Source organism: Bombina bombina, chromosome 2 (assembly GCF_027579735.1).
Source record: "Bombina bombina isolate aBomBom1 chromosome 2, aBomBom1.pri, whole genome shotgun sequence".
NCBI lineage: Eukaryota > Metazoa > Chordata > Amphibia > Anura > Bombinatoridae > Bombina > Bombina bombina.
In genome coordinates, this window is record NC_069500.1 from 507,098,397 (window position 1) to 507,242,575 (window position 144,179).

The 144,179-nt window shown below is 37.6% G+C and overlaps 1 protein-coding gene across 1 annotated transcript; it reads right to left on the minus strand.

Annotated features, from left to right (window-relative positions):
• Positions 1-42,051: 42,051 nt before the first annotated feature.
• On the minus strand, positions 42,052-106,413 carry PNP (purine nucleoside phosphorylase). The gene is made up of 6 exons (XM_053702254.1): positions 106,251-106,413; positions 83,047-83,216; positions 68,483-68,586; positions 59,931-60,106; positions 48,586-48,776; positions 42,052-43,017 (listed from the first exon to the last, which is right to left on the minus strand). The coding sequence occupies exons 1-6, from the start codon at positions 106,304-106,306 to the stop codon at positions 42,821-42,823; spliced, it is 894 nt and encodes a 297-aa protein (XP_053558229.1). The 5' UTR covers positions 106,307-106,413; the 3' UTR covers positions 42,052-42,820.
• Positions 106,414-144,179: the final 37,766 nt, after the last annotated feature.

The following is a 144,179-nucleotide window of genomic DNA, read 5'->3' on the forward strand; positions in this document are numbered from 1 at the left end:
GAAAGAGAACATGGCAGACTTCACAACACTATCTGTTCCTAATATTCAGTTTGTTTTTTTATTTATTTCTGCTGACAGTGGTGAGCCCTGTCTTCTCCAGGCTTAAGTCCAGAAAGTCTCCTCCAAATAAGGAAAGTGGTAAGTGGAGTTTAAACACTAAAAAATAATTGCAGCAAACAAGGTGTTAATTTGTTCTAATAACATTCAGATACTGCTGATATGTTAATCTATTGGAAAACTGCAGAAATAGTAGTTGTTACAAGGTGTTTAATGCCCCATTAAAGTATAAATCCAGTAGGCCTCTTATTTATCGAGGAGGGCATTACAGTTTCCACCTCTGTAAAATAAAACCTAACCTAAGTTACACTAACACCTAACACTACAATATAATTAAATAAATTAACTAAATTAAATACAATTAAATACATTAAATTAAATTAGCTAAAGTACTAAAAAACCCCACTAAATTACAGAAAATAATAAACAAATTACAGAAATTTAAACTAATTACACCTAATCTAATAGCCCTATTAAACTAAAAAAGCCCCCCAAAATAAAAAAAAACCCTAGCCTAAACTAAACTACCAATAGCCCTTAAAAGAGCCTTTTGCGGGGCATTGCCCCAAAGTAATCAGCTCTTTTACCTGTAAAAAAAAATACAAACAACCCCCCCAACTGTAAAACCCACTACACATACAACCAAACCCACAAATAAAATACTAGCTAAAAAAACCTAAGCTCCCCATTGCCCTGAAAAGGGCATTTGGATGGGCATTGCCCTTAAAAGGGCAGTTAGCTCTTTTGCTGCCCAAACCCTAATCTAAAAGATAAAACCCACCCAATACACCCTTAAAAAAGTATAACACTAACCTCCTGAAGATCGACTTACCGGGAGACGTCTTCATCCAAGCCGGGCGAAGTGGTCCTCCAGACAGGCAGAAGTCTTCATCCAGACGGTATCTTCTATCTTCATCCATCCGGCGCGGAGCGGGTCCATCTTCAAGACATCCGACACGGAGCATCCTCTTCTGGCGATGACTAAAACAGAATGAAGGTACTTTTAAGTGACATTATCCAAGATGGCGTCCCTTAGATTCTGATTGGCTTATAGAATTCTATCAGCCAATCGGAATTAAGGTAGAAAAAATCCTATTGGCTGATGCAATCAGCCAATAGGATTGAAGTTCAATCCTATTGGCTGATCCAATCAGCCAATAGGATTGAGCTTGCATTCTATTGGCTATTCCAATCAGCCAAAAGAATGCGAGCTCAATCCTATTGGCTGATTGGCCATCTTGGATGACGTTACTTAAAGGTACCTTCATTCTGTTTTAGTCTTCGGATGAAGAGGATGCTCTGCGTCGGATGTATTGAAGATGGACCCGCTCCGCGCCGGATGGATGAAGATAGAAGATGCCGTCTGGATGAAGACTTCTGCCCGGCTTGGATGAAGACTTCTGCACTCTGGAGGACCACTTCGCCCGGCTTTGATGAAGACTTTTGCCCATCTGGAGGACCACTTCACCCGGCTTGGATGAAGACGTTTCCCGGTAAGTCGATCTTCAGGGGGTTAGTGTTAGGTTTTTTTTAAGGGTGTATTGGGTGGGTTTTATCTTTTAGATTAGGGTTTGGGCGGCAAAAGAGCTAACTGCACTTTTAAGGGCAATGCCCATCCAAATGCCCTTTTCAGGGCAATGGGGAGCTTAGGTTTTTTTAGATAGTATTTTATTTGGGGGGTTGGTTGTGTGGGTGGTGGGTTTTACTGTTGGGGGGGTTGTTTGTATATTTTTTACAGGTAAAAGAGCTGATTACTTTGGGGCAATGCCCTGCAAAATACCCTTTTAAGGGCTATTGGTAGTTTAGTTTCGACTAGGGTTTTTTTGGGGGGGGGGCTTTTTTATTTTAATAGGGTTATTAGATTAGGTGTAATTAGTTTAAATTTCTGTAATTTGTTTATTATTTTCTGTAATTTAGTGTTTTGTTTGTTTTTTTAGCTAATTTAGCTAATTTAATTTAGGTAATTGTATTTAATTTAGTTAATTTATTATATAGTGTAGTGTTAGGTGTTAGTGTAACTTAGTGTAACGTAGGTTAGGTTTTATTTTACAGGTAAATTTGTCTTTATTTTAGCTAGGTAGTTGTTAAATAGTTAATAACTATTTAATAACTATTCTACCTAGTTAAAATAAATACAAACTTGCCTGTAAAATAAAAATAAATCCTAAACTGGCTACAATGTAACTATTAGTTATATTGTAGCTATCTTAGGCCTAGATTTAGAGTTTTGCGGCCAAAGGGGTGCGTTAGCTACGCATGCTTTTTTTCCCCCGCACCTTTTAAATACCGCTGGTATTTAGAGTTCACAGAATGGCTTGGTTTTCAGTGCGTTAGGCTCCAAAAAGGGAGCGTAGAGCATAATTTAACGCCACTGAAACTCTCGATACCAGCGGTGCTTACGGACGCGGCCAGCCTCAAAAACGTGCTCGTGCACGATTCCCCCATAGGAAACAATGTGGCTGTTTGAGCTGAAAAAAAAACCTAACACCTGCAAAAAAGCTGCGTTCAGCTCCTAACGCAGCCCCATTGTTTCCTATGGGGAAACACTTCCTACGTCTGCACCTAACACTCTAACATGTACCCCGAGTCTAAACACCCCTAACCTTACACTTATTAACCCCTAATCTGCCAACCCCGCTATCGCTGACCCCTGCATATTATTTTTAACCCCTAATCTGCCGCTCCGTACACCCCCGCCACCTACATTATCCCTATGTACCCCTAATCTGCTGCCCCTAACATCGCCGACCCCTATATTATATTTATTAACCCCTAATCTGCCGCCCCCAACGTCGCCTCCACCTAGCTACACTTATTAACCCCTAATCTGCCGACCAGACCACGCCGCTATTATAATAAAGTTATTAACCCCTAATCCTCCTCACTCCCGCCTCAATAACCCTATAAGAAATAGTATTAACCCCTAATCTGCCCTCCCTAACATCGCCGACACCTAACTTCAAGTATTAACCCCTAATCTGCCGATCGGAGCTCACCGCTACTCTAATAAATTTTTTAACCCCTAAAGCTAATTCTAACCCTAACCCTAACACCCCCCTAAATTAAATATAATTTTATTCTAACAAAATAAATTAACTCTTATTAAATAACTTATTCCTATTTAAAGCTAAATACTTACCTGTAAAATAAACCCTAATATAGCTACAATATAATGAATAATTACATTGTAGCTATTTTAGGATTAATATTTATTTTACAGGCAACTTTGTATTTATTTTAACCAGGTACAATAGCTATTAAATAGTTAATAACTATTTAATAGTTACCTAGTTAAAATAATTACAAAATTACCTGTAAAATAAATCCTAACCTAAGTTACAATTAAACCTAACACTACACTATCAATAAATTAATTAAATAAAATACCTACAATTATCTACAATTAAGCCTAACACTACCTATCAATAAATAAATTAAATACAATTCCTACAAATAAATACAATTAAATAAACTAACTAAAGTACAAAAAATAAAAAAGAACTAAGTTACAAAAAATAAAAAAATATTTACAAACATTAGAAAAATATTGCAACAATTTTAAACTAATTACACCTACTCTAAGCCCCCTAATAAAATAACAAAGACCCCCAAAATAAAAAAATGCCCTACCCTATTCTAAATTACAAAAGTTCAAAGCTCTTTTACCTTACCAGCCCTTAAAAGGGCCCTTTGCGGGGCATGCCCCAAAGAATTCAGCTCTTTTGCCTGTAAAAAAAAAAGATACAATACCCCCCCCCAACATTACAACCCACCACCCACATACCCCTAATCTAACCCAAACCCCCCTTAAATAAACCTAACACTAAGCCCCTGAAGATCTTCCTACCTTGTGTTCACCTCGCCGGGTTCACCAATCGGTCCAGAAGAGGGTCCGAAGTCTTGATCCAAGCCCAAGCGGGGGGCTGAAGAGTGACGTCCATCCTCGGGCTGAAGTCTGGATCCAAGCGGCGGCTGAAGAAATCCATCATCGGGATGAAGTCGGAAGTCCATCATCGGGATGAAGTCTTCTATCAAGCCGCATCTTCAATCTTCTTTCTTCCGGAGCGGAGCCATCTTCTTCCCAGCGGACGTGGATCCAACCTCTTCAAGCGACGCCTACTAGCCGAATGAATCAAAGATGGCGTCCCTCGAATTCCGATTGGCTGATAGGATTCTATCAGCCAATCGGAATTAAGGTAGGAACATTCTGATTGGCTGATGGAATCAGCCAATCAGATTCAAGTTCAATCCGATTGGCTGATCCAATCAGCCAATCAGATTGAGCTCGCATTCTATTGGCTGATTATTTTTTGTAACTTAGTTCTTTTTTATTTTTTGTACTTTAGTTAGTTTATTTAATTGTATTTATTTGTAGGAATTGTATTTAATTTATTTATTGATAGTGTAGTGTTAGGCTTAATTGTAGATAATTGTAGGTATTTTATTTAATTAATTTATTGATAGTGTAGTGTTAAGTTTAATTGTAACTTAGGTTAGGATTTATTTTACAGGTAATTTTGTAATTATTTTAACTAGGTAACTATTAAATAGTTATTAACTATTTAATAGCTATTGTACCTGGTTAAAATAATTACAAAGTTGCCTGTAAAATAAATATTAATCCTAAAATAGCTACAATATAATTATAATTTATATTGTAGCTATATTAGGGTTTATTTTACAGGTAAGTATTTAGCTTTAAATAGGAATAAGTTATTTAATAAGAGTTAATTTATTTCGTTAGAATAAAATTATATTTAACTTAGGGGGGTGTTAGGGTTAGGGTTAGAATTAGCTTTAGGGGTTAAAAAATTTATTAGAGTAGCGGTGAGCTCCGATCGGCAGATTAGGGGTTAATACTTGAAGTTAGGTGTCGGCGATGTTAGGGAGGGCAGATTAGGGGTTAATACTATTTATTATAGGGTTATTGAGGCGGGAGTGAGGCGGATTAGGGGTTAATAACTTTATTATAGTAGCGGTGCGGTCCGCTCGGCAGATTAGGGGTTAATAAGTGTAGGTAGCTGGCGGCGACGTTGAGGGGGGCAGATTAGGGGTTAATAAATATAATATAGGGGTCGGCGGTGTTAGGGGCAGCAGATTATGGGTACATAAGGATAACGTAGGTGGCGGCGCTTTGCGGTCGGCAGATTAGGGGTTAATTATTGTAGGTAGCTGGTGGCGACGTTGTGGGGGGCAGGTTAGGGGTTAATAAATATAATATAGGGGTCGGCGGTGTTAGGGGCAGCAGATTAGGGGTACATAAGTATAATGTAGCTTGCGGCGGCGTGCGGACGGCAGATTAGGGGTTAAAAAAAATTAATAGAGTGGCGGCGATGTGGGGGGACCTCGGTTTAGGGGTACATAGGTAGTTTATGGGTGTTAGTGTACTTTAGAGCTTTATAAACCGGCGTTAGCCCAGAAAGCTCTTAACTACTGACTTTTTTCTGCGGCTGGAGTTTGGTCGTTAGATTTCTAACGCTCACTTCAGCCACAACTCTAAATACCGACGTTAGAAAGATCCCATTGAAAAGATAGGATACGCAATTGACGTAAGGGGATCTGCGGTATGGAAAAGTCGCGGCTGGAAAGTGAGTGTTAGACCCTTAAATGACTGACTCCAAATACCGGCGGTAGCCCAAAACCAGCGTTAGGAGCCTCTAACGCTGGTTTTGACGGCTACCGCCCAACTCTAAATCTAGGCGATAGGGTTTATTTTATAGTTAAGAATTTAGTTTTAAATAGGAATAATTTATTTAATGATAGGAAGATTTATTTAGATTTATTTAAATTATATTTAAGTTAGGGGGTGTTAGGTTTAGGGTAAGACTTAGGTTTAGGGATTAATAACTTTAATATAGTGGCGGCGACGTTGGGGGCGGCAGATTAGAGGTTAATAAGTGTAGGTAGGTGGCGGTGACATTGGGGGCGGCAGATTAGGAGTTAATAAATATAATGTAGGTGTCGGCGATGTTGGGGTCAGCAGATTAGGGGTTCATACATATAATGTAGGTGGCGGCTGTGTCTGGAGCGGCAGATTAGGGGTTACATTTTTTATTTTAGTATTTGCGATGTGGGAGGGCCTCGGTTTAGGGGTTAATAGGTAGTTTATGGGAGCTAGTGTACTTTTTAGCACTTTAGTTATAAGTTTTATGTTACAGCGTTGTACCATAAAACTCATAGCTACGGACTTCTAAATGCGTTAGGACTCTTGACAGGGTAGGGTGCACCGCTCACTTTTTGGCCTCCCAGGACAGACTCGTAATATCAGCGCTATGGAAGTCCCATAGAAAAAGACTTTACGAAGTTTACGTAAGTCGTTTTGCGGTAAGGCCAAAAAAGTGTGCGGTGCCCCTAAACCTGCAAAACTCGTAATAGCAGCGGGCGTAAAAAAATCAGGGTTAGGACTTCTTAACGCTGCTTTTTTACCCTAACACACAACTCGTAATCAAGCCATTGGTATACTGCATTTGCAATATTAGAAATATACCAAAGTAAGATCACACTGTACTGAATGTGTTTAGTTCTAATATCATGGTCTCATGTGTATCAAACATTTTATTAAAATATAACACATTTAGTACAGTACAATCGTAATATTAGAGTGTGGCCTTGTAGCAGCTAAATAAATACGTTTAAAAAAAAGCTTTCTTTTACAAGATATGACGAGTCCACGGATTTCATCCTTACTTATGGAATTACGCCTCCTGGTCAGCAGGAGGAGGCAAAGAGCACCACAGCAGAGCTGTATATATAGCTCCTCCCTTCCCTCCCACCCCAGTCATTCTCTTTGCCTGTGTTAGTGATAGGAAGAGGTAAATTGAGGTGTTAGTTTAGATACTTCAATTAAGAGTTAATTATTTTCAAATGGTGCCAGTGAGTACTATTTTTCTCAGGGTTAGGCAGTGATTATTGGGCATCTTGTTGGTGTGAGGTAGGCGCCACAGTGGAGCTGTGGTTCGGTGCAGGGGTTAATTTTAGTCAGAAGGTCTTTAATTGTTAACAATGTAAATATACCTGGCTATAGCAACTGCATATTATTTATTGTTATCATTTGCAGTAGAAAACTTATATCGTAGAAAGTTTATATCGTTTTCACATTTGCAAAGAAAAATTCATGTCTTTTTAAAATTTAAAGGCACACAGTACCTTTTTTGTTATTTCATATATCTGACACGACCAATATTGTCCTTGTTTTTCTGTTTAACATGGCTGACCTACTGGAACAGACTTGTTCTATGTGCTTAGCTGCCAATGTGGATCCCCCTCTTACATGTTGTCCCTCCTGTACTGAGAGGGCTCTACAGTTTAAAGAAAAAATTTTCTTTAATGGAAATAATTCTAAGGATGCTTCTCAGCTTGATGAGACTCAGGGTATGCCGTTACTTTCTCCCCAAGCGTCACAGCCTTTAACACCTGTTCAGGCGCCATCAACTGCATCCACCTCATTTACTCTGCAGGATATGGCGGCAGTTATGTCATCTACTCTTACAGAAGTTTTGTCTAAGTTGCCAGTGTTGCAAGGCAAACGTAGTAGAAAAGCGGACCAGGTGGTCCAGGCGACTTCTGACTCTTTGATGGCGATCTCCGATGTACACTCCCAGGGCTCTGAAGTGGGAGTTAGGGAGACTCTATCTGAAGGGGAATTGTCAGATTCAGGAAGTGCATTACCCCAGACAGATTCGGACGTGATGTCCTTCAGATTTAAGATTGAACACCTCCGTCTGTTGTTGCGTGAGGTCTTGCTGACTCTGGATGATTGTGACTCTATTGTGGTACCACCAGAGAAATTGTGTAAGATGGACAAATATTTAGAGGTCCCTTCTTACTTTGATGTTTTTCCGGTTCCTAAGAGAATTTCGGATATTATTACACGGGAATGGGAAAGACCGGGTATTCCGTTTTCACCTTCCCCTACCTTTAAGAAAATGTACCCTATAGCTGACACCGTTCGGGATTCTTGGCAAACGGTCCCCAAGGTGGAGGGAGCTATATCTACCCTGGCTAAGCGTACAACTATCCCTATTGAGGACAGTTGTGCTTTCAAAGACCCTATGGACAAAAAGTTGGAGGGTCTTCTGAAAAAGCTGTTTATTTATCAAGGGTTTCTATTACAACCGACTGCCTGCATTGTACCTGTTACAGCTGCGGCCGCTTTTTGGTTTGATGCCTTAGAAGAGTCTCTTAAGACTGAGACTTCTTTAGAGGAAATAATGGATAGAATTAAGGCCGTTAAGCTGGCGAATTCTTTTGTTACGGATGCCGCTTTCCAAATTGCAAAATTGGCGGCTAAGAATGCAGGTTTTTCCATTTTAGCATGCAGAGCCTTATGGTTAAAATCTTGGTCTGCGGATGTGTCCTCTAAATCCAAACTTTTGGCTATTCCTTTCAAAGGTAAGACCCTTTTCGGGCCTGACTTGAAAGAGATCATTTCTGACATTACGGGAGGTAAGGGTCATCTCCTACCTCAGGATAAGACTTCTAAGCAAAGGGGTAGACAGAGTAATTTTTGTTCCTTTTGAAACTTCAAAGGAGTCCCCTTTTCCTCTTCCATTAAACAGGATGGGAACTTTGCACAAGCCAAGTCCGTCTGGAGACCCAACCAGGCTTGCAACAAGGGTAAACAACCCAAGAAGCCCGCTGCTGCTCCCAAGACAGCATGAAGGGGTGGCCCCCGATCCGGGACCGGATCTAGTAGGGGGCAGACTTTCTCTCTTTGTCCAGGCTTGGATAAGAGATGTTCAGGATCCCTGGACACTAGAAATCGTGTCTCAGGGGTATCTACTAGAGTTCAAAAATCCCCTCCCAAGGGGAATGTTTCTCCTTTCACGATTGTCTGTAGACCAGATAAAAAGAGAGGCGTTCTTACGTTGTGTAAAAGACCTTTCCACTATGGGAGTAATTTGTCCGTTCCAATAGAGGAACAGGGGCAGGGGTTTTACTCAAATCTTTTTGTGGTTCCCAAAAAAGAGGGAACGTTCAGACCCATTTTAGATCTCAAGAGTCTAAACAAGTTCCTCAGAGTTCCATCATTCAAGATGGAGACTATTCGGACAATTCTTCCATTGATCCAGGAGGGTCAATATATGACTACCGTGGATTTAAAGGATGCATACCTTCACATTCCTATCCACAAAGATCATCACCAGTTCCTAAGATTTGCCTTTCTGGACAAACATTTTCAGTTTGTGGCTCTGCCCTTCAGGTTGGCCACGGCACCCAGGATCTTCACAAAGGTTTAGGGTCTCTGCTGGCAGTTCTCAGACCACTGGGCATTGCAGTAGCACCTTATCTGGACGATATTCTAATCCAGGCGTCGTCTTATCATCTAACAAAGTCTCATACCGACATGGTTCTGTCCTTTCTAAGGACTCACGGTGGAAAGTGAATCTAGAAAAGAGTTTACTGATTCAACAGACAAGGGTTCCTTTCCTAGGAACTCTAATAGATTCAGTATCCATGAAAATCTTCTTGATGGAGCTTAGGAAGTTAAAGATTCTGAATACATGTTGAGCCCTTCAGTCCAATTCTCGACCTTCAGTGGCTCAGTGCATGGAGGTAATTGGATTGATGGTGGCGGCAATGGACATCATTCCGTTTGCTCGTTTTTATCTCAGACCTCTACAGCTGAGCATGCTCAGGCAGTGGAATGGAGATTATGCAAATGTGTCTCCTCAGATAGAGCTGGATCAGGAGACAAGAGACTCTCTTCTTTAGTGGTTGTCGCAGGATCATCTGTCCCAAGGGACGTGCTTCCGCAGACCCTCATGGGTGATAGTGACAACGGATGCCAGTCTACTAGGTTGGGGTGCAGTCTGGAATTCGCTGAAGGCTCAGGGTGTGTGGACTCAGTCGGAGTCATTACTTCCAATCAATATTCTGGAGTTAAGAGCAATATTCAATGCGCTTCAGGCTTGGCCTCAGTTGGCCTCGGTCAAATTCATCCAGTTTCAGTCGGACAACATCACGACTGTGGCTTACATCAATCATCAGGGAGGAACAAAGAGTTCCTTAGCGATGACAGAAGTATTCAAGATAATTCAGTGGGCGGAGGCTCACTCTTGTTATCTGTCAGCAATATACATCCCAGGAGTGGACAACTGGGAAGCAGACTTTCTGAGCAGACAGACGTTTCATCCGGGGGAATGGGAACCCCATCCGGAGGTCTTTGCCACTCTGATTCTCAGGTGGGGCAGACCGGAATTGGATCTGATGGCGTCTCGTCAGAATGCCAAGCTCCCAAGATACAGATCCAGGTCAAGGGATCCTCAGGCCGAACTGATAGACGCCTTGGCAGTGCCTTGGTCTTTCAACCTAGCTTATGTGTTTCCACCGTTTGCTTTCCTTCCCCAGGTGATTGCTCGGATCAAACTGGAGAGGGCTTCGGTAATTCTTATCGCTCCTGCGTGGCCGCGCAGGACTTGGTATGCGAATCTGGTGGACATGTCCTCTCTGCCACCGTGGAAGCTTCCATTGAGGCAGGACCTTCTCATTCAGGGACCCTTCCATCACCCGAATCTAGTTTCTCTGCAGCTAACTGCTTGGAGATTGAACGCTTGATTTTATATAAGCGAGGGTTTTCCTTTTCTGATGCAGACATTGATACCTTAATTCAGGCACGTAAGCCTGTTACTAGAAAGATTTACCATAAGATATGGCATAAATATCTTTATTGGTGCGAATCCAAGGGCTACTCATGGAGTAGGGTTAAGATTCCCAGGATTTTATCTTTTCTCCAAGAAGGTTTGGAGAAAGGGTTGTCAGCAAGTTCCTTAAAGGGACAGATCTCTGCTTTGTCTATTCTGTTACACAAACGTCTGTCAGATGTTCCAGACGTTCAATCTTTTTGTCAGTCTCTAACTAGAATCAGGCCTGTGTTTAGACCAATTGCTCCTCCTTGGAGTTTGAATTTAGTTCTTAATGTTCTTCAAGGGGTTCCGTTTGAACCTATGCATTCCATAGATATTAAGTTGTTATCTTGGAAAGTTTTATTTTTGGTTGCTATTTCTTCTACTCGCAGAGTTTCTGAGCTTTCAGCTTTACAATGTGATTCTCCTTATCTTATTTTCCATTCTGGAAGGTGGTCTTACGTACCAAACCTGGTTCCCTTCCTATGGTTGTTTCTGATAAGAATATTAATCAGGAAATTGTTGTTCCTTCCTTGTGCCCTAATCCTTCTTCTAAGAAGGAGCGTCTGTTACATAATTTAGACGTGGTTCGTGCTCTGAAGTTTTACTTGCAGGCGACTAAGGATTTTCGTCAATCATCTTCATTATTCGTTTTTTTTTCTGGAAAATGCAGGGGCCAGAAAGCTACGGCTACCTCTCTTTCTTTTTGGCTGAAGAGTATCATCCATCTTGCTTATGAGACTGCTGGACAGCAGCCTCCTGAGAGAATTACGGCTCATTACACTAGGGCTGTTGCTTCCTCATGGGCATTTAACAATGATGCCTCTGTTGAACAGATTTGCAAGGCCGCAACTTGGTCGTCTCTTCACACTTTTTCCAAATTTTCCAAATTTGATACTTTTGCCTCGTACGAGGCTGTTTTTGGGAGAAAGGAGTGGTGCCTTCCATTTAGGTTCCTGTCTTGTCCCTCCCTTTCATCCGTGTCCTATAGCTTTGGTATTGTATCCCATAAGTAAGGATGAAATGCGTGGACTCGTCATATCTTGTAAAAGAAAAGGAAATTTATGCTTACCTGATAAATGTATTTCTTTTACGATATGACGAGTCCACGGCCCGCCCTGTCGACTTTCAGACAGGTTTTTATATTGTTAAACTTCAGTTGAATGACTGGAGTGGGAGGGAAGGGAGGAGCTATATATACAGCTCTGCTGTGGTGCTCTTTGCCTCCTCCTGCTGACCAGGAGGCGTAATCCCATAAGTAAGGATGAAATCCGTGGACTCGTCATATCGTAAAAGAAATAAATTTATCAGGTAAGCATAAATTTCCTTTTTCAAAAAACATTTTACATAGGCAGTGTTTAAAAATGCACTATTGTAAAATAAAGTTGAGGCTACTGTCTTCATTTTACAATATTTTGTTCCTAAAAACAACACACCAAAAGTTAAAAACACATTTATTGAAATAACAAACTATTATTATTTCAGTTACTTGTAGGTCACCAACAGATTCTGCAGCTCAGTAAATATGGGTCTAATATGCAAGGTAATGATTATGGGAGACAAAGGTATAGAGGGCCCTGCTAAGAGTTGCACTGTTGTAAATCAGCTTTCATTCCAGTGATCTACAAAGGGAGGAACACTAACTCTGCTGGTCCGGAGGTGTTTGTTGCACTTCTTTTAAAACCTGACATTCATATGATTTTCTATCCCACACCACTACCCTACCTCCCTTATCTAAGAAATCTTCTAGCTCATGGCTGGAAGAAAAAGATTTGCATTGTTGCGAAAATACTACTTGTAAACCCTGTAGTTTTATAAATAAGGGGGATACATTTGAGTCCAACATAACTGGTCAACAATATCAAGTACAATCATGTGTGAACTGCAGACCTAAGAATGGGATTTATTTAATATGGTGGTACATATTTTGATAAACAATATGTAGGAAGCACTTCTCGCTTTCAGATATTAGAAGATCTGATGGATGTTTAGAATTGGCTAAATATTTTATTGTGGAACATCAAAATGAAACCTCCACATTAAAGTGGATGCAGGGCCGGATTGGCTGTGGATGATGGTAATTGGAAAAGTGAGATCACCTAGGCGAGAGGCCAATGTAGAGAAAATATACAAAAGAGAAACTTTTTGGATTTTCACCTTTTCTTCTCGAGTTCCTAAGGGCTTTAATTCAGCTTATGATGTCAAAAATGTTTGGGAATAAAATGTATTTATTTATCCATTTATCTATTTAGAAACATAGAAGTTAAGTACGTAGGGTGTTTACTCCCTACTAAGTAGTAAAAATGAATATGTGTGTGTTTTTGTTGTTCAGCTATAATAAATAATGTTAGTGATTTATATAATTTCAATGCAGTGAAGGAATAATGATATAATCTACCTTAAGATTTGAAGTAATCAGTGTCACATGACTTGTGAGTAATCAATAGCATAACAACTTGTCTTTTAAAATGTGTTTGTTTTAATTGTGGATACATCTATGATTAAGGCACCATGCCAAAACGTAAAATGTATCCAGTTTCGTATATGCTTTTAACACTGTGACCAATAAACTTTGTGGTTTTATCTACATCTTTGGAGAAGTGCCAGCATGTTTTCTTATTTGAATGCCTAGTTATATGCCCGATACAAAATGTTTGATGCTTGTAGAGCAATCATGCCCATTCAAATGACCAATAATATCTGACATGTAATTCCATTTATTCAGCTACACAGGAAGCACCACACCTGCTAAGACCTCAATAGGAGCTCAGAAGTGGGGCTCTTTTTGCCAAGGCTGGTATATTGATTTCTATTTCATTTATTCAAATGATTTATAGTAACCAGTCCAGGTGGGGTTTTTTTGGCAGAAAAATGAAAACAAAAATATGTTTGTTGTTTGGCTGAAGGCAAATGGGCCCCCTGTTCTGCGGGCCCTAGTAAAACAGCATCTGTACCTGTAGGGCTACCTCTGACTGATCTAAGATAATCAATGAGAATATAAAACAGCATATACTTAGTATATTCAGCTGCTAATAAAAAAAATACTAAAAAGAACTAGAATACATTAACAACATTGTCATATATATGATATGGAGATAACATTTAAAAAAAGACAAACTATATATCTTATCAGACTAAAATGTTATCAGAGAGGATTTTTCTAAAATTAATTGTCTTTAATTGAATATTTATTTTAGAGTGATAATAAACTAACTACCCTGGTATTACACAATATAGCCTCACTTTATTGTATATAAGAATTAATTGTTCCTTATCTTTCAATGTATGTTCTTATTAATATGCCCCATTTGCTGATGAGTGTATTTTGTTAATAAAGTAATTTTATTTTTAGGAACACACAATTATGTTACATATTATAAAATGAATTATCTTCCATGGATGTGTTTGAGCAGTCTATATCTATAGACATAAAGAAAACGATAGACAGACAGATAGATAGATAGATAATTAGATGATAAATAGATATTTTAACTTTTCTTAAAAATATTATTTTTGATGTATATTTTATGTTTATTAAGTAATTATTACCATTTATAGTATAGTTATACAAGCTATTAATCACTTGATCATGATGATATGTTTGTTAAGTCATTATTTGCAATGAGCGTTTGGGAAATCTTGTATATTTTTCTCTTGCTTTTCCTTTCACTAAAACAATGTACGTAAAAGCATAAGGAACTTGCTTCTGTAATAAATAGCTCTATGACTAATCTCTGTTGAGTGCTTTTCCTGGAAAAAATAACAGGCCTTATCTCTAATTTTATTATAGCACAATAAAAACTAATTATCCAAGATCAATTTCTTGTTTTCTTGCTAAATAAATTACGTCACTTACCACGGAACCACGTTGGAAATACTATATTTTTTTTAACAATTTCTAGATATTTTGACACTCAAACTATTGCACCATAGTGCTTTATATAGCCTCTGCCTTAACCTATAGTTCAAATAGATTGACATAAAATCTATATTTATTCCCACTTCTTATTGTAGCCTCTCCAAGTGTGATCCAAGAGACATCAAATTAACCCCCAAATCCTGCCTGCGCCACCCCAGATTACCTATGCTGCTATATTGGTGTCTTTGGGAACCCCAATTACACTCTGGTAATACTCAGAAAAAACAATTGCTAAACATGTACCAGTAACCCACACAAGTAACGGTTTGATAACGTGAATACATTCTTGTTGCTAAGGGTTTGTGAATTCAGATATTAGAGCTCAAAGACAGAATTAGATTATTAATATTTTAATGACAAAATACAGATAAATGTTACACAGTGCCACATTGCATAAAATAAAATGACATAAAAAAGCAGAATAGATGCGAAATACAAATCTTGAAAATAAAATTGGACTTTAAAACAAAAAAAACACAGACCTAAACACATATCCAGTAGGTCTGTGAGAACTTTTGTACAGATGTTGCTCCCATAAAATCCAAGTGAAGTTCTGATATATTCCAGGCTGCATTCAACTATAACCCATGAACCTTTCCTTTGTGTAGCAAAACCAGCCCCCTTTGGTCACACAGCTATTTTTTAACTCATTTTACTCATTAGTGTATCATGTCAGAAGACATCTCTCATTTCTTTGGGACGTCCAGGTTCAGCCCTTTTTCTTAGAAAATTCAGTGAGTTCAGCCCCTCTGAAGTCTGCAGGATAATTTCTCTCCAAATAAGAGAGAATTAAGTTTCTAATTCAACCCTATTTTATTTTTTCTTTGTTCTCTTACTATGTTTATTTGAAAAGCAGGAATGTAAAGACACATTTTTGGTTCAGAACCTGGGTAACATTTGCTGATTGGTGGCTAAATGTAGCCACCATTCAGCAAGCGCTACCCAGGTACTGAACCAAAATAGGCAGGCTCCTAAACTTAAATTTCTGCTTTTTCAAATAAAGATAGCAAGAGAACAAAGAAAATTTGAAAGTTGCTTAAAATTGCATGCTCTATCTGAACAATGATAGAAAAAAAATGTGCGTTTTGTGTCCCTTTAATGCTTTATATGAATCCATTCATTTTGGCAGTTTATAACATTCTACATAGCATAGTCTTCTATTTCAGTTCATGTCTCCGTATAACTTCCCTCTTCCTCCTATGCTTCATGTGACTTCTCTGTATGAGCCATGGCGGTTGTATGCAGAGTTGGGGCAGTTCCTGGTTTTACTTTGGAAGTTGGGATATTTGGAGGAAAGGAAAAGCTATGAAAGGGACAGTTGAACACAGTTCTAGACAATGATAATCTTACAATATGAATAAGACAGTAGAGCACAGTTCTAGACCACAAAAAGAAAGGAACAGTGCAGCACAGTTCTAGCTCATGATAATCTCACAATATGAAGGAGACAGTGGAGCACAGTTCTAGCTCATGATAATCTCACAATATGAAGGGGACAGTGGAGCACAGTTCTAGATCATGATAATCCCACAATGTGAAAGGGACACTGGAGTGCAGTTCTAGCTCATGATAATCTTACAATATGAAGGGGACAGTGGAGCACAGTTCTAGCTCATGATAATCTCACAATATGAAAGGGACAGTGGAGTGCAGTTCTAGCTCATAATAATCTCACAATATGAAGGGGACAGTGCAGCTCAGTTCTAGATCATGATAATCCCACAATATGAAGGAGACAGTGGAGCACAGTTCTAGACCATGATAATCCCACAATATAAAAGAGACAGTGGAGCACAGTTCTAGACCATGATAATTCCACAATGTAAAGGGAGCAGTGGAGCACAGTTCTAGACCATGATAATCCCACAATATGAAAGAGACAGTGGAGCACAGTTCTAGACCAAGATAATCTCACAATATAATGAGACAGTGGAGCACTGTTCTAGACCATGATAATCTCACAATATGAATGAGACAGTGGAGCACAGGTTTAGCTCATGACAATCTCACAATATGAAGGGGACAGTGGACCACAGTTCTAGATCATGATAATCCCACATTATGAAAGGGACAGTGGAGCACAGTTCTAGACCATGATAATCCCACAATATGAAAGAGACAGTGGAGCACAGTTCTAGACTATGACAATCTCACAATATGAATGAGACAGTGGAGCGCAGTTCTAGACCATGATAATCTCACAATATAAATGAGACAGTGGAGCACAGTTCTAGCTCATGATAATCTCACAATATGAAGGGGACAGTGGAGCACAGTTCTAGACCATGATAATCCCTCAATATGAATGAGACAGTGGAGCACAGTTCTAGACCAAGCTAATCTCACAATATGAATGAGACAGTTGGGCACAGTTCTAGACCATGATAATCCCACAATATGAAGGGGACAGTGGAGCACAGTTCTAGACCATGATAATCCCTCAATATTAATGAGACAGTGGAGCACAGTTTTAGACCAAGTTAATCTCACAATGTTATAACAACAAAATAGAGGGGGCGCTAAAGGTGCAGGGGTAACTCAGTGCAAAAAATGAATCACTATGCGTAGATAATACAGAACAATTCAAATATCACAAGGACCAAACAAAATAAAAATAAAAATGAAAAATATATATATGAAATAAAAAACCTTTGAATCCTTGAATAAAGGATAATACAGAGATCAAAGTCTTTCTTTGAAATGTATGACCGGATGACCGGAGAAAATGGGATATAGAATGTTCATATGTGGGCTGCCTCCTCCTCACCGACTGGTCCGGGTATAGCTGAAAAAGTACAAGAAGACAGAGGGGCGCCTCATGTGTGGTATAATCAGATGGTATGATACAGAACAAACAGAATGGAGCCAAATGAGTACTCACATACTATTGAAGCACACCTGTGTGCTGGTAGAGACAAGCTGCAATTTCAGATAGGTGTGACAGCTCACCCTCCAGGCAAAACTGTGTAGCTGGTGAGAGATTAAAAAACGCCTGCATATGCCTGATGAAACGGTTCTAACCGAGAAATGCGTTGCATTTGAGGGGTGCCACTGTATACCCTTTTATCCACTCATCATAAACAACTGCTCTGTTGTTTTTTATCTTTGTTTTTAATAAATAGCTACATTTTATTTTAAATGTACTCTGAGTGGAGTTCTTTTCCTACCTTCTGCCTTTGCTGATTGCTCACTGGGACCTACACCCCTGCTCAACCAAGAATCTACATCTAGGGTGAGCTGCTACACCTGTCATAAAGTTACAGCCTGCCTCTACCAGCACATAAGTGTGCTACAGGAGTATGTGAGTACCCATCTGTATCATCTAAGAGATATTGCCGGTTATACCTTTAATGGTCTGCACATGTAGTGCTTTCTTTGTTTGTTTTTTAATCTCTCACCAGCTACACAGTTTTGCCTGGAGGGTGAGCTGTCACACCTATCTGAAATTGCAGCTTGTCTCTACCAGCACATAGGTGTGCTTCAATAGTATGTGAGTACTCATTTGGCTCCATTCTGTTTGTTCTGTATCATACCATCTGATTATACCACACATGAGGCGCCCCTCTGTAATCTCACAATGTGAATGAGACAGTTGAGCACAGTTCTAGACCATGATAATCTCACAATATGAAGGGGACATTGGAGCGCAGCTCTAAATCATGATAATCACACAATATGAAGTGGATAGTGGAGCACAGTTCTAGACCATGATAATCCGTTAATATGAATGAGACAGTGGAGCACAGTTCTAGACCAAGCTAATCTCACAATATGAATGAGACAGTTGAGCACAGTTCTAGACCATGATAATCCCACAATATGAATGAGACAGTGGAGCGCAGTTCTAGACCATGATAATCTCACAATATAAATGAGACAGTGGAGCACAGTTCTAGCTCATGATAATCTCACAATATGAAGGGGACCGTGGAGCACAGTTCTAGACCATGATAATCCCTCAATATGAATGAGACAGTGGAGCACAGTTCTAGACCAAGCTAATCTCACAATATGAATGAGACAGTTGGGCACAGTTCTAGACCATGATAATCCCACAATATGAAGGGGACAGTGGAGCACAGTTCTAGACCATGATAATCCCTCAATATTAATGAGACAGTGGAGCACAGTTTTAGACCAAGTTAATCTCACAATGTTATAACAACAAAATAGAGGGGGCGCTAAAGGTGCAGGGGTAACTCAGTGCAAAAAATGAATCACTATGCGTAGATAATACAGAACAATTCAAATATCACAAGGACCAAACAAAATAAAAATAAAAATGAAAAATATATATATGAAATAAAAAAACTTTGAATCCTTGAATAAAGGATAATACAGAGATCAAAGTCTTTCTTTGAAATGTATGACCGGATGACCGGAGAAAATGGGATATAGAATGTTCATATGTGGGCTGCCTCCTCCTCACCGACTGGTCCGGGTATAGCTGAAAAAGTACAAGAAGACAAAGGGGCGCCTCATGTGTGGTATAATCAGATGGTATGATACAGAACAAACAGAATGGAGCCAAATGAGTACTCACATACTATTGAAGCACACCTATGTGCTGGTAGAGACAAGCTGCAATTTCAGATAGGTGTGACAGCTCACCCTCCAGGCAAAACTGTGTAGCTGGTGAGAGATTAAAAAACGCCTGCATATGCCTGATGAAACGGTTCTAACCGAGAAACGCGTTGCATTTGAGGGGTGCCACTGTATACCCTTTTATCCACTCATCATAAACAACTGCTCTGTTGTTTTTTTATCTTTGTTTTTAATAAATAGCTACATTTTATTTTAAATGTACTCTGAGTGGAGTTCTTTTCCTACCTTCTGCCTTTGCTGATTGCTCACTGGGACCTACACCCCTGCACAACCAAGAATCTACATCTAGGGTGAGCTGCTACACCTGTCATAAAGTTACACATAAGTGTGCTACAGGAGTATGTGAGTACCCATCTGTATCATCTAAGAGATATTGCCGGTTATACCTTTAATGGTCTGCACATGTAGTGCTTTCTTTGTTTGTTTTTTAATCTCTCACCAGCTACACAGTTTTGCCTGGAGGGTGAGCTGTCACACCTATCTGAAATTGCAGCTTGTCTCTACCAGCACATAGGTGTGCTTCAATAGTATGTGAGTACTCATTTGGCTCCATTCTGTTTGTTCTGTATCATACCATCTGATTATACCACACATGAGGCGCCCCTCTGTAATCTCACAATGTGAATGAGACAGTTGAGCACAGTTCTAGACCATGATAATCTCACAATATGAAGGGGACATTGGAGCGCAGCTCTAAATCATGATAATCACACAATATGAAGTGGATAGTGGAGCACAGTTCTAGACCATGATAATCCGTTAATATGAATGAGACAGTGGAGCACAGTTCTAGACCAAGCTAATCTCACAATATGAATGAGACAGTTGAGCACAGTTCTAGACCATGATAATCCCACAATATGAATGAGACAGTGGAGCGCAGTTCTAGACCATGATAATCTCACAATATAAATGAGACAGTGGAGCACAGTTCAAGACCATGATAATCTCACAATATGAAGGGGACAGTGGAGCACAGTTCAAGACCATGATAATCTCACAATATGAAGGGGAGAGTGGAGCACAGTTCTAGAAAATAATAATCACACAATATGCAGGAGAGTTGGGAGCTTTGCACTGGATCTTATTATATTGCAGATAGCTAATTATACTTGCACAGAGATACTGTCTACAAAAAAACTAATATGAAATTACACTGCATTAAATAAAACATAAAACTCAGCACATATGTTTGTTTGAACTTGCTTTAAACTGTTCAGTTATACAGACTTTATTTTATTACAGATGTACTGAGATGTAAGTTCAACACTAAATACAAACATGTTATTATTTAGTCAGTGCTTGAATCCACAAAGCATTAGTGACAAAGCCTACCTGAGGATGACTGTAACTGGAGCTGAAGCTGCAAATATGTTTTAAAAGAATTTGTAATAAAGGACATTTTAATCTACCTGCTGGTTTCCGGATCACTCCTTCAAATCGTCTATTTCATACTTGAATCCACAAAGCCCACTAAAAGATGTCCAAAGGCTAATTATCAGTTTGTCAGCCATAACATTCAGGAATAGGCTCATTTCCCAGACATCTTAATGAGCAATTATAGAACAGCCAACAGAATGAGAGCTCAAATCCTATTGGCTTATTTGAACAGCCAATAAGATTTTAGCAGCTCTAATTCCTATTGGCTGATTGAAATCTTTTAGCCAATAGGAATGGAAGGGACGCCTTCTTTGATGGCGTCACTTGCATTGAAGTTCCAGTGTACGGCGGCGACCGTATGAAGAGGATGCTCCGCGCCGGATGTCTTCAGGATGGATCCGCTCCACTCCGGATGGATGAAGATAGAAGATGCCGTCTGGATGAACACTTCTTGCCATCTGAATGAGTACTTCGCTGTCTGGATGAAGATCGAAGAGGCCGCCTGGATGAAGACTTCTTGCCGCATGGATGATGACTTCGCTGGCTGGATGGATCCTTCAAGTGGTACTTCAAGAACTGTAAGTGCGTCGTAGGTGGTTAGTGTTAGATTTTTATAAGGTTTTTTTGGGTGGGTTTTATTTTTAGATTAGGGTCTGGGCAATGTAAAGAGCTAAATGCCCTTTTAAGGGCAATGCCCATGCAAATGCCCTTTTCAGGGCAATGGGTAGCTTAGGGTTTTTTTAGAGTTAGGGTTTTTATTTGGGGGGTTGGTTGGGTGGTGGGTGATTGTATTTTTTGTACAGGTAAAAGAGCTGATATCTTTGGGGCAATGCCCCACAAAAGGCCCTTTTAAGGGCCATTGGTAGTTTATTGTAGGCTAGGGTTTTTTTTATTTTGTTTTTTTTTTTATTTTGATAGGGCTATTAGATTAGGTGTAAAAATAATATTTTTTATAATTTGGTTTGTTATTTTTAGTAATTTAGTGTTTGTTTTTTTGTAACTTAGTTGGGGGGGTTGTACTTTCAGACTTTGTAATCATTTTTAATTGTAGATTTAAATAATTTTAGTAGGGTTAGGTTTTTTACCATGTAATTTATTTAATTTAATTGGTAGTTTAATGTAATTTTAGTATAATTGTTAGGGTAGGTCAATTAATAGTTTTAAATTAGTTTATTTTAATTCTACAGGTAAGTTTTCATTTATATTAAGATAGGGATCTTGTAATTTTAATTTAAAGTTAAGGGATTGTTAGGTTTAGGGGTTAATAGCTTTTTTGGCGATGTGGGGGGCTGACGGTTTAGGGGTTAATAGGTTTAGTTAGTTGTGGTGATGTGGGAGGCCAGAGTTTTAGGGGTTAATAAGTTTATTTAGGTTGCGGCAGGGTCGGGGAGTGGCAGAATAAGGGTTAATAACAGAGTTTTAGGGGTTAATAAGTTTATGTAGGTGGCGGCGATGTCGGGGGCGGCAGATTAGGGGTGTTTAGACTCGGGGTTTGTGTTGGGGTTAGGTGTAAACATAACTTTCTTTCTACCATAGAAATCAGTGGGGTATGCTTCATTCTCTTGCAGCATCAAACATAAGCTTTCAGTGCTTTCATACTCCTATTGATTTCTATGGCATCCACTGCCTCAAGGGTGGCGGATGGAAAACCAGGTACGATGCGTCTGAATAGCGTTAAGTTTGATAAATGGAAAAAAGTGTTAAATAGAGCCGAAGGTGTATTCAGAACATCTGTAATGACGTAAGCATCGATGTGCATCGGATTGAGACCGATGGATCGTATTTTACATCACAAATTTCAACATTTGCCAGTCTTGAGGCTTTGATAACTAGGTCGGATCAATCTCACAACAATTACGACGCTGAATTCCGGCATATTTGCGGTTGACACTTTGATAGATAGGCCCCATGGTCTTATATCGCACTGTATGCTCAAAGACTAATATTTAGAGGGAACAATGAAAAATTAACATTTTAGTACCTCTCTATTCAAACCCAACTGGGAGCATGATTTCTTTTTAACTTTCTTGTTTATATAGCTTTTTTATAATCAGTTCAAAATTTTCATTATGGGAAGGGATAAACAGGCAGAAACAGGTATTTGAAATGACAAAATAAAGATAAAGGCGCTTTGTGTAAACAATTTAATACTGCAGAGGGTAAAATAGAACACATTAAAGGGGAGGGAATCACACTACACTGTCCTTTTAAGGTTGTGTCTAGGGGCACAATATAACATTCAGAGAATGTGACAAAAGAGAATGGGTTTACAAGTAATGTATTATTTTTTTTTCACTTGCACCAAACATCTAGAAGTAATCTTTTAATGCCGGTGGGTTAGTTTGCATATTACAAGTTGAATGGATTGTGCTGTTAAAAAAACAAAAAACGTATTGCTCGTGCACTAACCTGACCGCAATAGACCAACTTCTCTAAAGCCAAAGGTAGATAGGAATATTTAACATTCCAATGTTCTTCACATAGAAGAAAATGTTCATTTTTTTTAAATAGTTATATTAAAAACACAATAAAACACATTACAATATTAAAAAAATGAATAAAATAATGTTTCATGTTTAAAAGTATTAAATGTGTATATATATATATATATATATATATATATATATATATATATATATATATATATATATATATATAAAATAGGTATTATCCGAACCTCTCAAAAATAAAAGAAATCCCAAAATAAAAAAAAAAATTATATTTATTTTAAACAGTAAAAATTAGAAAATACATAAAATCGTTAGAAAATTCTGTGGTGGTCTGGTGGAAAAGAGTGGCAAACATGTTTCGAGCCTACCCCTAGCCCTTGTTCACTGGCAGACATTATAGCCCTTTCCAATCAAATACCTTGTCACATAGCATATGCCTTTTAGCCCTCATAAAAAAAAGTTATTACTATTTATATAAAATATTTTTATCAGAAAGTATATATATGAGTGTAATTGCAACTTTTTTTTAACCCTTACTCTTTACTCTCAGTCTTCAGAAGGGCTAATCTGTTGAGCGCAAATTTTGTTCTTTACTTTTAACTTGAAATATGTGTGCTAGTGAACACAGTCGCGATATTGCTTATGACGTCCCACGCTAACAATAGCACACCACTTGTAATATAAGTAAGTACAATGACATTAAGATTTTTATATATCCCTAAGAAATGAATCACTGCATTTCAAAATATCTGCATACAAACATAAATATTTTTAAAAATATTTTAAAACTGTTCTTTTGTTAGCAAAATGTGCATTGTTCTGCAGTCATTGATTCTTGAGTGTTGTTTCCTTTGTTGCAGCAGGTAAAAATCAGCTCCACTCCAGCCTGTCTGGCAGATGGCAAAACTATTTTTTTCAATTTATGTTATACAAAAAAGCAGGCAAAAAAATAATAAATTAAATAAATAAATAACAAAATGTGTGTTCCCTTTAAATAATTAAAGATGTGAATTACATTTGTAGCTTACTATTCCTTTAATGTCTTATGTAGCATTCTAACGAAATCTGCATATTGTCAGATATGGTTTAGTAGCAGAAATCTTTTGTGTATATGTTAAGAGCTTTAAATAGGGTGTTTTATTTCAGTTTGTTTGTTTAATTAAGGGTTTGAATGCATCTTTGTTCACTGTTTCCTTGTTAGCGAGAAGCTTACAGTTCCAAGGCAGATAAATGTATCTCCATTGATTACAAAGGAGCTGATTTCTCAATTTGCAGCTGCTACAGGATGCGGTTACAAATCTTATTCTGCAATATGTTGTGATGTTTAGACATTTTATTCAGCACAGTTTTACAAACAAGTGATTCATACTGTCAAACATTAGTTTTGTCTCATCCTTCCTCTGATTATGTTGGTTACCTAAAAGATCCCACCTTAGATGTGTCCTACAACAATGTGCGTGTCATTTCTATCTAAAACATTGTGATAAGCACCACGGAATCATGTTTATACCCTTGTCAGAACATGCACCCTATAAGACCCCATAGAGTCTCATAACTCCATATGACTTCTTCCATCAATTTATTTGCCCCTAGAGGTCTCTTTATAGTCCCTGGCCACATCCCTTCTTTTAATTGCTGCGCTCTATGCTATTTGCTTTTATATAGCTCATCATCCTTTTCTGTAAAAACCCATATCCAATATTTACTCACAGTAACTGCTATTTCACCTGCTAAACGGTTCCTTATATTTCCTCCATATAAATCCTCCATAATGTTTCATATTATTCCATTTAACACATACCTATAAGTCCTCCTTAACGCCTTATGTTGCTCTAAACCAGTGATTTTCAACCTTTTTTTTGCTGTGGCACACTTTTTTACATTAAAAAATCCTGCGGCACACCACCATCCCAAAATTTTACAAATCACACATTGTAGCCTAATACAGGATATATACACCCATACATACACACACTGTACTGTGCTGTCATGCCTCCTACAAACTATACATGACATATTGACATTCATTCACTGCTCTAAACACATCATTCCTTTTCATGTGACTCCAGTGTCACTTGTTTACTGTTCCTCTGAACACATATGTGGTCATAATGTACTGCTTGTGTAATGATTTTAGTTTCTCTCATATGTTATACTTTGAAAAGCACATTAAAGGTCTCTATAACAAGCTGAAAGGGACATTCCCGTCAAAATTTAGATGCACACAGATGAATTACATCTTTAAATAGAAACATATTTGCAATATACATGTATTGGCAAAAATGCTTCTAGTAAAAGTTATCAATGCTTTAATTGTAACATTTTTCTTTGCAAGTGCATGTGAAGCATAGCTGAATATTCTCAGTGCACCAGCATTTTAAATACTGTAGCTACCTACAACATATAGCTACTTTTATTTCACTCCTTTTTCTCCATATAACATTTTCCTATAATGCAATGTATTACTTGTGTGTTCTATTATGAGAGGCGCTAGACCGAGGGATAAATTAAGTTTTCAGATCCCCTTCTGATGCTATCCAATCCCACTCCAGGGGGTCCATGTCTCTCGAGGCACTAAAGGAAATTCACAATAGTGTTGTAGGTCAGAGAAAGGATAGCCCGCAAAGAACAATACTCACAAGTTATGCAGTTCAGTTTGTTACAGATTGAAATAAACAGTTCTTCAAGGTATAATCTGCATTTATTTGCTCAACGCATTTCAACAGTTTTTCACCGCCTTTCTCAAGTTTGCAGAAAAGAGCAATGTATTATTTGAACTGAGATAGTAATGAAAAAAATAAAAAAATAAAAAAAAGAATTTCATAAATCCCAGACAATATTAAATGGGAATACTTTGTTTTTAAACGTAGCACGCAGATAGTGAGCCAAAATTGTTTAACCCCTTAATGACCACAGCAATTTTCCATTTTCTGTCCGTTTGGGACCAAGGCTATTTTTACATTTTTGCGGTGTTTGTGTTTAGCTGTAATTTTCCTCTTACTCATTTACTGTACCCACACATATTATATACCGTTTTTCTCGCCATTAAATGGACTTTCAAAATCTACAATTATTTTCATCATATCTTATAATTTGCTATAAAAAAAATACAAAATATGATGAAAAAAAACAAAAAAACCCACTTTTTCTAACTTTGACCCCCAAAATCTGTTACACATCTACAACCACCAAAAAACACCCATGCTAAATAGTTTCTAAATTTTGTCCTGAGTTTAGAAATACCAAATGTTTACATGTTATGTACTTTTTTTGCAAGTTATAGGGCAATAAATACAAGTAGCACTTTGCCATTTCCAAACCACTTTTTTTCAAAATTAGCGCTAGTTACATTGGGACACTAATATCTTTCAGGAATCTCTGAATATCCATTGACATGTATATTTTTTTTTTAGAAGACATCCCAAAGTATTGATCTAGGCCCATTTTGGTATATTTCATGCCACCATTTCACCGCCAAATGCGATCAAATAAAAAAAAATGTTCACTTTTTCACAAATTTTTTCACAAACTTTAGGTTTCTCACTGAAATTATTTACAAACAACTCATGAAATTATGGCATAAATGGTTGTAAATGCTTCTCTGGGATCCCCTTTGTTCATAAATAGCAGACATATATGGCTTTGGCTTTGCTTTTTGGTAATTAGAAGGCTGCTAAATGCCACTGCGCACCACACGTGTATTATGCCCAGCAGTGAATGGGTTAATTAGGGAGCATGTAGGGAGCTTCTATGGTTAATTTTAGCTCTAGTGTAGTGTTGTAGACAACCCCAAGTATTGATCTAGGCCCATTTTGGTATATTTCATGCCACCATTTCACCGCCAAAAGCAATCAAATAAAAAAAAATTGTTCACTTTTTCAAACTTTAGGTTTCTCACTAAAATTATTTACAAACAGCTTGTGCAATTATGGCACAAATGGTTGTAAATGCTTCTCTGGGATCCCCTTTGTTCAGAAATAGCAGACATATATGGCTTTGGCGTTGCTTTTTGGTAATTAGAAGGCCGCTAAATGCTGCTGTGCATCACATGTGTATTATGGCCAGCAGTGAAGGGGTTAATTAGGTAGTTTGTAGGGAGCTTGCAGGGTTAATTTTAGCTTTAGTGTAGAGATCAGACTGCCACCTGACACATCCCACCCCCTGATCCCTCCCAAACAGCTCTCTTCCCTCCCCCGCCCCACAATTGTCCCCGCCATCTTAAGTACTGGCAGAAAGTCTGCCAGTACTAAAATAAAAGGTATTTAAAAAAAAAAATTTTTTTTTTACATATGCTGCTATGTAGGATCCCCCTTAGCCCCCAACCTCCCTGATCCCCCCAAAATAGCTCCCTAACCCTCCCCCTCTGCCTTATTGGGGGCCATCTTGGGTACTGGCAGCTGTCTGCCAGTACCCAGTTTGCAAATAAAAATGTTTTTTTATTATTTTTTTTTATTTGTTTCTGTAGTGTAGCTTCCCCCCCCACAGTCCAATATCCCCCCAGCCAAACCGATCACCAAATAAAATAAAATCCCCCCCTTAATCCCCACTTCTAGGTAAAAATGTTCTGTAGCGTAGTGGTTCCCACCCGCTCCCTCCCCGTGCACGCGCCCGCCCGGCCTCCCCGTGCACGCGCGCGGATGGCTAAAAATGGTTATTGCAGGATGCCTCGATATCGAGGCATCACTGCAATAACCGGAAAGCAGCTGGAAGCGAGCAGGATCGCTTCCAGCTGCTTTCCACACCGAGGACGTGCAGGGTACGTCCTCAGGCGTTAACTGCCTTTTTTTTGAGGACGTACCCTGCACGTCCTCGGTCGTTAAGGGGTTAATTTGTAGAGTTAACTTATTTTTTATTTGATTTTTTCTACAAATTAGTGTTTAAAAGGCACCGTGTTGTCTCCCATGTTTGGCACTAGTCCCCTCCCTGCATAATGGTGGAGAGGTGGCACTTTCTCTCCTCCCAGGTTTTAAAACTGAGCCATACGTGGGGTCCCTAACCTCTAGCACGGCTGGCAAGCTCCCTTTCCCTTGTTTAGAACCTTCTATACCCAGTAGTCAAACTGTAAGGGAGTCGCCACATGACATAATCCTGATGATAAAGAAAGGGAGGGGAGTTGGGCTTGTCATACCTCTAAGATTCACTATGGTAACACCCTCATACTGTGCCCCGTGTTGTATTTTAACGTCCAAGGGTCCCTGTGTATGTGGCCACTTCAGTCATCATGGTGGTAGAGCCTAGGAGATGGATCAAAGTGGCTTTAATTCCAATTACAACGCTCCTAGCCAAATAGACCCCCACTCCCCCTTAGCCGCCATAGAGGGATGGGTATGGGGGGCTGCTCATTTCATGTTCCTAGACTATGTTTGCCTAACCATTTCTTTCTTTCTATTTGTTACTATTACGTTTATCCTTAGGGATGTTTATGCTGAGCTCAGCATGGTTTTTGTTAAAGGGACAGTATACACTCATTTTCATATAACTGTATGTAATAGACACTACTATAAAGAATAATATGCACAGGTACTGATATAAAAATCCAGTATAAAACCGTTTAAAAACTTACTTAGAAGCTGTCACTTTGGCTCTGTTGAAAAGGTAGCTGGAAAGCCCACTGCAAGTGGTAAATAAGACACTCCCCCCCTCCCCCTTCTTTTGCATATGAAAAGACCCTTTACACAAACAGGAGCAAGCTGGAGTAGGTAGTCGAGCGTATTCACATAAAACTTTGGGGCTTGGTTAGGAGTCTGAAAATCAGAGCAATGTTATTTAAAAATAAGCAAAACTATACATTAATGAAAAAAAAAACTTTATGGGCTATATAAATAGATTATCTACAAAACATTTATGCAAAGAAAAAATGAGTGTATAATGTCCCTTTAAGTATCTAGCCTGCTACCAGGATATTCTTATGATAAAGCAGGGACTCCATCCTCTTTCTCAGGCTGGTGAGGTCTGCTGGTGTCTGGTTAGAATTTGTCTGTTATGTTTATGTGATCTGTCCTCAATATCTGTATTGTGTGATGCATTAATGCTTTTGTGTCTCTGCCTTCAGCAACAGATGTTCCTCCACTCTGGGGGGCCCCCGAACTATGCAATCCTTGACATGTGGAAACCTTGTGGCTTGGCTTCCCGACTCTATCCCACCCGGCCGATTCGTGAGTACAACTCCCTGGCACATATTGATGATACGCCCTCCCCATACTACACTTTTCCCTATACCTATATTTTATCTTACTGATCCGCCTGCTCCACAAACCGCCCCTTAGAATAGCAAGGCTAGGTGGAACATTCCATACTTTCATTAGATGATGGCACAGCGTTATAATGTAGTATCCTGGAATGTTGGGGGTATCACCTTTCCAGCTAAAAGAAGCAAAATACTCCACTACCTCAACTCAATTCATGCAGACATTGCACTGTTGCAGGAGACTCATTTGACACAGGAAGAGCACGACAAGCTGAGGGTTAGATGGGTAGGCCAAGTTATAAATACGCCAATGACAGGCAGAAAGAAGGGGGTGGCGATCCTGGTCAGGAAAGGGTTACCAATAGCGTTTACAGACACACATATAGATGTGCAGGGAAGGTATATCATCACTAACTTACATATATCTTCCAAAACCTATATACATTGTAGTGTCTATGGGCCGAACAACCTCTCTCCCCACTTCTGGTCCCAGATACAATCACTCCTAACTAAACGTAATAGCTCTCAAATCCTCATGGGAGGGGACTTTAACATGGCCCAACTATCCCCACTTGATAGATTTTAAATCCCTCACACTCCTCCAACATAAAACCGGGCTCTCAGAGACAGAAAAATGAATCCAAAATTACTTTAAGACTTAAAGGGACAGTTTACTCAAAAATTTTCTCCCCTTTAATTTGTTCCCAATGATCCACTTTACCTGCTGGAGTGTATTAAATTGTTTACAAGTAGCTCCTTTACCCTTATATTGGCATTTGAAAATGTTAATTTAGCATGCGGTATCCCCACCTATTCTGAAAGTTTGTGGCCGCGCGTACCAGCTATAGATAAGATTTGTAAACACAGCCAGCAGAAGAAATTACACTTCCAGTGTGATAAAGCAGAGATAAGGTAATAAAATGTTGATTTTCCATTGTTCTCTCAAAGTATTGGTGATTGTTTTAAGGACAGATATAAGATAAAGAAGCAGGTATAAGTACACAAAGTGATACAGTAATGAGATCTGATTATACCTACAAGCTCAACCTATTTTATTAGGCTGTGGCTTCAAAACACAAAATCAGAGCTTTAATATACAGAAATAAACCTTAAAAAGCTAATTTTCATACATTTTTTACTCTGCAGTTGGTAAGAAAAGCAACTGTAAACACATTAAGGGAAAAACTATTTTACAGTATACTGTCCCTTTAAGGAGGGTTTGGGATTGGTCGATTTATGGAGATTGCGTAATCCGGAGGTTAGAGACTACACCTGTATGTCTAAATCACACCACACACTGTCCAGGATTGACTATTTCCTCACGTCTCCTGGCCTCACCCCCATTATAACCTCAACTAGAATACAACCCATCACCATATCAGATCATGCCCCTATCACATTGGTGCTAGATTTTACCCCCTCTGAAAACCTACACAAAACATGGAGGTTTCCTTCCCATCTTTACAACAATGTAGATTTCCGCCAAAACTTACTCTCATACTGGATAGACTACAACGCAGATAATGCCCAACACCACGACAACCCAGATCTCTTTTGGCACGCCTCAAAGGCTGTGCTAAGGGGGAGAATTACAGCATACACTTCACACCATAAGAAACAGGCTAAGAGGCTCACTGATCAAATGCTAAGAAATCTCACAGATGCATATAATACATATCTGCAACATCCGACCAACCAATCGAGGCAACACTATTACAACTTAAAGCAAGAGAGAGACACCCATATCCAAATGGTGGATAATATACACACACTACATAGGCAGGGGAGATTCTACAGGTACGGAAATAAGGCGGGGAAAATAATGGCAAACATGGTCAAAGTGGTCACCCCTAGATCTAACATTCCAGCAATCATCACAGATAAGGGTCTTTGCAGTGACACCCCTACGATAATGAAAGAGTTTGTGTCATACTACACTAAATTATACACTAAGCAGGATATATCAGAACATAATAAGCAATCATTCTGGCGCAATGTCACTATTCCCACCATGACACAGGAACAATTGGCTACACTTAATGCCCCTATCCAAACACAAGAAATCGTGAATACCATACGAAGCATCAAACTAGGGAAAGCGGCGGGACCCGATAGTGCCCACTTTGGCAAGGCTTTTTTCTGATTATTTAGCAGGGAAGTCTGTACCAGGCTCTAGATTTACCGATGCTAACATATGCGTCATTCCCAAACCGGATAGGGATTCGACTCTGCCGTCCTCTTATAGGCCGATTTCTTTATTAAATGGGGACTATAAGTTGATGACCAAAATTCTCGCAAATCGGCTGGCAGAAGTTCTGCCACTGCTGGTCCACCCAGACCAGACTGGTTTTGTCAGGCACCGATCTTCAGTTATCAATTTACGCAAAGCACTGGCAGTCATTGCACACTACCATCAAGCCCGAAATAACCGGACAGACGCCCCACTGCATGATGCCTGTTTCCTCTCTGTCGACGCCGAGAAGGCGTTCGATAGGGTGGAGTGGGATCATCTATGCACTATTCTTATAAACTTTGGTATCACAGGCCACTTCTTGGACGCTATACATAGACTATATGATTCGCCCTCGGCATCCATCATTATTAATGGTGGTCTTTCCCCCTCCTTTAGGCTAGAAAGGGGCACAAGGCAAGGTTGCCCACTGTCCCCACTCCTATTCGACCTTGCCATTGAGCCACTGGCATGCTATATCCGGCAACATTGCGCTGGCCTTAGACTCCACGCACAGTGTTTACCTATCTCACTTTTCGCTGATGACCTCTTGCTATATATTAGTAACCCTGATCTTAATGTTCCTCAAATACTGGAGATAATGACAGAATTTGGTACCTTTACTGGATACAAAATAAATGAGGACAAATCTGAGGTCACTTGGCTTCAAAACCAGGGAGGCACCTCCCTACAGAACACGAGTCTTAAAGTCACAGATGGGTCCTTTAAGTACCTCGGGATTCACTTACATGTGGACCCCACACGGATTTACCACCTTAATATCCCAAAAGTCATACTCAGTTCACAGGACACCATCCGGGGTTGGAGGGGTCTTCCCCTCTCCCTTCATGGTAGAATCCATCTATTGAAAATGGTAATACTACCGAAAATCTTGTACCCCATGCAAATGCTTCCTCTTCTGCTCCACAACAAGGACATACAGATTATCTCTTCTACTTTTGCCTCCTTTGTGTGGAACCAAAAAAAGCACAGGATCAACACAACCAGACTATCTTTGCCACTGGAGGTGGGGGACTTCGGTTCCTGAACATACAGTGGTACAATTGGGCAACGTTAACTAAGCTAGTTCTTGGATGGTTGGCCGGATCTGAATACTTTAGCCACGCTGTGGAAGCGGACTGTGCATCACCGCTGAACTTAGCCTATCTCCCACATTCTACCTTGCCTGCCTTGCCCCATCACATCTCTCAGAACATACTGTTTAGAGACCCGTTGAGGGCATGGCACAAGCTATGTCGATTCTGGAATAGTGATCATAAAGTGACCAAATACCTGCGCATACAGGGAAACCCTAGGTTCATACCTGGCTTCCCCACTAGGGCCTTTCAGAGATGGAAGGCCTCTGGCCTGACCTCTATTGCGCATTTCATTAATCCTAGCACGCTTCAGGTTCTCCCCTTCCAGGAGCTAAGCGAAACCTTTGCTATCCCTGCTGATACCATGTTCACATATTTTCAGTGTAGGCACTTTGTCAGGGCTCTCATCTCAGATAATCAGCTTCCGAAAGTAAGTTCTAGCGTGGATAGACTAGTCCGCATGACGAAACAGGGATCATACTCCATAACCCGCATATACAACAAAATCACAAGTCACTTAGAACAGTCTGTCCTCCAAACAATACACAACAAATGGCAGGGGACAAGAGACATACAGATTACGGCACAAGAGATCGAAGATAGCTTTCAGAGAGTAACGGCAGCTACCCTTTCAGCTTATTCAAGAGAGGCACACACTAAACTAATACATCAGGCATATATCCTCCCTAAACTAAGACTCAGGTGGGTCCCTCAGGCAGTATACAAGTGTAACAAGTGCTCCCTTGCATCACCTGATCTCATACACTTGATATGGGACTGCCCCAAACTAAAAAGACTGTGGGGCAAAATTAGGTTTTGGCTCCAGAGGGTACTCCAGCAAGAGATAGCTTTAACTCCCTCCATCATTATTTTTCTGACTGATCTGGGGATTACACCTCAACATCAGAAATTTCTGGACTCTGTGATTCTGCTCTCTAGGAGACTAATCATGCAGTATTGGGTAAAGGATAAGGCCCCGCCCTTCAAGAAACTGTTGGGGGCGATACGCACTCAGGCCTTGTTGGAGCAGGCAGACGTACAGGGAGATCTTGATAAAAGAATAAAATCTTACATTCACAAATGGGAACCATATTTATTGTACATCTCTCCACAAGTAAGACATAGGATACTTTATCCCTTTCGCAATTCAACGTTTATCTTGGAGGAAAATTTGAGAGGGAAATGGTGTCTCTCCCTGTCACTACCCCCCCACCCCTCCCCTCTACCAACCTGACCACACACGCCTAGTTCCATAGTAGACCATATCTCCCTTTGATAAAGGTGCCGGGGAGCTCTGCCCCCCCCTAAACCCTATCCCTATCCCTATCCCCCCCTGGAGTGGAGGGATCCGATTCAATTTGATTTGATAGGATTGTTTAGGCCATACACTTACTGTTTTATGGTTTGTATTAGTTATTTGATGTTTTATAAACAAAATGGAAAAGAACCAGATTAACATCTCAGTGTGGAGATATCCTACTTGGGGAAGGCTCTCTCCCTCAGATTGTGGGGGAGGAGGGTTGTCGAATTCCCTTTCTGTATCTTACAAATGTAAATTCTGATGCATTACATACTGTGATTTCCATATTGTGATGAATCTGGATTATAAATAAAGTTTAAAAAAAAAAAAAAGGCACCGTGTTTACATGAGAAATTCTACTTCCTGTAGCAGCTATAGGATATGAACAGTTATGACATGAAGAAAGCCTTTACAGTGTAGCATAATTTATGGCTCTACATTGGCCCCTATTTAACAAAGATCTGTCGAACCTGATCCGACAGTGCGGATCAGGTCTGACAGACTTCGCTGTATGTGGATAGCAATACGCTCTCCGTATTTAGCATGCACCAGCAGATCTTGTAAACTGCTGGTGCAACGCCGCCCCCTGAAGATTCACGGCCAATCGACCGCTAGCAGGGGGTGTCAATCAACCCGATCGTACTCGATCGGGTTGAATTGCGGCGATGTCTGCCCGCCTCCTTAGAACAGGCTGACAGGTTATGGAGCAGCGGTGTTTAGACTGCTGCTTCATAACAGTGTTTCTGGCGAGTCTGCAGGCTTGCCAGAAACACGGGCCCTCAAGCTCCATCCGGAGCTTGATAAATGGGCCCCATAGTATTAAAGGGACTGTAAAATCAAAATTAAACTGTCATGATTCAGATAGAACATGCAATTTTAAACAACCTTCCAATTTACTTCTATTACTAATTTTGCTTAGTTCTGTTAATATCCTTTGCTATAGAGTAATTTTAGGTAAGATTGGGAGTGTGCACATGTCTATAGCCATCTGGCAACAGTGTTTGCAGCAATGTTTATAATTATGTTATACATCATTGCCATAGAGTATCTGTACCATTCTATCGCCTAGATTACGAGTCTTGCGTTAGCCTTAAAAAGCAGCGTTGAGGGGTCCCAACGCTGCTTTTTAACGCCCGCTGGTATTACGAGTCTGGCAGGTACAGGTGTACCGCTCACTTTTGTTCCGCGATTTTAGCATAGCGCAAATCCCCTTACGTCAATTGCGTATCCTATCTTTTCTATGGGATCTTCCTAACACCGGTATTACGATCGCTTGAAAAAGTGAGCGGTACACCTCTACCTCCAAGACTCCTACTGCATTTTAAAGTCAGTAGTTAAGAGTTTTATGGGCTAACACCGTAACATAAAACTCTTAACGAAAATTCTATAAAGTACAATAACACCGATAAACTACCTATTAACCCCTAAACCGAGCCCCCCCCCCATATCGTAGGCTGACCATATTGCCGCTTTAAAAAGGGACACATGAAAAATACATATGTCAGGGCTGTTTTCAGGGCTGTTTAAAGAAATGGTTTTGTATAAGAACCCTCACATATGTATTTTTCATATGTGTTCCTTCTTAAAGCGGCAATATGGTCAGCCTACCATATCGCAAACACTATATTAAAAATGTTTAACCCCTAATCTGCTGACCGGACATCACCGCCACTTTAATAAACATATTAACCCCTAAACCGCCGCACTCCTGCCTCCCAAACACTAGTTAAATTTTATTAACTCCTAATCTTCCTTCCCTAACATCGCCGACACCTACCTACATTTATTAACCCCTAATCTGCCGCCCCCAACGTCGCCGACACTATACTAAATGTATTAACCCCTAAACATAAGTCTAACCCTAACTCCCCCTAATTTAAATTTAATTTAAATAAAACAAAATACATTTACTAGTATTAAATAAATTATTTCTATTTAAAACTAAATACCTATAAAATTAACCATAAGATAGCTACAATATAACTAATAATTACATTGTAGCCATCTTAGGGTTTATTTTTATTTTACAGGCAACTTTGTATTTATTTTAACTAGGTACAATAGTTATTAAATAGTCATTAACTATTTAATAGCTACCTAGTTAAAATAAAGACAAATTTACCTGTAAAATAAACCCTAACCTAAGTTACAATTACACCTAACACTACTCTATAATTAAATTAATTACCTAAACTAACTACAATTAATTACAATTAAATTAAATAAACTAAATTGTGAAAAAAAAACACTAAATTACAGAAATTAAAGAAAGATGGCGTCCCTTGAATTCCTATTGGCTGATAGAATCCTATCAGCCAATCGGAAATAAGGTAGGAAAAATCCTATTGGCTGATGCAATCAGCCAATAGGATTGACCTCGCATTCTATTGGCTGTTCCAATCAGCCAATAGAATGCAAGCTGAATTCTATTGGCTGATTTTCCTACATTAATTCCGATTGGCTGATAGGATTCTATCAGCCAATCAGAATTCAAGGGATGCCATCTTGGAAACTTCATTCAGTCGTCGGCCAAGAAGAAGAGGATGCTCTCCCTAAAAGTATAGTGTTGGCGTTGTGTTAAGTTATATTATACTTAACTTAGGGCAATGCCCTACAAAAGGCCCTTTTAAGGGCTATTGGTAGTTTATTCTAGATTAGGTTTTTTTTATTTTGGGGTTTTGTATTTTTTTCGTTTTGGGGTGCGTTTTATTTTTAGATTAGGGCTTGGGCACATCATAAAAGAGCTGAATGCCCTTTTAAGTTCAGGAAAACAAGCTAAATGCCCTTTTAAGGGCAATGTCCATACAAATGCCCTTTTAAGGGCAATGTGTAGATTAGGTTTTACTTTATTTTTATTTTGTGGGTTTGGGGGGTGGGGTGTTTGTTTTGTTTTGTAGCAAAATAGCTGTTAACTTTAGGGCAATTCTCTACAAAAGGCCCTTCTAAGGGCCCTTGGTAGTTTATTCTAGATTATGCTTTTTTATTTTGGGGTGGTTTTATTTTTAAGGGTATTAGAATAGGAATATTTTTTATTGTTTTAGATAATTTCGTTTGTTATTTTTTGTAATGGTAGGTTTTTTTTTATTTTTTGTCATTTTAGTGTTTTTTAATTTTTGTAATGGTAGGTTTTTTATTTTTTGTAATGGTAGGTTTTAGTGTAAGGCAGCTTAGGTTTTATTTCACAGGTAAGTTTGTATTTATTTTAACTAGGTAGTTAGTGAATAGTTAATAACTATTTACTAACTAGTCTACCTAGTTAAAATAAATACAAACTTACCTTTGAAATAAAAATAAAACCTAAGCTAGCTACAATATAACTATTAGTTATATTGTAGCTAGCTTAGGTTTTATTTCACAGGTAAGTTTGTATTTAGTTTTAAATAGGTATTATTTATTTATTAATTGTAATTTTAATTTTGCTCTATTTTAATTATGTTAAAGTTAGGGGGTGTTAGGGTTAGGTTTACTGTTAGGTTTAGGGTTAGGTTTAGGGGTTAATATTAGTTTAATTTAGGTTGTTGCAATGTGGGGGGCTGGCTGTTTAGGGGTTAATAGGTTTATTTAGTAGTAGTGATGTGGGAGGCCAGAGGTTTAGGGGTTAATAACTTTATTTAGTGGTGGCGATGTCGGGAAGCGGCGAAATAGGGGTTGATAGATTTATTATAGTGTGGGCGATGCTGGGGTGCAGGGGAATAAGGGTTAATAACTTTAGTATAGTAGTGGCAATATTGGGAGCAGCAGATTAGGGGTTAATAGCTTTATTTAGGTGGCAGCGATATCGGGAGCGGCAGATTAGGGGATAATAACATGATGTAGGTGTCGGCGATGTCGGGGGCAGCAGATTAGGGGTGTTTAGACTCAGGGTTTATGTTAGGGTGTTAGTTTCAAAAGTTATTTTTATTTTCCCCATAGACATTAATGGGGCTGCGTTACGGAGCATTTCTTTCCGCAATCGCAGGTGTGAGGCTTTTTTCTAACACGCTTTCCCCATTGATGTCTATGGGGAAAGCGTGCGCGAGCACGTCATAACATCGCTTGGATTGTGTGCGGTATGGAGCGCAACGCAACCATATCGCACGCACAAGCCAGCTCCATTTGTTAATTTCCCTAAAGCGCGCATAACTCATAATCTAGGTGTTATATATCTAATCTTTGGATTTGTACCATATAAACCACAGCTTGAAGCACCAGCTCTAATCTTTTTTGAATATTAATTTAGCAATCCACACAAAATAAAAGTTTCCAGAGAACGTGTGTTTTGTTTTATTTTTTAAACATGTAATGCTCACATCAAAACAGCAGAGCAGTGTTTGTCTTCCAGGGATGAGATGAATAATTATGGGCAGAATAATAATATAGGGAAAGTGTTAAATCTGGATCTCATGTAAATAGCTAATACAACTGGGGCCAAACATGACAGGAGGACATATGGCTTGCAAAGAGGTATTTTTGGCGAGTTGAACATTCTTTCAATATTTTGACATTTAAATCAGTGTTTTCCCCCTACATTATTACTATTAGGTACCACTGAGTATTATGTATGGTGGTGGGGTTGGGAGGGTTGCAAAAAATGTATCTTGCCCCAGGGGTTTATATTTCACACTGTTCAAGCTGACATTCTTAAAGGGACATTAAACGCTAAATAAATGCTAGATAGAAAGATGCAGTCAAAGAAAAGATTAGTCTGAGAATAACATGTAGATATATCTTTTAAGGTTTCATTAGTTGTTTAATTATTGACAAAACAATGGGAATTGCCATGTTGTAACTTAGGTTACTTTCTCTGCTGTGGCCAATTAGGAGCAGTTATAAATAGGTCACTAGAGTGTGCAGCCAATGGCTATGTGGAATATAACATTGTTCTGCACTTCAATTTCTAACGGCAACTGAAAAACTGACAATTTCAGAATGGAATTACAGGAAAAGTAGACAAAATAAATAATGAAAGTGTATTGCAGTATATATATATACTGTATATATATATATATATATATATGTATATGTGGTTTATCATTTTATATTATAATCTTAAAGTGTTTAATGTCCCTTTAATGCAAAGTCTATTAAATTGTTACAGAGATATCATTATTGGTGTAATATGACAAAAATGGTCCAAATCAAAAAATGTTTACGACTGCAGCAGTAGACATTGGCCTCTAAACAATCTTCATAAAAGAAATCTCAATAATTGTAGCACCTTCAAAAGCACAAGATGTCAATTAAAGAAATTCCCATTGGGAGTTAAAAAAAAATCAAATGCAATTTTGCACATTTGCCCAATATAAGTATAGTGCAAGTTTTCTTTTAAACAGCTACACAAATTCCCAAACAGTGTGCCAGAGTACAGTAGGATTATTGACAATATATGTTAACAAAAAGGCTCCATAGTAGATTAAAGGGACAACCAGAGAAACAGATAAGTAACAGTCACATAAAATACAGATCTGGGCATGTGTATTTCTAGTAACAATTTACAGATCTACATATAAATGTATATTGTATAAGATTACCTGAGTCTAATCACAGGAATTTAAAGAGACAGTGTTTATTTAATCTAAAAAATGGGAAAATTGAGTGTCTATGTTAGTGTTTATGATAACTCATATTCCTGATCTGCATACAACAATGTTTTTTAATCCCTCTTGCAGAGGCTTGTTACTCTCCTCCAGTAAAGTACAGACAGAGTTGTCCTACTCCTTATCAGCAACTACGGGTTAGTAGGAAATACAAAACCAATAATGTAGTATCAGTTCCAATCTAAACATCTATTACTTGACATGTTAGCAGACAAAAATGTGTAAATGCTGTTCTGTCATTTACATGTACAATTTCCCTTCAATATCTCTGCTGTCTCATTCTCTTACAATCCCCCATTTCAATCCATCAGAATTCATGCATGAAAACATAGATGGCAACTCGGGGGAGGGGCTCCTTCTATTTCTAAGCTATTTCATTCAACAGAAGAGGGAATGAACAGCTCGATTTAGTAAACAATATATAAGGAAAATCTCATTGCACAAAAAAAGAAAAGATTAAAAAGAAGAAACGGTATCACAGACTTTTTAAGGGGGGGTTTCAAAGACCTTCAGCAAAACAAAAAATATGCACCCATGGAAAAAACTGAATCATGACAGCTAATTACTTCTGATATCAATCAATGTACAATCAAAAAAATCAATGGTACATGATTAAGAGCCATATTGGCTTGAAACGTTGTATGTTTGGACCCAGGATAAGACAATAAAGGTCTTTTAACTAAGATGGTGGCTGGAGTTTTTTGAAGTTTGTGATTATCAATCAATGTACAACATGTAACAATTTCATATAATTGTATGGCTAAATGTAGCCACCAATCAGCAAGCACTACCCCAGGGTGCTGAATAAAAAAATGGTCTGGCTCCTAAGCTTTTATTCTGTGTTTTATTTTAAATAAACATACCAAGAAAACGGAGAAAATTTGATTATAGGAGTAAATTAGAAAGCTTAAAATTGCATGCTCTTTCTGAATCATGAAATATTTGGGTTTCATATCCCTGTAACATTTTTTTTCAGATGGCTCAACACAATTATAAATGATCATATTTAATTTGACTAAAAACTTACCAGTTTAAAGTGTAATATGATCAACATTTTTAACTATTTATTAAACCATATGCAACAACTTTTACATGATAAACAATATATTATAATGAAAGCCAAAAGTTGAATTAGAAATGTCGACAAATCCTGTGACAAGCAGTGAAAATGTTTTCTGATGAATTGAAACAGGACTCTTGAAATGTTAGCATTTCACAAATTCATTTATTTCAAAATGTAAAACCTATGTGAAAAGACATGCAAGACATTTAAAGGGACATGAAACCCAAATATTTTCTTTCATGATTTAGGTAGAACATACAATTTTAAAAAAACTTTTCAGTTTACTTCTATTATCAAATTTGCTTCATTCCCATAGTATCATTTGTTGAATGAGCAGCAATGCACTACTGGTTTCTAGCCAATGACAATCGCTATATATATGCAGCCATATAACTAGCTTCTTTACTACTCCTGAGCTTACCTAGATACACCTTTCAGCATTAATAATACATAAATAATAGAAGTAAATTAGAAAGTTGTTTAAAATTCTATGCTATGTCTAAATCATGAATGTCTAATTATGACTTTACTGTCCCTTTAACATGGGGATTTTGATGGATTGTAAATGGAGGCTATTTTGACTCAAACTGTTTCCCTCTGTATCATGTGTGAAGTTCACATGCATTTCAATACAAGCATTATTTAGTAATAAAATTAATTTCAGGCCAGTTATGGTAATATGGCTAAAAAACACATGGGGGCCGATTAACTAATGTGCGGACGGACATCACCCGCTGTTGTGTATCATGTCCGCCGCACATCAATAAATGCCAACAGCATACGCTGTCAGTATTTATCATTGCACAATCATTTCTAGTGAAATGCTTGTGCAATGCCGCCCCCTGCACATTCGCGTCCTATCGGCCGCTAGCAGGGTGTGTCAATCAACCCAATCGTATCCGATCGGGCGGATTGCTGTCCGCTACCTCAGAAGTGGCAGATGATTTAAGGAGCCATGGTCTTACAACCGCTGCTTCTTAACTTCCGCTTCAGGCGGACCTGAAGTGGAGTTGGTCGGAAGCAGCATCCGCTGCTTCATAAATCGACCCCATTGAATTAAATAAAATTTAAAAAAAGCTGAACGTAAATATCTAAACAACAACCTCACTGAATATTGCTGTGTTCATATACGTGTTGAAATAAATAGTATGGCCTCTAGTTATATAGGTCTGGCAGACCTGATCTGACAGTGCGGATCAGGTCAGCCAGACCTCGCTGAATACGGCGAGTAATACGCTCGCCATATTCAGCATTGCACCAGCAGCTCACAAGAGCTGCTGGTGCAACGCCGCCCCCTGCAGACTCTCGGCCAATAGGCCGCCAGCAGGGCAGTGTCAATCAACCTGATCGTACTAGATCGGGTTGTATTGTGGCGATGTCTGTCCGCCTGCTCAGAGCAGACGGACAGGTTATGGAGCAGCGGTCTTTGTGACCGCTGCTTCATAACTGCTGTTTCTGGCGAGTCTGCAGACTCGCCAGAAACACGGGGCATCAAGCTCCATACGGAGCTTGATAGATAGGCCCCTATTTATTTATATCTCAAGTAAACACAATGTACAACATTACAGTTTATGCTCAATGTTTATTAAAAGAACCAAACAACATAAAAACCGTAAAACCGTTTTGTTCCATCTTTGTTTTTAAAATATTCTAATAGAAGATATTTGAATAATAAAGTAACAAAATTAAAAAGGGTAATATTCCTTTCCACAGAAGTCCTAGTCACAACACATCTTCTTATGACCTAAAATAAAATGTGACATTGATAAAAAATATTTTTAAAAAAATATTAATGACCGTTAAAGCTTAGGTAATAACAAAAGATTGAAGATGCGTTGGTTGGAGTCTCTGGCCTACATCCATATAGAATGGAAAATACATTCCTCTAGGAAACAGATATTTTATTCTATGGGGCTGCAAAGTGAATAATCACTACACATTTGAAAGAAAAGGCTCTAGGAAATAATATAGTGGGTTGTGAGGTTTGCATTGCTGGTCTTCTCCATGCTTAGTGAATTTTGGGGAAAGTGTTTACAAAGATTGTCTTGCACAAAGTTTAAGGGAGGTAGAGATAAAGCAAAAATAACTGTTGTTTTATAGATTATTCCTGATTTTATTGTGGAATGTTATGTACGTGCTTCATGACTAGCCATTGGGTTTGCTGACAGACATGAGGGCTTTGTGTTTTACTGGTACCATAGTAAAAATAAAGCAGGGTTCCTTTTGGTTTAATAGATTTTTGAACTGCACAGAATAGCTTGTGTGAAGGCACAATAGATCTTTCTATTCATCTTAATGGTCCCAATGAACACAAAGCATCTTATTGTTCGTCTACATGCGCTTGAGCAGCGTGGATACTAGCTTCTCCATAATTTTGGCACTTTGCTTTCCAGCTTGGAGCACCTCTTCATGATTTGCAGTTTGGTTACTTTCATAATCCATCACAGCCTTGTTAGTTATAAGTGACAATCCAAGTACACGTAAGCCACAGTGTCTGGCCACGAGCACCTCATGCACTGTGCTCATCCCTAGAGAGATAGAGAAACACAAATGGTATCCATAAAATGCAGGAATGAGTTTGTATGTACACAGATAAATAAGTGTGTTGGATATGTTTAAGAATTAAATTGTGACCTAAAGATAAAAGAACTAACAACTGAAATTAAGTTAAACTTTCTGTAATTTCCATATCTTGTTTCTTTTCCCTATTTAGCACTAACCATAGGAGATCTTTTATGAAGAGGCTGGGCAGAAAAGCCACAGCTTGTGTTGGGTTAAAGACTCCTCCTCCCCGGCCTCTGACCATTTTACTTAACAATAGCACAGGGAAGGAAGCTTGCTTACTACTTCATAGGGACATTCATCAAGGTATGGAAATCATATTAAATATATATAGTGAGGGAAAAAATTATTTGATCCCCTGCTGATTTTGTACGTTTGCCCACTGACAAACAAAATGATCAATCTATAATTTTAATGGTAGGATTATTTGAACAGTGAGAGACAGAATAACAATAAAAAATCCAGAAAACCTCATTTCAAAGAAGTTATAAATTAATTTGCATTTTAATGAGTGAAATAAGTATTTGACCCCTTTGCAAAAAATTACTTAGTACTTGGTGGCAAAACCCTTGTTGGCAATCACAGAGGTCAGACGTTTCTTGTAGTTGGCCACCAGGTTTGCACACATCTTAGGAGGGATTTCTTCCCACTCTTTGCAGATCCTCTCCAAATCATTAAGGTTTCGAGGCTGTCATTTGGCAACTTGAACCTTCAGCTCCCTCCACAGATTTTGTATGGGATTAAGGTCTGGAGACTGGCTAGCCCACTCCAGGACCTTAATGTACTTCTTCTTGAGCCACTCCTTTGTTGCCTTGGCCGTGTGTTTTGGGTCATTGTCATGCTGTAATACCCATCCATGACCCATTTTCAATGCTCTGGCTGAGGGAAGGAGGTTCTCACCCAAGATTTGACGGTAAATGGCCCCGTTCATTGTCCCTTTGATGCAGTGAAGTTGTCCTGTTTGACGGTAAGGATGACCACAACACTTTTACCCAGTTCTCCCCTCAATCATTCCGATGTTTATTGGCAAACTTCAGATGGGCCTGTACATGTGCTTTCTTAAGCAGGGGGACCTTGGCAGGCGCTGCAGAATTTCAGTCCTTCATGGCGTAGTGTATTACCAATTGTTTTCTTGGTGACTATGGTCCTAGTTGGCTTGAGATCATTGACAAGATCCTCCCGTGTAGTTCTGGACTGATTCCTCACCATTCTCATGATCATTGAAACTTCACAAGGTGAGATCTTGCATGGAGCCCCAGACCGAGGGAGATTGACAGTTATTTTGTGTTTCTTCCATTTGCGAATAATCACACCAACTGTTGTCGCATTCTCACCAAGCTGCTTTGCGATGGTCTTGTAGCCCATTCCAGCCTTGTGTATGTCTACAATCTTGTCCCTGACATCCTTGGACAGCTCTTTGGTCTTGGCCATGGTGGAGAGTTTGGAATCTGATTGATTGATTGCTGTGCACAGGTGTCTTTTAACAAACAAAAGATTGTTCCAGCCACCAGCAATTTTAAAAGACCTTTATCTTCTCATATTTTGGGTCTAAGCAAAAATACAACGTTTCAGGCCTGCTATAGGCCCTTAGTCATGTATGACTAAGGGCCTGGGCCTATAGCAGGCCTGAAACGTTGTATTTTTGCTTAGACCCAAAATATGAGAAAATAAAGGTCTTTTAAAATTGCTGGTGGCTGGAACAATCTTTTGTTTGTTTGGAGTACCTCCAGGACAAGGCAGATCCTGGGTTCCGTGCCCCACAAGCCACATTGAGGTGCTGTCTTCTAAACTACTTTTTGAGGATCACAGGTGTCTTTTATACAGGTAACAAACTGAGATTAGGAGCACTCCCCTTTAAGAGAGTACTCCTAATCTCAGCTCGTTACCTGTATAAAATACACCTGGGAGCCAGAAATCTTGCTGATCAATAGGGGATCAAATACTTATTTCACTCATTAAAATGCAAATCAATTTTTAACTTTTTAGAAATGCATTTTTCTGGATATTTTTGTTGTTATTCTGGCTCTCACTGTTCAAATAAACCTACCATTAAAATTATAGACTGATCATTTCTTTGTCAGTGGACAAACGTACAAAATCAACAGGGGATCAAATAATTTTTTCCCTCACTGTGTATATATATATATATATATATATATATATTTTACTTCTTGTGATCCTGCTGACCACTACTACCTGTAATCTTGCTGACCACTACTGTCTCTGTCTCTGATCCTGCTGGCCACTACACCATGTGATCCTGCTGACCACTAATGTCTGTGATCCTGCTGACCACTACTATCTGTGATCCTACTGACCATCACTCTCTGTGATCCTGTTGACCACTACTGTTTCTGTCTCTGATCCTGCTGGCCGCTACTCCATGTGATCCCACTGACCACTACTGTCTGTGATCCTGCTGACCACTAATGTCTGTAATCCCGCTGACCACTACTGTCTGTGACCCTGCTGACCACCACTACTGTCTGTGATCCTGCTGACCACCACTAGTGTCTATGATCCCGCTGACCACTACTGTCTGCGATCCCACTGACCACTACTGTCTGTGATCCTGCTGACCACTACTGTCTGTGATCCCTCTTACAACTACTGTCTGCAATCCTGCTGACCACTACTGCCTGTAATCTTGCTGACCACTACTGTCTATGATCCTGCTGACCACTACTGTCTCTGTCTCTGATCCTGCTGGCCGCTATTCCACATGATCCCACTGACCACTAATGTCTGTGATCCTGCTGACCACTACTATCTGTGATCCTGCTGACCACTACTGTCTCTGTCTCTGATCCTGCTGGCCGCTACTCCATGTGATCCAGCTGACCACTACTGTTTCTGATCCTGCTGACTACTACTGTCTCTGTTTCTGATCCTGCTGGCCGCTACTCCATGTGATCCAGATGACCACTACTGTCTGTGATCTTGCTGACCATTACTGTCTGTAATCCTGCTGACCACTAATGTCTGTGATCCTGCTGACCACTACTATCTGTGATCCTACTGACCATCACTCTCTGTGATCCTGCTAACCACTACTGTTTCTGTCTCTGATCCTGCTGACCGCTACTCCATGTGATCCCGCTGACCACTACTGTCTGTGATCCTGCTGACCACTAATGTCTGTAATCCCGCTGACCACTACTGTCTGTGACCCTGCTGACCACCACTACTGTCTGTGATCCTGCTAACCACCACTAGTGTCTATGATCCTGCTGACCGCTACTGTCTGCAATCCCACTGACCACTACTGTCTGTGATCCTGCTGACCACTACTGTCTGTGATCCCTCTTACAACTACTGTCTGCAATCCTGCTGACCACTACTGCCTGTAATCTTGCTGACCACTACTGTCTATGATCCTGCTGACCACTACTGTCTCTGTCTCTGATCCTGCTGGCCGCTATTCCATATGATCCCACTGACCACTAATGTCTGTAATCCTGCTGAGCACTACTATCTGTGATCCTACTGACCACCACTGTCTGTGATCCTGCTGACCGCTACTGTCTCTGATCCTGCTAGCCGCTACTCCATGTGATCCAGCTGACCACTACTGTCTGTGATCCTGCTGACCCCTACTGTCTCTGTTTCTGATCCTGCTGGCCGCTACTCCATGTGATCCAGCTGACCACTACTGTCTGTGATCCTGCTGACCATTACTGTCTGTAATCCCGCTGACCACTACTGTCTGTGACCCTGCTGACCACCACTACTGTCTGTGATCCTGATGACCACCACTACTGTCTGTGATCCTGATGACCACCACTAGTGTCTATGATCCTGCTGATCACTACTGTCTGCAATCCCACTGACCACTACTGTCTGTGATCCTGCTGACCACTACTGTCTGTGATCCTTCTTACAACTACTGTCTGCGATCCTGCTGACCGCTACTGTCTGTGATCCTTATGACCACTAGGATCTATGATCCCACTGACCACTACTGTCTGTGATCCTGCTGACCACTACTGTCTGTGATCCTGCTGACTGCTACTGTCTCTGTCTCTGATCCTGCTGGTCGCTACTCCATGTGATCCCACTGACCACTACTGTCTGTGATCTTGCTGACCACTACTGTCTGTGATCCCGCTGACCACTATTGTCTATGATCCTGCTGACCACCACTACTGTCTGTGATCCTGCAGACCACCACTAGTGTCTATGATCCCACTGACCACTACTGTCTGTGATCCCGCTGACCACTACTGTTTGTGATCCCTCTTACCACTACTGTCTGTGATCCCTCTTACCACTAATGTCTGTGATCCTTCTGACTGCTAGTGTCTATGATCTTGCTGACCACTACTGTCTGTGATCCTGCTGACCACTACTGTCTGCAATTCTGCTGACCTCTAGTCTGTGATCCTGATGACCACTACTGTCTGTGATCCCACTGACCACTAATGTCTGTGATCCTGCTGACCACTACTGTCTGTGATCCTGCTGACCACTACTGTCTGTGATCCTGCTGACCACTAGCCTGTGATCCTGCTGGACATTACTGTCTGCGATCCAGCTGACCACTACTGTCTGTGATACTGCTAACCACTACTGTCTGTGATCCCACTGACCACTACTGTCTGTGATCCTTCTGACTGCTAGTTTCTATGATCCTACTTACTACTACTGTCCGCAATCCTGCTGACCATCACTACTATCTGTGATCCTCCCGACCACTACTGTCTGTGATCCTGCTGACCACTATTGTCTGTGATCCTGCTGACCATTACTGTCTGTGATTCTGCTGACCACTACTATACCCAAATAATTATGTTTCTAGTACTGTAGAATAGTGTGATACTTTACAAACAAAACAAAAAAAAATATGATAATCGTTGGTCTTGAACAAAATACTTATTTTAAAAGCAGAAACAATTACAAAATAAAATAACCTTAGTGGTTATAGAAGTAGCTATAGCAAATAAAACATGAATAATCACATATAAACAAGTCAGCATAAAAGATCCAGCACTTTCATTGAAGAGCATGTTTATTGGTGAGTACTATTTTAATGAACCAAAATGTAGTTATAACTTATGAAGTAGAATAGTTAAAGTGAATGTCAATTTTGATGCTAAAGTGCCCGGTTTTTAAAAATTTGATTAGAAACAGGTGCACTTTAATTCATCAAAATTTACATTTCACTCCTGTTGTGAAAAAAAACTTACCTTTTCATCTTGACAGCAGCTCCAGCTTCCTCCACCCGTCACAAAGCCTCTTCCTGGGTCTAAAATGAGGAATCCGACTTCCTCCAATCACAGCGTTGAATCAGACACTGAATTCCCCCGGGGGAAGCCGTGATTTGAGGATGACCTATCCATCATTTCTGACGTCAGAAATGGCTTGCAACGACCGAAGGAAGCTGGAGCTGCTGTCAAGATTTTTTCACAGCAGGAGTGAAATGTAAATTTTGATGAATTAAAGTGCCCCTGTTTTTATTCAAATTTTTAAAAAACAGGCACGTTAGCATCAAAATTGACATTCACTTTAAATGACTATGGATATCTTGCTCTTACCCACAGAATCTGCACCAAGATTTCTAAGGAATCGACATTCAGCAATGGTCTCAAAGTTGGGTCCTCCCAAGCCACAGTAAACACCTTTTTGCATCTTTTTGGATAATCCCAGCTCATTGCCAATATCCAGAACAAGCTCCCTCAACTGCTTGTCGTAGGCATCAGACATGGCGGGAAACCGGGGGCCAAATCTTTGAGAGAGAAGGAAAGATGTAATTAAAGTGATAGATACATATACCCAGTAAAAATGTATGCTTTAGTAATATATTTTATTATATACAGTTGGCCCTCGGTTTACGATGGTTCAATTTGCGCCGTTTCAGAATAACGCCCTTTTTTTTACTATTGAAAAGCATTGACTGCTATTAAAAGCATTAGCACATGCATACATTAAAATAGCCAGTAGGTGGAGCTGTCCGCTTGTATTGCAGCAAACACATGCAAAGAAAAGCAAGCAAGACATGATCAATGGATCAGCTTTCAAAGGAACAAGATCTAGAAGCCACTTCCCTTAGCTGCAGACTCAATGCAGAGAACTGTTTGCAGAAAAAGGCAAGTAAAAAATGATTTTCTACATTAAACTTAGATTGATGATGATACATTCTGTTGTGTGGTTTTGTTTTTGTTCATTAAACTTAGATTGATGATGATACAGTCTGTGTTTGTGTGATAATTTCATTAGGTGCGGTTTAGCAAATGTTTTTGTTCATTAAACTTAGTTTGATGATGATACAATCTACAGTATATTATTTGGTTTATAATGCTGTTTACCATTTAAAGTCTTCATTTCAAAGCTTTAAAAATAATGTATTAGGTGTTACTTATGAAAATTTTGAGAGGGGCCTGGAACCTAACTCCCTCACTTCCCATTGACTTACATTATAAACTGGGTTTCAATTTACAACGGTTTCAATTTACAACCATTCCTTCTGGAACCTAACTCCGGCATAAACTGAGGGCTACCTGTATTTAATTTTTGTATACTTCTTCTGCTAAACAGTAGTTAGATATGGGTGACACATTTGTCTCTAAAACAACTTCTAGCTCACTACTACATTGCCTTTGGCATGCCCTCACTGCTACATCTTTCTACCTTGGGTATGTGTAAGAATATATAACCAATCTGCCTCCATTTTGTCTCTATTCCTCCATATTGGATCTAATCAGCTATTCTGAACTAATACTGACCTTTTGTTATGCTATGAAACTAAGGCCCATATTTATCAAGCTCCGTACGGAGCTTGAAGGGCCGTGTTTCTGGCGAGTCTTCAGACTCGCCAGAAAAACAAGTTATGAAGCAGCGGTCTGAGCAGGCGGACAGGAATCGCCGGAAATCAACCCGATCGAGTACGATTGGGTTGATTGACACCTCCCTGCTGGCGGCCCATTGGCCGCGAGTCAGCAGGGGGAGGCGTTGCACCAGCAGCTCTTGTGAGCTGCTGGTGCAAAGTTAAATGCGGAGAGCGTATTGCTCTCCGCATTTAGTGAGGTCTTGCGGACCTGATCCGCACTGTCTGATCAGGTCCGCAAGACCTTTGATAAATAGGGGCCAATGTCTCCTGATGTATGCTGTTACAGAAAAACATCTTTTTCTGTTGTCTACGCTAAGCACCTGCTAGCATAAACATGGTCTCACCACATACTGCCTTATCTTTGTACTAAGGTCGTAGCGTCACAGTTTCTAACTCTTCACATAAACAATCTTATGTCTGAAGCATTGTATCTTCCTACCGTGGGTAAACCTTCACTGCCGCATCTTCCTACGTTGCATATGGTTTCACTGCCACATCTTTATACCTTGGGTATGCATTCACTGGCACATCTGTATACCTTGGGTATGTTTTTGCTGCCACATTTTCTGCCTTGCCTTATCCTCTTTGGATATACCACTAACTGCCACATCTTTATACCTTGGGTATGTTTTCACTGCCACATCTTTTTGCCTTGGGTAAGTCCTCTCTACTACATATTTCTAGCTTGTGTATGCCCACACTGCCACATCTTCCTACCTTGATAATGCCCTCCCTACCATATCTTTCACACCATATGTTTACAGTTTTAACTATGAGGTTCCATTGGTCTTATTATGGCACTTTTTTAATAATCTATGATTTACGTGAAGTAAAATCATTCAACTAAATGTCAGTGAGATCTAGAATGTCTGCTGCAAAACATCACCAATTAAAATAGTGAATGGGGTTAAGTTTAGGGATACGTTTGAGATTAGGGAGTTATTGTGGCAGGTTTAAAAAATCTGCAACTAGAGCAGACTCTTGTGTTAATCCTTTGTTTGCCAGAAAGGGCTGACATAGGGAAAACTACACTCAGCTATAGCTCTACTCTAATCCTAAATCAAGTCTAACACTATCAATACAACAATCACAGGAACCCCTGCCAGAGAACTAAGGCTGTAAAAATAGCTACAAAACTTGCAGAATAAGCTGTCACTACTTTTTGCATAAAATAGCTTTTTCTCCAAGTGAAAAAACATCAATAGATAAAACACACACATCTGATGGATTTCAGCTACTATCTATAATCATATGCTTTAACATCATCTTTTTAAATAGCCTAACAAACAAGCTGATTGGTTGAAAACAAATCTACATTGCTTAGCCCTTGATGTCACATAATAGACTCCAAATACTATACTGCTGCTACATATAAAAAAATTAGTGTAACAAGCAATACTGTGCCAACAGACATGATAGATTTTCATTGTATTGTAATATATTAATTATATTGCTTATATATATTAATATAATACAGCAAGCCTATAGAAAAAAACATATCCCAAACTTATTAACTTAAAATAAACAAACTTGAAATTAAATGTAACATGAACTGCAGAAAATAAAAAAATAAATCAATCATATTAAAGAATAATTATATTATATGAGTTTGCAGCCAAATATAAAAAAAAAATCCTGACTGCCACATCTAAACATCCCTTTAATTGTCAGCCATGAGGAAAAGTACTCTTAGTCATTAACAGATTACAGGAAACTATCACTAAGATGACAAGTTTTGTGCTATACCGGGGGCGTAAATTACGCAAAAAAATGAGTGGTATCGCACTTTCCATAGCGCTGCCATTACAAGTTACTGAAAAACCTTCTCTTGTTGTGCGGCATGGTGCGTTAAGCTCAATACCGCACAAAAGCCAAGGGCTGACTTTACGTGCTCGCGCACGCTTTCCCCCATAGACATCAATTGGGAGAAAGTGTCAGAAAAAAACTAACACCTGCGATCGCGGAATGGAGATCAGAAACCCCATTGATGGAGAAAATAAAGTTATGTTAAAACCTAACACCCTAACATAAAAACTCTAGTCTAAATGCAGCTAATCTGCCGCCCCCTGACATCTCCGACACTAATTAAAGTTATTAACCCCTAATCTGCCGGCCCCAACATCGCCGACACTAAATAAACATATTAACCCCTAAACTGTCACCCCGGATATTGACGACACTAAACTCATTAACCCCTAAACCGCTGGCCCCCATATCGCAACTAATAAGCTAAACCTATTAACCCCTAAACCGTCGGCCCTCCACATCACTACTATGAAAATAAATGTATTAACCCCTAAACCACCGGCCCCCCACATCGCAACTACTAACCTAAAACTATTAACCCCTAAACCTAAACCCCCCTAACTTTAAATTAAAATTACAATATAACTATCTTAAAATAAATAAAAACTTAAAAATAATAAACAAGATTAAACAAAAAATTACCTAACATAAATATTTTAATAAAATAAAAGAAACTACAATTGAAAAAAACCTAAACTTACAAGATTAAAAAAAACTAACACCACGAAAAAATAAACAAAAATCTAGCATTATGCAGTAAAAGAGCTGATTGAAAAAGAGCTGAATGCCCTTTTAAGGGAAATGCCCATACAAATGCCCTTTTAGTGGCCATGGTTAGCTTACGTTTTTTTTAGACTTAGGTTTTTTTATTTTGAGAGGTTGGTTGGGTGGGGGGGTTTACTGTTTACTGTGTAATTTTAAGGCAAAAGAGCTGTTAAAAAAGTCCCTTTTAAGGGCTACTGGTAGTTTATTGTTGGGTTTGGTGGTGTTTTTATTTTGAGGGGTCTTTTTTGTTTTTATAGGGCTATTAGATTAGGTGTAATTTTTCTTATTTTGGATAATTTAGTTTATTATTTTTGAATCTTAGTGGTTTTTTATTTTTCGTAATTTTAGCGTTTTTTTTTTTTTTTGGTGATGTTAGATTTTTTTTTATTTTTTCATAGTGTTAGTTTTTTTTTAATCTTGTAAGTTTAGTTTTTTTAATTGTAGTTTATTTTATTTTATTAAAATATTTATGTTAGGTTAATTTTTAGTTTAATCTTAGTTTTTTTTTTATTTACAGGTACGTTTTTATTTATTTTAAGATAGTTATACTGTAATTTTAATTTAAAGTTAGGGGGTTTTAGGTTTAGGGGTTAATAGTTAATAGTTTAATTAAGTGTTTTACGATGTGGGGGGCTGGCAGTTTAGGGGTTAATACATTTATTTTTGCAAAATCCATAACTACTGGTCTCAGATCGCGGAATGGATCAGGGCGGTATAGACCATAACGCAAGCATTTTAGCAGGACCGCACAACCTGTAATACACTGGTATGGAAATCCCGCAATCAAAAGTAATTTTTTGAGTGCGGAATGGAGAGTTGTTTTACAGGCTAAAACGCTTGCGGCATAGCTATACCGCAGCAACTTGTAATACGGGAGACCTGCAATTCCACGCGCAATGGCCAATTTTTCAGCGGTATAGCTGTACTGCACCATACTGCAAAATGTTGCCCTATATTAGCTATGGTCATATTTAAGGGTATTACAACTTTTAATTTCCCATCCTCTGTTAATGTGGGTGTTTTGCAAATTGAATAATACTGATCACTGTATTGACTAACAAACAGGACCGTCTTTAACACAGGGCAAAAGGGGCAGCTGCCCTGGGCCCAGTCTCTGTTGAGGGGCCCAAGAGTCTAAAAAAAAATTTTTTTTTTTTTTTTTTTTTAATGGTTCATACCAGACTGCTGATGTGACATGGGGAACATACACATTCAGTCCTAATACTGTCACAGTCAAAAGTACTCTGCTTATATTTTTTTTAAAAACTGTGCCAGACCGTGCCGGTGTCATGTGACATGCCAAGCTAGTGCCATGTGCTGTTTTAGATGTGCACTGTGCAGCACTGAATGCAAAGCCCTAACTCGGCATCCAGCCATTTCCCACTGCATCAGAAAAGGTCTTACTGGGGTTACCACTGTTACCAGGTAACTGCTCTGGTGGTGGGGATTGTTTCTCGGTAGGGCTGACTGTAGGCGCATGCAGCAGAAAGCTGGAGCGGCAGGCACATGAGGATTTGAGCATCTGTGCAGCTGCATACACTGCTCTCTTCAGTCTTGAGGCTGTGTGACTCATCTCACACTGTATCCATGCAGCCTTGGACAGACAGCATCATGTCTACTGGTCCCCTTAGCCCTGCTCTTTCTGCTGTGGCCCTAAGATCAACTAACTGAAGTTTCTTAGGGGAATAGTGCTTTGTAGAAAGGTGTCAGTGGGAAGAATAAGTGAGTGCACAAACGCCCCTCCCCATGCAGCATTGTCTAGTTCAGGGTGAGAGGGAACTTGTTCCTAGCAAAGAAGCTACATGTGCTGGTGTGGCTGATGTATAGCGTCATGCTGATACTTCACACATTAATGTAAGGTTTATTTTTATAGTTTTTATTTTCTCTCTGTCTCAGATTTTACAGCTTCCCATAGTAGTTCTGCTGTTCCAGTCAGTAAACTTATATTTGTCTGCACCTCAATGCTTCCTCCTTTACCTTGCTTTGCTCCTGTTGGCTGCCCTAAATCTCTTTAACAAGCTAACCTCACACCAGAATCACATTCAAAAGAATATTAAATGAATCCACAGTGGAGGAATTTATATATTTATTTACTTATTAGTTCTGCTTAGGTCCAGTTTGACATATTGCAATTTTTTTAATTTTTTTTTTTTTTTGAATGATTAGCCCAGAAGTGGATGATCCACCGCTGGGCTAATAATAAAAAAAAATGGATTTAGTTGTTTTTTGGGATGTTGGGGTGGAGAGCGAAATTGCATGGGGTGGGGGAGCCCAAGAAAATTTTTGCCCAGGGTCCAATCAATATTAAAGACGGCCCTGCTAACAAAGGTATACCTGCAAAATTCCTTATTATTTTTCTTGATATCCTTTAGGTCAGGAGATCTACGTCATATCTGGCACATTTTATAAGCTATTTGGAGTAGTTAAACCTCTATCCTTAAGTATTTTAACCAAATTTTTTGCCTGTCTCTACTTTTAATGCAGATGATTCTGCTATTGTGTATGGAATATGTTTAAGATGGCAACTAGCTCCAAGTATTGGTTTACAGCATAAACTTGCAGTAACCCTGTGAGTGACAGAATTTCCAGTGATCTATAGTGATCTATAGGATTACATATAAAGATAAATTCTTATTAATAAATGTTATAAATTCCATTATAAGATGCTTCTCATCTGTTCATATGAAAAAATAATCATCTATAAAATGTCTCTACAGGTTTATAAGATATTTGAAAGTGGCCAAAAGTATTAAACTTCAAAGAGGATCCATATGGAAAGAAAACGAAGCCAGTATCTTGGCACAAAATTACTTTAAAGTGACAGTTTAGTGGCAAAAAATAAACCCTTACTTGAGAGCCACAAGCACTGCAGGTCCCCAGATGAACACAAGTGGAGATTTGTGGGGTTGTGCAACTGCTGCTGCCAACTTGCTCACCAATTGATTCCAGCAGTTTTATATGACTCGTGAGTGGGAGTTTATCCATGTGTTTAACCCCTTTTTGGGAGATAAAAATAGAGGTTCACTGCAAGCAGTGCAAAAATTACATGACCTAAAAAAAATAGAGCAAGTACTTTTCCACTACAATGTCACTTAAAATGTAATACAAACTGGTATGTTCCAAACAACAATTGGATACTTTTAACAAAGAACAATATGAACAGTTTTTTCACAGTGCTCCAATTCAGCAGGTCACTAGTAAATTACTTGAAATCCCAGACTAGCTTTTAAGTGAGTTAAATTTGGCATGTCCCCATGTTATTTATTTTTAAATAACATATTTAGATTACAAGTTGAGTGCAAAATATCACTTATGTGAAAGCGATATTTGCACTCAACTAAGAAATACCAACAGACGCTAATATGCATTGGTATTACAAGTGAGCCGCAATGTGAACACAACCTCGTGTTCGCATTGCACGGAAGCATTGAGCTCACAAGCTTGAGAACTAGAGCAGCGAAGGGGGTAAGTCGCGCAGTGATAGCTAGCAATTTTAAATATACAGTATATGTATATGAATATATACACATATTAACACATAAATGTATATGTATATAAGCAAATACATATATATTTACAGGGAACACAGAGTTCCCATAGACCACAATGTAAAGGCGCTTTTCAATTACTTCATATTTATACCCCTGTGAAACAGGGAGTCATGGTTGAACTATATTTTTCTCATATAAATTCATAGGCGTGCTAATAATTGTGCCACACATATATTTAACAAAGTTTTTTTTTTTTCTTTAATGAACCTGTTTTTTGTTTGCAAATGTTTGATATCCATGAGAGTATTTTTTTAACAAAAGATAAGAAGGTTAAACAATAAAGACAATTTTTCACAGCCTTCTTTGCTCATATTTACCAAGAGTGTCAGTATTAGTGGAGGACACTGTGTGTGTGTGTGTGTGTGTGTGTGTGTGTGTGTGTGTGTATATATATACAGGGAGTGCAGAATTATTAGTCAAGTTGTATTTTTGAGGATTAATTTTATTATTGAACAACAACCATGTTCTCAATGAACCCAAAAAACTCATTAATATCAAAGCTGAATAGTTTTGGAAGTAGTTTTTAGTTTGTTTTTTAGTTATAGCTATTTTAGGGGGATATCTGTGTGTGCAGGTGACTATTACTGTGCATAATTATTAGGCAACTTAACAAAAAACAAATATATACCCATTTCAATTATTTATTTTTACCAGTGAAACCAATATAACATCTCAACATTCACAAATATACATTTCTGACATTCAAAAACAAAACAAAAACAAATCAGTGACCAATATAGCCACCTTTCTTTGCAAGGACACTCAAAAGCCTGCCATCCATGGATTCTGTCAGTGTTTTGATCTGTTCACCATCAACATTGCGTGCAGCAGCAACCACAGACTCCCAGACACTGTTCAGAGAGGTGTACTGTTTTCCCTCCTTGTAAATCTCACATTTGATGATGGACTACAGGTTCTCAATGGGGTTCAGATCAGGTGAACAAGGAGGCCATGTCATTAGATTTTCTTCTTTTATACCCTTTCTTGCCAGCCATGCTGTGGAGTACTTGGACGCGTGTGATGGAGCATTGTCCTGCATGAAAATCATGTTTTTCTTGAAGATTGCAGACTTCTTCCTGTACCACTGCTTGAAGAAGGTGTCTTCCAGAAACTGGCAGTAGGACTGGGAGTTGAGCTTGACTCCATCCTCAACCCGAAAAGGCCCCACAAGCTCATCTTTGATGATACCAGCCCAAACCAGTACTCCACCTCCACCTTGCTGGCGTCTGAGTCGGACTGGAGCTCTCTGCCCTTTACCAATCCAGCCACGGGCCCATCCATCTGGCCCATCAAGACTCACTCTCATTTCATCAGTCCATAAAACCTTAGAAAAATCAGTCTTGAGATATTTCTTGGCCCAGTCTTGACGTTTCAGCTTGTGTGTCTTGTTCAGTGGTGGTCGTCTTTCAGCCTTTCTTACCTTGGCCATGTCTCTGAGTATTGCACACCTTGTGCTTTTGGGCACTCCAGTGATGTTGCAGCTCTGAAATATGGCCAAACTGGTGGCAAGTGGCATCTTGGCAGTTGCACGCTTGACTTTTCTCAGTTCATGGGCAGTTATTTTGCCCCTTGGTTTTTCCACACGCTTCTTGCGACCCTGTTGACTATTTTGAATGAAACGCTTGATTATTCGATGATCACGCTTCAGAAGCTTTGCAATTTTAAGAATGCTGCATCCCTCTGCAAGATATCTCACTATTTTTGACTTTTCTGAGCCTGTCAAGTCCTTCTTTTGACCCATTTTGCCAAAGGAAAGGAAGTTGCCTAATAATTATGCACACCTGATATAGGGTGTTGATGTCATTAGACCACACCCCTTCTCATTACAGAGATGCACATCACCTAATATGCTTAATTTGTAGTAGGCTTTCGAGCCTATACAGCTTGGAGTAAGACAACATGCATAAAGAGGATGATGTGGTCAAAATACTAATTTGCCTAATAATTCTGCACTCCCTGTACAGTGGGGCAAAAAAGTATTTAGTCAGCCACCAATTGTGCAAGTTCTCCCACTTAAGAAGATGAGAGAGGCCTGTAATTTTCATCATAGGTATACCTCAACTATGAGAGACAAACTGTGGAAACAAATCCAGACAATCACATTGTCTGATTTGGAAAGAATTTATTTGCATATTATGGTGGGAAATAAGTATTTGGTCACCTACAAACAAGCAAGATTTCTGCCTCTCACAGACCTGTATCTTCTTCTTTAAGAGGCTCCTCTGTCCTCCACTCATTACCTGTATTAATGGCACCTGTTTGAACTTGTTATTAGTATAAAAGACACCTGTCCACAACCTCAAACAGTCACACTCCAAACTCCACTATGGTGAAGACCAAAGAGCTGTCGAAGGACACCAGAAACAAAATTGTAGACCTGCACCAGGCTGGGAAGACTGAATCTGCATTAGGCAAGCAGCTTGGTGTGAAGAAATCAACTGTGGGAGCAAGAACGGTGAGCAAACATCCCAGAACCACACGGGGGGACCTAGTGAATGACCTGCAGAGAGTTGGGACCAACGTAACAAAGGCTACCATCAGTAACACACTACGCCGCCAGTACATGTCCGGGCCCATCTGAAGTATGCTAGAGAGCATTTGGATGATCCAGAAGTGGATTGGGAGAATGTCATATGGTCAGATGAAATCAAAGTAGAACTGTTTGGTAGAAACACAACTCGTCGTGTTTGGAGGAGAGAGAATGCTGAGTTGCAACCAAAGAACACCATACCTACTGTGAAGCATGGGGGTGGCAACATCATGCTTTGGGGCTGTTTCTCTGCAAAGGGAACAGGACGACTGATCCGTGTACATGAAAGAATGAATGGGGCCATGTATCGTGAGATTTTGAGTGCAAACCTCCTTCCATCGGCAAGGGCATTGAAGATGAAACGTGGCTGGGTCTTTCAGCATGACAATGATCCCAAACACACCGCCCAGGCAACAAAGGAGTGGCTTCGTAAAAAGCATTTCAAGGTCCTGGAGTGGCCTAGCCATTATCCAGATCTCAACCCCATAGAAAACCTTTGGAGGGAGTTGAAAGTCTGTGTTGCCCAGCGACAGCCCTAAAACATCACTGCTCTAGAGGAGATCTGCATGCAGGAATGGGCCAACATACCAGCAACAGTGTGTGACAACCTTGTGAAGACTTACAGAAAAGGTTTGACCTCTGTCATTGCCAACAAAGGATATATAACAAAGTATTGAGATGAACTTTTGATATTGACCAAATACTTATTTTCCACCATAATTTGCAAATAAATTCTTTCCAAATCAGACAATGTGATTGTCTGGATTTGTTTGCACATTTTGTCTCTCATATTTGAGGTATACCTATGATGAAAATTACAGGCCTCTCTCATCTTCTTAAGTGGGAGAACTGGTTGCTGACTAAATACTTTTTTGCCCCACTGTATCTTCCCAAACCCTTTAATTCTGCCACAAAACCTGTTTTTTCATTAATAAACTTTTGTTTTCTGTGTTAAATCTAAATATAACTTAAATCCTTTATTTCCATATATTTGTCATGTGCTTTGTTATACAAGCAAGGAAGTGATAATCATTTACCCAAAAAGCAATATTGACTGCTCTACCCTTGCCATCTAGAGCTAAATGTGTGTGTTAGTATGAATCAAACTTCCTTCAATGAGCCTCTTGTTAGTATAAAATGTAGCAAAACATCAATGCACCTCTTCATGCAAACAGCATTAATCACTATAAATGTAATATATGCAATGTAATTCCTAGTTGAAATGCTCCAGTCTACACCATATTTTGTGGTAAAAGAAATGTAAATGTTTTGATTCGTTAAGTGAGCACAGGCAAATATACTATGTTCATTTATTCAAAATACGCAGAGTTATTAACTATAGAAAAATAGAAAAACATAGACAAACGTTGTAAATATATAAACAGAACTGTAATATATTACCTGTCCTCATTGTGACCAAAAAGTGGACTCTGCCCTGCAAATCCTAAAAGGTTTATATGATCTATTATGACCATGATGTCTCCAACTTCAAATTTCTGATTCAGTCCTCCTGCAGCATTGGTGACAATGACTGTGTCTACCCCGATCAGACGGAAAACACGGATTGGAAAGGTCACCTGATAAAGGAGAGAAGTGCTGTGAAGCTAACTTTATGTTTACCATCATGTTGAAAACATTTATATGAAAATGTAACAAAACTGTATGTTGTATTGGGGCTTCTTGAAGTCATTGCCTATAAAATGAACTGAATTATAAAAACGAATGTTGACTTTACCAATTCAGCTTTGCAATAGTTCTATTTCATGAACATAAATTAATTTTAAATGTTGATAGACATTAATTATTATGTCATTCACAATGTGATGTTATTAGTGATGTCATAGAGATTGCATGATACGGTGTATGATGTAATTAACTAAGCTTTGGTGAGCGGAACTGTAGGTTATGATTTTTTTTCTTTTCTTTTACCATAAACCAGTGTATTTCTGTACAATGTATTTGGTTTGAGCAATAGCTTTTGCTATTAAAAGGATACTAAACCCACATTTTTTTCTTTAATGAATCAGATAAAGCATGCGATTTTAAGCAACTTTCTAATTTACTCCTACTATAAAAATTTTCTTCGTTCTCTTGCAATCATTATTTTAAAAGCAGGAATTTAAAGCTTAGGAGACAGCCTATTTTAGGTTCAGCACCCTAGATAGCGCTTGCTTATTGGTGGCAATATTTAGCAAACCAATAAGCAAGCATAACCCAGGTTCTCAACCAAAAATGGGCTGGTTTTTAAGCTTTACATTCCTGCTTTTTAAATAAAGATAGCAAGAGAATGAATAAAAATTGATAATAGGAGTAAATTAGAAAGTTGCTTAAAATTGCATGCTCTATCCGAATCATTAAAGAAAAAAATTGGGTTTAGTGTCCCTTTAAAAAATATGTATAGGGCGGAGCTAAGCCAGCCATGATGGTAGACGCATGAAGGAAGAGCTCCTTGTGTAGATGAAGCAAGATATGAGTGTAAGCTACATATAGAATACAGACAACGGCACTAAAAGCAATTTAAGTTAGCCCTTAGTGGTTGCCTAATATTATTTGAACACATCACCCACGCTTATAAGCAGAAAAGGTGCGGCACAATGGCGCTGTGAGAGAGGGGCCAGCAATCGGATAAGTTACCGGACAGGAGGGGAGCCACTCAGTAAGCAAAATAGAGACCTCTGAGAAGGGAGACTTCAGCTACAAGCTCCGGTAAGATAAATAGCATCTGCACAGACGACACACTTTAACACAGAGGGCGCCAGGAATAGCAACGCAGTTGGAAGCCATAAGTGTTTGGGAGCCACGTGGGTAGCGAAGTTAACAGTTGGGGCCACTTAAGCAACAAGGATACAACTATATTGGTGCAGAAATATCTGTAAGATATGAACACAGAAGTTATAGCCAAGATGGGGAAATACTTCTAGGAATATGTGCGCAGCACATGGCGAACAGACAGGTGGAAAAGAGCACTACATACATAATGGTTTCAATTTTCCTCACAGACCACAGGTTTATGTCAGTATGAAAGAAGCGGACTCCTCATAAACAGCAAAAATAATAAAAGCTACTATATGATGCTAAAGAACTTTGCATGTTATTAAAGAGAGAAAAGGAATATACATATTAAAGAATATTACTTGCATCACTTTCTCCATTACATATCACGTTATAGGGCTACAGATTCTGGCTGCTGAGGTGAAAGAGAAAAGGCAGAATTAAAAAGTGTGTGTTTTTGTTTTTACACGAAAACTTTGCAAATCTCGGCATGGCAGCTAGGAGACACAATCAAATGGCAACACCAAGTAAGCTGGGGGCTGACCCTGATTTCTTTAAACCAACCAAAGGAGATAAAACAAAAGAAAAGGGAGAGGTAGTGCTAGAGGAGGAAATGGAATCTGATGGGGAATCAATTAAAAATGATGGATCTGATACTCCAGTCACTAAGGCTGATATTAAACACCTAGTCTCTAAACAGGACATTACTTCAATTTTTGATAAAATGTGGGAGAAAATGGACGCACTTCAAAACACAGTAACGAACAGCTTATCTGAGATTAAGCAAGATATCTCTGAATTAGGCACTAGGGTTGAAACCTTAGAGAAGAAAGAAGAGTCCATGGAGGAAGATATAACAACAGTTAGGCAACAACTCTCTGATCAGCAGCAGGAACTAGCGGAAGTAAATGATAAATTGGAAGACCTAGAGAATAGGAGCAGGAGATGTAATATTCGCCTGAAAGGTATTCCTGAGTCCATAGCAACACCAGACCTGACCGCTTATTTACTACAATTGTTTCAAACAATCACAGGATCCTCAGAAGAGGGGAAATACCAAATGGAGAGAGCTCATAGAGCTCTGAGAGCAAAGCCCAAAGATACAGACCCTCCAAGGGATGTGATCACTAAACTACTACGATTTCCTGAAAAAGAGGAGATCATGATGGCGGCAAGGAAGAACCCAACTTTCAAATTTAAAGGATCTGTTATACAGTTATATCAGGACTTATGTGTAAAAACACTACAAAAAAGATTTGCCCTACGCCCTCTGACTCAGCTGCTACGGAAGAACCAGATCATATATAGATGGGGATTCCCCTTTGCTCTCCACATACACCACGAAGGGAAAACCATTACGCTCAGGGAAGCACAAGATGTTCCTGGAGTGTGCCAGATACTCAAATTGGAATGCCCAGATGTTCCAGATAACCAACAAGATAACAATAAAAGGCCTTTTCAACCGCAAAGAGGAGTCCAGCAAACGGAGAGATGGACAAAAGTGTCCAAAAGAAAACAAAAGACCTGATGGACTAATTAGAGACAAGGACTTGATATGTTATTTATGCGGACTTCTGTCTCTTTGCCTTCTCCTATGGTGGAGATAAGGAAATATGGCTTGGAGGCTCATTGTTTCCACTTTAATGTGAGTAAGCGACGGAGGACGGTGGGATTAGCAGCCACTTCTCTGTCAAGATAACAAGTTTAGAATTACTAATTACGAAATGCTTAATAAATGTCGACTGACCTAATTGAAACACCTCATAGATAGTTAGGAGTGTAATCCTGTTTTAAAAATTTTTTTTTGAGACTAACCTGTTTACGCTATGAGCAAGATGAACCAGGTCGTTCAGAAGTTAAAACACTCAAGTCCCATTCTATAATGGGAAAATGCTAGAATATACTTATTATAACTACATGTTTAACCAGAGTAAGATGTTTTTATGGGAGTTACAAAACCAACACATTGTTCATGATGCATAAAATTGTTTAACCATAGTTAAAATTTGGTTGTTTATTTTTATTTTAAGTACCGTCGAGCAGTATTGTGTCAAAATTTTCCTTCAGAGAGTTGAAAATCAGAGAATGGAAAACAGGTGTGGAAGCGTGATGGAAGTGCTAAGCAGGTACAGAGGGGAGAGGAGGGGGGAAACTACAAATGGTAGCTAAATTACAGATAGTATCTCACAATGTAAGAGGTCTAAATACAGATATAAAGAGAAAGACAGCACTTGCACAATACCACAATCTAGGGGCCAAAATCATATTTCTACAGGAGACACACTTCGTACATCAACAAATACCCAAGTACTGGTCTAAACATTTTCAGCAACATTTTCATGCCACAACTGACAGCAAAAAGAGGGGGGTTTCTATCCTCATACATAACTTACTCCAATTTTCCAAGGAAGAGGTAATAAAAGACAGGGGAGGCAGGTACCTAATAGTTAGGGGTATTATACAGGGAATGCAGGTTACACTCTGTAACATATATGCTCCAAATGAGCAGCAACACACCTTTTTTAAAAATCTTTCACATATGTTAACTCAATGGTCGCAAACAAGAATAATCCTGGCGGGAGACTTTAATATCAACTTAAACACATATAAAACAGATGCTTCGCCCAAAGTTACAAGCAAACAACTCAGACTCCAATCTATCTCTAAATCTGTTAGGGAAACTCTGGAGAGTCATAACATTTTAGATACATGGACAGAGCTATATGGCCAGACAGTAGACCACACCTACTATTCACCTGCACATAGAAAATACACCAAGATCGATTATATATATATTAGTCAGACACTGCTCCCTAGTTTAGTATCATCGAGTATCCATGCCTCGGTGTGGTCGGACCATTCTATAATTCAAATACAAATGGAAGGGATAATAAACATAAACAGACAGAGAGCCTGGACCTATGATCCAGTATTATTAAACACTCCAGCATTCTTGAAAATCTTAATGAATACTGGAGAACCAATTCAAATCCTCTAAGTGGCCCGACAATTACATGGGCAGCTCACAAACCTCATATGAGAGGGATGTTGATAAAAGAAAAAACAAAATATACAAAAAAATTAGAGCAGCAGTTGACTCACTGCAACAAGAAATAGAAGATCTAGAAAGAGTACATAGATCCACAATGTCGCAGGCAATCACTTAATAAAATCCTTAATAAAAACTCCCTTAGATCAATGCACAAATTAAAAACATTTTATTTTTTATACGCAAATAAACCGGACAGATATCTTGCTTACAAGTTGAGGGAAAGAACGAAAGACATGACAATTAGGCAAATCCAAAAGCCAGATGGGAATGTAACCTCACACCCACAAGAAATTGCAGATTGTTTTGCTCATTATTATGAGACCCTTTATAATGGGCACACAGCCCAACACACCACACAAACAGAGGTTCTTAAGTCCCAATTATTAGAGAGGGCGGATATACCCAAATTAGACAAAGAAGGAGTAGAAGCAATTGATGCAGAGATTACTAGGGAGGAAATCAAATTTAGCGATACGAGACCTTAAAAATGGTAAAGCTCCGGGACCAGATGGTTTTTCGGGGGAGTACTACAAATTGTTTAAAACAAATTTGATTTCTCACTTGCACAAATTTTGTAATGATATTATGCAGGGTGCTCAGATCCCCCCAGACTTACTCCGAGCGAAGATAGTGGTAATTCCAAAACCAGGAAAAAATCCTAAACTACCTCAAAATTACAGACCAATTTCGTTAATTAATCAAGATGTAAAAATCTTTACGAAAATATTAGCAAATAGGCTTAAAGTGAATGTAAACTCATCCTTTGTTCTAAACACCTGTGTAACATATGTCAATAAAAAACTAGAGTTTCATTCATGATATTTTACCTTTTTCAATCGTTAGCTTTATTTTCCGATTTTTAGCCTTGTTTGCGATGAATTCAACCTCCTCCCTGCATTAGCGTTCCGCTCCTCAATTTTTTGATTGACGTCTTGATACCCAATAACGTCTCTAACCACAGGGGGACCCACCCCATTGTAATGACGTAATACGTCTTCATTGCGCATGCGTTCGTTTGCGGTGTAGAGCTAATGTAATCTAAGCTCGTGCACATTTCACGCATGCGCATTATACCGAAACACGGCATCGCAATACAATGTTATACGGAGTCCTTTTATTTCCGTTCTAATGTGAAGATTGGATTAGTGGATCTGAAAGGGCTCCGTATATCGGTACTATGTTACTATATGTTACGGTAATACTATGTTGATGAAAACAGGAAACAGGAGTAACGCATGCGCAATTGAAAGAATACACGGGAGCGCGCAGTGCCGATATGTAAACAGCGGGTGGGGCCGCTGTTTACGTTAGATGGGGGAGAATAAGCAAACTGAGAGTGGGAGGAGCGGGTAAGTGAATGAGCGATGATTGTAAGCTGAAATAACATCGCAATAATACATTTTATTAAAAAAGGATTGTGGCGGTATGCTTTAGCGTATGATTCTCTACAACTATATATAATACAATATTTGAAAATTTACATTCACTTTAAACTACATTTACCCTCTATGATCCACCCCGACCAGTAGGTTTCATAAAAGATAGGGAGGCCCCAGATAATGTACGCCGCACAATAGCCATGGTAGAGTATCTGGGGGGAACAGAAACGCCTTCTCTGCTTCTATCGCTGGATGCAGAGAAGGCGTTTGATAGGGTGGATTGGTCATATATGTTGAATGTCCTAAAACATGTGGGAATTTTGGAGAAATTCATCAAGGCTATAGGGAATCTTTACTCGGCCCCATCGGCCATAGTAAGAGCAGCAGGATACCAATCAAGGCCCATTAACATATTAAATTGTACCCGCCAAGGATGTCCGCTATCACCACTCTTATTGGCCCTATGTGTGGAACCACTGGTGGCCTGTATACGGAACACAAAGGATATTAAGGGTATACAATTAATTAAGGGAGAACATAAATTAACACTATTTGCGGACAATATTTTATTAACGCTCACCCAACCTATGGTGTCCCTTCCCAATCTCTATAAATTATTAGACGAATTCTCTAGTATATCGGGATTTAAAATTAACTTGGACAAATGTGAGGCTCTCCCAATATCACTCCCAACCCACACACAAAAATTAATAGAAGCCAACTTTGATTTCAAATGGGCTAGACATTCTATCAAATATTTAGGGATATATATTACTACCACTTTGGAAACCTTATTCCAGGCAAACTATTCCCCACTTTTTAAAATTATTAGGAAGGACATAATGAAATGGAAGAAGGGAAGCTTTTCGTGGTACGGGAGACTTTCAGCAGTAAAAATGATTGTCCTACCAAGATTATTGTACCTATTCAGGGCCCTCCCTATTAAAGTTCCACAAAAGGAGTTAGAAGATCTCCAATCAGACATAATTAGATTCATAAGAGGTAACAAAATGGCTAGAATAGCCGCACATACCCTTAAACAACATAAAAATATGGGGGGCATGGGAGTACCCAACCTGGTGGACTACTATAAGGCAGCTAGGCTAGCACAGGCTACATTGCTAGCTAAAGACTGTAGAGATCTCACTTGGCCCTCCATTGAAGCAGATATAGGGGGAATAAACAATGCAACCAATATTATATGGAATCCCACTGCCATAACACACAGGCCACTAAGAAAGTTAAGGGTTACGGAAGACACTAAACAGATCTGGCACACTCTCACAAAGGCGCTGAAGTTAATCCCAGCGCAATCTCTGACAACTCCAATAAGAACACTATTACACACTGATTTCCAGAGACAGATAACGAAATGGGAGAATAAGGGATTGTACAGGGTGGCGGATTTTTTGGACAAGGGGAAAATTATGACATACACACAGCTAAGGGAAAAAATACACCCAATTGATCTTCAATGGGTTTTTTTATATCTACAAGTATCTAGTGCTATCAATAAATTCAGACAAGGCAATGCATCCACCACATACACCACTTTGGAACAGCTCATAATGTCACCTAATAGGAAAAATAAAATGATCTCACAGATTTATTTAGCAATACAGGAAGCTAAGAATCAAACAAAGCTAAAGCTACATGAAAGATGGTAACAAGACCTAGGGGAAATACACGAAAAGGAAGAATGGCAAAATATTTTTTCCAAGATTAGTAGAGGATTGGTAGGAGCGGTCCTTATAGAAAACGCACTTAAGACTTCATATAGATGGTACCTCACACCATTAAAGTCGTCACATTATACTCCCCAGAGAAACAGGCTATGTTACAGAGGCTGTACAGAGATCAGATCTTATATTCACATGTGGTGGGAGTGCCCAAAAATAAAACCTACATGGGATAACCTTGCAAAACTACTGGAGACAATACTGGGGGACACATGTAGGCTGACAGCATCTCAAGCTCTACTACACATTCCACAGGAATCTTTCAACACATCCACTAACACATTTATCAACATTCTCTGCACTGCTACAAGAACATGTATAGCTAGGTACTGGAAAGTGGGGGCTCCAAGGTGGTCTGAAGTAATAGACAAAATAGAGGATATTTATACGATGTCCGTATCCGCAGCGTGGATGCAGGGCACCTCAGGCCACTTTCAAAACCGATGGATACATTGGATAATGAATAAACATAAAATAGATAGACTTAATAACTTGGATATCACTGAAACAGAGCCTGCTGAAAGGGATTCCAGTATATGATTACAAAGTCTCTCACACGTAGGAACAACGACTAGAGAAAAGAAATAAATGATTAAGGTAAAATGCCAAGAAAGGGAAATAAAAGATATAAACTAAGGTAGTATAAAGATAACTCTACTGCTCGACAGGAACAGTTCATGTTTTAATTTTGTTAATAATTGGTTTAAATTTCTTTTTTTTTAAAATATTGTTTTTTTTCTTTATGGGAGGGGGGAGGGAAAGAAAAAGGGGATAAAACAAAGTACAAGATAAAGAAAGGAATAGTACTGTTATTACGTCTAATGTTAATGTCCTGTATGATCTGATATGATTTGTACCAATAAAAATTATTTCAACTAAAAAATATGTATAATGGAGACACACAGTCTAGGTTATGTAATAGTCACAGTTTACACATTGTTGCAAAAATCTATAAACTGAGGTTATAGTTTGTATTTGCTACTTGGATGCACTTGATAAGAGTACACTCACCTTCCACAGTGGATAACCTTCATAAAAGTGAAAGCGGCCCTGCATACAGACACATGACTTCCCATTTAGATTTCCAAATATGAGACGTCCGGCATGACCAGGAACTGGGGACAAGATTAAAAGTGAATTACAGCCAAGACATCTGCCTGAGCTCTTCAGTGAGCTTTTCAGTTCTTCTTAGAAATGGAAGTGCAGAACACTGTTATATAACATGCAGCCATTGGCTACACACTCTAGTGACCTATTTATAACTGTCCTTAATTGGCCACAGCAGAGAAGGTAACCTAATTTACAACATGGCAGCTCTATAGACACTAAAACATTACACTTATTTTGTTAATATTTAAACAGCTAATTAAACTTTAAAAAATACATCTACATGTCATATTCTCAGACTAATCTTTTCTTTGAATGCATCATTCTATCTAGCATTTATTTAGTATTTAAAGTGATGGTAAACTCACTATAATGACAATGTTATTTCCTAAAGCTTTTATTACACATATACCTTGTATGCTCTTATTTCTTTACTAATCAATGTTTAAGACAGAGTAAATTACTTTTTTTATTTGCAGGATTGCCTGTCCCTGGCCGCCTCCGTGTAAAAAATACTGATTGTGAAATTTGATTGACATATGGCGCATCCAATAGCAGATGCACCATACGCCCTATGTATTTGATCTTCAGCACGCTCCCGTGCCGCTGCTTTGAGGGCTCTGAATTAGCGATGCACACTGCGCAAGTGCAGTTATCAGATGAGCCGACAGCGGCCTCATGTAAACAGACTGTTTACATGAGGCTGCTGTCGGCTCATCTGATAACTGCACTTGCGCAGTGTGCATCGCTAATTCAGAGCCCTCAAAGCAGCGGCACGGGAGCGTGCTGAAGATCAAATACATAGGGCGTATGGTGCATCTGCTATTGGATGCGCCATATGTCAATCAAATTTCACAATCAGTATTTTTTCACGGAGGCGGCCAGGGACAGGCAATCCTGCAAATAAAAAAAGTAATTTACTCTGTCTTAAGCATTGATTAGTAAAGAAATAAGAGTATACAAGGTATATGTGTAATAAAAGCTTTAGGAAATAACATTGTCATTATAGTGAGTTTACCATCACTTTAATGTCTCTTTAAATGAGATAAAAGTTTTGCTTAATGATTTAGATATAGCATATACTATTTTAAACAACTCCAATTTGCTTCTATTAACAGATTTGCTTCATTTTTTTTTGGTATCCTTCATTGAAAAAGCAGTAATGCACTACCGGGAGCTAGTTGTACAAATCATATCAGCCAATACGTAGGGTTGCCAGGTGTCCGTTATTAGACCGGACTGTCCGGTATTTCAGGCTACTGCCCGGTAATTTTATTTTAAAAAAAACGGACATAGCCTTTGCAGTGTTCTTTACATTTTTTTATGCCTGGCTGCTAGCTGCTTTACCGGCCGTAACCCAACACAACAAGTCCAGCCCCTGTTTAGCAATAGCTAATAGCCCGTGTGTCTCTCAACTCAGGCTCTGCTGAGCTGATCGGATCATCATCTTTCTGACCCTGACAGCAGTGTGCGGAGCCAGAGTTGAGTCGGGGCCTCTCTCTGCGCTGCCTGCCGTAACCCCCGTAACTTATTACCGCACTTGCTGCAGAGTCTTCTGCCTGTGGGCCGGACCAACTCGTCACGTGATCACGCGGGTCACGTGAGCGTGACGTCATCACGCCAGAGAAGACCCGCTCTCAGCTCAGTACTGGTCATCATTGCCTGCAGGCGCCGCAGAGGCAGAGAGAGAGTTTGAGTGACTGAGTACAGACAGAGCCAGCCCAGCAATAACAAGTTAGTGCGTGCTGCCCTGCTAGTCTGCTTCCCTCCCTTGGGAAAAATTGTGAATTTGAATTTGGAAATAATAATGTCTGAGTGATAATAATAACTCTGCTGTTAGGGAGGGACTGAGAGAACTCAGACAGTGAGACAGACTGACTTAGCTGTCACATTATTCAGTATTAATAAAACAATGAGGTATGTGATAATGTGAATGTGACTGTCTTTTTTTAATAATTGTTATATCACCACCACCATCCAGACCAGACCATCACCCAGACATATATATATATATATATATATATATATATATATATATATATATATATATATGTGTGTGTGTGTGTGTTATGTGTGTGTATATATGTATGTATATATATATATATATATATGTGTATATGTATATATATATATATGTATATATATAATATATATATTTATATATATATATATATATATACATATACAATTTATATAAGTATATTTAATTGTATATGTATAATATATATTGGGTACATATTGCTGAGTATTTGCACATTCATAATAAAGGAATCACCTTCTGAGAGTAAATATACACTTTTAATGAACATAATACACTGCATAACGTTGACAAGTTTTCATATACTGAAACACTGTTTAAAGGGACACTAAAGTTAAATATTTGAATACACTGCATGATAATATTATAATATATATATATATATATATTTATTTATATACCCACCTGTGTGGGTGTGTGTGTATGTATATATATATATATATATATATATATATATACTGTATATATACACACGCACGCGCGCACACACATTTATTTGTTGGGTGTCCAGTATTTTTGTGGAGGACACCTGGCAACCCTAGCCAATAGTAGCCAACAGCTTTCAGTATTGCATTGCTCTTCCTGACCCTACCTAGGTATGCTTTTCAACAAAGTATACCAAGAGAACAAAGCAAATTATATAAGTACATTATTGTTTCAAATTAAAAGCTCTATTTGAATCACAAAAGTTTAATTTTGACTTTACAGTACATTTATGATCTGGGTAAGTTTGTAAGCATTTTATTACTAGGAATTAAAATGCATGCATGGATATTTGTTAGGCTAACAAGGGCTGAGTTCACCGATCTTCTCTAGCTGATTGCCAATCAGCATTATTTCTATTATCATATACAGTTGTGTTTACCAGGAAAGAGAAATAAAATGTCCCCAACAAAGGGCCTTAGCTAAATATCTGTAAATAGACAACACAGACAACTGCCGAAGGACACATTTCTGTTAATAGAGAACTATAGAATAGGATTGCGGTCAAGTAAGGCAAGTGTGTGTGATTCTTTATCATTGCACATAAATTGTAGCAAATGAATACAAATCTAAATTTACAAATACATTTTTTTTTTTTATATTTTTGGAAATAAATGTTTTCTTTTTTTTGGAAATACAAATTTCTCTTTTGAAATATTTTTTTTTCTCGAATTCCGCTAACAGCACGTGTCAAAACACTCTCAAATATAAATGCTAGTTCCCATTTTGCTAAAGGAGTCTATTTTGCTTTCAATTAAGAGTGGAGAAATGGCTAATAAAAACAATATTCCTTAGTACATTATTGTAAATAAACAAGGCAGAGTAAACACTATAGGCATGTAAAGCATATTGTATGGTAAATGAGAACATAAAAAAGTAGACCACATGCTACAGATAGCCTTCCTGCTATCATGAAAACTGTAATTAAAACATCAAAATCAATATTCCTCTGTATATGTATAGTGTTTTATGATGCAAATGAGAATAATCACTATTGACATGTTAAGCCATGTTGTATGTTACATGATACATGTTAAAAGTTAATCTGAGCCATAGTTGCCAACATTTCAAAAAAATTCCAGGGACACTTTGCAGCAGAGCAAGCAAGCGGGTTACTGGAGTATTGACGACCTACTGTTCAACTGCTCCGCCCACTCAGTTCTGCAATCAAAACACACCCATTTGAAAGTTATAGTATAATTTAGACTTAGCCATAGTTTATTATACAGATTACAGCACCAAGCTCTTACACCTACCCAGTCTCTGGAACACATTCTGGGCATATGGTTATTTTTACAACACGGCATCAAAATTAGAAAGACAAATAATATGTGAACCCATTCAATAATAATAACAATATTCCATTAGGAATGAATTATATTTAAATAATACACTATATTTATCATCTATCGATCTATCTGTATGTATGTGTGTGTGTGTGTGTGTATATATATATATAAATAAACTTCTCAAAAGAAGAGGCACTCACAGGTCTTAATAAGCATAAAGATTTTATTAGTTCATAGGTTCAGTCAACGTTTCGGTCCTCGCAGGGACCTTTGTCAAGACTGTTCTCAGTAATCCTCTGTTTCAAGCGGTCAGCGGTGACCTGTGAGTGCCTCTTCTTTTGAGAAGTTTCTACCTACCTACCATAGAGTGCACCCAGGCAATACCACTAACAGTGAGTGCTTGGATCCCACAACTAGTGTATATATATATATATACAAACAACAAATGTTGTGCAAAAGAGATTTTCAGGGACATTTCCAGGGACAAAAAAAATCCAGGGACATACAACAAAATCCAGGGACTGTCCCTGGAAATCAGGGACTGTTGGCAACTATGTCTGAGCTGATGCTGATATACTAAGGCAAAGCAGTAGCTAGTTTCCAGGCAAACTGCTGAACTTACTTGCTGTGACATCACATGTCCTCTAGCAAAATGGGAACTAGCCTTTATTTTTTTTACAGTGTTTTGGTGTAAATCCCCCAAAAAAAAAAGAAATTATTTTTCCAAAACAAAAAAATTTATTGTACTAAAAGAAGATTGTACTTCCAAAAACAAAACAAAATTGTACTTAAAAAAAAAAAAGAATTGTATTTGTAAATAAAGATTTGTATTGTAAAAAAAATATTACTGGTATTCATAGTATCTTTTCCTACTAGATAGACATTTTTATTTAATCAGATGAAATTACTGACATGAAATAATGACCTAAATTCAACAAGAATTAAAAAACTTCAATTAAATACACATTTGCAGTTCCCATATTATGCTGTGGAACATATACATAAATAAATATATTATATTAATTTTATAGGAGAGTTCTCTAAGTCCTGTGGAATGCTGTCCATTGACACAATGATCTAGGTAATATGACACCCTACAAAGGGTGAATTCTCTTCTCAGAGATAATGACTGGAACTAATTTATGACCACTGTGAACAGAAACAGAAATTCTTCAGAAGTGTTAGAAGTTTGGTTCTCAGGAAATGGTGACTTGTTGTATACGTGTTAACGCTCGAATGCATCTCCCTGAACACTAAAGTAAATTAGGTGAAAAGGCAACTGCAGTTACATGGGAAAAGACTAAGCCCTTTATGCATTTTTCAGCGTGGTCTACTTGTTGAATAGAGGACTATGGAATAGAGGGCTCTTTGACAGTAGTTAAGAAGCCATCCTTGTGTAATGCTAATCATGCAGGGTAAAAAATAATTTTCAATTAAGGAAGTGGCCTCTTTAGTCTGAAATGTAAATGTAAAATATAAATAAATTAAAAAAAAAAAACTTATTGTGTAAAAAGATGACATGTAGAATCCTGAATCCTTTAGGGAAAATTATTGGTTGCAAAAAAATATTTTATTGATTCCTGAAAGACTATAGTACTGCATATGAAGCTTGTCCATAATTTATGCATCAGAACTAAAAAAGGCTACTTATAGGGTTGTCACCTCATGAGATTGCTGCTCTTTCATTTTTTTTTTTTCTTTTTGCATATGGTTCAATGTTACCCTCCACTGTCAGATAGCTATAGGTAGCCCATAATCTATACCAGTGTTTCTCACTTCCTGAGACCTGACCTGATTTCAACCAAGGTACTCTGAAAATCTAGTTTGTTAGCATTCCATGAGAACTGGAATTGAAAAACAAATGTTGGCCTTCATAACTGAGCTTTTTGCTGTACAATATTGAGTCACAGTAGCAAAGCAATCAGAAACTTAAAGGGACAGTCTACACCTTGGTCATCTTAAAGTCTTACCTTAGATTAAGCTGCAAATAGCCTCCTGCACCTTTTCTATATAATGTAATAGGAATGGTAGAAAAGTTTTTTTTAAATGAATATTGTTTCTGGCCACTTTGAAATAGCTGCCAAGCTCAGCCCACTAATGACATCATGATCTGGGCTGCATATGGCATCCAATCACAAAAGGCTCACTAGTTGGATTCAACAGATTGTCACTGCTATTCAGCAGAGTGACTAGATGCAGCCCAGATCATGATGTCATCAGTGGGCTGAGCTTGGCAGATATTTCAAAGAGGCCAGAAACAATATTAATTTTAGAATAACATTTTTACTGATCCTACTGCATGATATAGAAAAGGTGCAGGAGGCTATTGCAGCTTAATCTAAGGTAAAACTTTAAGATGACCAAGGTGTAGACTGACTCTTTAATAGCAGTAATAGTCTAGTGATGTCCTGGTCTCAGTATTGTTGCCAGATTCCAGAGAAAGACACGAGAAGCATTATGATTTGGAAGAGAGTATAAAATGTAAAGTGAAATTACAGCTAGATTCTAAAACACAGGCCACTGTATTGAACCTGTATTATACAACAATATGGTACTTACAGGTCCAGCCATATGCATATGTGGGTTGCTATACAAAGAGAAATGCAACCAAAATAGGGATCTGTATAGATATGTACTGTTTTACTGTATACTGGAGGTATAAGGTAGTAGCAGTGAAGGGCTCCCAGCACCTAATGGGGATATCCTGGTCCTTCACAGCATCTGAACAGTGAGAGGGCCCAGCGAGGTCCTTTCTTCATCCAGAGGATGCTTCCTAGGGTTCCATACCCTTCAGTGCCACTTCTGCTATGCCAAAACCTCTTCCTGCTGCCTACAGTAGAGTTTTGGCATAGATTTATGAGGAAAGAACATTTACAAGATTAATTTAGAAAAAATTACCCTGCTGAAAATGTTGTTGTTTCAGGATTCATCATAATTTTATCTGACATCATTTCTATTGTGTTATTTACAAATGGAAAGCTCAGCTGCATGAAGCTAATTAGTGAAAATGGTTCTTTCAAATTATATACAGTATATTTGTATGTAACGTTGTGTCCCCATTACAGGTTACACGTTTTAAAATGTTTCTCAAAAATAAAATGATTAGGAATTAAAATCAAGATTCTATATGTAAACAAAAGTGTAAGATGATGCAACTTTAGAATGTACATTCACATATGAGCTGTCTGCATGCTAAGAATAGCCAGAAAATGGGAAGAATAGGAAAATATCACAACCATTGAAGTACAAAAACTGATTCATAAAAATACAGGAAGGAAATATAATTCAAAGAAAATGACTGATGTTAGAGGGTGCGGAAATAGGTTTTACTGAAATTCAGATTCTTTTGTTTTGTTATTTTAAATGATCTCCAAGAAGTTCCAGACTAATATAGGGGCTGGTGGAGCTGTACCTCCAGGCCAATGACTCTAAATAGGCCCATGGAATATGTGATTGTGAGGGAGCACACAACTTGATATTTACTCACACAGCTTGTTTCCTGGGTAAAAATCTGATGGGTGCACTCTTTCAGCTAGTTGACTAGACCAGCTTTTCAGGTAGACAAAATATGCAGGTGCTCCCCTTCATTGTATAGTGTCAGAGGAGTTGCACAGGAGGTGGCAATATTAAAAAAAATCTCTATCATAACAAACTACAAAAATCTGTCTCTGTATTGTAACTTCTTATTGTGTATTTACATAAATTTGCCTTTTATAGCAAAGAAATGAATGCAACACAGGAGCGGAACTGCCTTTGGTGCAGTCGGTGCAGTAGCACCGGAGGGGGCCTGCAGTAGCCAGTCTATACATAGGCTTGTGCAGTACTAATGCAGGTGAGCCTTTTAATAGTTCAGGTTGCAAGTCTATCTATCTATCTATCTATCTATCTATCTATCTATCCTCAAAATCATTATATAGAGCAGCATGTGTATTATTACTATTGTTTACTACTAAGCTAACTTTGAGGGGGGGGGGGGGCAAAACAGAATTCTGCACCAGGGCCATTTGTTGAGTAGGTACAATACTGAGCAACATTCCTGGTGTGGAGATACATTGTGATTGAGTAGATTGATGCTGGTGAGATCTGTATTATTATTTTTATTATTATTATTATTATTATACTTTATTTATAAAGCGCCAACATATTCCACAGCGCTGTCCATGGATATAATCTGTACATAAGAACTATTCTGATGGCAGATGCAAGAATTTGGGATTTTAGTTTAATCTTAGAATATTATGATAGTACTGGGTCTATCACATTTATTATTGGATTTAATGTACGTATGTTACATCTGTACCACTATTTTGGAGAGATATACTTGAAAACTATCCCGCATTCATGTTCCTAAACTGTCCTATGTCCTCTTGTACTGATATACTTTATTTTTCTTTAAAAAAAAAACAAAAAAAAAACTAACATGGTTTAACCCCTTAATGATCACAGCACTTTTCCATTTTCTGTCCGTTTGGGACCAAGGCTATTTTTAAATTTTTGCGGTGTTTGCGTTTAGCTGAAATTTTCCTCTTATTCATTTACTGTACCCACACATATTATATACCGTTTTTCTCGCCATTAAATGGACTTTCTAAAGATACCATTATTTTCATCATATCTTATAATTTACTATAAATAAATTATAAAATATGAGGAAAAAATGGAAAAAAACACACTTTTTCTAACTTTGACCCCCAAAATCTGTTACACATCTACAACCACCAAAAAACACCCATGCTAAATAGGTTCTAAATTTTGTCCTGAGTGTAGAAATACCCAATGTTTACATGTTCTTTGCTTTTTTTTGCAAGTTATAGGGCCATAAATACAAATAGCACTTTGCTATTTCCAAACCACTTTTTTTTTTAAATTAGCGCTAGTTACATTGGAGCACTGATATCTGTCAGGAATCCCTGAATATCCCATGACATGTATATATTTTTTTAGAAGACATCCCAAAGTATTGATCTAGGCCAATTTTAGTATATTTCATGCCACCATTTCACCGCCAAATGCGATCAAATAAAAAAAAAAAAGTTCACTTTTTCACATTTTTTTTTTTACAAACTTTAGGTTTCTCACTGAAATTATTTACAAACAGCTTGTGCAATTATGGCATAATTGGTTGTAATTTTTTCTCTGGGATCCCCTTTGTTCAGAAATAGCAGACATATATGGCATTGGAGTTGCTTTTTAGTAATTAGAAGGCCGCAAAATGCCATTGCGCACCACACGTGTATTATGCCCAGCAGTGAAGGGGTTAATTAGGGAGCATGTAGGGAGCTTTTTGGGGTAATTTTAGCTTTAGTGTAATGTAGTAGACAACCCAAAGTATTGATCTAGGCCCATTTTGGTATATTTCATACCACCATTTCACCGCCAAATGCGATAAAATTAAAAAAAACGTTAAATTTTTCCAAATTTTAGGTTTCTCACTGAAATAATTTACAAACAGCTTGTGTAATTATGGCACAAATGGTTGTAAATGCTTCTCTGGGATCCCCTTTGTTCAGAAATAGCAGACATATATGGCTTTGGCGTTGCTTTTTGGTATTTAGACGGCCGCTAAATGCCGTTGCACATCACACGTGTATTATGGCTAGCAGTGAATGGGGTTAATTAGGTAGCTTGTAGGGTTAATTTTAGCTTTAGTGTAGAGATCAGCCTCCCACCTGACACATCACCCCCCCCTGATCCCTCCCAAACAGCTCTCTTACCTCCCCCACCCCACAATTGTCCCCACCATCTTAAGTACTGGCAGAAAGTCTGCCAGTACTAAAATAAAAGGCATCCTTTTTTTTTTTCCTTTGCATATTTACATATGCTGCTGTGTAGGATTCCCCTTTAGCCCCCAACCTCCCTGCCTCTTCCCCCCAAACAGCTCTCTAACCTCCCCCTCTACCTTCTTGGCAGCCATCTTGGGTACTGGCAGCTGTCTGCCAGTACCCAGTTTACAATATATAGGGGCCTATTTATCAAGTTCCGTATGGAGCTTGATGGCCATACAAGTTATGGAGCAGCGGACACAAAGACCGCTGCTCCATAACCCTGTCCGCCTGCTCTGAGCAGGCGGACAGGAATCCCCGGAAAAAGTGTGTTTGTGTATGTATCTATGTCTGCCTGTGTTTTGTTTGTGAGTTAGTATGCATCTGTGAGTGTTTCTGTGTATACAGAATGGAGTTCCAAAAAACATCATGATTAAGGGATTTTTCCAAAAATTGCATTTTTTTTCCTATCTCCTTTCTGTGCTAATCATTTATTTTTTATTTTTTTATGAAGTGTGGCTATCTCTTTGCTATACATTTATTTTGACTTGGCAGTGGTCCTCAATAGCCTGCACTTTACTCAGTGTGTTGAACTGATATACATTGTTAGTGTTTCTGTGTGTGTGTTTTTCTGTTTCTGTGTCTGTGTGAGTGAGTATATGTTAGCAAATGTTTCTGTGTGTGTCTCTGAGTGTTTCTATGTGTTTGAGTGGTCTGTGTGTATGTTTGTGGGTATGTGCATCTCTTTGTGTAAGTGGTTGTGACTTTGTTTCTGTGAGTGTGTGTCTGTGTGTGAGTGAGTGATTTGTGTATTTAAGTGAGTTTCTGTGATTTTTGTGTACCTGTATTTTAGTGTTTCTGGGTGTAAGTGTGTCTCTGTTTCTGTGTGTGCATCTGTGTGAGTGTGTGTGTCTGTGTGTGTTTCTATGTCTGTGTGTTTTAGTGTGTGTATATGAGAGTGCATGTGTAAAAATGTTTGTGTCTGCATATGATGTTGTGTATCTCTGTGTGTGTTTGTCTGTGAGTGTGTGTCTGTGAGTTACTGTTTCTTCATGTGTGTTTATATGTGTATGTGTGAGTGTGTGAGTATATCTGTGTGTGAGAAAGAGTTTATGCAAGTGTGTTTTTGTGTTTTGTGTGTATTTGTATGTGTGTTGTTTCATTCAAATCTGAAAATATGCGCGCCAAAATGTTTTGCTCCAGGCCTGTAAAATAAGGTTTAAAAACAGCAAACATAAAGCATGGCTGAGTAAAATGCAGCATAACCAATATGTATGTTTATATACTCTCTGGGGATCATCCTTTTATTTTAAAGCTGGAAACAGGGTTGGTTCAAAACAACTTGCATGTGAATACAAATCAGGGCCTTGCACACCCTCTGTGCTGAAAGGCCATCTGTGCTGAAATGCTAAATGCTTGTAAGGGTGGTAAAATTTCGTAGTGAAACCTGTGGTATCCTTTTGATCTATTGTTTACATACAGTGGTCGATCAGATTTCCAACTGGTTTTCACCAAACTTTGTCTTGTCACCTCTGAATTGGAAAAGCTGGTAACTGTAGGCCAGTCTGCATTTCACCCTTTGTATCCTTGATGTTGTAGACAAATGTCCCTTAGCATTTCAATATCTAATAATGTCCATGGAAATAAGAGTCTGATATTAAAGTTAGGTGTGTTCATAAAATACAACACATGATAGCAGAAGTGATCCCAGCTTTAGAGTTGCTAAAATTCCACAAATACCTTATTGCAGTACTTTGTGTTCCAGTGCTATAACCTAGATTTTATCTCTGTTCCTAGCACCAATGGCCTATGGAAGTGACGTTCTACCCCCATTTGATCTAATGATGTCATCTTATCTCTGACTGAAGAATTTACAGCTGAGTGTGGTCTGGGCTGTGTGAGAGAATGAATGACTATATAAGTTAGTTGCCATTGTATGTAGGCTAGGCTCTCTCCTCACTCACAATCTCCCCCTTCCATCCTATCTCTCTCTTTCTCCCTCTCTTCCCCCTTTCCTTCCCATACATTAGTCAGCAACTTGTTTCTATGTAAATATTTATTTTCTGTCTAATAAAATAAATAATTTTATCAAGCAGCATCCTGATTTTTTAAGATAAAGGTAATATTAGTGAGGAAACAGTAACTAGTAAAAGTTAGCAGATTCTACATTATGTTAGGGTCCCTGCCACTCTTATTATGGGGTCCCTGTCACATTCTAAATCTGGGTTCCCTGGCATTCTCAACCAGGTTTCATGGACCTTTTGAACCTGAGGACTTCTGTTCTCTCAACTAGCTCTGTTTACATGTAATGTATCCATCCACCTCAATTATGTACAATAAAAAGAAGAATCTTATTTCCAAGCTGAGAACTGTCATTCTCAGATGGGGTCTTAAACAGGACAAACCCTTCTAAACCCTCTCTGCCACCTCAGAAGTGTCAGATTAAAGTCCTGATCTTGTGCAATTGGTTGTGGGAGAGTAGGGGGAGATTTTGCACAAGCATTTGCTTGTGTGCAATGATAAATACGGAGAGCAAACACTAACTGCAAGTTGCAATCCCTGGCAGACAGGCTCACTACCTGTGAACCTTGTCTGTCTGGACAATGATAAATCTGCCTCTTAGTATTATGTGACACAGTGCTGTGTTACCTCTTAATATTGTGATTACACCTCTAAACTAAAAAAGAGATAACAAATTAAAGGGACAGTAAACATCTTAAGATTGTAATTTAGAATGTAAATATGTAGCAAAATAAATTTGCAACATAATTTAATTATTTATTTTGCCCCTTTTTATGTTTAGCCTAAAAATGCTACATATGTGTCCCTAACTGGCTTCTGCATAGGTCATTAGATAACAAAGTGCAAAACAATACAGTTTTTTCTAACATAACAAGTGTGTCGAGTTTTGTCTAATCCAGTAACACGTCCGGATTGGCTCCTCCAAATAAGGCAAGTGGTGCTTTGGCTACTGAAAGACAATTGCAGCAAACAAGGTATTAATTTATATTGGCTGCTATGTTATTCTATAGCCAGACAACATAAAAGGTGTTCAGTTTCCTCTTGTAACCTCTGAATAGTGCACATCACAAGAGAAATGTACTGTTCTATGGTAACGGACTTGAACAATTACAGTTCTTTATCTTATTTCCTCACACTTGGCCTCAAGTCAAGGATAACAAGGGCTAGAAAAACCAAGGGCAGATAGTTCAGTTTAGAACTTGATCAAAACAAACAGACAATGCATTTTCTACCTTAACTTATTGCACGTCACTAACTACTAGAAAAGTGGAAATTCTGATAAAAACACATTGCAAGGCTGAGAAGCTGAATATATATGCAGTGTGTATTTATACAGTGATTACAGTCACAAATATGCTAAAGTTGCCGTCACTCTCAAACTAGGCTCTTTGTTTAAGTCTCTGCACTCTCAAACAGGAATGTGTCACCTTTAAAGACCTATCACCCTACCCAAAAGTCTATTATGCATTTAAAACAGCACGTTAAACAACATTTTGGCATCAAAGGGTTAGATTAAAACAAGCAGGCTAGGATTAAGGCAGACGCCGAAACCGGTCAGCCTTTTTGTTTTCTGTTTTTCAATGGTTATCTATCACTCTTACCCTGGGGGTTAATGAACCCTTTTTTGTTTATCAATAAAGTTTGCTTTTTAACTCGCTTTTTGGTGCTCCTGACAACTTTTTTCATTAGATTAAAACTGTTTATTATGATTTATTTATTTTTGAAAATTATTTTTTTATTGAGGCAAAAGGAAAAAGTAACATATAATAGTCCATCTGCACAGGTTAAGTACATAATACAATGTCGCAATAAAACATACATAAGTAGATATATATGTATATATACATATAGATATAGATTGCCCTATTCATAAGCTAATGTTCACTAGTAATAGATAAACAACTACAACAATAGAAAAACAACCTGTGCAAAAGTGTAAAAGACCTCTTTTTCTATAAAACATACACTACAGAGTATAGTAAGTTATATTATGAAATATGTATAAAGGTATAGGTGTACTTATATGCCAGAATGGGTAGTGGTATAGGTTAAGGGGGGATGGGAAAATCAGTGGACCAGAGCCACCCTTGATTTGGGGGGAGGGGGGCGGGTTAGCACAGTAGGGAATGACTTATGGTAAAGAGCTACGAACTGTAAGGCTCAATATGTAAGGCTGCTTATCATGATTTTAAAACTAACAGGAAGAACATGTCTGTGTACAACTGAGCCTTAAAGGGACAGTATACACCAATTTTCATATAACTGCATGTAATAGACGCTACTATAAAGAATAATATGCACAGATACTGATCTAAAAATCCAGTATAAAACTGTTTAAAAACTAACTTAGAAGCTTCCAGTTTAGATCTGTTTAAAAGGTTACTGGAACAACCACTGCAAGTGGGAAATAGCAGACCCCCCCTTCCTTGGCATAGAAATAGACCCTTTACACAAACAGAAGCAAGCTGGAGTAGGTATATGTCGGTATTCTCCTAAAACTTTGGGGCTTGGTTCGGAGTCTGAAAATCAGAACCATGTTATTTAAAAATAAGCAAAACTATACATTTAAAAAAAAAAAGAAAAAAAAAAGCTGTATAGGCTATATAAATGGATCATCTACAAAACATTTATGCAAAGAAAAATCTAGTGTATAATGTCCCTTTAAAGTCTCATTGCTCACTGGCTGGTAAACACGGTAATACTTTTTCAAATTCTATGTTAGATAACAAATAGGAAGTGCCTTTTGTGTCCCTTTAAGCTGGGTTATCAGACAGACTAAGGCTGAGGTCCCTGCTATTGTCACCATTCTAAGGATGTAGTCTTTGTTACTGTTAGACTGAGGTCTCTGGGACTCATCATCCCTGGTGTCATTACCTGTGCTCTTTGGGAAGTTTGGGATGTCGCCATAGTTAAAAGCTTCTTGATCCTCCAGGAGATCTCCCAGGGCACCCAGACCAGAGCCACAAACAATTGCAACTGTGGGGCGTTGTTTTGTGTTGGCCAACAGCCAGTCTGCCGTCTGTTTGTAATCTTCATATGCACAGCTGCAAAAACAGAGCGAACAGAGCGTCAAGTAGATAGTGTGACACAGTATTTGGAGTCCCTTCTCCTGCATACACAATAGAAAACCACTCTTACATTGTGAGAGGGACAGCAAAGATGAATACCTACAAATTATTATTATTATTATTATTATCATTTATTTATATAGCACTACAAAACTTCCTAGCGCTGGACATATCTCCTCTTGCATCATTACCCAGAGACAAATAATAAATTCACATTTAATCAATATTTTGACTGATAGCATTGCTGTCTTCACTTTATAACTATTATATTGTTTATGTTATACATATTTAGTATTTGTTGTTATATAGTATTATTTATATTATAAAACATTATATGTTGATGTATAGGCACCCTAAAATATTGTTTATGTCAAGCAAAATAAATAAATAAAATACCTCAAACATAATAATATCAGTGGAAAGAATCAAGTAAAGTAAATATTTATAGTTTTAGCAGCCATCCCAGTATGGAAAATTTTCATTTTCATAATGATCACACGATCACCACAGAGTAAAGCAAGTTACCCTCAATTAAAAGAGCAGATTCACGTCTTTCCATTGATTGTTCAAATCCCCCTCTAATTTGCACATTTGGATAAGTTATGGTTTCTTTTATGGCATATCCCTGGGATAAGACTCTATGGGCTGCATTTAGCATCCACGGGCATACAGAGGCGTACATATTCACCCCTGTCCACTCAACTTCTCCTCTAGGGGCAGTAATTTGCTGCCCGCATATAACACTGCACACGAGCACTCCTTTGCGCTTGCGTGCAACCCCTGCCCGTACACAGCCAATCAGGTGCGGGCAGGAGTGAGTCGGACGAGACCCGTTAGATTGAAATTCTACACCTAAGTAATGGAAAACCTGGTAGGGAAGCAGTGGTCTGATGACCGCTGATTGATAAATCCTGACTGCAGGTTCGCTTGTGGGCCCATGGACATTTTATTTGTCCCCTGTTATTATCTGTGGATCCCAATGAGTTAAAATTGTTAAAAGGGAAAACCCTTTTAACAATTTTAACTCATTGGGATCCACAGAAATATCATTAAAATTAAATATCTGCATGGAAAAATATTTATTCCATTAAAATATAGGATTTTTAAATACAGTAGAATTGGATAATCAACAAGTGCATTATAAAAACACAATACAATTACACTTACTAAAATTTCCTTTAACCCTTTAAGGACACAGCTTTCAGTTTGCTCAATTGTTTTATGACGGAACAAAACCGCCATATGTCCTTAAGAGGTTAATTTGCCGCCCCACTGTATCATTTGACAGCCATCAGCCAATCACATATTATTCATATATGTATACACTGTGAACTCTTGCATATGCTCAGTAGGAGCTGTGCCTCATAAAGTGTGCATATTAAAATACTGTGCGCAGTTTGATAATGGAAGTAATTTGGAAAGTCTCTTATAACTGCGTGTTCTATCAGAATCTTGCAAGTTTAATTTTGATTTTAGTTTCCCTTTTATTTATTTTTATTTTGGTTACAAAATATAGCAGATTTATACATAACAATTAAAATCTGTTATAATGTAAGATAATTATTTCCAATAACTCTGGTGGAACAGATTTGTATATTGTAAATCTCCTTTCAGTGACTTCAACAGATACGCAAATGACTGTGCTCTAGGAAATGTTTTACAAAGCTGGCAGTCCTGCAGCATGTGGTACACGCTCAGATTATAAAAGATTATAGAAAGCAACACATAGCATCTTATTTCAGTTATAACAAATATCATGGGTTTGTTAGCCTGATATTTGAGCATACCTAGAAACTATGACACTGTATAAAAAATAAATTAAAAAAAAAGCTGATATATATATATATATATATATATATATATATATATATATATTATATATATATATATATATATATATATATATATATATATATATATATATATATATATATATATATATGTATATATATATGTGTGTGTGTGTGTGTGTGTGAAAATAAAATTTTCAAGGATTTTGGTACATAGGGTTGCCAGATGTCCAGTATTCATCTGGACAGTTTTGTTTTTTTAGCAGGCTGCCCAGTAAAAGTTGTACACAAATACTGGACACTTAAATGTTCATTGTTTTTAAAGTTCCCTAAGTATCAGCTAAATGCCTCTATGTCTCCTATGATTCTATGTATTACAAATATGGCCCAAAAAGAAGTAACTGTGCATTTTCTATTATATGTGTTATAGGCAGCTGTGGGGTTGTTCAATCATTGGTGTGTGTTTGAATGTGTGTGCTCCTGGCAGTCAGAGCAGTCAAATCATGTTTCTTACTGTCAACCAAGGGGATAAAATGACTGTTCAGTTGTGAAAAATATACATGCTGGTATCTAGGGTGGGACTATTGGAGGGATAGTGTGTGACCCCACCTACCACCAGTGCCCAGTCATCTAGCAGGATTTTTATGGAGTACAGCTTTTTAAAGTTCCCTGAGTGGCAGCTGAATTTTAAAGGCCTTCTATGGCTTTTATGGATAACAAAAGAAGTGACACAGCACATTCTTGCTTACTGGCAATTATAGAGGGTGTCACACCCCTCAGTCTCTTACATAGAGCCAATGGGTAAAATCTGTGCTCTGTGTTTATTTTTACTGTTAAATAAGAGATATAAAAACATTGATGTGTGTGTGCTACTGGCAGTCAGGGAAGAGATCAAATCACTGCTGTCTATGTATTACTGGCAGCCAAAGAAGTACAATCATTTATTTGTATGCACCGGCATCCAAATAGATAAATCACTGCTCAGTTTGTGAAAAATATATAATGCAGGGTCAAGGGCGAGGCCTAAGGTACTGCTTTGTAGAGGAGCCATTATGAAACCCATGTCCAGTCACCTTCATATCGTACAGTATTTTTGGGAAGGACACCTAGAACCCTAGCCGGCAGTATAATAAAGCATAGTTATATTTAGAACAGAAAAAAAATCAGTCAATCTACTGTCTGGTTACACATCACAATAACATGAAACAAATACTTAAAGGGACAGTATACACTCATTTTCATATAACTGCATGCAATAGACACTACTATAAAGAATAATATGCACAGATACTGATATAAAAATCCAGTATAAAACTGTTTAAAAACTTACTTAGAAGCTGTCAGTTTGGCTCTGTTGAAAAGGTAGCTGGAAAGCCCACTGCAAGTGGCAAACAAGACACTCCCCCCCTCCCCCTTCTTTTGCATATGAAAAGACCCTTTACACAAACAGGAGCAAGCTGGAGTAGGTAGTCGAGCGTATTCACATAAAACTTTGGGGCTTGGTTAGGAGTCTGAAAATCAGAGCAATGTTATTTAAAAATAAGCAAAACTATACATTAATTAAAAAAAAAAAAAAACTTTATGGGCTATATAAATAGATCATCTACAAAACATTTATGCAAAGAAAAAATGAGTGTATAATGTCCCTTTAACACTGTAAATCTTTTTTAAAGAAAAATGATTTAAAATATTATAGGATAAGCCAGCTGGAAGCTCAACATATAATGCAAGTATCTGCAAAGTTTTAACATCACATACAAGGTCATTGGCACATTTATATGAGATTATTTGTATTCTTAAAGGGACAGTAAAGTAAAAAAACTCAACTTTCCAAAATTCCAATTTACTTCAATTATGAATTTTGCTTTGTTCCTTTTGTATCCTTTGTTAAAGAGTGATGCTACGTGAGCTCGGGAGTGTGCATGTGTCTTTATCCACCTGGCAGCAGAGTTTGCAACATTGTTTATAGCAATGTTAAACATTGTTTCAAACACTGCTGCCATAGACTGATATAGACGTGTGTACACTCCTAAGCTATCAGTCTACTTAAGTCTACTTTAAAGGGATAGTGAAGTCCAAATTAAACTTTCATGATTCAGATAGGGCATGTCATTTTAAACAACTTTCTAATTTACTTTTATCATCAAATTTGCTTTGTTCTCCTGTTATTCTTAGTTGAAAGCTAAATGTCGGTAGGCTCCTATGCTAATTTCTAAGCACTTGAAGGTCGCCCCCGCATTTGACAGCTTTTCACAGCTAGAGGGCGTTAGTTCATGTGTTTCATACAAATAACATTGTGCTCATACACGTGAAGTTATTTAAGAGTCAACACTAATTGCCTGAAATGCAAGTCTGTCAAAAGATCTGAGATAACGAGGCAGTCAGCAGAGCTTAGATACAAGGTAATTACAGAGGTTAAAAATGTTATTTCTATAACAGTATTGGTTATGTAAAGCTGGGAAATGGTAGATAAAGGTATTATCTATCTTTTTAAACAATAACATTTTTGGTGTTTACTATGCCTTTAAACAAAGGATATCAAGTGAACAAAGACATTTGATAATAGAAGTAACATGGAAAGTTGTTCAAAACTGCATGCTCTATCTGACTCATTCAAATTTAAATTTGACTTTACTGTCACTTTAAGCATTCCACTTTCAGTCTACAGTTTATTAATCTGATTTGTTAAATGTCACAGTGAAAATAGTTCACAGCATAAAGTCAAAAACATGTTACAGGTGACAAAATAGTTTTGATTTTACATGCTTAAATTTATGCTAAAGTAGCAAAATTGGAGCTATGAGATGTTAATGTTGGGTTAATCTAATGCCCAATCTTACTCTCACCCTGACCTCTGACATTAGCCTTAAGCATGCACCATTTAGAGTTCACTGAACAGATGAAAATTCTATATCTCCCTTTAAATGTGTTTTTTATAGATGTATTTTAACACCCAGATGTTATCAAGATACTAATTTATCAGATACTGTCAGTAATTTTGTGAAAAATTATGCACAATTTGGTCACCAGCACTAATAGCAGTTTCTACATGTACTGTTAGTAATCTGATATGAGAACTGTGTCAGTGAAAGAATGCAGAAGACCATAATAGGCTAAAGCAAAGAATTAATGGAATGGTATGCCTGAGGCTTTTTTTTTTATAGGATAAAGCTGTGACCAGGGTTCTTCTTACAGCACAGCATTATCTGGATTTTTTTTTCAGTTGAAAAACTAAAGACAAGGATTACAAATAAGAATGCTATAGAATAAAGTATATGTATATTAGAACAAATAAGATATGTAGTGCAATGTATAGTTGGTTAATTTGTAGAGCTTTACAAAATTTTCATTATGAATATTCAAGGAAATTAGTTTTTTCCTGAATATTCCTTCCATGCACTATTTTGTTTTTTGTTTCTTTTAAAACAAAACAAAAATTGGATTTTCATTAAATATTTACATTAATTTTCGTTAAAACTAAGGCAAATGTCTTGAAGCTTAGCAGCTCGTCTCCCAAGACCTGAACTAAAGTTAGCTCAGGTTCTGGGTGCCGAGCACACTAAGGGATCGATTTATCAAAGCCCTACGGCTGCAAGTTCTCGCATGAACCTGCTCGCCATATTTAACAAGCAGCGGTCACTAGGCCGCTGCTTTCCTAACCTCTTCGCCACCTCTAAGGTGGCGAAATTTAATCTCTGCGGTCTAGTCCGACCAAGGAGATTGACAGCTCCTGCCCGCACATGATTGGCTGTGCGCAGGCAGGGGGCGGGATTGCACGTGAGCGCAAAATTGCACTCATGTGCAATGGTGACTACCTGCAGGTAAATTCTCCCCACCACAGGCGAGCTGAGGCATACAGGGGCGTGTATATGCGTCCCTGTCTTCCTCAGCTTTGATAAATCGAGCCCATAGCCTCCTGTTAGCGCGGCCAAGGACCTGGCCAAAATAGAACCGGATTAATATGCTCTCCAGAGCGCATTGAGGACGGTAAGTATAAAGCCGTAAAAATTAATTTAAAGGAAACAAATAAATACTGACAGATTTCATTAGTATTTTTTTTGTTTTCTTTCAATTTTGTTGGTGCATTCATTTGGATATTCATTTTCGTAAATGAAAACAAATATCAGATTTTCAGTACGAATGTACGATTCGTCCAAAAACAAATGCACATCCCTTAAGGGTATTTCCACATTTAGTTGAAGATACAAAAAGATTTTTTTTTTTTAAAAAACAGCTCTGATTAATGAGGTCAAGCAAGTGAAACGTAAATAATACAGAGCACATTCACCGGCATGTAGTATGCATTCTTTCCCACAAAAGGACAACCATAGCACAGGTGCAGTTCAATATTTAGAGCCAAAATTGGGAATGACTTTTTGCCATAAATACATGTTTTCTTGGTGCTTTATGAACTAATCTGTATTATTTTAAAGGGGATACAGGATTAGCAAACTAAAGAGGATCGTGCAGGAGGAAGAACACAGTTTTTCTTGACCTATGATGTGGCTCTTATTCAACTGGATATGTTGTATTTTAAGGGACATTAAAGTCATGTATAAATGTATGCATTAGAAATTATTCAGTACATAGCAAACAATCTAAACACAAAATAAACTTTTTAAAGCGTTTAAAACTGTCCTTTTGTTAGAAACTATATAAATATATAAATTGTTTTGCATGTCTGGGACACACCCCTTGAAAAGCCTCTGGAATGTTCTTTATGCTACTTCCTTTGCTGTGGCCAATTAGGGACAGATACGAACAGGCAAATTTGCCCCTGTAAGGGCCCACATTAAAATAGCGCTCCACTTGTAATCTAGTCCTATGTGTTTGGGGTGCCAGGGAAAACTAGAAGCTGGCATCTTGCCTTGATATATTTATTTAATTTAGTAGGAGTCTCACCTATACAGTGTATAGAATTTGGGTGAAGCACTTTGCACATGTGCAATATACTTTGGCAATATAGTCTCTACTCTAATTGGCTTTGCCCTACTGTCTTCTTTCAAAAGAAAAAAAAAATAGTGCCAACAGGGAGGCAGACAGCGGGCACAGCTCCCGAAACCATTGATGATTACACAATATCCCAGATGTTTGTGACCTCTGGGCCCAGTTGCATTTCCACAAAATAAACAACTTTAATTTAATCCTATTTAACTGATGCTTGTGACTGACAAAATTCAATTAGAATGTTCTGCTGTAGGTCACATGCTCCATCATGCGACATAAGCTTGCATGAGCCTGACATCGCACACGTCACATGACCATCAGGAGAGGTAACAATAAGGAGCTTGTGCCTATGTTTCTGATAATTCAAACATATGTTAACCCTTATTCAATTATAAAAAAGCAAGCGAGTCATTTTGGAGTATCATGTGCATTTCTATAAAGTTGAAGTTGCATTATTGAAAAAAAAAAAGTTGTATTTCTCAATTTGCAACATAAAATTCAATTTTGATAAGAAATGTTTTTACTTATTTATTTATATAAATAAGTGCAGCTGATGATAGTGTAAATGGCTCTCTATAGTAACCGGTTAATGTAAATGAAGATATCAAAGTGAAACCACAAGGAAACTGCCTAGATACAGAGGAAGTGACAAATAGAATAATCATTCTTGTTTGTGCCAGGAATAGTTACGGCAGTGTTGTTATCTTTAAACGCTATTTGTCACACAATTACATAAATAACATGTTTTGCTTGTAGGAGGCAAATGCCCTCAATATTATAAACACCAATGCGGCTAAGAGTATCATTTTGTAGTTCTATTTTAGGTAATTAATACTGGGGGACACTTTTTTTTTTAATTGTATTTATTTTTTTGTCTCTTGTTCTATGGTGCTGCTAAAGAAGTGAAGCCCAAATTGAAAGAAAAAAAAGTGCCCTAAGGTATGGGCTTAGCATGAATGTCTGTTTAAACCAGACATGATGTGTTTGTTGGTCTTGTGCACAAAACAATATTCACTGCCATCTGTGAATCTCATGCAGTTTACAACTTAGATAAAATATAATTTAATATATTTTGTGCACATTGTGTGTATTTAACACTTATGGCCAGATTACGAGATTTGCGTTAGAAGCTATGCGGTGCTAACAAGCAGTTTTTTCTCACTGCTTACTTACCTGCAGCGCTGGTATTACGGGTTTTTACAAACCCGGTGTTAAAAGGCAAGAAGTGAGCGTAGATCAAAATTGTGCTCCTTACCGCACTCCAATACCAGCGGTGCTTAAGTCAGCGGTGAGCTGGTTGTAAGTGCTCGTGCACGATTTCCCCATAGACATCAATGGGGAGAGCCGGCTGAGAAAAAGTCTGACACCTGCCAAAAATCAGCATAAAACTCAGTAACGCAGCCCCATTGATTCCTATGGGGAAATAAAATTTATGTTTACACCTAACACCCTAACATGAACCCCGAGTCTAAACACCCCTAATCTTACACTTATTAACCCCTAATCTGCCACCCCGACACCGTCGCCACCTACATTATATTTTTTTAAACCCTAATCTACCGCTCCAGACATCGTCGCCACTATAATGAACATATTAACCCCTAAACTGGCGCACTCCTGCCTCGCAAACATTAGTTAAATATTATTAACCCCTAATCTGCCGTCCCTAACATCGCCGCCACCTACCTACTTTTATTGACCCCTAATCTGCCGCTCCCAACGTCGCCACCACTATATTAAATGTATTAACCCATAAATCTAAGTCTAACCCTAACATCCCCTAACTTAAATATAATTTAAATAAATCTAAAGAAAATTACTATAATTAACTAAATTATTCCTATTTAAAACTAAATACTTACCTATAAAATAAACCCTAAGTTAGCTACAATATAACTAATAGTTACATTGTAGCTAGCTTAGGGTTTATTTTTATTTTACAGGCAAGTTTGTATTTATTTTAACTAGTTACAATAATTATTAAATAGCTATTAACTATTTAATAACTACCTAGCTAAAATAAATACAAATTGACCTGTAAAATAAAACCTAACCTAAGTTACACTAACACCTAACACTACACTACAATTAAATAAATTAACTAAATTAAAAACAATTTAATAAATTAAATTAGCTAAATCACAATAAAAAAACACTAAATTACAGAAAATAAAAAACAAATTACAGATCTTTAAACTAATTACACCTAATCTAATAGCCTTATCAAAATAAAAAAGCCCCCCCAAAATAAAAAAAAACCCTAGCCTAAACTAAACTATCAATAGTCCTTAAAAGGGCCTTTTGCGGGGCATTGCCCCAAAGTAATCAGCTCTTTTACCTGTAAATAAAAAAATACAAACAACCCCTCCAACAGTAAAGCCCACCACCCACACAACCAACCCCCCAAATAAAATACTAACTAAAAAAACCTAAGCTCCCCATTGCCCTGAAAAGGGCATTTGGATGGGCATTGCCCTTAAAAGGGCAGTTAGCTCTATTACAGGCCCAAACCCTAACCTAAAAATAAAACCCACCCAATACACCCTTAAAAAAACCTAACACTAACCCCCTGAAGGTCGACTTACTGTTCTGAAGACCGGACATCCATCCTCAAGGAAGCGGCAAAACTCAGAAGTCTTCATCCAACCAGGCCAAAGTCCTCAACGAAGCCGGGAAAAGTCTTCATCCAAGCCGGGCGAAGTGGTCCTCCAGACGGGCAGAAGTCTTCATCCAGACGGAATCTTCTATCTTCATCCATCCGAATTCTATATCAGCCAATCGGAATTAAGGTAGAAAAAATCCTATTGGCTGATCCAATAGGATTTTTTCTACCTTATTTCCGATTGGCTGATAGAATTCGTCTGGATGAAGACTTCTGCCCGTCTGGAGGACCACTTCGCCCGGCTTGAATGAAGACTTCTCCCGGCTTCGTTGAGGACTTCGGCCTGGTTGGATGAAGACTTCTGCCGCTTCCTTGAGGATGGATGTCCGGTCTTCAGAACAGTAAGTCGATCTTCAGGGGGTTAGTGTTAGGTTTTTTTAAGGGTGTATTGGGTGGGTTTTATTTTTAGGTTAGGGTTTGGGCCTGCAATAGAGCTAACTGCCCATTTAAGGGCAATGCCCATCCAAATGCCCTTTTCAGGGCAATGGGGAGCTTAGGTTTTTTTAGTTAGTATTTTATTTGGGGGGTTTTTTTTACAGGTAAAAGAGCTGATTACTTTGGGGCAATGCCTTTTAAGGGCTATTGATAGTTTAGTTTAGGCTAGGGTTTTTTTTATTTTGGGGGGCTTTTTTTTATTTTGATAGGACTATTAGATTAGGTGTAATTAGTTTAAAGATCTGTAATTTAGTGGGGGGTTTTTGTGATTTAGCTGATTTAATTTAATTTATTTAATTGTTTTTAATTTAGTTAATTTATTTAATTGTAGTGTAGTGTTAAGTGTTAGTGTAACTTAGGTTAGGTTTTATTTTACAGGTCAATTTATATTTATTTTAGCTAGGTAGTTATTAAATAGTTAATAACTATTTAATAACTATTGTACCTAGTTAAAATAAATACAAACTTGCCTGTAAAGTAAAAATAAACCCTAAGATATTATATATATATAATATATATATTAGTTATATTGTAGCTAGCTTAGGGTTTATTTTATAGGTAAGTATTTAGTTTTAAATAGGAATAATTAAATTATAGTCATTTTCTTTAGATTTATTTAAATTATATTTAAGTTAGGGGGTGCTAGGGTTAGACTTAGGTTTAGGGGTTAATACATTTAATATAGTGGTGGCGACGTTGGGGACGGCAGATTAGGGGTTAATAAATGTAGGTAGGTGGCGGCAATGTTAGGGATAGCAGATTAGGGGTTAATAATATTTAACTAGTGTTTGCGAGGCGTAAATTGGCGGTTTAGGGGTTAATATGTTTATTATAGTGGCGGCGATGTCCGGAGCGGCAGATTAGAGGTTAAAATTTAAATTTTAGTATTTGCGATGCGGGAGGGCCTCGGTTTAGGGGTTAATAGGTAGTTTATGGGTGTTAGTGTAATTTTTAGCACTTTAGTTATGAGTTTTATGCTACGGCCTTGTACCATAAAACTCTTAATACTGACTTTAGAATGCGTTAGGGATCTTGGAGGTAGAGGGTGTACCGCTCACTGTTTGGCCTCCCAGGACAGACTCGTAATACCGACGCTATGGAAGTTCCATAAAAAAAGACTTTACAAAGTTTACGTAAGTCGTTTTGCGGTAAGGCCAAAAAAGTGTGCGGTGCCCCTAAACCTGCAAGACTCGTAATAGCAGCGGGCGTAAAAAAAGCAGCGTTAGGACCTGTTAACGCTGCTTTTTTACCTTAACGCACAACTCGTAATCTAGCCGTTAGTGTTTTGGAGCATAAAATGTTCATGATCAGTAATGTATACTGTACTTGCATGCTGTGCTGCAAAGTGTCCATGGAAATATGTGCAAATAAGTGTTGCCAACTATGAAACTGTATCAACCCCCATAAATTAGCAAAATATCAAGAACTGCAAGAACGCGCTTTATATTATGAAAAAGTAGCAATTTATTTTATTATTTCTGAGTACATGAAAACCCTCAGGGCTGCTGTGTTTTTTTTCCTTTTGCTGTAACTGAGGTTTACACTCCTTGTGACATACACACGTATAAATAAAAATGAGAATTATTATAAATATGATTAACTATAGCGTAACCTGTTTCAAAAAGAAGCAAAGATAAAAAAAAAAGTGAGAGGTAGCCCACCAGTGTTCTGTGAGGAGTCGCAATAGGGGGTCTAGGACATGTGTCATGGGCTCAGTTAGGCAGAGTCAGGTGTACCAAGAATGGATACAGTGCAGTCCCTGAAAACTGGTACATTTGCTCTAATATGCCTTCATACTTTATTTTTCTTTGTGTTTGCTGTAAAAATATCTTTCTTTTGCTGAAAAATGGGCTCCCTAGAGAGTCTGAAAGCCAAATGATGTAACCTATGCATTTGCAAAATGCTGTAAATTGCCTGAACTAGCTACATCTTGCATATTAATTGCTAAGAGCAGTGTACACACTCATGTGTAGCTATCTTCCCTCTCTTTTACATTTATGTTTGACCCTTAGAGGCCTATTTATCAAGCCGTCAACCGCAAATACGCTATAATTCCACAGCGTAATTGTGGCGAGCCTGATTTGCCCTATTTATCAAAGCCTATAGACCGGCAAAAGTTGAAATTTGTGACGTAACATACGATCCGCCGGTCTCAGTCCGACACAGATCGATGCTTACATCATTACAGATGTTCCGAATACAAATTCGGCACTATCTGACAACTTTTGCAAGTTATCAAACTTCTAACAGGTACGCTCACCACTATTCCGGCCCATCGTACCTGGTTTTCAATCCGCCACCCTGGAGGCTGCAGATGCCACAGGAATCAATGGGAGTCTGAAAGCAGCGAAAGCTTATGTTCGCTGCTGCCCGATATCCCATTGATTTCTATGCTAGAATAACAGTTACGTTTACACCTAACACCCTAACACAAGCCCTGAGTCTAAACACCCCTAATCTGCCGCCCGACATCGCCGCAACCAAAATAAAAGTATTAACCCCTATCCCGCTGCTCCCCGACATCGCTGCAACTAAATAGAGTTATTAACCCCACCCTATCCCGCTGCTCCCGGAGCCCACCACAACTCTAATAAAGTTATTAACCCCTATCCCACTGCTCCCGGAGCCCTCCACAACTAAATAAATGTATTAACCCCTAAACCTCTGGATCAGCCAATAGGATGAAAGCTCCATTCTATTGGCTGATTGCAACAGCCAATAGGATTTTTTCCACCTTAATTTCTATTGGCTAATAGAATTCTATCAGCCAATCGGAATGTAAGGGACGCCATCTTGGATGACGTAATTTGAAGGGAAACTTCATTGTTCAGAAGACATTGGAAGAAGAGGATGCTCTGCGCCGGAAGTCTTGAAGATGGAGCCGCGCCGGATGGATGAAGATAGAAGATGCCGTCTGGATGAAGACTTCTGCAGGCTTGGATAAAGACTTCAGCCCACTTGGATGAAGACTTCTGCCGCTTCGTTGAAGATGGATGTCGGGTCTTCAAAAACAGTAAGTGGATCTTCGGGGGTTAGTGTTAGGTTTTTATAAGGGTTTATTGAGTGGGTTTTGAATTTTAAATTAGGGGTTTGGGCTGAAAAAGAGCTAAATGCCCTTTTAAGGGCAATGCCCATACAAATGCCCTTTTCAGGGTAATGGGGAGCTTAGGTTTTTTAGATAGGTTTTTATTTGGGGTTTTTGGTTGTGTGGGTGGTAGGTTTTACTGTTGGGGGGGTATTTGTATTTTGTTTTACAGGTAAAAGCTGATTTCTTTGGGGCAATGCCCAGCAAAAGGCCCTTTTAAGGGCCATTGGTAGTTTATTGTAGGCTAGGGTTTTTTTTATTTTGGGGGGCTTTTTTATTTTCATAGGGCTATTAGATTAGGTGTAATTAGTTTAAATATTTGATAATTTATTTTTTATTTTGTGTAATTTAGTGGGGGGTTTTGTAACATTGTGTTTTTTATTTTGTGTAACTTAGTGTTTTTATTTTTTGTAACTTAGTTGTTATTTCTTTGTAACTTAGAAATTTTTAATAGTAGATTTAAATAATTTCAGTAGGGTTAGGTTTTTAAATATATATTATAGTTAATTTAATTTCTAGTTGAATGTAATTTTAGTATAATAGTTAGGGTAGGTTAATAAATAGTTTAATATAGTTTAATGTAATTTTAGTATAATAGGGTAGGTTAATTAGTAGTTTAATATAGTTTAATTTAATTCTAAAGGTAAGTTTAAATTTATTATAAGATAGGGATGAGGTAATTATAATGTAAAGTTAGCGGGTTGTTAGGTTTAAGGGTTAATAGCTTAATTTAGTTTATGGCGATGTGGGGGGCTGGTGGTTTAGGGGTTAATAGGTTTGTTAAGTGGTAGTGATGTGGGAGGCCAGGGGTTTAGTGGTTAATACATTTATTTAGTTGCGGAGGGCTCCGGGAGCAGCGGTGTGGGGTTAATAACTTTATTTAATTGCGGTGGGCACCGGGAGCGGCAGGATGGCGGTTAATAATTTTATTTAGTTGTGGCGGTGTCTGGGAGCGGCGGAATAGAGGTTAATAACTTTATTTAGTTGCAGCGGGCTCTGGGAGCAGTGGGATGGGGGTTAATAACTTTATTTAGTTGCTGTGGGCTCCGGGAGCGGCGGAATAGAGGTTAATAACTTTATTTAGTTGTGGCGATGTCTGGGAGCGGCGGAATAGAGGTTAATAACTTTATTTAGTTGCAGCGGGGTCTGGGAGCAGTGGGATGGGGGTTAATAACTTTATTTAGTTGCGGTGGGCTCTGGGAGCGGCGGGATAGGGGTTAAACATTTTAGTATAGTGGTGGTGTTTAGTGACAGGGTATAAATAATGTTGGGGAAAAGCCGAATAGCAGCGAGATCGATGACTGTTAGTCAACAACAGTCCGCTGCTCATCGCCCCGTACTTGGTGCGTGGCTTTTTGACAGCTTTTTTGATAAATAAGGAGAGCGTATTCAGGTCCGCAGCCACGATGTTAGGTGATGTTAGGCGAGCGTATTGGTGCCGGCTAATGCCGCACAATTAACGGCTTGATAAATAGGCCTCTTAGTCTCCTCTGGCCATTTCTTTATCTCACTATGTTATTTTGCTTTTTAGTCCAGTTACCTCTGATGTGTGAGTTTCTATTCTCATGTCTGTATGGCTCAATTCTTTTGCATTTTTCTTTACTTATCATCATTCCTTTTATCCCATTTCTTACACCCTGTCTCATTCTTAGAATAGCTCCAGTTAACTCTGATGTATGGGTCTCTATTCGGATATCTATATGGCCCAATTCTTCTTTATTTTTCATTGAAGGGACAGTCAACACCAGAATTTTTGTTGTTTAAAAAGATAGATAATCCCTTTATTACCCATTCCCCAGTTTTGCATAACCAACACAATTATATAAATATACTTTTTACCTCTGTGATTACCTTATATCTATGCCTCTGCAGACTGCCCCTTTTTTCAGAACTTTTGACAGACTTGCATTTTAGCCAATCAGTGCTGACTCCTAGGTAACTCCACGTGCGTGAGCACAATGTTATCTATATTACACACATGAACTAACGCCCCCCTAGTGGTGAAAAACTGTAAAAATGCATTCATATAAGAAACAGCCTTCAAGGTCTAAGAAATTAGCATATAAGCCTACCTAGGTTTAGATTTCAACTAAGAATACCAAGAGAACAAAGCAAAATTGGTGATAAAAGTAAATTGGAAACATGATTAAAAACACATGCCCTATCTGAATCATGAAAGTTTATTTTGGACTTGAATTACTATTGTGTTGGCTATGTCTTCCAACTAAGAAAACCCAAGCTTACAGATGTTGCCTGCACTTACAAAGGCTGGAAATTCTGATAGATAGATAGATAGATAGATAGAAAAACATGTTTTACTAAGTCTTTGATGTGCTGTATTGTATTACAGTAAACGGCTCATAATGAGGCAGGGAGCCTATACACTCCCTGTACTTACACTAGAACACAAGCTTTATGTTACATACAAACAATGGCAAATGCATTTCTAGAAAAACTATGCACTGAAAATACACTGGGAAACTAGTTATGTGTGTTATATCCTCACCATGTGAGTTACAGTGACTGATCCCTTCATTAATTATGATCCCATAATCAAACAGTATAGTTTAAACCTGCATGATGTTTCTTGTTACATGACTCACACAGCTTTAGGAAGTGATATTCAGTTTAACACATTACAATCCTTTTTTTAACCCATTGACTTCTTCCCTATCTCCCCGTATATTACTTTTATACAGTGGTAAAATGTCCCAGGCCATCTCTACTGAAACCTTTATATTCAGTTATCCATTAGATTTCTTCAGTACTGTAATATTCCCATTTTAAAAGGATGTATAAATATATTTGACATAGTTACACTCAAGCAATAGTGTCCCTTTAAGACACTGTAAATTGGCAATGCCCTCCCAAGTTGATTTTATTTTATTTATGTATTAAATGTTTTCTATCAACTAAATCAATTTTACAATATCTTTGGTGAAAAGGGCAATAGGGGCATCAGAAAACTAAGCAGCCAAACATACTCTTATTCTCTGACAAGGTTAGAAGCAATGTAAGCACACTTTCAGTTCTGCCTGTGTACTCACTGTACTAACATATAGCTGTATATGCCAATAAAGGGAACACTTCATCTCTTTCCCTGTATTGTCATATTGATACTACACCTTCACATATAAATACAAGGGGGTATACTGTATACTATTCAAAAGCTTTACCAAATAATTTATCTAAAAAATCCCTTTAGGTTTTAAACAGTGACTTTTGCCAGACAAATACTTATATACGGTAAATAGTAATATATAAATATATATATATATATATACACACATACACACACACACATTTAAATAAATTAAAAGGGTCACAAATAAAATGTAATAATAGGTTAGAGAAAGTACTTATAAGCCATGATCTTTAGTAAGATGTCCCTATCAGCCAATCACCATTAGTAGGAAGTACATAAGTTATACTGCATTATTGTTTTGAACTTAAATTTAAACATTTTTACTTTCCTTTTTGATTACAGAAAAGAAAATCAACCTGTAAAAATGATACCTTTTCATATGATTTTTTTTAGTGCAATGTAACTTTAAGCAACATTTTGGGCAAAATGAATCATGATTGCAGGCAGACGGTTTCGCAAGTAGAGAACCTGTCTGCCAGCAATAATTACTGATTACATTGTGTAGTAAAATTTAGCGTTGCACTCGAGCTTTCTTGTGCAATGCCACACCCTGCTCTTCCACAACAACAAATTAAATGAGCAAGGGTCAGAGTGACTGATCTTGTCACTTTTGTGGTGGCTGTAGACTCACTCTGCTATGTCTCAAAAGCTGTGAATACATTTTAGTACATTTATCCTTTTAAAGGGACATTAAACACTTTGAAATTGTAATATAAAATGATACATCATATATATATATATATATATATATATATATATATATATATATATATATATATATATATATATATATATATATATATATATTTATAAAAATGTAATTATTTATTTTGCCACCTTTACTGCAATTCCATTCTGAAAATAAGAGCTTTTAAGTTCCTGTTAGAAAGGGAAATGCATAACACTGTTGTATTCCACACAGCCATTGTCTATACACTCTAGTAACCTATTTAAAAATGTCTCTAATTTGCCACAGCAGTGAAGGTAACCCAATTTACAACATTTGTTTTATAGTGAGCTGGAAGAATAGTGACAATTCTGCAATAAAATAACAAAATGTTGAAAGTGCCAATTGCCACAAAAGTAGTAAAAAAAAATACACAGTATTCAAGTTACAATCGCTACTCTTTTACTTTCATTTAAAGGGACATTAAACACAAATTATAAACTACATAATTATGAACCTTCATATATAAAAATAATTTTGCAATACAAACTGCAGTTTTATTTTGTCAAATAAGTAAATGTATTATTTTCACAGATTTCCCTGTCCCCCAGAACAAAAGAACCTCTGCTAACCAATCACAAACTAATATTGAGATATAACACATATGCTGTTTGCACATGTGCAGACTGAGGTTGTCTGTCCTCTTGTATTCCTTTAAAGTGGTTTAGCACTGATTTAACTTAGTTACTACTGCAAAGAATGTTTTCCTATCGTGATTGTTGATGCAAATCTAATAATCCCTTAAACCTTAAAAGCATGTGACACCATAGAATCTTAGGGAGGGAAAAGTAAACAAACACTCACATAAATTGCCTAAAATTATTAACCCAATCCTCCCTGGGAGAAAGTAAAACAAACACAGTTTTTAGATGTATTTTACCGCAAAATAAATAATGAATGTATATTGCAGTAATCTTTCACTTGCAATAATGAAACATTTTATGTGTACTGTTGAAATGTCAAGTTCAATGGTCCTTTAAAAAGTGAAAGAAAACTAAACAACTAAGCAGCATAATAAATGCTGAGTTCACACATTGCTTTCCACTATAATCTTTTGGAATTTTACCATGACCTTGTCTGATTTCATAGTAAAACTTCAGTGAACTGAGGAGAATAGAAAAGTGTGCCTACACTTACCGACACGCTCTCTCTTGCTAGTCCTGAGCCAAGTAACTAAATTGGATAAAGCCCCTTACAATGCTGCTACTGAGGAACTTTTGAGCTAAAATATCTAACTTTTTCCTGATAGAGCCATTCATGTGATATTTTCTAGTGAGCTTTTTTACAAATATGCTGTATCATTTTCAAGTAAATTAACTTATGGAATAACATATCCCTTTAAGCACTGAGACTTTTCACAACTATCTTCGAACACATAAAAAAGTTCAGCATCTAAACATCTGTTTATAAGGTTTTTAAAGGGACAGTAAAGACCATAATTTTTTGTTGTTTAAAAATGTAAATAATCCCTTTATTACCAATTCCTCTACCTCTATGATTACCTTGTATCTAAACTGCCCATTATTTCAGTTCTTTTGACAGACTTGCATTTTTAGCCAATCAGTGCTGTCTCCTAGGAGCGTCACGTGCCTGAGCTCAATGTTATCTATGTGAAACACGTGAACTAACGCCCTCTAGTCAAAGTGCTTTCAGATTAGAGGTGGCCTTCAAGGTCTAAGAAATAAGCATATGAGCTTCCTAGGTTTAGCTTTCAACTAAGAATAGCAAGAGAACAAAGCAAAATTGGTAATACAAGTAAATTGGAAAGTTTTTTTAAAATTGCATGCCCTATTTAAATCATGAATGTTTTTACTTGACTGTTCCTTTAAGGAAATGAGTGCTGCACAGAGCACAACATATTACAATGAAATCTCTATATATCACTGGAAATCAAGTTGCAAATATTTTACAAATAATTTACAATATACTGACACATCTAAATCGTAAAGCAAGAACTGTTTGTTATACACAATAGTTTTGATGACATTTGATATAGGAAAGTGAATGGTTAAAAAAAGCTTGTTTTACAGTGAGATGAAAAAATGGGACAAAAAAGGAACAGCTAATAAACTGTTAAGGAATTTGTTTGACCTTGTGAGTAGTTTGACCTTGACTTTTGTTAGGAGAACAGGAAGACTATGGCGAGGGAGGAGATTTTTTCCTCATGGTAAATAAATCCACTTATTTTAAAAGGATATTTTAATGAAAAAAAATGCATGCCCTAATTTGTTTGAGCATGCAATGTTTGTGTTACTGACCCTAGATAACTATGTGTTTAACCCCTGCAATGTCACACTTGGCAGCTGCAAACTTTATAGGCCCTGGGCAGGAATTTTCAGGGGATAAGCGCATAGCAATGGCCAGTAATTGAAAAATGGCATGCTCTGGCAGATTAGAGCATGTTATATTTGCATTAGAATGTCCCTTTAAATGTAACACAAGGTCTGATATCACATTATACATTACCAGTATCCCCAATAGCTTACTGCTTGAAAGCTTGTTATTGTTTATAAAGCAAGAATATAAGACATGAAACATTTACCTTAAAGGGACAGTAGAGTACGTTTTTGATTCCGAAGAAGCACACAATTTTAAACAGCTTTTCAATTTACTTTTATTGACAATTTTGCTTAGATTTATTGGCATACTTTGTTAAATGTATGTAATCCTAGGTGAGCTCAGGAGAGTGCATGTGTGCTTAGCCATCTGGCAGCAGTGTTCGCAAAAATATTTATAGCAATGTTATACATAGTTGCAAACTCTGCTGCCATAGAGTATCTATAGCCTTCTATGGCAGCAGTGTATGTAAATATGTGTAACATTGATTTAAACATTGTTGCAAGCACTGATGCCAGATGGCTAAAGACACGTGCACGCTCCTGAACTCACCTAGGATTCCTTTTTAACAACAGATACAAGAGAAGTAAGCACAATTTATAAAATAATTATATTTGAAAGCTGTTTAAAACTGAATGCTCTGTCTAATTAATTTAAGTTTCATGTTACGGTCCATTTAAACATCATCTTGTAAACATTTTTTTTAGAGGTTAGTTAAGATCAGAAGATGACAATCACTAAATGTAGCAGCATATCTAGAGAGATGTACACGTTACATGAGAACTGTACAATAATCTACAATAATCTACATCAGAGGATTTTAAGCAAAGTTAACTCATATATATATATATATATATATATATATATATATATATATATATTTGAGATCTTAGGGAAATACTAAGGTCTGTCCAAAGATAAAATACAGCTCAGGTATATTAATATGGTCATTTTTAAAATCTGGCATTATGGGGTGAATCACAATCCTTTAAAAATGTATCAACAGAACAACAAAAAAAACATTTTTAAAGTACATGTTTGTATATAAATCATTTGATGTTTTTGTTTAAAGGATTTTGATCAACCCTTATATGTTTTGAGTAAGAGTAATTGTCTGCATACTTGATGGCTATTGTGTGATAGCAATATTTTAAGAATATCCCTTTTTGAGCATGGACATAGAATTAAAAGTCTAAGAATGAGTCCTATAGGTTTTGCAAATCAATATATTTAGAATTCCAAAGTATGCATTTAAATGGATAGTGTTTACCATTATAAAAGTGTTTTGCATTTATAAAATGTGTTCTTTAAAGATTAAAACAACAAATAACAAACAATATTACCAAAAGAAACAATGTGTTTAACAGAGAAACATGTTGCATATTAAAGCAGGTATAAACTAGACCCTCTTGTATGATATATATATATATTTTGAGATTAACTGTTGTTGTTTGGGATTGTTTTGTAAAGAATTGTTAGTTACCTTTTAAATTTTTTACTAGTATTAAGCTATTAAGGGACAGTCAACACCAGAATTTTTGTTGTTTAAAAGAAAGATAATCCCTTTATTACCCGTTCCCCAGTTTTGCACAACCAACACAGTTATATTAATATACTTTTTACCTCTGTAATTATCTTGTATCTAAGCTTCTGCTGACTGCCCCCTTATTTCAGTTCTTGTGACAGACATGCAGTTTAGCCAATCAGTGCTCAGTCCTAGGTCACTTTACGTGCATGAGCTCAATGTTATCTATATGAAACATGTGAACTAATGCCCTCTAGTGGTCAAAATGCATTCAGATTAGAGGCAGTCTTCAAGGTCTAAGAAATTAGCATATGAACCTCCTAGTTTTAGCTTTCAACTAAGAATACCAAGAGAACAAAGCAAAATTTGTGATAAAAGTAAATTGGGAAGTTGTTTAAAATTTCATGCCCTATTTAAATCATGAAAGTTTTTTTTGGACTTGACTGTCCCTTTAAGCTTTTTTATCTAGCACAGGTTTCCATCAAAACAGGTTTTTAAACCAATGTACTTTTTTCCTCTCTATGGTAAAACAGAACTCCCTGACTGACACATATAGCAGAGGAGCTGCTAACTCACAACTAACACATTTGAGCTTTCCATAGAAAGGTTTAGTATTTTTAGAATATTAAATGGATTTCCAGAACAAACATTGGGGGAACTCTATGGCTTAGCAGGTTTGCCACACACTGGGTATTAAAAACACTTAGAATTGTATAATTAACAAATGCTTAAAGGGACAGTAAAGTTAAAATTAAACATAAATTGATTAAATAGATCATAACTTTTAAACAACTTTCTGATTTACTTGTAATTTTGCTTAGCTTCCTTGGTGTCATTTGATTAAAAAGTAATCCGCCATTTGGCCCATTTATAGCAATGTTATACATAGTTACAAACACTGCTGCCATAGACTGCTATAGACTTGTGCTCGCTCCTAAACTTCAATCAGCCTGCCTAGATTTAGACTTCAACAAAGGATAACAAAGAATACATAGCAAATAATGAAAATGATTATATGATATATGAAATATGATAATAGAAGTACATTGAAAAGTTGTTTAAAATTGTATTTTCTTTCTGAATCATGAAAGTTTCTTTTTGACTTTACTGTACCTTTAAAATAGGGCATACATGAACATACATGTTTCATAAAAAGACTAAGATTTTGCAATCTGAGAGAAGACAACATCTGTGATCTATTTATAAGATCTATAGGGGTCAAGGCCCTGTAATCCTATACCAGTCTGCCTTCCCTAATGTACCCAATGTATAGCACTTCAGAATCTGTAGGTGTATTACAAATAATAATAATAATAATAAAAATAATTTAACAAGATTCTCAAAGAAAGAAATCATCATTTTTTTTTAATTACAATGTGGTTTTCCAAATTCTCTGAAACTTAGTAATGAAAAGATTTTAGTGTTATGCAACATGTATGATAAATATATATTAATAATATATAAATAATACAAAAATGTTTTTGCATTTGTCTCAAAAATAAATACTTTCATTTTCCTTTAAATATTTTTTTTTTCTCGCATGTTCACTGCTTCTAAAGAGTATTTTGAAATGGATGTATTATTTGTTGTTCCTGCTTTAAATAAACCTACTTTTTTAAAGTCAAGTTTATTTAAATGTGTCAACCACTACAATGTTTGTCGTTACTTTAGAAGGAAACTGGATACATCTTCTGTCAATAGCAGTACAAGAAGAAATGCCTCCCTCATACAGATCACTACAAAGCTTAGGAGAATTCTAGAAGACAGGTTTCCTTGTATATCACTACCATGGCCCTTCATTTATCAAAATGACAGCATGATATACAGTACAACATTATTCCCACGGAGAAATGCACCAATAATTGTGTCATTTGCATTAATTTATTAATATCCTCTTCTGCCCTTCACAGTAATATGAGTAGTTAGATAGCCAAGTAGAGAAACATAAAGTAACCACCACACAGTGAGTGTAACGAACCCAGCTAATCTCGCACAATAAAACTATTAATTTACAGCCTGATCACCTTTCTATCAGTGTTCGCGTTATCAAGTAAGCGAGGGCCGATAACATTTAATAATAAGAGACAGAGCAGCTGGCACACAGCCATTCTCTTACAGCACATACAGCTACTACCCAGCATAAGGTGATGGGACGTGGCAACCTGAGACAGTGTGACTCCCCAGACCTACTGTAGCTGCTTCCCATGTGAATAGCACTTTATGTGATCATATTTTACATTCTGCCTTATTGATTTCCTCTTGTGTTGCTCTGCATTGTGTAATGGGGTGATTTGCCTGGCTGCGCATTATTATTTAGATTTTAGAGAATATTGCTAAATAGTGGGTAATATACTCACCATGAAGAGTTCTCCTCTTTACTCTTGGCGTGACAGTCTGTACCGGAGTGCGACATTATACCTATCTATCAGTGCGCGTTCACCTGCTTGCAGTGACACAGCTATAATACAGATTCTCTAGTGTCTACAGTAAACTACACAAAAGCATCAACACCCACTCCCACCACTTCTATAAGATCACTAAAGCGCTGATCTCTAATTGGCTCTGGCACGGCGCACCTCTGCCCCGCCCTCCTCGGATTGGTTCTCTCAATGCCCGTTTTCTTTCATCCTTTCAATGACTAAGAGGCGGGGAATTCCTGTATGATGACGTCACATGCACCGCGCGGTGTCATATACTAGGTTGGATGCAGCTGAAGTCTCCAGGAGGGGATGTGATCTTGTTACCCCGGCAACACCAACCATAGGAGGTCCTTGTTTTGTAAATTCATAACACGGCGATTTAAAACAGCACCAAGTAATGATATGATTCGTTTGTAATATAAAAGTGCACATAAAATGCACAGGAGAGCCGTTGTGTGCTCTTTAGGCCATGATTTAAAAAAGCCTGATTTACATAATGTAATGATGTGCCATAAAAGACAACACAATCTCAATGCAATCAACACAATCAATTCGTGTGGCCATACATTTATTAAAAAAAGAAAGAAATTAAGGGTTAAAGGTGCACACCATTGTTTATTTGTTTGGCCCCACAGTTATTTCAGAAAAATACACATTAAAAAAAAAAGCATGATCCTGTTTTATAATGTGGGAGATACCTGCAAATAATTTACAATGTGTCCTAAATAGATCTTTTTATGAACTGAGCAAAACTATACAGTTATATGTTGTGTTATTTTATGAAACCTAGTCACCAGTTACAAATGTGCTGTCCTGGGCCCTGGGATTTTGCTGCCCCCTGACCCCTTCACCTTCAAACAAATTTAGCTTATATTTGTCGCATTTATTTGCAACCAGAGGCCATATGCACAGAATGGCAATGCACCCTGCTAGAAATCCAGGGATCTTTGATTTGTATGAAAAATGAGCAACTGGTCATGTATATTATTAAATATAAAGGCATCTCTAAAACCTGAAACAGGCTCCATAAACAATAGAACTGGAGATTTTATGATGGGTTCTTAGTGAATCTAGGTCTATATTTGCACGAGTCAGAAGAATATATAGTAAAATGTGAGTATTGGACCTGCAGTAAAGTGAGCTGAACATCAATATAAGAGAATTATAAAGTGTGCTCTGTCCATTTACATTACATTATGTAAAAATTACTGGAGTCAAGCTATCAGACAGTTTAAAAATCCAAGTCAAGCTATCAGACACTGTTTTGGAGCTATCAGACAGGTTTAAAACAGTAGTCAAGCTATCAGACACTTATTTGTTAGTACTTTCTTAAGACTATTAAAGGCTGTACCATACATATATGCTAATAAGAAATGTTTTAATGAATACAACAAGCATTTTTGTTATAAATGTCACTCAAATGTAAAAAAAAAAAAGTAATATTCCAGCATTTCTCTAAGAGTTAAACACAAAATTCCCCATTGTGCCACTACATTTTCACCACAGCTAGTTCAAACAATGACCCTACTAAGATATCACAAAGTATGGAAACTTTTTAGTGTGGAATTTTAAAAATATAGGGCCCCAAACGTCCCTAAAATTGCAAAAATCATCACTTTCAAGCAATTTCACTTAGGGATAAAAGCAAAATCTCCCATTGTGCCACTACATTTTCACCACAGCTAGCTCACACAATGACCCCTCTACGATATCATACATTTTGGAGAGTTTTTACTGTGGAATTTTAAAAATATTGGGCCCCAAATGTCCCTCAAATTGCATAAATTGGCCCTTTTCAGCAAATTCACTTAGGAATAAAAAAGAAATCTCCCATTGTGCCACTAAAATTTCACCACAGCTAGCTCACACAATGACCTCTCTACGGTATCACTAAGTTTGGACCATTTTTACTGTGGAATTTTAAAAATATTGGGCCCCAAATGTCCCTCAAATTGCAAAAATAGGCAATTTCCAAAAATTTGACTTTGGGATAAATAAGAAATCTCCCATTGTGCCACTAAATTTCCACCACAGCTAGCTCACACAATGACCCCTCTACGATATCACACATTTTGGAGAGTTTTTACTGTGGAATTTTAAAAATAGAGGGCCCCAAATGTGCCTTGAATTTCATAAATCGGCCCTTTTCAGCAAATTCACTTAGGAATACAAAAGAAATCTCCCATTGTTCCACTAACATTTCACCACAGCTAGCTCACACAATGACCCCTCTATAGTATCACTAAGTTTGGACTATTTTTACTGTGGAATTTTAAAAATATTGTTCCCCAAATGTCCCTCAAATTGCAAAAATAGTCACTTTCCAAAAATTTCACTTTGGGATAAAAAGAAATCTCCCATTGTTCCACTAAAATTTTACCACAGCTAGCTCAAACAATGACCCCTCTACGGTATCACTAAGTTTGGAACATTTTTACTGAGGAATTTTAAAAATATTGGGCCCCAAATGTCCCTTGAATTTCATAAATCTGCCCTTTTCAGCAAATTCACTTAGGAATAAAAAAGAAATCTCCCATTGTTCCACTAAAATTTCACCACAGCTAGCTCACACAATGACCCCTCTATGATATCACAAAGTTTGGAGACTTTTTACTGTGGAATTATAAAAATATTGGGACCCATATGTCCCTCGAATTGCACAAATAGGCCCTTTTCAGCAAATTAACTTAGGAATAAAAAAGAAATCTCCCATTGTGCCACTAAAATTTCACCACAGCTAGCTCACACAATGACCCCTTTACGGTATCACTAAGTTTGGACCATTTTTACTGTGCAATTTTAAAAATATTGGGCCCCAAATGTCCCTCAAATTGTAAAAATAGGCACTTTCCAAAAATTTCACTTTGAGATAAAAAAGAAATCTCCCATTGTGCCACTAAATTTCCACCACAGCTAGCTCACAAAATGACCCCTCTACGATATCACACATTTTGGAGAGTTTTTACTGTGGAATTTTAAAAATATTGGGCCCCAAATGTCCCTTGAATTTCATAAATCGGCCCTTTTCAGCAAATTCACTTAGGAATAAAAAAGAAATCTCCACTTGTGCCACTAAAATTTCATCACAGCTAGCTCACACCATGACCCCTCTACGGTATCACTAGGTTTGAACCATTTTTACTGTGGAATTTTAAAAATATTGGGCCCCAAATGTCCCTTGAATTTCATAAATCGGCCCTTTTCAGCAAATTCACTTAGGAATAAAAAAGAAATCTCCCATTGTTCCACTAAAATTTCACCATAGCTAGCTCACACAATGACCCCTCTACGATATCACAAAGTTTGGAGACTTTTTACTGTGGAATTTTAAAAATATTGGGACCCATATGTCCCTCGAATTGCATAAATAGGCCCTTTTCAGCAAATTAACTTAGGAATAAAAAAGAAATCTCCCATTGTTCCACTAAAATTTCACCACAGCTAGCTCACACAATGACCCCTCTACGGTATCACTAAGTTTGGACCATTTTTACTGTGGAATTTTAAAAATATTGGGCCCCAAACATCCCTTGAATTTCATAAATCGGCCATTTTCAGCAAATTCACTTAGGAATAAAAAAGAAATCTCCCATTGTTCCACTAAAATTTTACCACAGCTAGCTCACAAAATGACCCCTCTACGGTATCACAAAGTTTGGAGACTTTTTACTGTGGAATTTTAAAAATAGTGGGACCCATATGTCCGTCGAATTGCATAAATCTGCCCTTTTCAGCAAATTCACTTAGGAATAAAAAAGAAATCTCCCATTTTTCCACTAAAATTTCACAACAGCTAGCTCACACAATGACCCCTCTATGATATCACAAAGTTTGGAGACTTTTTACTGTGGAATTTTAAAAATATTGGGACCCATATGTCCCTCGAATTGCATAAATAGGCCCTTTCAGAAAATTAACTTAGGAATAAAAAAGAAATCTCCCATTGTTCCACTAAAATTTCACCACAGCTAGCTCACACAATGACCCTTCTATGGTATCACTAAGTTTGGACCATTTTTACTGTGGAATTTTAAAAATATTGGGCCCCAAATGTCCCTCGAATTGCATAAATTGGCCCTTTTCAGCAAATTCACTTAGGAATAAAAAAGAAATCCCCCATTGTTCCACTAAAATTTGTGAGCTAGCTGTGGTGAAATTTTAGTGGAACAATGGGAGATTTCTTTTTTTATTCCTAAGTGAATTTGCTGAAAAGGGCCGATTTATGAAATTCAAGGCACATTTGGGGCCCAATATTTTTAAAATTCCACAGTAAAAACTCTCCAAAATGTGTGATATCGTAGAGGGGTCATTGTGTGAGCTAGCTGTGGTGGAAATTTAGTGGCACAATGGGAGATTTCTTTTTTATCCCAAAGTGACATTTTTGGAAAGTGCCTATTTTTGCAATTTGAGGGACATTTGGGGCCCAATATTTTTAAGTGAATTTGCTGAAAAGGGCTGATTTATGAAATTCAAGGCACATTTGGGTCCCAATATTTTTAAAATTGATACCGTAGAGGGGTCATTGTGTGAGCTAGCTGTGGTGAAATTTTAGTGGAATAATGGGAGATTTCTTTTTTATTCCTAAGTGAATTTGCTGAAAAGGGCCGATTTATGAAATTCAAGGGACGTTTGGGGCCCAATATTTTTAAAATTCCACTGTAAAAATGGTCCAAACTTAGTGATACCGTAGAGGGGTCATTGTGTGAGCTAGCTGTGGTGAAATTTTAGTGGCACAATGGGAGATTTCTTTTTTATTCCTAAGTGAATTTGCTGAAAAGGGCCAATTTATGCAATTCGAGGGACATTTCGGGCCCAATATTTTTAAAATTCCATAGTAAAAAGTCTCCAAACTTTGTGATACCGTAGAGGGGTCATTGTGTGAGCTAGCTGTGGTGAAATTTTAGTGGCACAATGGGAGATTTCTTTTTTATTCCTAAGTTAATTTGCTGAAAAGGGCCAATTTATGCAATTCGAGGGACATTTGGGGCCCAATATTTTTAAAATTCCACAGTAAAAAGTCTCAAAACTTTGTGATATCGTAGAGGGGTCATTGTGTGAGCTAGCTGTGGTGAAATTTTAGTGGAACAATTGGAGATTTCTTTTTTATTCCTAAGTGAATTTGCTGATAAGGGCCGATTTATGAAATTCAAGGGACATTTGGGGCCCAATATTTTTGAAATTCCACAGTAAAAACTCTCCAAAATTTATGATATCGTAGAGGGGTCGTTGTGTGAGCTAGCTGTGGTGAAAATGTAGTGGCACAATGGAAGATTTTGCTTTTATCCCTAAGTGAAATTGCTTGAAAGTGATGATTTTTGCAATTGTAGGGACGTTTGGGGCCCTATATTTTTAAAATTCCACACTAAAAAGTTTCCATACTTTGTGATATCTTAGTGGGGTCATTGTTTGAACTAGCTGTGGTGAAAATGTAGTGGCACAATGGGGAATTTTGTTTTTAACGCTTAGAGAAATGCTGGAATATGACTTTTTTTTTACATTTGAGTGACATTTATAACAAAAATGCTTGTGGTATTCATTAAAACATTTCTTATTAGCATATATGTATGGTACAGCCTTTAATAGTCTTAAGAAAGTACTAACAAATAAGTGTCTGATAGCTTGACTACTGTTTTAAACCTGTCTGATAGCTCCAAAACAGTGTCTGATAGCTTGACTTGGATTTTTAAACTGTCTGATAGCTTGACTCCAGTGTAAAAATTGGTGTATAATAGAACCTTGAAACAATGTTATAGGACTAGGATAGGAAACGCGTGCATTATAGCTTATAATTAAACCATTATAGTAAGTGAACAGAATTTAATTTAATACATTTAAATTATTTAAGTTCTTCAAATATTATTTTAAAAAAAAAAAGTGTAACATTTTACTGTACACAAAAAACTGGATGTTCATTTTCTAATCTAGGTTTTCTTTATCTAATCTCTGCTGAGGCTAATGGGACTACTATAAATAAATCACAAGTGTAAGCAACCAACGACTGCTTGGAATATAACTTCACTTCCAATTTTCACAGAAAGGCAATGATCACAATGTATGACTTTACAGGAAAAAGGGGACACAATAATTAATAAAAGTATATTGCAAAGTGTCGCTTTTTTTCCAAACCCTTTTATATTATCTTACAGTGTTTTATGTTCCTTTAACCCCTTAATCACCAGACCATTTTTCAATTTTCTTACAAAGGCTATTTTTACATTTCTGCTGTGTTTGTGTTTAGCTGTAATTTTCCTCTTATTCATTTACTGTACCCACACATATTATATACCGTTTTTCTCGCCATTAAATGGACTTTCTAAAGATACCATTATTTTCATCATATCTTATAATTTCCTACAAAAAAAATATAAAATATGAGGAAAAAATGGAAAAAAACACTTTTTCTAACTTTGACCCCCAAAATCTGTTACACATCTACAATCACCAAAAAACACCCATGCTTAATAGTTTCTAAATTTTATCCTGAGTTTAGAAATACCCAATGTTTACATGTTCTTTGCTTTTTTTTGCAATTTATGGGGCAATAAATACAAGTAGCACTTTGCTATTTCCAAACCACTTTTTTCAAAATTAGCGCTAGTTACATTGGAACCCTGATATCTGTCAGGAAAACCTGAATAACCATTGACATGTATATATTTTTTTTTAGAAGACATCCCAAAGTATTGATCTAGGTCCATTTTGGTATATTTCATGCCACCATTTCACCGCCAAATGTGATCAAATAAAAAAGTTCACTTTTTCACAAATTTTGTCACAAACTTTAGGTTTCCCACTGAAATTATTTACAAATATATTCTGCAATTAAGGCACAAATGGTTGTAAATGCTTCTCTGGGATCCCCTTTGTTCAGAAATAGCAGACTTATATGGCTTTGGGGTTGCTTTTTGGAAATTAGAAGGCCGCTAAATGGCGATGTGCACCACACGTGTTTTATGAACAGCAGTGAAGGGGTTAATTAGAGAGCTTGTAGGGTTAATTTTAGCTTTAGTGTAGTGTAGTAGACAACCCCAAGTATTGATCTAGACCCATTTTGATATATTTCATGCCACCATTTCACCGCCAAATGCGAGCAAATAATTTTTTTTTTTTTCATTTTTCACAATTTTAGGTTTCTCACTGAAAGTATTTACAAACAGCTTGTGCTATTATGGCACAAATTGTTGTAAAAGCTTCTTTGGGATCCCCTTTGTTCAGAAATAACAGACTTATATGGCTTTGGCATTGCTTTTTGGTAATTAGAAGGCCGCTAAATGCTGCTGCGCACCACACGTAAATTATACCTAGCAGTGAAGGGGTTAATTAGGTAGCTTGTAGGGAGCTTGCAGGGTTAATTTTAGCTTTAGCGTAGAGATCAGCCTCCCACCTGACACATCCCACCCCCTGATCCCTCCCAAACAGCTCTCTTCCCTCCCCCACCCCACAATTGTCCCCGCCATCTTAAGTACTGGCAGAAAGTCTGCCAGTACTAAATAAAAGGAGTTTTTTTTTTTTTTTTTAAATAAAAAAAATAGAATATTTTAGATGTGATGGACCCCTTCCTTAGCCCCAACCCACATGATCCCCCCCCCCCAGCTCTCTAACCCTCTCCCCTACCTAATTGCCGCCATCTTGGGTACTGGCAGCTGTCTGCCAGTACTCAATTTGCCCCAAAAACAAAAGTATTTTTTTTTCTTTTGCAATTATTAATGTTTTCTGTAGTGTAGCAGCTCCCCACAATACCCCCATCCCCCTCCCAGATCCTTTTATATAAAAAAAAAATTAAATCTTTTTTCCCCCCTCTTCCCTCCTCACTGGTGTCAGTGGCTAGCAAATGCGCGCGCGCACACACACGCACGCGCGTGCCCCCCCGCACGCTCCCGGCACCCGGCGTGCACATTGCACTTACAGGAACCCGGATGCCTGGTAGCGATGGGCCACCCACCCGCCTCCCTGTTACGCTCCCACCCACCAACGAATGGCACCATCGCTACCGGTGCAGAGAGGGCCACAGAGTGTCTCTCTCTGCATCGGAGTCTTCTAAAAAGGTATTGCAGGATGCCTCCATATCGAGGCATCACTGCAATACCCTGAGAGCTGCTGGAAGCGATTGCGATCGCTTCCAGCACTCTGTTAGACAACTGACGTACCAGGTACGTCTATTGTCATTACCTGGTTGTTTTTGCATGACGTACCTGGTACGTCAGCTGTCATTAAAGGGTTAAAGGGACACTGAACCCAAATTTTTTATTTTGTGATTCAGATAGAGCATGCAATTTCAAGAAACTTTTTGATTTACTCCTATTATCAAATTTTCTTCATTTTCTTGGTATCTTTATTTAAAAAGCAAGAATGTAAGTTTAAATGCCGGCCCATTTTTGGTGAACAACCTGGGTTGTTCTTGCTGATTGGTGGATAAATTCACCAACCAATAAACAAGTGCTGTCCAGGGTACTGTACCAAAAATTGTCTGGTTCTGCCTTCTTTTTCAAATAAAGATAGCAAAAGAACAAAGAAAAATTGATAACAGGAGTAAACCTATGTGAAGTTGGAACCCCATGTTTGTAAAAACTGAATTAAAATATACCATTCGTTTGTGCTGCGTTTGTGCTGATTTGTGCCGCAAAAAACAACGTTTGTGCCAGTTTGGTTTAGGAGATATTGCACATTATTTTTTTATGTAACCCCGCCCACTTTGCACCCCATGTTATGCAATTTTAAAAACAAATATACCATTTGTTTGTGCTGCGCTTGTGCTGGTTTGTGCCGCAAAAACGAACGTTTGTGCCGGTTTGGTTTCGGAGATATAGTGCATTATATGTGCTGAAACTCCGCCCACTTTGCACCCCATGTTATTCAATTTTAAAAACAAATATACCATTTGTTTGTGCTGCGTTTGTGCTGATTTGTGTCGCAAAAACCAACGTTTGTGCCGGTTTAGTTTAGGAGATATTGCACATTATTTTTTATGTAACCCCGCCCACTTTGCACCCCATGTTATGCAATTTTAAAAACAAATATACCATTTGTTTGTGCTGCGTTTGTGCTGATTTGTGCCACAAAAACTAACGTTTGTGCCGGTTTGGTTTAGGAGATATTGCGCATTATTTTTTTATGAAACCCCGCCCACTTTGCACCCCATGTTATGAAATTTTAAAAACAAATATACCATTTGTTTGTGCTGGTTTGTGCCACAAAAACAAACGTTTCTGCCGGTTTGGTTTCGGAGATATAGCCCATTAAATTTGCTGAAACTCCGCCCACTTTGCACCCCATGTTATGCAATTTTAAAAACAAATATACCATTGGTTTGTGCTGCGTTTGTGCTGATTTGTGCCGCAAAAATGAACGTTTGTGCCATTTTGGTTTCGGAGATATAGTGCATTATTTTTTATGAACCCCGCCCACTTTGCACCCCATGTTATTCAATTTTAAAAACAAATATACCATTTGTTTGTGTTGCATTTGTGCTAGTTTGTGCCGCAAAACGAACGTTTGTGCCGGTTTGTTTTCGGAGATATATTGCATTATATTTGCTGAAACTCCGCCCACTTTGCACCCCATGTTATGCAATTTTAAATACAAATATACCATTTGTTTGTGCTGCGTTTGTGCTGATTTGTGCTGCAAAAACAAATGTTTGTGCTGTTTTGGTTTAGGAGATATTGCACATTATTTTTTTATGAAACCCCGCCCACTTTGCACCCCATGTTATGCAATTTTAAAAACAAATATACCATTTGTTTGTGCTGCGTTTGTGCTGATTTGTGCCGCAAAAACGAATGTTTGTGCCGGTTTGGTTTCGGAGATATAGAGCATTAAATTGTCTGAAACTCTGCCCACTTTGCACCCCATGTTATGCAATTTTAAAAACAAATATACCATTGGTTTGTGCTGCGTTTGTGCTGTGTTTGTGCTGATTTGTGCAGCAAAAACGAACGTTTGTGCCATTTTGGTTTCGGAGATATAGGGCATTATTTTTTATGAACCCCGCCCACTTTGCACCCCATGTTATTAAATTTTAAAAACAAATATACCATTTGTTTGTGCTGGTTTGTGCCGCAAAAACTAACGTTTGTGCCGGTTTGGTTTCGGAGATATAGCGCATTATATATGTTGAAACTCCGCCCACTTTGCACCCCATGTTATGCAATTTTAAAAACAAATATACCATTTGTTTGTGCTGCGTTTCTGCTGATTTGTGCTGCAAAAACAAATGTTTGTGCTGTTTTGGTTTCAGAGATATAGCGCATTATTTTTTATTAAACCCCGCCCACTTTGCACCCCATGTTATTCAATTTTAAAAACAAATATACCATTTGTTTCTGCTGCATTTGTTCTGATTTGTGCCGCAAAAATGAACGTTGGTACCAGTTTGGTTTCGGAGAAATTAAAAATTAATTTGCTGAAACTCCGCCCACTTTGCACCCCATGTTATGCAATTTTAAAAACAAATATACCATTTGTTTGTGCTGCGTTTGTGCTGATTTAAGGGAAATATAGAACACCAGTGATTAAAGGGACATTATACACTCATTTTTTCTTTGCATAAATGTTTTGTAGATGATCTATTTATATAGCCCATAAAGTTTTTTTTTTTTTTTTTTTTTTAAACTGAGTTTTTGCTTATTCTTAAATAACATTGCTCTGATTTTGAGACTCCTAACCAAGCCCCAAAGTTTTAGGAGAATACAGAAGTATACCTACTCCACCTTGCTTCTGTTTTTGTAAAGGGTCTTTTCATATGCAAAGGAAGGGGGAAGGGGAGTGTCTGATATTTCCCACTTGCAATGGGTGCTCCAGTAACCTTTTAAACAGAGCTAAACTGGAAGCTTCTAAGTAAGTTTTAAAATGATTTTATACCAGATTTTTATATCAGTATCTGTGCATCTTATTCTTTATAATAGTGTCTATTACATGCAGTTATATGAAAATTGGTGTATACTGTCCCTTTAACACTGCACCAAAAAGTTAAATGTAAGAGGGTTAATATTGCACCAGAGAGGTTAATGTGGCATTTATAGGGCCAGATTTGTAATGAGGCAGAGTAGGCATGTGCCTACAGGCGCCCTCCATAGAGTGGAGCCGTGCCTAATTGCTGGTGTTCTGTCAATTAATTCGACAGAACACCGGCAACAACAAGGAGGGTGCGCTCTATATAGAACACTATTCAGAGCGCACCTCCTTCTTTTCCATGACCGGCGGCTTCCGTGGGGGCAGAGAGGGACCTCGGTGTAGGCTACCCATTAAAAAGTCTATCCAGCACAGGCAGGCGTTTCATTGGCACCACAGAAGTCGCCGGTAACAGTAAACAAGGGGATGCGCTCTGTATAGTGCACTCTGTGCCTATGGGCGCCCGAAATGTAAATCCGGCCCTGGGCATTAAAGGATTAACATGGTAACATACCAGTTTATATGGCATACATGGGGTTATTGAAGAGTAATGTATTGGAAGAAGCCCAAACCATAGCTTAAAGGGACACTGAACCCAATTTTTTCTTTCGTGATTCAGATAGCGCATGCAATTTTAAGCAACTTTCTAATTTACTCCTATTATCAATTTTTCTTCATTCTCTTGATATTTTTATTTGAAAAAGAAGGCATCTAAGCTTTTTGGGGGTTCAGAGCTCTGGGTAGCAATTTTTTATTGGTGAATGAATTTATCCACCAATCAGCAAGGACAACCCAGGTTGTTTACCAAAAATGGGCCGGCATCTAAGCTTACATTCTTGCATTTCAAATAAAGATGCCAAAAGAATGAAGAAAATTTGATAATAGGAGTAAAGTTTCTTACAATTTCATGCTCTATCTGAATCACGAAAGAAAAATTTGGGTTCAGTGTCCCTTTAAAGGGATATGAAACCCACATTTTTTCTTTCATGATTTAGAAAGACCATGCAATTGTACACAACTTTCCAATTTACTTCTATCATCTAATTTGCTTAATTTTCTTGATATTCTTTGCTGAAAAGCTATCTAGATATGCTCCGTAGCTGCTGATTGGTAGGTGCACATAGATGCCTCGTGTGATTGGCTCACTCATGTGCATTGCTATTTCTTCAAAAAAGGATATCTAAAGAATGTAGCAAATGAGATAATAGAAGTAAACTGAAATGTTATTTAAAATTGTATTCTCTTCTTAAATCATGAAATAAAATGTTTGGGTTTAGTGTCCCTTTAAGTAATTTAACTGCAAAGTGAATAAGTAGAAACCCACTACTTAATTGAAAAAGGACGTTTTAAATTAAATTGCAGCAAAGCCCTCTTCAACCCCATTAGGCCTAATAAACCTCCTTTAGCCAATTTAACCTCTTTGTTGCCATATTAATCTTCTTATATAAGTCAATTCTTTTTTAGTCACTTTTTTTTTTTTTTAAACATTTAGGGGGGCATTACATCCCTGGCGATGAGGAAAAAACAGGTTTTTTTCCAGTTGCCAGGGATGTAATCTCCCCCATATGTTCTTAAATATTTTTTTCTCGTGTGGAAGTCACATCTGTTCTTTTGTATACCCCAAAGTTTTATAATTCTATTTGTACTTACAAACATTTTTGTTGTTATAATACTTTTGAATTATAGAGTACATGTACACATAATGCACAATATCTCCGAAATCAAACTGGAACAAACGTTCATTTTTGCGGCACAAATCAGCACAGACGCAGCACAAACGAATGGTATATTTGTTTTTAAAATAGCATAACATGGGGTGCAAAGTGGGCAGAGTTTCAGCAAATATAATGCGCTATATCTCCGAAACCAAACCAGCACAAACATTTGTTTTTGCGGCACAAATCAGCACAAACAAATGGTATATTTGTTTTTAAAATTGCATAACATGGGGTGCAAAGTGGGCGGGGTTACATAAAAAATTATGCGCAATATCTCCTAAACAAACGTTAGTTTTTGCGGCACAAATCAGCACAAACGCAGCACAAATGAATGGTATATTTGTTTTTAAAATTGCATAACATGGGGTGCAAAGTGGGCGGGGTTACATAAAAAAATAATGTGCAATATCTCCTAAACCAAACCGGCACAAACGTTGGTTTTTGCGGCACAAATCAGCACAAACGCAGCACAAACGAATGGTATATTTTAATTCAGTTTTTACAAACATGGGGTGCCAACTTCACATAGGTCAGGAACAAACTAGAAAGTTGCTTAAAATTGCATGCTCTAAAAGAATCACAAAAGAAAAAAAATTGGGTTCAGTGTCCCTTTAAGTAAGACAAATTGGGCCACATACTCACAAATCCAATTAAAGGGACACTCACTGTACCCAAGAATTTTCTTTCGTGATTCAGATTGAGCATGAAATTTTAAGCAACTTTCTAATTTACTCCTATTATCAAATTTTCTTCATTCTCTTGGTATCTTTATTTGAAATGCAAGAATGTAAGTTTAGATGCCGGCCCATTTTTGGTGAACAACCTGGGTTGTCCTTGCTGATTGGTGGATAAATTCATCCACCAATAAAAAAGTGCTGTCCAGAGTACTGAAACCAAAAAAAAGCTTAGATGCCTTCTTTTTCAAATAATGATAGCAAGAGAACGAAGAACAATTGATAATAGGAGTAAATTAGAAAGTTGCTTAAAATTGCTTGCTCTTTCTTAATTGCAAAAGAAAAAATTTGGGTTCAGTGTCCCTTTAAACCTAGAGCCAGGGCCATTTAAGAAACATCAGTTTGAGTTATATTTCCCACAGCAGGTGGGAGTGAAAGAGGAAACTAGAGGGGTTAAAGATTGTGGGGGAATGCACTTCATTATTAAAGCAAAACAAAAAATATATTCATGCTATATTATCATTTTTTTCACAAGACAGTATTTGTTTCTTCTCTTATTTTCTCCCCAATTGCTGAATTAATTATGTAAAAAAAAAAAAATAGGGGTATTCTTAGTTTATTAAAGGGACATGAAACCCAATTTTTTTTTCAGAAAGTGCATGCAATTTTAAACAACTTTCCAATTTCCTTATATGATCTAATTTGCTTCATTTTCTTGATATCCTTTGTTGAAAACATATCTAAATATGCACATACGATGCTTATTGGTGGCTGCACATATATGCCTAATTTTATTGGTTCACCCATGTACATTGCTATATCTTCAACAAAGGATACATAAAGAATTAAGCAAATTAGATAATAGAAGTAAATTGGAAAGTTGTTTAAAATGTTCTATCTGAATCATGAAATAAATATTTTGGGCTTCATGTCCCTTTAAGTGATATAACATTGTTGAATTTCATAGAGATTCATATAAAACTATATTATTTTCTCATTTTTTAATGCATTTTTCATAAAAATGTCTTTAAGGGACAGTCTAGTCAAAATTAAACTTTCATGATTCAGATAGTGCATGCAATTTTAAACCACTTTCCAATTTATTTTTATCATCAAATTTGCTTTGTTCTTTTGCTATTCTTTGTTGAAAGCTAAACCTAGGTATGCTCTTATACTGATTTCTAAACCCTTGAAGGCCACCACATATCTCAGTGCATTGGGATAGTTTTTCAGAGCTAGACTGCACTAGTTCATGTGTGCCATATAAATAACATTATGCTTGCTCACGTGGAGTTATTTATGAGTCAGCACTGATTGGCTAAAATGCACGTCTGTCAAAAGAACTGAAATAAGGGGGCAGGCTGTAAAGGCTTAGATATAAGGTAATCAGAGTGTTGGTTGTGCAAAACTGGGGAATGGGTAATAAAGGGACTATCTATCTTTTTAAACAATAACAATTCTGGAGGAGACAGTGATTGTAAATAGGGATTTAAACCTTGATTTACATGTGGAGAAGAGACCTGTGAGGTCTTGAAAGCTTATGGAATAAAAAAAAAAACTTGATTTTGTTGGTCCATTGCTTTTGTACTCAAGTCAGACCGCATGTAACAATACAGCATGAAGAAAATGGCTACAGTAAGGGACTTCCAGGTGGTGCCATCTCTTGTATGTTAGTTCCTTAGGACTTTGTTATTTTTAAACGTATGTACATTCTTATAGCCAAAACTGACATACAGAAGCTGCAGTAGAATTGCTGAGCTGAATGTGGTTGGTTTGTGCTGTAAAATTGTGCTCCCAGCTACATTTACTGTCCATCCGCATACTGAGACCTTGGCATCCTGCCCTTACAAACTACTGGGCAGAGAATCTTGTTTTTTGTATTTCACAATAGCTTTTGCTGAGAAAAGATTCCTATATGTTGTTCCAAGGACTACTTGATACTAAATCATCATATAAGAGAATCTTTAAAATGCCCTTTACCACCAGATCCTTATGAATCTGATTGGCAGCAGCAGGAGATCTTACAATATATATCAATGGTGCACTTGTGGCCTCTGATCCCCTGTTGCTTTGTAAAATCAAGAAAATTGTACTGAATTCAGATGTAGGAATCTCCAGAGCTCCCAAACTTACTGGTTCTATAACCACTTATGCAATAATAAAGTAATTGGTTCCAGTAAAGAAGCCAGTCCTTGATGTATTTATTAGTGGTGCAGACTTTACACCCCATCTGTTAATAATCAGTCCTTGTTGCAACCCCAGGTGCAAATAAGACAGATATGTCCCAACAGCCACTAATACTGACAGAAGAATTAACTGTGGTCTTACATTAAAAAGGATGAACCAGAGTTTTTCCGTCCTTCATGAAACCATCATGGGATATTGGTGCCTAGGTTTAAACTGCTGCATCCAGGATCAACAATAGACTATACTGTATATAGTCTATTAGGCTAAACATAAGTTATAATGTTACTCAAATTTGTTTAGCAAAGTGAATATTACCCACCTTGTATTTTCTTATTATTTATTTAATCATAAGGCTAAACTTCTAAGATAGAATTTATATACCAATTTACAGTAGGTCATATGAGGAATAATATTATATTATAGCTGTTATATAGTTGGGGAAATTCTTATCTAAAAATTTGAAATATCTTTCCCCATAAAGGGCCAAATTAACAGTTACGAACGAGCGAAAAGGGGTTTATTGTATGTTTTTGTGGGCGTCGGGTTTACCGCTATCACTTGAGCGTAATTGCTATTTACGCTAGGGTGATTTACTTTTTCCTATCTTTAATAGATACAGTTTGTAAATTGGTTTGTTGTGTGGATATCTAGATTTCAGCAAAGCATTTGACACAGTCCCACACAACAAACTAATTTACAAATTGTATCTCCTTGGTCTAAACTAAAAAATTAGAATGCTGACTTAAGCATAGAAAACAGAGTGTCTTAGTAAATGGAGTACATTCAGCAGTGGGGGCTGTTACTAGTGGTGTTCATCAGGAGTCAGTTCTAGGGCCTGTTTTGTTTAACATTTTTATCAGAGATATCTGTAAAGGGCTACATGGGAAAGTATGTCTGTCTGCAGATGATACAAAAAATTGTAATAGAGTAAATGTTCCAGGGGGGGGTAGACACATGAGAAGTGATATACAATAATTTGAGGATTGGACAAATGACTGGGATCTAAAGTTTAGCACTGCAAAGTGTAAAATTATGTATTTATGGAAGAAAAATCTAAACGTTAATTTCAGACTCAATTACACTTTTCAGATTATTTAAAATTTAGCAAACAATATAGTACTGCAGCGAGTAAGGCCAGCAGAATGCTTGGATGTATTGGTAGAGGTATTTGCAGCAGAACTAGTAAGGTTCTTATGCCCCTTTACAGATCATTAGTTAGGCCTCATCTTAAGTATTGTGTGCAGTTCTGGAGGCCATATCTTCAGAGGGATATAAACAAACTTGAATCTGTGCAAAGGAACGCTACTAAAATTGTACATGGTCTAAAAAATTAAACGTACCAAAAGAGGCTCAGTGACCTAAATATGTATAGCTTAGAGGAGAGAAGGAAAAGAGGTGATAAGATAGCATCTTTCAAGTATATTAAAGGGCAGTGGTGTCACTAGGGGCTTGCGGGGGGTGCAGACTGCACCCGGGTAACACCCTCAGGGGGGGTGACACCACTAGACAGGCAGGGACATACTCAGGGCGGCCATGCCCTGAGTATGTAAAACAATCCGTAGCTCGCTTAGTGACAGTGCGAGTCAGTCCCAATAAACCAGCAACCTGGGAAGGAGGTGTCTCTAGCAGGTGATTAGTGGTCAACCAGTCACGTGTGCGCTCAGGAATGTGGTGACGTCATGGTCGCACATTCCGTCAGATCGTAGATTTCAACACTACACTGGATAATTAGCAGCAGTTCAAAAGCCACTACTTCCCTCCTCCCCTTTCTGCCTCCTGAGTGCGGTGCTGTCAGCTTCACGCTTCAGTAAGTACAATGTGCACAGCTTAAGAAAGAAACAACAGTGTACCAGGTAAGGGGGTCTGTTTATTGTTATTGTTCCCAGCCTCCAGCTCACAGGCTTTTTTAAAAAAAAATTAACCTCTTTGCTCCTGGAGGTTATGGGCTGTCAAAAACATTTTGATATATATAAAAATGTCCTGTATGCAGCAAATAAAAAGTACAAAGGCAGATAAAATTGTTAGTTCTTTTGAATTTGTGATTATTTGTGTCTGTTTGTGTGTGTGTGTGCTTGTGTATGTTTGTAACTCTGTGTATGTGTTTACTTCTGAGTGTGTGTATGTGTCTAACTCTGAATGTGTGTAACTGTGTGTATGTGTGTAACTGTGTGTGCGCCTTTATATATGTATAACTGTGTGTGTGACTCTGTGTGTGCCTCTGTGTGTGTATTTGTGTGCCGGTGTATGTGTATAACTCTGTGTGTGTATAACTCTGTGTGTGTGTCTGTATATGTGTGTAACATTGTTTGTGCATGTGTGTAACTCAGAGCATATATTTGTGTATTTGTATAACTGTGTGTGTGTGAGTACATTTGTGTATGTCCTATAAGAAAAAGAAGCACAGAGGCGCCAACATGGCCTAGTAACGTCACGGCAGTCGGATACAAAACATCAGCAGGATAGGAAATATACTCACAAACGTGGCGCACCCAAATGGTGCTATTGTAGCAGCCTGGAACTTCAAACAGTGGTCCAGCTCACTGGTATCTCCAGTCAGATAAAGATGATCCTTGGCGGGGGCCTATCCTATGATGCCTATAAGGGCAAAAAAGGCACACACATAGCCCAGTAACGTTTGTACACCAGATAAGAAAGGATTCAAGGTTGTACTTACAAGAAACAAAGCACCACCAACAAAGTTTTTAAATATACACTTGCTTTTTCACATTTATTCTGCTCCTGTTGGGGACAGCGTGTGTGTGTATATATATATTTTTTCTGCTAGTCTTATCTTCCTAAGTGGTGATTTTCTGCATCCTGCTAATTGGATTCCACAGTCCACTGGGCGGCTGAGAGGTCCCAGTACTGCTGATATTGCACCTGGTGGTGCTTTGTTTCCTGTAAGTACAACCTTGAATCCTTTCTTATCTGGTGTACAAATGTTACTGGGCTATGTGTGTGCCTTTTTTGCCCTTATAGGCATCATAGGATAGGCCCCAGCCAAGGATCATCTTTATCTGGCTGGAGATACCAGTGAGCTGGACAACTGTTTGAAGTTCCAGGCTGCCACAATAGCACCATTTGGGTGCGCCACGTTTGTGAGTATATTTCCTATCCTGCTGATGTTTTGTATCCGACTGCCGTGATGTTACTAGGCCATGTTGGCGCCTCTGTGCTTCTTTTTCTTATAGATCACGCTACACCAGGATGACCATCCTATGACAGAGAGCTGCCTTCTATCTTTTGGATCATTCTTTGTGCGGACATTTTTTTATTTGAATATACCAATATCATCTGGGTCCACTTGTGAGCATATCATCTCTAATAATCTGATATAAGTGTGCTAGGTTCATTGTATATTCTCTTAATTATCTGTAAAATTCTAATTACCTGTTTGCTGCATATTGTTAGCGCCCCCTAGGAGTGTGGTGTATATATTTTGTATGCACCACCCTCCTTATATCTTTTGCTATTACATTTGTGTATGTGTGTAACTCTGCGGCCACGCGACACTATCCACCACAGACCTCCCTTACTTTACAAACCTTTTGGAGCTAAGGTATCTGTCAAATGATTGTATACCTGCACTCTGTATGCAAGATTGCTGGTTATATCTGTACCCTATGTATTCATAAATGGGGACATCTCTCTGCATGCGGCATTACTTTCTACAAGGTATCGTACGTTGGTTATATAAACTTCAGAAATGCAGTAAAAAAAGTTATGTTACACTCAGACCAAAACTAAATAAATAAATATATATATATATATATATATATATATATATATATATATATATATATATATATATATATATACACATATGTTAAAAGGCCTAAAACCTGGGGTGGGAGTAGGGGGCAGCAGAATTTAGAGTGTCTAGGCAGCACAAAACATAAATACTCTACCTTATACACACTAATACATACCCCACTGTGCACACATATACACACACACACATATATATATATATATATATATATATATATATATATATATATATATATATACACACACCACAGGGTACATATAGCCATGCACCATATACAGATTTTTAGTACATGCTGCCCCTGATTTCCTATGTAGAACCAGCTGAGTCAAGTGGAGAAAGGGAGACATTATGGGGGGGGGCACCATGGGTTACCGCACCGGGTGACACCAAACCTAGTGACGCCTCTGTTAAAGGGCTTAGTAAAAATTCAAGAACAATGGGTCATGATCTCAAGCTGAAGGGCAGTATATTCAGGAGTAATTTGAGGAAGCACTTCTTTACAGAAAGGGTGATTGATTCATGGAATAAACTTCCACAAGAGATAGTAATGACAAACACTGTGGGGGACTTTAAGAATGCATGGGAAAAGCATAAGGCTATCCTACCAACTAGATAAGTTTATACTTTTAGGAAATATAGGCAGGCTTGTTGTTGCTCGGCGTGTGGCTCTTATCTGGCGTCAATATCTATGCCGTGTTTCTATGTTAATATTGAGTGGACTACTAACTTTTTCCCTCTGGGCTAGTAGCGTTTAACCCCTGACTAGTAAACCATAGTGATATTTTTCCACCCCTTTACATACATATACCAACATGTCTAAAGATGGATATGTATATGTATGATGTGTGTGTGTACAGGTGTATTTATGTATTTATATGTGTGTATATATGTATTTTCAGACATATATACACATCTAAAAACACAAATGCATATGTACACATATATAGACATGTATAGAAGAGCATTGTCACCCATTGCAGTTAAGCAGATGAAAACATGTAAAAACATATTTATGCAATATTCATATTTAATGTGTTTATGTACTGTAAATATTTCCCATTCCAAACTTCTTCACATAGAAGAATATGTTCTATGTATATTTAATTAGATATTCCTATATATATATAAGCTATAAAATATACAAATACAAGCAATTTCAGTAGATGTTATTACCAAAAAGATGTATATATGAATAAGAACAATACTCCACTCAATAAATTAACCACTGCCTTCCCACAGTCTCTCCCAAAAGGAACTGTTTGCATGAAATTGTATCGGTATAGGCAGCGCAGGTCCAGGGGTATTCTTCAGGTTAAACGAGTACCTCTGCTCCAATTTGGAATAGCCTCTTGATAACACTAGGAATAAAACTCCATATGTGAATCACTCCACTACAACTGCCCTCCTAAAAGTTTGCAACGACATCCAAACTGGCATGGAACAAGGAGACCTAACTGGAGCTATTTTCCTTGATTTTGCAAAGGCCTTTGACACAGTAGAACACAACATACTACTGCTCAAACTAAAAAACTCTGGTATTGCTGATCGTCCATTTACCTGGTTTCGATCTTATGTATCGGATCAATCACAATATGTCTCCATTTCTGACAGCAACTCCTTCCCTCTCCCAGTCACGTGTGGTGTACCCCTAGGTTCCATTCTCGGCCCCCTACTATTCACATTATTTATAAATGATCTGCCTAATGTCTGCAAATCTTCAACTGTACACATGTACACAGATGACACGGTAATCTATGCAAACAATTCCGATCTGTCGCAGCTTGAAGCAGTGCTCCAAGACCAGTTCACAGAGGTAGAAAAGTGGATCTCAAAAAACAAACTCTTCCTAAACACTGACAAAACTGTCACAATGATCTTTGGAACGGGACCTAAATTACACAAATTACATAATTCCCATCTTCACATCAAAACAATATCCAATTGCACGCTGACCACAGTCCACTCTTTTAAATACTTGGGTATGTTGTTAGACCCCAATCTATCTTTTGGCCTCCACATAGAAAAACTTGCATCGAAACTTTGTGCCCTGTACAGAAACAAATCCTGCCTCAGCCCTACAGTAAAGGAAAAGATTGTACAGCAAATGCTGATGCCTATCATGGATTATGGGGACATAGTATATGCACCTGCACCGCAAACTCATCTTAATAAACTTAATACGTTGTATAACTCGTTCTGCCACTTTGTGCTACAATGTAATTACAGGACCCACCATTGTGACATGCTAAAAGAACTAAACTGGCTGTCGCTGGAATCCAGACGCACCCTCCATCTTTCCTGCCTTGTGTTTAAGAACCTTTCTGGGAAGCTACCACCCTACCTGAGCAGAATGCTCTGCCCTGCTATTCCCACCTCCTATAACCTCCGATCCAAAAACAGCACATTATTTAGCTTGCCTCAATACAAAAAGAAAGCAGCTCGATCCTCCTTTTCCTACAGAGCACCACAATTATGGAATGACCTCCCGCACACTTTAAAAACTTCCCCAAGCCTAAAATCCTTTAAGAGATTCCTCTATAGATATCTCAAAACAGAATGCTCCTGTCATGGTTGATTAAATATTTCCTACCAATTCTATGTTAAATGTTTGCATATATTGTGTATTATTGTTTTTTAATTTTATTGTACCCTACTGTATCAATGCAATGTTTTGTGGTCCCAGGACATACTTGAAAACGAGAGAAATCTCAATGTATCCTTCCTGGTAAAATATTTTATAAATAAATAAATAAGCAAAATCCAATGTATATAAAAGCAGAATACTCACTGGGATTAAAATCCAATTTCAGCAGTGAAATAAAAGTTAGAAAGTTCTTCTTATAAAATAACAAAACAGCTTTTATTCTTGTTTGGCTCGAGCAAAGAGCTTCCGTCTAGCGAAGATAAAGCGGGAGCGCTAAATAGCGATCCACTCGTAATAAGCTTTGCCAGGGGAGTGTCCTGTGACTGCAGAATAATGTTCTAATGTTTCTAGAAAAATGCTTTTCAAAACATCAATTTTGCATGCAGATCTAGTATAAAGAAGCAAATAATTTCTGATGCATCATTATAAAATAAGGCTTTCAAGTCTCTTAAAGGGACAGTAAACACCTTGAGATTTGTTATATAAATTGTTTTAGATATATATATATATATATATATATATATATATATAGATAGATAGATAGATATATATATATATATATATATATATATATATATATATATATATATATAATTAAACAACTTTACAATATATTTTTATTATTTAGTTTGTTGCATTTTCATGTAATTTAGCTCTCACACCTTGAAATACACCGGCTGTCTTCTCATGGCTATAACCCTGCTTCATATCTGCCCATAAATGGCTTTAAAGGGACACTCAGGTTAAATTAAATTTTCATGATTCAGATACAGCATGTAATTTTAAACAATTTTCCAATTTACTTCCATTAAAAAAAATGTGCACAGTCTTTTATATTTACAATTTTTGAGTCACCAGATCCTACTGAGCATGTGCAAGAATTCACAGACTATACGTATATGCATTTGTGATTGGCTGATTGCTATCACATGGTACAAGGGGAGTGGAAATATACATAACTTTTAAATTTGTTATAAAAAAATCTACTACTCATTTGAAGTTCAGACTAAGTGCTATTGCATTGTCTTGTTATCTTGCATTTGTTGATTATGCAAATCTAATGTGTTGACTGATCCTTTAACTGATAACAACTGCAAGACAATTACATGTTTACTTGCTTTATTACAGTGGCTAGCCTTGTTGTGTGCAGACTAAAGCCCGGATTGGCTCAATCCAAATAAGGCAAATGGTGGGTGGTGTTTGGCTATTGAAAATATTTTCAGTAAATAGGATGTTTATTTTAAAACCATTAAGATTTGGCTGATATGATACTCTATAGCACTGGGTTTCAAACCTGTCCTCAAACTTTCCCAACAGGCCAGGTTTTCTGGATTACCTTGGATGAGAGCAGGTAAAATAACCATGTTTACTAATCAGCTGATTATTTCACCTGTGCTCCAGTTCAGATATCCTTAAAATGTGGCCTGTTAGGGAGGCCCGAGGACAGGTTTGAAAACCAGTGGTCTATAACAACACAACAGAAATGCCTTGTAATTACAAAGTGTTTACTGACCCTTTAAAGCAGTTTGGTAGCCTCGAGCCTTGTGCCTTAGTTATTGCTATAAAGAGTTAATCTATCATTTATTCCATTCCAGGTATTTGTTCTAGTTCTGGCATTTTCTTTCTTGTACTTAAAAATAATTACTCAGTTAATTGCGCAATCATCTTGGAGACCTGCTATGTTGTGCAATCACACCACAATGTCATTGAATAATAGATACAGTAAACAACATGGCAATCTATTTTGAAATGCATTGCTAAGCCTTCCAGAAAAAAAAAAAAAAAAGCAAGCACAAAAATGTACATGGCACAATTTCTCGAAATCTAAATCTAATACACCCTTTCAGTATTCAATATGTTTCATTTCCTTCTTTGAAATTAAAAACTAGGTACTGGAATATTTCAGTCTGTGCAAACATAATGATTACTAAAATGGATTCTTACCTTAAAGGGACCTTGTACTATAAAATAGGTTTCCACTTAATGTGTTCCTAATAACTTGTTATAGTGGATGGTTGCAGAGTATATCATATTTGGAAAAATAGTCTTCTACTTTAGGCTTATTTTTGTATAAGAAATAGCTGTTTTTGCTTATTGAAGCCGTGATCAATTGTTCTCAAGAATATAACCATATAATTGGGCTGAGCCTGCAGAAATAGCAGATCTAATCTCTTCCACACACAAACCAGTGGTAACTGGATGTCTGCATGCTGCCTCTTGTTTACATAGGACTCGAAGATTGAAAGCTCTCTGGGCTTGCAAGATTATTAAAGAATGCTCTCCAGTCCTTCTTTTTCCCTGGTGAAATGATCTAAAGGCTTTTTTTAGGATCATTGCACCAGGACAGCCCTGCGAGAGTCAGTGAGAAAAAGTAGGTTTGAGCTGTTGAAGATTATATCAAGCCCATAGTCTTTCTAAAGAAATTACTAAAGTCATTTTTGGATGTGGGGCTAATATCTCATGTAGCAAGGGAGTGTATTGACATTGAATTATTTAGAAAAGAGACAGCGGAGAACACTATATTGCCAAGTCTTGTCACACTAGACATGCAATCAGGGCTATTTCAGGGTTGATGTACTGGCTTGAGGGTGAAGGGAAACTACCAATAATCTATACTATAATTGCGTTTGTAATGTCCGTCGCCGTCGGCAGTTGCGCACACATCCTTAATGGAATGTTGGCAGCGTGAGGCAGCCAAAAGAAAGGATTCCGAAAATGGCAGAGTGGTGAAAGAATCCATCAAAGGTGGATTCACCCTCCCATTTTCAGAATCCACTGGGATTATTTTGGGGGGTTTGGTGGGTGGGGTTTTACTGTTAGGGGGGACTGTGTATTTTTAATGTAAAAGAGCTGTTTATCTTGGGGCAATGCCCTGCAAAAAGCCCTTTTAATGGCTACTGGGGTGTTTTTATTTTTTATTGGGGGGGGGGTTATTTTCATAGGGATTAGGTATAATTTTTTAAACTTTGGTAATTTGTTTTTTTATGTTCTGTAATGTTAGTCTTTTTTATTTTTTTGTAATCTTAGCTTTTTTTTTTTTTTTGTAACTTTAGCTTAATTTAAATTTAGGTTTAATTTTTTAATTTTTGGGGGTTAGACTTAGGTTGTTTTTTAAAAAAAAAATTTTGATTAGGTATGGGCAGCAAAAGAGCTAAATGCCCTTTTAATGGCAATGCCCATACAAATGCCCTTTTCAGGGCAATGGATACTTTAGGTTTTTTAGTGTTAGGTTTATTTATTTTGGGGGTTTGGTGGGTGGTGGGTTTTACTGTTAGGGGGGACTTAAAATATTTGGTAACTGCAAAAGAACTGTTTAACTTAGGGCAATGCCCTACAAAAAGCTCTTTTAAGGGCTATTGGTAGTTTAGCATGAAATTGGGGGGTGTTTTTATTTTGGGGGGTTTAATTTTCATAGGGATTAGGTTTAATTTTTAAATTTTTGATCATTTGTTTATTTTTTTCTGTATTTCAATTGTGTTATTAACAATACCTAGACTGTCCTCTGGGCAGGCTTACCAACTAGTATAACATATGATAATTTTGCAATTGAGTTAATGAATACATTTTTATATAGAGGCTATCAGAAATAACTTCATATTAAATAAAAGGAACAAGTGGATAAGTAAAAATGTGCAGAATTATTACATTTAAAACAAGGATTTAAAAATAATTTTCTTGGGTGGCCATGGTTTATTACCACTTGTAGCGGGGAGTATGGTAAGATATGTGATATATGCTATTGATAACAAAGCTTTACCAATTCTAACTACAAATGATAAGGTGTCTCATATATTGGATGATGGATGTGGTTCTGTTTCTAAAAAAGGGAAAACTTTAGGGAAAATGTTATCACACTCTATTTTACCTGTACCCACCGAAAAGCACAATGGAGATATAAGAGCGATGAAATATTGCAAATAGTGGAAAAAAATGGAGGGGAGGTAAATTTGAAAAAAAGTTACTTAAAGCTGAATATAAATGGATTTTTGAATTGGACAGCCTATACCCAAAAGGCTTTAATGCCAACTTTGAGATAGCACATCTTCTATAGACTCCTAGCTACTATTAATATTTGTTATTATTTTTTAGTATACTTATATCTATCTCAAGCATCCACATAGACTTAGCCACACTGGAAAACAAAAATGGTAAAATATGCATTAGGGAGCCACAAGATATATAATCGCCCCTAGATCCATATACCAAATAGATACACTCAGATAACAAGCCATTATTGTCTGTTAATCTCACTCAACATTTAGATTTATCCATTCTATATGCAGATTATAGATATTTGCCCCTCCATTTTTACCTTTTACCTTAATCCTTAATTCTTAATCCATAACTTTTATTATTTAATTTTTCATTTTCCTTCATTACGATACCATAGTACAACTATGTTATTTTTTTCTTATCATTCCGTCTTTACTACATCCTTTTTTTCTTTCATTCATTGTTGATTTAAGAATAGTGTCCATACTACTAATCAAACTCATTTTTATCCCACTAATGTATTTAATACGAACCAAATCTGGGCTATGAAACAATCTTTGTAACTGAGTCATTACATACAAAAGCAACCTCCGGTCCTTAACTCTGTACATATTTTCAGCCTGTATAAGCCACATTTATAAAGCCCATAAAGTTGTTTTTTAAAAAAAATGTATAATTTTGCTTATTTTAAAATAACATTGCTCTGATTTTCAGACTCCTAACCAAGCCCCAAAGTTTTATTTGAATACCGTCAGCTACCTTCTCCATCTCTCTCCTGTCTGTGTAAAGGGTCTTTTCATATGCAAAAGAAGGGGGAGGGGGGAGTGTCTTATATCCCACTTGCAGTGGGCTTTCCAACTGCCTTTTCAACAGAGCTAAACTGAAAGCTTCTAAATACGTTTTTAAACCATTTTATACTGGATTTTTATATCAGTATCTGTGCATCTTATTCTTTATAGTAGTGTCTATTACATTCAGTTATATGAAAATGAGTGTATACTGTCCCTTTAAACTCAGGCTACCAAAGTAAAATCAGAGAAAATTAGATAAAAACTTTGCCCATTCTAAAAATGGCCGTAAGAGTATCATTGAATACCACAGCTTTTGGGTATTAATCTTCAAGGTCAGAGTATTTTTGTGGAAAGAGCCCATCGTATGGGCAGCATTAGGCAGTCAACAGAAAGCATAATTCAGAAGCATCCTGTAATGGTGAAATATCTGAGCTTCCAGGATAAAACTAATATTTTAAGGGCCTATAGAAAGATACAAAACCTGGAAATAGATCAGAATAGAATCCTACTGTTTCAGGACTACTCAGTGCAGACCGCCAATAAACGAAAGGCAATGGCGCCATTTTGTACTTCACTTATAAATCTTGGTCTCTTTGAAGACTAATTTACCCTGCCAAGATTAAGCTCCTTATTAACAATGAAATAACTATGTTAAATACACCCCAAGAGGCTAAGACCTTTTTAGATAACCATAGAGAGGGCCACTAGTATAGGTAGGCAGGTTGCCATTACGCCTGCAGTATCTCTGGTAGATGTTCTTCTGATTCCAATGGTTTGTTGTTATGAATGAATATAGGGTCTATTAAGTATAGCTATGTACACTGCAACTATCGCAAATTTGATTTCCACTATTGGGGAACAGTGATTTTGTATAATAGTGCCGGTTGGGAAGGGAGGGATTTGATGGGGGTTGGGTGGTTTAGTGACCCTTTTTTTTTTTTTTCTTTCTTGCTTCATTCTGTATGTTTTATATTTTAATTTAAAATGTCGAAACTAAAGCTGATCTCGTGGAACATGGGCGGTGTAACCAGCCCGATTAAACGGAAAAGAATATTAACTTATCTCAACAAATGTAAGGCAGATGTTCTTTTACAAGAAACACACCTGTCTGAACAAGAACATCAAAAATTGAGAGTTAATTGGATACAGGAAGTTATTTTTACTCCCTGTGTCTCTCGTAAGCGGGGGGTGGCTATATTATTTAGGAAAAGTTTGGAGTACATTGGAGTGAACATTATATTATTGTGAAAATTAAACTGGGCTCATTTATTTATACTAACTCTGTAATGTGTATGGCCCAAATAATATCGACGAGTCATTTTGGGTCAATCTGAAGGTTAAATTGTTTAATTATGTGGATACTAGCATGATAGTGGCAGGTGACTTTAACTTGGTATTTAATAATATCGACAGATTTCAGCCTAAAAAGGAAATATCTCCCAAAATTTCAAGTAAATCAATAAGAATGCTTAAAACTTTCTGTAGTGCACTTAAAATTAAGGACATTTGGCGGCATAGGTTTCTGAACACATGTGCATTTCCGTGTGAATCTAAACAGTACAATTCATATTCTCGTATAGATTTTTTTTGGGGTCAGATAGAGTTTTGGGGAATACTCAAAAAGTTGAGATAGGAGATTTAACCATCTCAGATCATGCCCCTATCTCATTAGAAATTGGACTGGGTAATAATATTTTTGAACCGGCCAGGGGTTATTCTTTTCCTCGTTACCTAGCAGATAATAGTGAATTTAAAAAATATATCCGTGATAGGTGGTATGAATACACGTTATAAAATAACTCAGTCGTAATTCAGAGATTTTTTGGGAAGCTGCCAAAGCAGTGATCAGAGGTGAAGTTAAAAAATACACCTGCAAGCTTAGAACGAAAACGTGTTTAAGGGAATCTGAACTATCTAACTACCTGAGAAACACCTTTAACATGTATATAACATTTCCTAATCAGAGTAACTGGCTAAAATACATAAAAGCAAAACAGGAGTGGGAAACTATATCTTTGCAGAAAGCTGCTACTCAGGAACTTCGTTTTAGGACTAGATTTTATAGATTCGGTAGTAAGGTGGGCAAACTGTTATCAAACTGTGTGAATATGTATCAGGCACATAAAAGCATTCAAGCTATAAGGATTAATGGGAATAGAATAACTAATCCCGAGGATATAAAAGTAGCTTTTCATGAATTTTTCAAGGGCTTGTATGATACCCCCCAGATTGATGTGTATAATAAAGAGATGTTTTGGGGGAAAATACAGCTTCCAGTGCTGCCTATCCATGAAGCTGAAAAACTTAATCAACCTATTACTAACACTGAAGTAAGACAAGCCATTAATAAATTAAGAACGGGCAAAGCAGCCGGTCCAGATTTACTTCCGGCGGAACTTTATAAAATCCTTAGAGAAGAGGTAGACCTACCTCTAGTAAATTTATTTAATGACTACTTATGTATTGGCAAAGTACCTTCAAAATATTTTGCAGCATCTAAAATTATCCTGATCCCGAAAAAGGGCAAAGATCCAGAACTAATAGATTCGTACCGCCCATTATCTTTACTAAACTCTGACTATAAACTATTCACCTCTATTTTAGCGTACAGACTCAAATCTATTCTGGGATCCCTGATACATGTGGACCAGGTTGGCTTCATGGCACATCGGAATTCTGCGGCGAGTTTTCGAAAAAGTTTTTTGCTTATTGACTTCTTTCAATCCAATATGAGCAAAGGTCAAGAAGACCTAGCTATTTTGTCCCTCGATGCCCAAAAGGTGTTCGACTCTATCACATGGGACCACTTATTTTATGCCATGAACCAGTTTGGGTTTAAAGGGCATTTTCCTAACTGTATACGGGCCTTATATGCTAACGCGTCGTCAGTGTTAATGGTGAATGGCTCCCTTACAGACTCCTTTTCTATCAAGACCGGTACTCTGCAAGGTTGTCCAATATCACCTCTCCTGTTTAACCTGGCAATCGAACCACTGGCGATACTGCTAAAACTATATCTTAAAGGGATCTGCTTAGGAGATAATTATTGTAAATTATTATTATATGCAGATGATCTGCTACTCTTTCTTAACAATCCACAAGCTGAAATCCCTGGTATTTTAGAGAATATAGAAAAGTTTGGGTCATTTTCGGGCTATAAAATTAATATCACTAAGTCCAATTTACTTTGGCTAAATTCATCATCCCACGCGGACTATGTTTCTCCTTTTAATGTGGCAGATCATTACATAACTTACTTAGGTGTTAAAATCAGTAGAAATCCATCGGACTGGTACAATCTCAACTATGTTCCACTTTTAACTAAAATAGAAGCAGACCTAAGAAACTGGGCAAACATACCGTTATCACTCACGGCGAAAGTCAATCTGATAAAGATGACTATCCTACCAAAATTGTTATATGTTATGCAAAATATTCCTGTTTTGTTAACGAGAAATGATCTTAAACTTTTGGATAGGTATATTAGGACATTTATCTGGGTTTCGCTACATAAAATGGCACAACTCAAACAATTTGGAGGATTAGCATTGCCTTTATTTTTTCTTTATAATAATATATGCCTAGCTAAGGTAGCCATGGACTAGCTCACTGGTCGATCTCATGTCGCCTCTCTTGAGATTGAACAAAAATTTGCTTACCCTTTTTATTTAACTGCTCTTTTGCACTGCACCGTTAAAGCTATACCAAGTAAGATTAAGAAGAGATGTACATTTGTGAATGTTATCAAAGCATGGCAGTCTATTCGGATCAATATGGAAGATAATCCTTTAATTTCAGATGTTGTACCCATCATGAGGAATCCTTGTTTCACTCCCGGTTTAAACAATAAATTATTTAATAGATGGGCCGCTAAGGGCCTCTCCCACTTAATTCATCTCCGGGACCCTGAAAATATTTCTATATATACCTTTGCAGTTTTGAAAAACCATTATCAACTTACAAATGCAGATTTTTATGCGTATTTACAAGTTCGGCATTGGTATAACGAAATTACTCAAAAACATACTAGTGAGTGGACCCACCCTCCCATAAGAATGGGTCTTGCCCTGTATAAGTTGGGAAAACACTCCAGTAGTTACTGGTACAGGATGGTGTTAATGGTACTGGGGGAAGGTAATCTTCTGGGTATCTGTTCTAAATGGTCACATGATTTCAAGTAATGGATACTGCCAAGGTAAAATATAGTATATTAGCGGTTGAACGGGCCACCCTTTCTGCGTCCTGGCGTGAATCACATTTTAAAATGCTAAATCGCGTATACACACCCCCTACAAGTCTAAATAGATGGTTCAGCAACTCATTAAGTACTTGTTGTTCTTGTAGAGCCAACTTGGTCCACATGTTCTGGAGCTGCCTGAAAGTACTGCAGTTCTGGCGTCGGGTACAATTCTGGTTGAATAAGATACTAGCTTCTCATCTTGTACTTCAACTACAGGATATTTTTTTTCTAATAGATTCGACTGACTATATACACAATGCTGTTTTTGTTAATACAGTAATTTTGGGCGCTAGATATCTAATTCTGAAAAACTGGAAGGCCAAACATGCACCAACGATTAACAATCTAGCAATCTAGCATATTTATTACATTCACAATATATAATATAACTATATAACGCTAATAAGGGACCCATCCAACAGCATAGATTTGCTAGTAAGTGGCTGGAGTTCATTATAAGATACAGAAACTCTACTTAAAAAACTAAAAAAAAATCCTTTTTTTTTCCCCCTTTCTTGCTTGGCCACCCTCCCCCACCACCTCCTTAAAAGTATCCACTTTTATAAACGTATAGATATATATACGATTAGTATAAATCAGTATGTAAAGTATTTAAAATTAAACTTTTTCTCTCCGTATCTATAGACACAATGAGAAATTGTCTTTTTGACTGTTATGTCCAATAATTTTTTTTTTTTGTGATCATGTATAATTTGATAAAACGAGGTTAGCAAAGTTACTTTCATAGTATTAGAACAGAATGTATGTGTTTTATGCTTTCATGAAAATTGATTGGATATGTCTTTTCTTTGTCTTCCTTTAATTTTTCTGTTATGTTATAACAGCCTCAATAAAAAAAAAAAAAAAAAAAAGAGTATGATTGAATACTCCCATAATCTATTCAATAAACGAATAGACTTTTTTGGCGCAATCTTTTGGCCACACCCCATTCACCCCATAGGCTATATGGCCTTTAAATACTCTTAGAACAAGACAGCTTGTATTAGTCTTGAGAAAGGCCTTGTTTGAAGGCTGAAATGCGTAGACTGTCCTTTGATCCATATCAGACATAACAACCCAAGTTTTTTGCTGAATCAGGTGAGCATATTTTCATATATGCCCAGATTGGAAATTTGAGTTTGCCATAGCTCTTTTTTTGTTTTCCTTACAGGTTTTTTATATGCTCCAGTATTATTTTTGAGAAGAACTTCAACGTTGTTTAGCCTCTGGATCCCCAAGCATTCTGCTCACTATAGCGCAATATTCGTCCCAAAGACATTGTTTATTCCAAAGACTTATTTTCGGTGTACACCACTTGTTATTATTATCATCACTATCCTTTATACTTACATAATTTTTTATGGAAAACCCATGATGTATGCTATATTGTTTATTTGTTTATATACCTAATGCAGTTGGTGTAAATGTTAAATTGTATGCTTCATTTTTCAGCTGAATATCAAAAAATATTAAATTTCCCTGGATTGGCCAATCCATTCCCCCTTTTAGTATATATAACGCATATTGCACTTCCAGATTTACCCATGTGTTTATCCCCAAATACGTTCATTTTAACATCAATATGATTCTAAAGTATTTTAGACTCATATCCACAGGTTAACACCACGAATATCTACTATACTTCAGATTTCCACTAACTTAACACTTTAGTATATATAACCGTTTGGTATATCACTTTTGAATTTATTTATTCTCTTTTTCAATACAGTACACCAACTGTAGATAAAATTCTAGTCTAAATTCAGGTAACTGTTATCTTAAGCACACACGCTGAATTTACACTTATCTGCATATAACTGCATAAACAGCTCCAAGCAAAATAATACTGGAGCTCGTTTATTCAAGCCCAACAGCTGCTTCATTAGTTCACGTTTAATAGCTATCACACCAGCCTACTATACTATTATATCTGCAGACATATACATTGTATGGACAAATTCTCTAGTAGATAATCTGTTCTCTTGAGTATATAACACTACTCTACTGCTCAGCAGACACTTTATTTTTTTTAGCACATATATCCTGGAAATATACTGTTTCCTTCCTTCTCCTTTTGCAACACTAGCTGCAACATTTCCTTCATTTGCTATCAGTGTAACCCATCTGACATACACAAAGCAGTTCGATTCATAAATATATTGTTTATTGTTTTTATAAATAGTACATAATAGTATATAAAATTAATGCTATCTATATCCCTATTTTTTACATTTGTCATTTGGAAAGTGCCTCTTTCTTACTTTTTAAACTTATGTGTATAATCTGTCAGTATATCCGTAGCAAATCTGTATCAACATATCCTTGTTCTATAAATTTGTATATCTTTTTGATATGCACTGTTTTTAATGTAAAATAAAATACCTATAAAAGATCAATTCCACAGCACTTAGCCTCCACCATATTTTTATTACAACATATTATCTAATTAGATAAATATAAGTGCATGTATTGCGCCCACTACCTAGGGCATTGAAAGTCTATTTCTAATTATATAACTGTACACAAATTTAGTGTTTAGTTGTTTCAACCCTAAATTATAGACAAATATCCATATTATCTATACATCCTAAAGCGTACTATAGCCCCTCGAGAGTCGAGAGGCACTCCTTCTAGAACATCTCCCCCTTCTTTTCTTTTTATCAGAAACTACTTTTTTGGACAGTTATTCCATATAGAGGTTGAACAAGTACGCAGTATTTTTGGCGCTGTCCTCTACAACTAACCTTTTATACAGATGATAAGGTGTCTCATATATTGGATGATGGATGTGGTTCTGTTTCAAAAAAAGGGAAAACCTTAGGGATAATGTTATCACACTCCGGACCTGTACCCAAGAAAACAATTTGGTTTTCTACCAAACCTGGCTCTTATAGATGGGGTAGCACAAGATGTAAATCATGCATATATGCAATTTTAGGAAAAGATTTTTCCTCACAAGCGACAGGCAAAACATATAGAATTCAATAATACATTCATTGTAATTCTAGTTATGTAATTTATTTGTTGACCAGTAGGGGGTGCAACAAAAAATATGTTGGCCAGACCTCAAGACCCCTAAAGAATCATTTTCTTGAACATCTCCATGAGAGAGTCTGGTTGCAAATGTACTGCGTTTAAGCCCAAGAGATGGCTTTCCAGCTAGGTAAAAAGCTCAGATGCTTTGTAAGAAAGTCCAGGGTGGGACAGGGACCAAAACTAGGTCCGGACATTTTAAGACAGAACAGCCCCCTCCCCTTTGTTATATAACAATACTCCAACAATGAAAAGTATTAGTTTGACAAGACTGGTGCACTCGGAGGGGTCTTGGGACACTTCCCTTGCAGCAGATTTCTCAGGTTTGCACTTGTGGATTGCTGTCTTCAATGTAGGTCACATGCTTTTAGTCCAGAGACTAACGTGTCTATTGTAAAACATTAATTTCTGTCACTGTTTTGTTAAATACATCAACATAGTTCCTGAAGAAAAGGAACAACCAAGCATTTCATTTTATTTTAAATGCCATTTTTAAGAAACTCTATAGTGCTGACAATACTTTTGAGACCACTGATTTTGCAGACAAAAATAAATAAATAAAAGTACTACTCAAGATTTTGCATTTCATCATTTATTGTGTCAAAATAAAAGTATCAGCCTTCCCTTTATGTTTGAGCCGAACATACGACTCACTGTGTGTGTTGCTTTTGAAGAAATGGAAAAGAGAATTTACAATATGGCTTAAACCTGGGAATATGTCTGAACTGGTACCAAATAGGAAATTTATAAACAATCTCATAAAAATCCTTTAATCTAGAAGCCCCATGATTTCTGAAACAGTTAAAAGGGCTGCATTCACCACATGCATGACAACAAAAAACTGTGCCATGTTTGATGAATAAAGAAAACTACATAGAAAGCCAATAGATAAGAATGTATTCCTCAACAAAACAAAAACATTATTTTCCTCAGGGTAATAGATATGGAGGATGAAAATAAGCTTAAAGTGGATGTCAATTTTGATGCTAAAGTGCCCGGTTTTTAAAAATTTGATTAAAAACAGGGGCACTTTAATTCATCAAAATTTACATTTCACTCCTGTTGTCAAAAAAAACAACTTACCTTTTAATCTTGACAGCAGCTCCAGCTTCCTCCGGTCGTTGCAAGCCATTTCTGACGTCAGAAATGATGGATAGGTCATCCTCCAATCACGGCTTCCCCCCCCCCCGGGGGAATCAGTGTCTGATTCAACGCTGGGATTTGAGGAAGCCGGATTCCTCATTTTAGACCCAGGAAGAGGCTTTGCGACGGGTGGAGGAAGCTGGAGCTACTGTCAAGATTAACAGGTAAGTTTTTCACAGGAGTGAATTGTACATTTTTATGAATTAAAGTGCCCCTGTTTTTAATCAAATTTTTTAAAACTGGGCACTTTAGCATCAAAATTGACATTCACTTTAATGGTGTCAGGTTACAAGCCTGAAAATACAGCTCCCCACATACAAGCATGAGAACCTTTGTCATCCAAGTTGTCTGAAGGACAGCAAGAAAAAAATGCCACAGGTGAATCTGGACGGTCATTTAAAGGAATATTAAAGTAATTTTTAAAATGCATTTAAATAAGGTATTTTAATATCTATTACAGTTTAACCAAATAAATAAATACAAATACAATACAAAATGAATACAAATATTCCTGTGCTGAAAAATAAAATTGTTGTTCTCAAATTGGGTGGGCATGTTGCTATCCACCAGAGATGTGGAAGTCTTATCAGCCAGTAAGTATCTATCCCACGTGTCAGCTGTGTGAAAGACATATACTTTCTGTTAGTTTCAGTATTACAAATATTTGTTGCCCCCCCCAAAAAAAATAAAAAAATGTGTTGAGTTAAATGCAACTTTACAGTTTCCGAAATGGATTTTACCTGGTTCATAACCTGTTTTAAATTGATCTCTAATAGAGAGAGAGAGAGAGAGAGAATCACAGAAGATTGTTCATTGTAAAATTCAATATGACTTTGTTCAGGAGACAACATTCTGTACAATGACCTGTATATAAAAAGGTATAGGGGCTGATTTATTAAAGTGTGGACGGACATGATACAATGTAACGTATCATGTCCGCCGCATATCGATAAATGCCTACAGCATAAGCTGTTGGCATTTATTATTGCTCAAGCAGTTCTTGTGAACTGCTTGTGCAATGCCGCCCCCTGCAGATTAACGGCCAGTCGACCACTAGCAGGGGATATCAATCAGCCCAATCGTATAGGATCGTGCCGATTGAAGACCACAGCCTCAGAGGCAGCAGATCAGATATGGAGCAGGGTTCTTTAGACCGCTGCTTCATAACTGCTGTTTCCAGCGAGTCTGAAGGCTGGCGCGGAAACAGGCGCATCAAGCTCCATTCAGAGCTTCATCATTCGCCCACATAGTGTCCTAATCTAAACTCTTTTTCACTTTTAGCTGTAATGACATTTCCCTTTCTTTTTACCTGCCCTGGACTTTATACTAGAGAATTTCTAGATAAATACATGATGTGCAAAAACAGAAATAACAAGGGATAGGCGTGATCTCTCGTCATGACAAGCTTTATGGAATGTACAAGCCAAGTTTGTTGTGATCATAAAAAGTTGAACATATGCTGTCAAAAATGAAAGACAGTGCTGATACATAGAAAATGCAAAATCAGAAACAAAGATCTTTACAGAATGCATATGTTTATTAGGTTGAAATACATGAATGCATTTACCATGAATTAAATTGTATTGATATATACAAAGTTTACAGTGTAAAAATGAAGAAATATAAAAAATGCACAACTCTGTATCTGTGTCATAGAAAAGCTAAAGCTTCAGTAAGGTACATTAGTTCAAAATGGAGGTAATTGGGCTCCATTTATCAAGCATGCAGCTTTGGAGCGCCTGAGGTGCAGTCTCACATGCGTGAGCCTGCAAGCGATAGTTAAGAAGCAGTGGTCATCAGACAGCTGCCTCCTAACCTGTATACGCCAGCACTTAGGGGATTAAAATCACCCCTGACACGTTCGCCCAAGGGTGATTGACAGCCCCTGTTTATGTGCCATAGGCCTAGCATGAGAAGGGGGCTGCATTACACAAGCAGCCTCTTGTGCAGTGCCGCTTCAATCCCGGGCAGACAGATTCACAGAAGCGAACCTTGTCTGTCTGGGCATTGATAAATGGCGCCTTTTATCTTCAGTATGTTATTACCATCTTAACAGTCTGCTCATGAACTGTTGTACTGGGACAACAAAATACACATGTAGGTTGCTAAGTGTTAGACAGTCCACTATTTCAGCAGTCTTTCCAGTAATAGGTCTTATATGGGCATATACTTAATAGGATCTGAAAAGGCCATAGGGTGTGGTCTGAGACAGTAGCGGACCTACTCAACAGAGGGCCATGGTGCAAAATATTTTTTGGGCTCTCCCAAAGTTAACTCCGTAGTCGTCAACAGTAATAATATACATGCTGCTCTGTATAATGACTTTGAGGATAGATAGACAGACTTGCAACCTGCACTAATAAAAGGCTCCCCTGCATTAGGATTGTATAAATTCTGCACATGCTTGTTTATAGACTGGCTGCTATGGGCCCCTCCAGCACTTGGGCCTTGGTGCCACTGCACCTGCTGCACCAATGGTAGTTCCGTCCCTGGTCTGAAATCTTAACACAACCACAGCTACTGCTTTCTCCCAATCACCCGCTAGTCATCCAATATTTCTGCTAACCCCTATGCACATGCCTTTTTTGCCTGCTGATATAGAGATAAACTGCAGCTGTGCTTTGCGGTCTATGACCCATGTGGTTGTCTAATAGAGGGTAGAGAGCTTGTTTTGTGGAAGACAAATAATTTCAGACTATATTGGGCTACACATCCATAAATGTTTGTGAATTTGCCGAGGAGCCTTATTGTGAAATCATGTTGTAAGGAAATTTATTAAGC

Bases quoted from the DNA above. Each gene is read 5' to 3' on its own strand.
- PNP (XM_053702254.1), bottom strand. From the start codon at position 106,306: ATGTCGCACTCCGGTACAGACTGTCACGCCAAGAGTAAAGAGGAGAAC. The intron at 68,587-83,046 runs GTAATGACACCA...TCTTGTCCCCAG, and splicing joins AAACTTCCCAAAGAGCACAG to TTCCTGGTCATGCCGGACGT. The intron at 60,107-68,482 runs GTGAGTGTACTC...CTCCTTTATCAG, and splicing joins AAGGTTATCCACTGTGGAAG to GTGACCTTTCCAATCCGTGT.